Here is a 105,608-nt window from a genome sequence, read left to right on the forward strand (position 1 = left end):
ATATGTAAACTTAATAAATAAATAAGAAGTGTTGCTTCGGCAGCTAACTGAAAACTGAAAAAAAAAAAAAAATCTGAAATAGAATCCAATATGTAAACTTAAAAATTTTAACTGGAATAAGTAAACTTAAGTACAAAAGTGACTAAAAGTAAAAACTGAAATAAATTATCTAAACACACACACTTTAAAAAATTTCATTATTTAGGATACAGCATAACATTGTACTCAATGCACAGTAGCATATGCTTGCATAAAATATAGAAATGCATCTCATCTTCTCATGAGTAACGTGAGCTAAGACAATATATCCATGTTTTTTTACTTTCTCTTTTACTAACCCATGACTCTGGAAGCCTCTTATTGCATATAATTGTAAAGGACCAAATGTTCGCCTTCATAATCTTTTATAAAATATAATAACTTGCTCCACCTCTGTATTGACTTTCTTTTTTTTGACACCATGAATCCACCTTTACAACCACCTGACTCCATTCAGGTATATAATGGCCACTTCTCATGCTTTTTTACTCTCAAATGCGTCAGATTATAGAAGTAAACTCAGTTAGAAACACTGTCATAATGCAACTGATGTAAACATGTCATATAATCAAAATAATCGGCCACCAAAACAAAGGCCTGGCGTGTGACAGCTGATCATTATTAATGCACGCACTTCTCTTTTAAAAAGCTTCCTTTGTTGGCTCGTCCATCATTATGTTTTTGTTTTGGTATCAGTTTAGTTAATGCTTAACTCCATCAAAGAGGCTCAGAAAGGTCTGCAAGTTATTATATTTGATAAAAGTTATGAAGACAAACGTTTGGTCCTGTACAATAGCATGCCATAATGAGTTGTAGAGTTGATGTCATGTTGACACCTTTGGTACACTCTATGGTTTTTGAAGTGCTTCATAAATAAATCTGAATTGAACTGAATCCCATGGATAATATCTATGGGTGCACATATGTTAAACATAAATATGTAAATAAAATGTGAATAAATAAAAATAAACAAATAAAAATTAAATTAAATAAAAACTATACAGAACATGAAAATAAAAATAAATAAATAAAAACCAATAAATAAAACAAACAAAAATAAAATAAAAACATAACAATAAAAATAAACAAATAAATAAATAAAGAATGAAACTAATCAATTAGAAAAACTAATTAATACTACATAAAACAGAAATAAACAAAACAATATAAATAAACAATAAAACAAACAAATAATTAAAACAAAAAACAAACAAATAAATGGTAAAACAAATAAACAATAAATAAACAATACAATTAATAGTAATTACTACTACTAATAAACAATAACAACAATTTAATAATAAAACAAAAATAAATAAGCAAACAATGAATAAAATAAATAAAACCAATACATACATAAATGCACACAAACATAAAGCATAAAACAAACAAACAAATGCACATAAAACAATAAAAATAAAACAAAATAAAACAAATTAATTAAGATTAAATAAAACACAAAACCAATAAATACGTAAATGCACACATAAAGCATAAAACAAACAAACAAATACACATAAAACAAATGAATAAAAACTAAATAAAACAAAACAATAAAAAAAAAAAAAAAAAACAATCAATCAAATCAATGAAATAAATAAAACCAATAAATGCATAAATGCACACATAAAACAAACAAACAAATACATATAAAACAAATGAAAAAAATAATTTAAAATAAATAAATACACACATGCAAACATAAAAGAATAATGCTGTAAATAATGTTGGACAGACAGAAATACATGTTAAACCCCTAAAAGTCTGCCTTCACAAGATCATCATGCAGGCCTCTGAACAGCCATGAATAATCGACCCACCAAAACAAAGGCTTAGCGTGTAACGGGCGATCATTATTAATGCAAGCACTTCTCTGTTAAAAAAGCTTATTTTGTTGCATTGTCCATCAATGTGTTTTTGTTTTGGTACCATTTAGTTAATGCTTAACACCATCAAAGAGGCTCGAGGAGGCCTGCAGGATTTCAACACTTTGGTGCAAATGCAGAGGAACAAAAGACCTCAATGACCTCTGAGCTGAAAGAAGTGACGGGATCGAGCGCATCAATCACGCCCATAGGCCGCTGCATTAGCGCTTTATGGGAATTACGTCGCAGGATTTGATTGAAACCCAATCGCTCGCTTGCGCAACGTGGGAGAGTCGCAGCGAAGGCAACGGAGCCGTGAGCTTTTCCATGTTTCAGAAGTGTAAGTCATGCACAGTCGAGAACAATGTGACAATGATTAGACGCAGTGACGGACCACCCAGAGCCCATCATCTCCAGCTGCGTGACTCGTCCTGAAGCACATCTGCATGAGAAACATGGAGTCTGGTGCTCGTAACGCTAAATAAGGACTGAAACATGAGATTATTCCTTCATCCCAGTCTACATTTAGAGGTCTTTCTATAGAGTCAATATGAAACTGTGTTCCCAACTCAGTTTACTACAATCTGATGTGTTTCAGAGTAAAAAAGCATGAGGAGTGGCTGTTATATACCTGAACAGAGGTGGTTGTGAAGATGAACTCATGACGTCAAGCAAAAAGGAAAGTCATTGATAAAACAACAAAATAATAAACAAAAGATAAAAATAAATCATATAAATAAATAAATAAATACATACATAAAACAAAAATAAACAGGAGGATGATGTGATCCTTCGGCAGCAATGCACGCATAGTCCTTCGCTCTGCTCTCTTTGTCAGAAATTGTATATATCCTGTCAGTAAATCTTGAACCACTCTTTATTTATGAGTACCCCAGCAGGACAGCCGGAACAATCGCCAATAAAGAAAACATTCTAAGATTCCACCATCTCCAGAGAGGATCTTGACGCTGCTATAGCTAACGTTATCAAGCTAGCGCTTAAAGAGCAACAAAGTACTCTCAGTTCGGTAGAGGCTTCGACTGTAAGAGACGCGATAGACTCTGTACTGACCCCAGCACTCCGTGATCTACATTTGGATATACAGACAACAAACGATTCTGTAAAAGAGCTAAAAGCAGAAGTTGAAAAGCTAGCCATCGTGGCGAAACAGACACGTGACCGGGTCGATTCCATTCAAGCAGCTGCACGTGAGGATAGGAGGACAGTCACGAACTTAAGAAATCAGCTGGAGCAACTCTCCGAAAAAATTACGGACATTGAAGATAGGAGCAGAAGAAATAACGTGCGACTGGTGGGGTTTCTGGAGGGTTTCCTCAGAGCTAATCTTTCCAAGTGAATCCCTTCCCTGAAAGGCCGTGACATCGAGATTGACCGGGCCCATCGTGTGTATGATGGAAGGAAAAACTCAGATCGGCCGCGTACTCATCTTCCGTGTACTCAGATGGCATGACAGATCGGCGATCCTGAAGGGTGCTTGGCAGGCATATCCAGTGAAATATACGCAGGACAATGTCACGCTACTATTTTTTCCCGACTTTAGTCCAGCCTCAACTACCAAGAGAAAGAGCTTTAATCCAGTCTTGAAGAAGATGACAGCACTTGGTCTCCAGCCCTTCCTCACCTATCCGGCGGTAATTAAACTACGGCACAAAGGTGAGCAGATGATGTTCGACTCTCCATTCGACTCTCACAAATCTGTACAAAACCGAAACCGATTTTGATGAGTCAGTTTGTAAAGAGTATTTGGATAAATTAGAACTGCCTCGGATCACACAGATGGATAAAGAAGCTTTTGAGGTCCCGTTAAGTTTGGAGGAGCTCCATGAAGCACTAAAAAGCCTTCAGAAGGGCAAGTCACCAGGCCTGGATGGCCTCCCTCCTGAATTATATTTAGAGATATGGGATGTGGTAGGGACACTCATGCTTGATTCATTTAATTTTGCGATTGAGTATGGTATATTTCATAGAGACCAAAAAACATCTTTGATATCACTGCTTCTTAAAAAGGGTAAAGATTTGTTAGATTGCCCCAATTCCAGACCGGTATCACTCATCCCATGCGATTTAAAAGCTTATGCTAAAACTCTAGCCTCTCGCATGGAGAAAGTAATTCATAGCTTAATCAAAGAGGACCAAACCGGTTTTATTAAGGGGCGTCACACGCCCGATAATACTGTATGTGGCGACTGTTTCATGTACTTGATTTTGCACTCTCTTCCGAGTCCTTGTGCGGTTTTTTCACTTGATGCAGAAAAAACCTTTGACAGGCAAGAGTGGAACTATATGTGGGCAATTCTGCAAAGTTTTGCTTTACAGCTGCTAAGAAGGCAATAATACACAACTGGTTTACTCCGCACATGTGTGCAAAAACATTTTGGATTCATAGCCTCCTTAAAATAGTGACTTGTGAATGTACAACAGTACTGATTAACAAGGCTAAACCCAGTACCACTGATGCATGGCAATGTTTTTCTTCCAACATTTTGTACTATATAAAGGAATGACCATATAAAGTTTGATGGTTTGATTATACATAAATAAAAATAAATTAATAAATAAAACAATAAATTCATAGAGCAAACAAATTAAAGATAAAAAATAAATAAATACATAGAACAAAAATAAACAACACAAAAACAATAAAACTGAAATAAATGAAATAAATAAAACAAACGAAACAAACTAAAATAACAACAAATAAATAAATAAAACACAGACAACAATTAATAAATCATAATAAAACAGAATAACTAAATAAAACAAATAAAACAAAATTATACATAGAAAATAATAAAACATAAATAAAAATAATAAACAAACAAACAAATAAATAAAAATAAATTCGTAAAACAAAACATAAAACAAAAAAATCAATCATACAAATAAATTAATAAATTCATAAAATAAACTAAATAAACAACATAAAACAATAAAATATAAATAAATAAAACAAATAACCAAACAAATAAAACTATATAAATAATGAATTGATTAAAAACAAATAAGTAAAACAAACAAATAAGAATAAATAAAACATTAAAAACAAAACATAATAAATAAAGCATAAAACAAGAAATAGGTAAATAAAATAAATTAGAATAAATAAATAAAACAAAAATATAAATAAACAATTATAAAATATTAGGGATGCAATGAAATTAAAATTCTGGGCCGAAACCAAAAATTCTGGATGCACTTTTGCCGAAAACCGAAACTGAAACTGAAAATGCATTGTAATAATTATTTGTTATTTTATTAAATATAAAGTAGAGTGAAACCTGCATGCTGAACACTGCCAAATGCCATTTCGGCCGAAAATTCGGTGCATCCCTTTAAAATATTTAAATAAAACAAACTAAAAAACAAATAGTAGGATAGGATGGATGGGACAGACAGACACGTTAAACCCCTTAACTGTAAACATAAGCAGTAGTAATAGTGATGCCTTAGCAACTAAACAGAAAACTCATTACCAAATGTCTCCATCTGTCTGTGGAGCTGCACTATATTTATTCAGATTTATAAATCTTGTTTTAAGGAAATTAAGATGCTTGACTAAAAAACTGATGAAGATAATGATTTTTTATTTTTATTTTTTGCATTGAAATGAGAACATAAACACTGAGGTCGTCATGAGTCCTTCATGAATCATCGATTATTCCTCTAAACCACAATTCTTTATCAATTCAACATTCTGTTGATTTTCTCCAGAATGGCTGATTAAGTAAAACCAGCTGTCGTCTGAATTACAAGTCAAGCTTGTACTTGTTTTTTCCTGTCGATGAGTCTTTCAGGACTACACAGAGGTTTCTGGTGTTTGTCGGATTCCTGGACGATGATCGGTCCTGCGGCCGGACTGAACCTCTGTCTGAAACGAGAGAAACGATCAGAGGCTTTCTTTCCATAATCAGTTTAGGTGCAGATTGTATTGTTTCAGAGACGAGGCGAGTTTCTGTCACCATGACAGACGGTTCATGTTATGGCTACCAAAGATGGGGGGTTATAGGCCAAAAACAATTTTTTTTTCAATAATTGACTTGAAAGGATTTCATACAAATAAAATTATAATTACTTGTATATTATACTAATTTAATAATAATAATAATAATAATAATAATAATAATATGTTTAATATATATAGCGCCTTTCCCAAGCTCAAGGACGCTGTACAAAAGCAGAAACACAATAGACAGTCGATTCACATAATCGTAACAGTCCTTTCACAATCAATCAGTTAAGTGGACAGTAGACAGTTGCCCAGTCACATGTAGACATGATTGCAGTTGCATATCATGGTACAATTATGTACAGACAATAGAGATACAGACATAGTATAAGTAACAATAGAATTTTTTTTTTTTTTAATTAAAAAATTAATATTTATGTTTTATTTGTGTTATATTTTTATTATTGATATATTTAATAATATATTAATTAGGGATGTAACGATATTATCAACATTGTGAAATCGCGATAGCAAAACTAGTCTCGATATTATCGTGGTCACATGATGATATGAAACGATCTTCTGGTCTTCTGGGCAAAAAGTGTAGTTTTTAAAATATATTTAAACTTCTTATTCTAACATAATATATACACTGAAAAAAACTATACAAAATTTTTCAAACCTCTTAACTGTCACCGTCCCCTCTGTGGGAAGCCTACGTTTACTTCACTATTTTACAATTAAATCCTAATCTAATCATGACAAACTATATATCGTTGGAAAGGTCTAAGACTCCTAAATAGGTATTTTACCACTTTTTTTGTTAAAAGATTATGTAGGAAAAGTAAAAGAACAAAAGAAAAAAAAAAAGGAAATCAATAACTTTTGTAGCTTTAAGGATTCATCTATATTCAACTTAGAATATAGCGTTGATAACTTTATTCAATTTATGTATATTTCCTACTTGCTGAAGGGCACAGGTATCTAAATATGATATTTATTATAATGGGTTTATGTGAATATTGTTTTGAGTAAGCAATAAGGTATGAGAGGCTGTGAGGTATTGTGAACAAGTCACGGCTGAAGGGCGATGTTATGTTGTTTGTACATAAATTTGAATATTGCATGTGAAATTATTGCAATATAAAAGTATATTTAAAAACTTTAATGTAACGTGAGATTAATCACGATTAATTTCAGAAGAAAGTGTGATTAATTAGTTAAACATTTTTAATCTACTGACAGCACTTATATATATTTGCACCAATTTATTAATACGTAGTAAATTGCAGCAAATAAAATAACAAAATTAAATTGCTTTCTCATAAAATGCTTTTTTAAACATTGCCTCATTTTGAATTATGAATCAGTGAATCATTGAAGCGGATCATTTGAATTGATTTGAACTGAATTAAACTGATTATAATGAATTGAACAAATTCTGTTGGCAATTTTGCTACTGAAATTTAAATGAGAAATGCTATTAAAACATCATTTCACATTGTCACAATACTCACAAAAACAAGTCTAATGACATAGTCTTTACGAAATTTAATGGACAATTTAAAAGTGCATTAAAATCAACACAATGTTCATAAAGTTGCTTAAGTTTTAAATAATTTACATGAAAGTTTTTTTCTGACGTAATTTGTAGAAAAGCAAACTACGTATGTAATATTCTATCAATTATATTAATATATCTATATTATAATAATATAATATACTACACTGTGATTTAATTCTCAGTGAACGGGCAGTATTTGAGAAGGAGGCGCAGTGTTTCTCAGGGCAGGGAAGGTGGAGGTGTAAACACTGGCTGAGATAATTGCAGGCTAACATCTCATCTTTTCATAAACTCAGCACAAAAATGTTGATGTATTTAACATGGCTGCCCCAAAATTACAATTCCTGAAGCTGAGAAAATGTCATTGCTTTTGGAGCACCACAGAGGCTTTGGCCGAGGGCCTCCACTGACCTTGGACCGGTCGGGACCACACACACGTCACCTTCAGCGGGACGGCCTGGCGCAGCTCCTCCGGCCTCAGACCGGTGAGAGGTGAAAGCGCACTGGTCACTTCCACGCGGCTTTTCCAATGCTGCCATGACTAATTTAAGCAAACAGACACAAACAATGTATAATTTCAGCATGACTGGAGCGACTCGTGCATCTGTTCATGAAATAAGAATAGACAATTTGCCTTATTGTTAAATTTTAGGTTAAACTGACCATTTTTGACACACACACACACACACACATGTATACATATACATATTATATATATTATATAAGATAATAATAATAATAATGAATATGTGAGTGTGTGAATAAATCAAGAGTTAAAGGGATAGTTCACCCAAAAATGAAAATTCTGTCATTAATTACTCACCCTCATGTCGTTCCAAACCCGTAAGACCTCCGTTCATCTTTGGAACTCCAAATTAAGATATTTTTGATGCATCCCGTGAGCTCTCTGACCCTCCCATAGACAGCAAGTGTCCTTACATGATCAAGGTCCAGAAACGTAAAATGGATAAAATGGGACATGGGTAAAATATTCCATGTGACATCAGGGGTTCAACCATAATTTTACTTAAAAGCTACGAGAATACATTTTGTGCGCAAGAGAGAAAAAAAAATTATTCAACAATTCGTCTCCTCCGGGTCACCCTTGCGCCATTTTGGAGAGTATCCACTGAATGTAAACAGCGTATGCTGTTCTGTGTCAGCTGTGCCATGTGGATATGTTTTCTATGTTGTTTGCGCTTTGATCGGAACGAAAACAATATATCCGTGTGACGCATCTGACACAGAACAGAAATGCGCAATGTTGTCCAGAAGGCCAATAGCAGCCGAAGCAAGAGAAGTTGGTCGTTCCAGATCTGTGATTTCTTGAATATTGCATCTTTACAATTTCACTAATTAAAGTCCCCCAAAAAGGCTGGTCGTCCACGAAAGACAAATGCACGAGAGGACAAGATAATGCAGAGACTCTCAATGGGCAATCGGTTCAGCACTGCAGCTGGAATTGCTCGCCAGTTCAGTGCTGAGCCGGGTAAGGATCTGTCTCGACGTTTAAGATCATTTGGACTGAAAGTGCAGTGACCAAACCTCTTATCAGTAGAAAGAATCAAAAGGCTAAGCTCACCTTTGCTGAGGAGCATGTAGTGTGAAGAGAGGAGAATCAAAGTTGGCAACAAGGTTATGGTTAAACCCACTACAGTCACCGAACTGTGGAAGAGACTGGAGGAAGAGTGGACCTAGATCACACCAGCTCAGTGTGAGAAACTAGTGATGTCTTCCGGCCGCAGATGTGCTGAAGTCATTCAAAGCAAGGGCCTCTACACTTCCGACTAATTTCTGACAGCTGTAACCCTCCAAAATTTTAGTTGTTATCTTTCTTTGTACTACAATCATTCCTGTTCTCTAATTTTGACCACTATGTTTTCCACACAATAAAGGGGTTTTGTTGAAGTGTCTTAGTTATTTTGTAAGACACTGTTCTACTAACATGGTATAGCCACATCTAAAATTCCTGAAATTTTCAACAATTAAGATTATTATTTCTGAAAAAATCAAGTGTTCATAAATTGTTCTCTAATTTTGATCTCCACTGTATTTAAAATATTCAAATATAATTGTAAATAGTAGTAAACATGTTAATTTAGCATTTCAAGGCTTTGAAAAAGCAACCGACTAATGCAACGTTACAAAAACTTCATAAAAAAATATTTTATATTTGTACAGTGGTTGTTTCCATGCAAAATATGCACGATTAAGGGACTTAACTGAGTTGAGGAATCTGCAGGTTGGTTATTGTCTAATCAGAAAAAGATTTACACACCTTTGTCTAAAGGGCTGGACCTCTACTACAATGTGAAGCTTTGACTTTGAACCAAATCCCATCTTAAGAGTGAGTGGATTCATTCAATTCGATTCGGTCAGTTGTCAAGACGACACATTTGAGGCTGTTTTGACCAACCTGACTGTGTGTGGCATCATTTATTGGAGGGGCTGGATGAAGCCCATTGTGGATTCATGAGAAAGCGATGCTTCTGGTTGGCGGCCGGTGTGGTTCAAGTAAATCAAGGATGGTGAATGGAGGCTGAGATTACTCACGGCCACGGCGGCCTCCATCGCCACAGGAAGAGCTGCAATAAATCCCGCACACAGCAGGCTTTGGGTTACAGATAGGACTAAAAATAGGTCTGAAAGTTGGTTTCAAAGACTTTAAAGTTGGGGTATGTAATTTTTCAAAAACGCTTTAGAAAACTGAGTCGGGGCCGAGTACCAAAACAAACTTGTAGCCAATCAGCAGTAAGGGTCATGTCTACTCGTGATGTGGAGGAGAGAGCGTTCAGTGCACAGGACGGACATTCTCGATAGGTGAGTAACACCGTGTCTACTCAGGACGCGCCGCGCCGCCTATACTGGACGCGATAAAGCGACCGTTGAAAATCAATTGAAATTTGTGCCAGCAAGTCATAAATAGAACTTGGCATCAGTTTTCTGTCGAGATTTGTTGCGCCGCACAGCATCCAGTGTAGACAGCATCACTGATTATAATGACTTATATAGTATTTTGTCGCACCGCTCGAGTCCGGTGTAGACACGGTGTAACATTGGTTTTGCTTTGTTTCACAGAACTAATCGTTGCCTGGGTTGCGTACGTATGTGTGGGGTGGAGCTAGCAAAATAGGGGTGAGACCCTTTTGGGGTAGGGGCGTGTTTGTTTTGGTGATTTCAAATATTAACATTGGCTACCAGAAATCGCTTACCCCACCTTTAAACTGGATCAAGTGGAATAAATAGATATTTTTTCCTAAAATTGCCATTGCGATGGCCTGCAAAACAGATAAAACATTAGTTTGTGCACCTTTGGGTTACAGATATGGTTAAAAAAAAATCTGAAAGTTGGGTTAAAATTACTAAATGAATTTTCTCTCGCTTATTATAATAATTTCAAGTGTAATTTCATATACTGTAAAACATTTTTTTGTGCACCTTTGGGTTACAGATATGTTTAGATTATGTACAGATATATGAAAGTTTGTTTAAAAAGACTGAAAAAGACTTTTTGTGAATCTGGTGAAATAGATACATTTGTTTCTCTCACCTATTCAGTATAGAGTCCAAGATCACCATCGTGTTGACCTGAAAAACAGATAAAACATTACTTTACGCATGTTATAGGCTACAGCTAGGACTAAAAAATGACTAAAAATGACTTTTTGTGGATCTAATGGAATATATATATTTTTTTCTCACATCTGTTCAGTATAAAGTCCGAGATCACCATCATTTGGCCTCCAAAACAGATAAAACATTATTTTATGTACATGTGGCTTACAGATATTTTTTAAAAAAGGTCTGAAGGTTGGTTTAAAAAGACAAATTTTTATTTTTTCTCTAACCCATTCAGTATAAAGTCCAAGACGTCATGGTATTGACCTGCAAAATGGATAAAACATTACTTTATGCACCTTTTGGTTGCAGAGGTAGAGGTCTGAAAGTTGACTTTTTGTGGATCTAGCGGAATAAATAGATACATTTCTCTCACCTATTCAGTATGAAATCCCAGATTGCCATTGTATTTAATAGTTCAGCCATGAAACTCTACTTGCATTCTAATTGGTTCATTTAATTCAATGTTCTCAGCCAATCGGACTCATGTACTCATTACCGTTTATCTATACAACCAGGATGTAATGTTAAGATGTAAAGATTTTTACGTAAAAAAAAAAAAAACTATTTAGAAGTAATACGCTATTTTCTGTCCAATTTTTGACCCCCCTCATCAGGTCGCTCTGTTTGAATAGGCGTAGCGGATTGTAGACTCAGAAGTAAACGCCCACTGATATGATTGGCTAACACATGTATGTTTGACAGCGTACATTCCTCATAGATGGACGCTACAGCGATTTAGGTTTACTTATCAAACGATCAGTAAGAAGAGACAAAGCAATAGTGACCACGTAATGAAAACAGTTACTCACACTTGTGTTGTGACATTACTGTCAGATCCAATATAATCTTTTAATTTCAATCTTTCTGTGAATCCCCCATCGAATTGTGCCTTGTTTATAAACGAATCCGTGGTAAAATGAAGTAAACAAAGGACCAAGTTCTTATTGAGGCGGTCTGGAACTTTTAATTAAAAATAAATTTCATTCACTCTTTCCTAACATTGGGATCAGAAGGAAGGCAATGCAAAGACTGTTTTTCCACAGCTTGGCACTGCACAGCGTCTTGTTGTCTTCGGAGCATCTTTATCGTTTGATTTCTGCGTACACCTGCGTTTGCCACTCTCATTATTTACATTACCTGTGTGAATCGGTGGGCGGGGCTAAACAGGCAGTGAAGTAGAAGCAGGTGTTGATCTTCTTCTGCGGAGGCGGTGTTTAGCCCCAATATATTACATCAGAGTGGCACATTCCACAAGCTGTCGTTTTGGCAGATTGGCTTCAATATAAGCTGTTTTTAGACTAACAAGAAAGTTTTGAGTTCTGAAACTTACAGGATGTTTTTATAGTACAATGACTTCTTATATGTCAAAAGATCAAGGGAGTTGAAATGACTTTGAGCAACTTTGGGTTTAGATATAATTTTTAAAAAAGGCTTTGAAAAGGGTATTAAAAGACTGAAAAAAATACCTCTTGTGGATCTAGTGGAATAAATAGATTTGTTTCTCTCAGCTATTAAGTGTAAAGTCCAAGATCACCATTATATTGGTGTTATTTGTGCATCTTTGGAATACAGATGACTAAAATAAGGTCTGAAAGTTGGTTTAAAAAGACTAAAAATGACTTTTTATGGATTTAGTGGATTAAATAGATTATTTTTCTCACCTATTCAGTGCAAAGACCAACATCGCCATCGTATCGGCCTTTTAATTATGTCATGTTTGTCTATGAGACTAAAAAGAGCCATGAGACCCCACAACACAGCTTGACCCCGGGACTGGAAGTGCGTATGTGTGTTTAAGCAATTGACCCTGGCGGCCGGGGTTTCTGTTTACTGAAACATGAGGTTCTCCGGTAGCTCCTGTCAGAATAATTTCGTTCTGGTTCAAAAACCTGTCACCGTGAGAGCTAATGCTAATATGCTAATAGCAGTTGTGCTCAAGTTTCTTTGGACCTTGCGAAAAAACATTCATGTTTACACTGACATTCGGAGATAACAAAAATATACATGTCCATTAACGTGTGTTGTCTTACTGTGGTTTCCCTTGAACGGCGGTGCAGAACGGCTATGGGAAATGTCATTAGGAAGCTGTTACTCGGCACTCTTGCAGGGAAAATTTATGAGGTGTTAAGTACAGCGCATTACACGAGGGGCAGGAGGGCTCCACTTCACGACTCCCTGAATCTCTCAACAAAAGAGGGAAAACAAGGGATGTCTTCAGGAATATGTGGCTTTTTTTTCCAGCATCGCTGCCAGCACCAGTTTAGATCTTCCCGTCCTGTTAATGACACATTTAAATTAGCTGTGGTCGGGTTTTCTTCACATTCATCGAGATTCTTCTTTTCTCCTCGGCCGGCCTCACCTCGGCCTGGTCGGGCTCCGGAGAACCACATGCCAGGGTCACTCCTCTCCTCTCCTCTCCCACCCAGCCAAACCAGACCCATAATTTTGCTTTTGTTTCAGACGCGGCCCCAGTTATAAAGAAGGAAGCAGTGTGGAAAGGTCAACAGAGAAGGATGCTGAAAAGAACGGGATTTGGAGAAAAAGGTGAACGCTAGTATGTTGCTGTAAGGCATACTACTTCAGTCAGAAAATACATAGCACATGCACACCTTGGGTGTATTTTAATGATCTTATAACTTTCAACACTAGTCAATATTTAGCTTTGCCCGGTGTCTTGAACAGACTTTTCCCTGCGCTTGTCACTATGCATTCTGGGATTGCCAGTGAAAGATAAATGCGGTTCTGCCTTATACTTTTGCCAAAACAAGGTATCACAGAAGCAGAGTTAATTTAACTAAAAATAGGATGACAGAATGATAGAACTAAAGATAAACAGAGAAATAGATAGGTATAATGAACAAACTATAGATAGATAAAGAGACAGATAGTAGATAAAATGATAGACAGATATAACAACATATAGAACAATAGATAAAACGAACAGTACATAGCTATACCAATAGACAAATAGATATACAGATAGATATAAGGATATATATGACAATATAATGATAGATAGATAGATAACAAACAATAGATATACCTATACATAGATATGATATAACTTTAAACAAAAGAAATAATGATAGACAAATATAACAGATAGACCAATAGATATAGATAGATAGATAGATAGATAGAGACAGACAGACGGATGGACGGATAGATGGATGGATGGATAGATAGGTAGATGGAACGATAGATAGATAGACATACAGACAAACAGGCAGATAGATATATACAGTCATGACCAAAAATATCGGCACCCTTGGTAAATATGATCAAAGAAGGCCGTGAAAATTAATCTGCATTATTAATCCTTTTGATCTTTTGTTTAAAAAATTCACAAAAATCTAACCTTTCATTGGATAATAAGAATTTAAAATGGGGGGAAATATCATTATGAAATGAATGTTTTTCTCTAATACACATTGGCCACAATTAACGGTACCCTTTTATTCAATACTTTTTGAAACCTCCATTTGCCAGTTTAACAGCTCTAGCTTTTCTCCTATAATGCCTGATGAGGTCAGAGAACACCTGACAAGAGATCAGAGACCATTCCTTCATCCAGAATCACTTCAGACCCTTTAGATTCACAGCTCCATGTTGCTGCTTCTTCTCTTCAGTTCACTCATGTTCTACAGGGTTCAGGTCAGAGGACTGGAATGGCCAGCAGAAGCTTGGTTTTGTGCTCAGTGACCCATTGTTGTGTTGTTTTTGAGGTTTTTGAGGTTTGTGTTTGGATTATTGTATGGTTGGAAGATCCAAACATGGCCCATTATAAGATTTCTAACAGAGTCAGTCGCTTATTGATTTTTTTATCTGTTGGTATTTGATAGAATCCATGATGCCGTGTGTCTAAACAAGATGTCCAGGACCTCCAGCAGAAATATAGGCCCACAACATCAAAAATACAGCAGTATATTTCATTGTACACATGGGGTACTTTTTATCCCTGTGTTCACCAAACCCATCTTGAGTGTTTGCTGCTAAAAAGCTCATTTTTTAGTTTCATCTGACCATAGAAGCCAGTCCCATTTGATGTTCCAGTCGTGTCTGATAACTGAATATGCTGGAGTTTGTTTTTGGATGAGCGAGGAGAATTTTTCTTGAAACCCTCCCAAACAACATGTGGTGATGTAGGTGCTGTTTGACAATTTTTTAAAAGGTTTTCTGACCCCGAGACTCAACTATTTTCTGCAGTTCTCCAGCTGTGGTCCTTGGAGAGTCTTTAGCCGCTCAAACTCTCCTTCTCACCGTGCATTAGGATGATATAGACACGCGTCCTCTTCCAGGCAGTTTCCTAACATTTTATGTTGATTGGAAATTCTTAATAATTGCCCTGATGCTGGAAATGGGAATTTTCACTGCTCTAGCTCTTTTCTTAAAGCCACTTCACTAATTTGTGAAGCTCAAATATCTTTTGCTGCACATCAGAAATATATTCTTTGGTTTTTCTCATTGTGATGGATGATTAAGGGAATTTGTGCTTTGTTTTCCCTCCTATTTATATTTCTGTGAAACAGGAAGCCATGGCTGGATAATTTCATGTTCATAATCATCCTGGAGTGCTCAAAATTGTAAATATGAATGGGAATATACTTCAGAGATATTTTACTCGTAAGAATTTCTAGGGGTGCCAATAATTGTGTCCAACGTGTATTTGAGAAAAACATTTATTTCATAATGATATTTCCCCCCATTTTAAATTCTTATTATCCAATGAAAGGTTAGATTTTTGTAAATTTTTTAAATAAAAGATCAAAAGTATTAACAATGCAGATTAATTTTCACAGCCTTCTTTGATCATATTTACCAAGGGTGCCGATATTTTTGGCCATGACTGTAGATAGATAGATATTAGGGGTGGCACGGTACATGTATTCATACCGAACCGTCACGGTACGGGCATCTCGGTTCGGTGCATGAGGCCTTACGACGAATACAGGCTATTCACCCCCAATCCGGAGGCGCCCGCAGCAATGCAACGCTGTTTGATAACCACCAGCAGAAGAACAGCAAATACCATGAATTGCGCACTTAAAAACAAAGCCCACTAAACAGTGACCATGTCCTGATTCTGAACGCGTCTCTCACATAGACTGACAAAGGAGTATACTTTAAAGGCTTGCACACTCAACTGTTTGCGAAATGGAGCTTTGTGCTCGTGTGTATTCTACCTCTCTCATTCGGCACAAATCTAAATATTCCATATTTCCATATGTGCGATGTAACATATCTGAATGCTAAACTATTATTTATTATGTAAATGATACGCTTTGTACTCCAGTCGCGTTCCAACGGTGACACAGAGGCCCACGCGCTGATGTTTGGCTCACTGTATTTTATTTTGATAAAGTACCAACTGCGCTGTCAAGTTAGCAATGCTGGAACTGATGTGTTTTTGTGTGTGTGTGTGTGTGTGTGTGTGTGCGTGCGTGTGTGTGTGTGCGTATGTGCGCGCGATCACTTCAACTGTTTCCTCATACCAGCAGAATCAGCTTTAAACACTTATTGTCTTATTAATAATCACTGTATAAAGGTCTGCTTTTATTTGTGTACACTCACAATGAAAACAAAACAGATTTTATATATATAACATGTAATAATATTTAGTATTTTCACATCTAGATGGAAAAAAATTGTAATTTGCACTACTCTCTGTTCAAAATAAATTAAAAGAAACTGAGCATAGTAGATTTCTTGTTTTTCCCGTTTCCCCGAAATCGCATTGAACCGTGACCCCCGAACCGAGGTACGTACCGAACCGTGACATCTGTGTACCGTGCCACCCCTAATAGATATAGATAGATAGATGGATAGATGGATAGATAGAATGATGGAACAATAGATAGGTAGACAAAATGACAGAACAATAGATATATAAATGGATAGAATGATACAACGATAGAACCTATGATGCCTTGAAATGCTTACTAATCAGGCGGGTCACTGGGTTTTGGACCAGAGCTCCAGAATACAGATCAACTGGAGGAGGGTTTCCCTGACAGGGGCCTCCTGCTCAAACCGCGGACCGTAGCAGCCGCTGGAAAAGTCAACCATGAGGATCTCCTCTGAAGGGACGCTGGGAGCGGCGGTGGGCGATTAGGGCATACAAAGGGTTCTTCATTTTTCCCTGCATGAAATGGTTTATGAAGGATGAAAGTGGTCCCTCATCCTTCTCAACGACCGATGATTGCCATTAAGTATTCATTCAAAAGAAATTCCCTAAACTTAAAGGCTTTACAAATTTAATACATCTGAGTACAAGGGAAAAGACTTTCCCAAGCCTTCAAACTCTTCCAGAATGAAGCGGGAAGAAAATGAATAAATTCAGCTAAACAATTCAAAACAATAACCTAAACAAAAAGTCTAAATGGCTGTGCCTTGGCATATTAGACAAACTCATGTCATTGTTGCTGCATTGGTAAAACTGCTCTTTTAACTGCTGTCTGGCTATGATTTTATGCCCACTATGTAATATGTTATGTTCTGCTTTGTGCACACAGGAATTGTGGGTAATCTTTAGCAGCACTATTCAATCGTGCCTCCACTCCCAGAGGAAAATGTAACCCATACGTCAAAAATATTACAATAGACTAAATAAAAAGTATTGTAAAAATAAAAATAAATAAAAGAAATAATAAAAGAAATAATAAAAAATAAAATAACAAAAATAAATCCAAATAAATGTTTTATAGATTTGTTACAGATTTGCAACATGTGAAATATATAATTTACAAATAGCAATGTATTTTGAAAAAAAATGTGCATATTATACTCACTCAACATTGATTAAGGTCTCCATTTCATCTCATTGCTGTAACAACTGAGACATTAAAAATACCTCATTTGTAATTTTACTTTCCATCAGGTAAGTGCACCAAACAAAACATTGTTTTTTTCCCCCATCATCATTCCTGAATGGAGGTGCAAGAGTTGGAAGAGTACACATGAGGGCCTCATTAATCTAGGAAGAGGCTTTACATGCCTCGCAGTCAAACAATATGCTGATTTTATCTCAGCTTCGACAGAAACGCCAATGACTGTAACCCGTCCTCACTGTCTGCTTTTGTTCCCTTTAATTTGCTTTTACAAGTCTGAGCTTAAGGCAAATGGTATGATGGTAGAAATGTGTCAACTGTGAGATTGGGCTGTACATTGAAAAAAAAAAAAAAGTGTAGAAACAATTTTCACTTAGAGACTGCTAGTAAATTTCACAGTTAATTACAAAGAAATAGTAAAATTTTTAATTAAATGTGATATTTTGAAAGACTGAAATAATATATTGTAAAATGTACTTTAATAATCTTTATTTACAACTTTTTTTTTACAGTGGGATAAAGTAAATATACTGTGTACAATGATAAATTGCTAAGTGAAAATTTTGCATTTGTATTTTTGTATCATTAATTTCATATAACAGATTTTTTGCATCCATTAAGTTATAAATAAAAGGCAAAAATAAACATAAATAAAATTCATTTGTGAAGTATTCAATTCAGTGGATTATTAAAAAACAGACAATATTATATGATATAATTGCAGTGATATTACTCACTGTTGCTTTGCACACATTAACTCACATTAATATAAATGTTTATATAAAATGTTGCATTTGCATTTTTGTATGATTAATTTTACAGAGTATATTTTGGTTTTCATCCATTAAGTTGCAAACGGAAGGCAAAAATAATCATAAATATTATTAAAAAAAACAGATAATACTAGATTTTTATAATTGCAGTGATATAAAATGACCAGATTTGATAAACATTTTGAAACGTTGTTCGCTGCTTTGGACATGTTAACTCACATTAACATAAATGTTGCATATGAATTTTTGTCTCATTCATTTTACAGTGTTTATTTTTTATTTTGCAACCATTAACTTCCAAAGAGAAAGTGAAAATCAAATAAGATTAATTTACAAAGTATTCAATTCACTGGATGATTAAAAATGCACATAATACTACATGATTATTAAAAACCATAAGATTTTATTATTTTTTTTTACCCTTACAAGTGATATATATCTTACAATGTCGATCACTGTTGCTTTGGACACATTAACCCATGTCAATATAAAGTGAAAATGTTGCATTTGCAATTATGTATTATTATTTTATGTGAATAACAATATTTTTTTTTGTTTGTATCAATGAAATTCCAAAGAAAAGGCGAAAATGATTATTAATAATAATATTCATTTGTGAAGTAAAAACCACATGAGATTTGTGCAAATTTCTTAATCCTTGTTTTTTATTATCCATGTTGTTACTTGCGACCACTGGAAGCTGATAATGCTTCTGCAAAGAATCCCAACACTCAGTGGCATGAGAGGAATATCCAGCCCAAACCACTGATCGTAGATTTGTCTGTTTATGTTTTCCCAGTCTCTTGTACGATTCCCGAAACTCTCTGGCTCTTTGCAGGCCTCACCACTCCAAAAAAACCCTGTAACTGTGACTTCTGAAAGTCTGTGGCTATTTTTGTTTTAATGGACAACCTGATAGACAATGAGCTGTCCAGTTTTATGAAAGTTTTAAATCTTAAGTTTGTTGAGCGTATTTCTACCGGCTAGTCTCTGCATCTGTTACGAACGGGTTACTTTGTGTGTCCAAAACACAGATACGCGATCCAGCACGGTGAGTGCATGGTTTTTGCGTTTGTGAAACCATATTTATTTACTCTGGGCAGGTTAATAGTGCATTATTTTATCTGTCACTGAGCCTATGGTAACCCCAGGCCCGATTCTTCAGCTCTATGAAAGCATTTTGAGCATTGAGAGTGTCCAAGTGAGTCTCATAGACTTGATTTATAGGATTTCTTTAAGCCACTTTTCTTGTACGCCTTGCTCGTGTAAACAGATGTTTGCGCTGCGGAAGGAAAATCGAAGTTTTACAGGTTAAAAGCAAATTAATTTTAATCTGACGGCTGACAAGAATAAATGTGATGCTGTTGGCAAACATATGCCAACAAAGTACTATTAAACCTTACATAAGTGAATCCTACACTACAAAAAATAATTCTAACTCAGTATTTTTGTCTTTTTTTTTTTTAATTAAACATCTCAACATTCCTACATAAAGAAACTTACATGAGAAGTAAAATGAAGTAAGATATAAAGTCTTGTTTTCTGGAAAAAAAATTTATCAAAATTAAGTGACTTGTGCTTAAAGACTTAAGAACTTCTCTCTCTCTCTCTCTCTATATACAGTATATATAAAAATTCTATTTTTTTAAGTGTAAACTCTTAACTTTGATAATTGTTATAGAAAACAAGGCATAAATTCTTGTTAAGTAACATTCTTAATTAAATGTATGTTGATTTAAGAATGTTTAGGTATTTGTATGGAAAACCAGTCAAAAATACTGAAATAAGTGACTTTATGCTTAGAACAAGAATTAAATATCTGCCAATGGGGTCAGAAAAATAATCTTCTCTTTGAATTAAGTTAATTTTTCTGACAATATTAGCATATTTTTTTTTTAATATCAAGTCACCTAATATTGATACACTTTTCAGAAAACAAAACATAATACTTATGTCATTTTGCATCTTAAGCAAATGTATGATGATATAAGAACATTAAGATAATAATATGGGAAAACAAGTCAAAATACTTCAATTCTGATAAAAACAAGAATAAATATCTGCCAAACAGGTCAGAATAATACCCCCCCTCCCCTCTTAAAAAGTATAAACTCACTTAATTTTGAAATTTTTCTGAAAACAAGACGTACCTAGTGTCATTTTGAATCTCAAGTAAATGCATGATGATATAAGAACATGTATTGCCGATATTTGTACGGCAAATCAAGTCAAAAATATTAAGCAAAGACATCTTTTTTGCACTGTTTAAATGAATATTTTGCATTTATTCTGCTTTCAAAGTACGATGAGTTTAGTAGTGGTGGAGATTTGCATTGCAGTTTCCCACACAACTCTTCTTTGACATCATGCAAATGCTATTACAGACTTTGCTAGATAATCAAACGCAGCAAATGTTTTTTAGAAAGCCACCATAGGAATGTTTCATCATGAGGTAGGCCTTGCAATCGTACTTGTGGCTTCTGACGATCTAAAAACCCAGGAGCTAGAGAATTTACCTCAGACAAACAACCAGGCACAACTACAGACAAAACAAATTAGTGTCTTGGAATGAGACGCAAAACCCAAACAAACACCAGAGATTGTTTGGCCAACCGTGCTCACCAGTTTTAACTCTGTGTGCATGTTTATTTTTCTGTTTTCTGGTTCTCATTTGCTTCAGTTTGCTGTCCGTGAGGTCTCCATTCTGAACATGACGATGCACGCAAGACTGAAACCAGAATGGGTAATCCCACAAAAAAAGAGTGCTTCCCATTTTTTCCGCAAATCGTAGGTTGCCCTTAAGTTCACCATGGAGGAAAACAATTAAAAGTCTCTCGATGCAGCGATGTGTTTTCCATGACTGCAATAGTTAATGATTAGTTGGTAAACACAGTAAAGACGGCCTCGAGCGACAATTCATTGCATTTAAGAATCTGAATAGACAAAGAGGAACATTTTAAAACGGCAGTAAACTCATTGCGTCTTATGCTAATAGCTGTGTTTTGGAAAATGGTAGCTGGTTTTAGCTGGTCATTTGCAGGTCAACCAGGATCCAAAAACCTGGTAAAATTTTGTGTTAAGAATATTTCAATAATCTAAAGAAACTTTTTCTACTATAAAACACTTTTGTGCAATGGATAGTTTCTATTGAGGTTAAAGTTTCTTCATGGAACATCAATAGAACCATGTCCCAAAACGCAGCAACCAACAGGCATTGCTTTTAAATATTGGTGCATAAAAATACAGAAACCTCAAACTACATGCCACCATGTGATCTGATGCACTCTGCAAATGCCTTTAAGAAATATAGAGCCGTTAATGTTGGTGCAGTGAAAGCAACCAATCCACAATGGTCAAAAAGCTACAGTGTGGTCCATCAAAACTGTCGTCCAAATGTGCAAATGTGTGGCCCCAAAACTGGTTCACTGCAAGTCTGAAAGCCTGTTTTGTTGACATTTTTGGGAAGGGTCTCTATTTCACACAATTCATACGTGGCACGTCGTTAAAGATATATGCGTCCTTACCAATGTTCCCTCCAAGTCAAACGCCACTCACCCCATTTGTGGTTCCTGTATGTCATTTCCAGAACAGAACAATATTTTCCTGATTAATTAATTTCGACCAGCAGAAGTTCTGCACAACATATAAATATTAAAAAAAAAAACTGTCTACTTTATTGAAACCACGAGGGATGCTGGTATTGTCCAAAACACACAACCTTTCTGGAGAGGTCACTCGCCCTGTTTTCTGCTCTGGTGGGCAGGGGAAGCAGTAGTGACCATTGGAATGTTCTGGTTTCGCTTGTATGTTTGAGCTTAAGCCTTCCTGATACCCTCTTCCCAAGCACAGCACCACTGCCGACCAACTGGCCCCTGCCATCTCAGCCCACGGCCCCCAGAACTGATGGCTCGAAGCCCTTGCTCTGGCTCCAAATCCACTCCCTTTCTCTTTGGGATGGTGGGTGCAACTTCCTGAAAACAACAGTAGAGTGTAATCTGTGGAATTACCGGAGCATCTGATAAAGGCTTGTGTTTACAGCCAGATTTGCTGTGGAAAAATATTTTGTTCCTCAAAGGATTGGGAATGGATTACTGGAGGTGCTTGGCATCCAATTAAAACGCTTTAACATCCATGGAACTTTTCCATAACACAAAAGGTTCTTTATAGTGGAAAAAGATTCTTTAGATTTTAAAATGTTTTTAAAAAGTGAATTTTAAAGAGTGAAAAAAGAACCTTTTGAGCAATGGAAATGGATTTTATAGGTTCATCATGGAGCCAGTGGCGGACTGGGACAAAATTTCAGGCCAGGAAATCTCACACTCATCCAGTCCATCCCATACACCCACAACAAATTCTGAAACACGGACAACCCTATTTGACTATTTGTATAGAGGATGGAAATGGAAAATAATGAAAGGTTCTCTCTTGATAGCCTAATGTCAGGATTGTGGACTGTCTTGTGTGTGTTTTTTCTCCCCATGTGCTCCGTAACCCAGTTTCTGTCTCCCGTTGATTGTGTTAATTTGATTCCAGGTGTGTCTCGTTCCTCCCTGATTATCCTGTGTTTAAAAGCCACAGTCCATTCAGTTAGTATTTGTCAGTTCTTGAATGTCATCCTTGTGTGTCTACAGATGTTCCTTGCCTTTTGAGTCATTAAAGACTGTTATTTGACTGTTATTTCCATGTCTCCTCGTTCCGTGTTCCCTGAGTAAGTGTGACAGAAGAACCAACCTAAAACAGTTACCTCTGTGTGTCTACCCTCCGTTTTTGTTTCCCGTTTTTCTCAGTATTTTTTGTTTCCATTGTGTTGCCCCATGGATCCCCTCGTCCGGCCCGAATTCCTCCTCCTGCAGCAGCAGCAGCAGGGGGACCGATCTCTCAAGGACCATACCAGACTATTCCTGTTGTTAGCTAATGCCACCAGCTACCGGGACGCCACGCTCTGCTTATTCTATGATGCAAGCCTGAACACTGCGAGCAGAGCGCAGTCGTCCGAAGATGGTCCTCGAGAGGATTTCGCCGCCTTCGTGGAGTGGACTCTGGCGAGAAACAGATCGCCACTCACCATCTGCCTGTGGATGATCTCGCCAGATCCACTCCTGACCCAGAGCCCAGCCTCCCCGCGGTGCGGAGCATCAGCCCGAGCCCACCGATGACTGAGCAGAGGATCGCCCCCGGAAGTTGAGCCCAACCCGTCAGACCAGGTGCAAGAGCCGGCAACAGTGCCCACCACGAGGGAGCAAGCCGTGGACGGTATGAGTGTGGAGTGGAGCTCCGCCCCCTGCACCACGGCTGAGGGTGAGCTGATTATAAAGCTGGGACTGCTGGACCTCGAGGGGGATCTGATAGACTTAGAGACTGATCTGGAGATCGAACTGCCCCCTCGCCTCTCTCCGTCGTCCCCGCTGGTCTCGTCCAGCCCTCCTTCGTTTCCTGTCCCCGAGTCCAGTCAGGAGTCAAGTCAAGTTACCTTTATTTATATAGCGCTTTTAACAATACAGATTGTGTCAAAGCAACTTTCCAATATCAGAATAGGAAAATAGTGTCAATAATGTAAAATGACAAGATTAAACACTCGATTTTCAGTTAAAGGCATTTCATTATTGAATTCAGTGATGTCATCGTCCAGCTCAGTTCAGTTTAAATAGTATCTGTGCAATCATGTAGACCATATCGCTGAAAAATAAGTGTCCCCAACTAAGCAAGCCAGAGGGGACAGCGGCAAGGAACCAAAACTCCATCGGTGACAGAACTCCGGCTCCACCTTGGTTGGGCGTCGAACCGGTTAGTAATTTTGCTTCCTTTAACTGCTTCTTCTGGCCGCTTCCTCTCCTTCCTCGAGTCCCACGCATCGACTCTGTTCAAAACCGTTTGACTGAAGCACGGAACAGACGTGAAGCGCGGCACTGCCAGTCAAGACTAACCCATTTATGATTTGATATGGATTTATTAGTGAATGACAAAATCGGAAATGATCACTTTGGTACATTGGGAATGCAAAAAAACAACAACAAAACAACACAGGGCAACGGCCAAATCAGCCACCAGGCCACCGGGAATCGTCCCTGTGCTCCCGATGGTCAGTCCTCGCCTGCATGAAGTCATAGAGTGTACCATGTTCCAAAATGCAGCTATCAACAGGCATTGCATTTAAATATTGGTCAATAAAAATATAAAAACCTAAAACTAAATGCCACTACCGATCAACCGGACCCCTGCCATTTCAGCCCATAGCCCCCAAAACCAGTGGCCCTACAAATCCACTCCCATTCTCTTTGGGCTGGTGGGTTCAACTTCCAGAGACAACAGTAAAGTGTAATCTGCTCAATTGCCAGAAAATAAAAGGCTTGTGTTCTTGCCCAGATTTGCTGTGGAAAATATTTCTTATGCTCTTCCTGTTCATCAAAGTATCGGGAACAGATTACTGGAGGTGCTTGGCATCCAATTAAAACTCTTTAACATCCATAGAACTTTTCCATCACACAAGAGGTTATTTATAGTGGACAAATATTCTTTAGATTTTTAAAATGTTCTTCACATTAATCAAAAATGCTTAGAATTTAAGAACTGTTCAATTAAATGTTCTTTGGGGAAACAAAAATGATTCTTGTAGCATCACTATGAAAACTCTCTCTTGGAACTTTTATTTTAAGAGTGTATAAAGAACCTTTTGTGCAATGGAAACTGATTTTACGGATTTGAAAGATTTATCATGGAGCCATAGAGTGTACCATGTTCCAAATGCATTACTTTAAAATGCTGGTCAAAATAAATACAGAAACATCAAACTAAATCCTACCACTTCCGATCAACCTGGGCCCCAGCCATTTCAGCCCAAGGCCCCCAAAATCATTGGCTCTAAAAAACCACTCACTTTCTCTTTGGACTTTCTGAGACAACAGTATGGTGTAATCTGTGGAATTACCAGAGCATCAGATAAAGGCTTGTGTTCTTGGCCAGATTTGCTCTCTTACGCTCTCCTTGTTCATCAAAGAACTGGGAATGGATTACTGGAGGTGCTTGGCATCCAATTAAAACTCTTCATTTTCCCACCATTTCCTCGCCAATGATTAAGTTCCAGGAAGGCATCTAGTAAGATTACACAAACCCGAAGATTATCAGGTCAAAAGTGAAAGGTCAGTACCATGAGGGCAAAGACCCGCCCTAGCAGGTGTTGACCCGAAAGATACAAGCCTAGGAATCTCTTCATCCCCATTTCGCAACCCATGGGGAAGTGTCTCTTTTTTCTAAGCCTAGCTTTGTTTCCTAAAGCCGCACTTTAGGGGGATTAATCCGTGAGCCAAATTTACTGCCGGTGGACTGTTGATTTCTAGGCAACAATTAAAATTCCAGCTTTTGGCTGGCATTCGACTGACTGACAGGAATGAATACGGCAGCCTGGCACTGGAGCTTCGCATGGGGGTATTATTTTAATGGAAAAGAGATGGTTATTCACTGCTTCCGCCTGGTCATCACAGCAACACAATGACGAGATAATGAAGTAGACCAAACGCTGGCAGGAGGCCATCCTCGCTAACAGCTCATGGTCTAAAGCGTGACCCCTGAACAGCAGCACTAGATAATGTCACAGCAAATCTCCTGTACTGCTGTTTGCACATGACTCCACAATAGTTTTGTAGTTTAGTGGGGTTTGCTAATGTCTTCAAATGATTTCTCTGTTAATAATGTGTAGAGATTTTGCTATCCTTTTTATCCGGCAGGAGATAACGTGGTGTTTAAATGTCTGAAAACCCAATATTCAAAATCTGATGTGGACTTAGAAGATTAAACAAAAAAAACTAAAAAAAATAAGATGATAATGAATTTCAGATACACAATTTCCTAGTTTAAGTAAATGAGTGAAATTAATCATGTGACTCTTTGTATAGATGGTCAGATGTTCTTCTTGAAGCTCAAGATTTACTTTGGATCACCTCAAATCATGCTGGTGAACATGATCATCAGGTTTTGTTTATGTCATTAAAGCAAAGGACAAATTTATGTTCATTTTTTCGGTTTTCAATTTTTCACACAGGTTATACAAATACATTAAAATTAATATTTAAAAATAATATTTATTAATATTATTTTTTTGTGTATTTTATTTTGATTTATTCACACACACGCACACACACACACACACACACACACACACACACACACACACAATTAGGTACAGTATATTAAATAAAAATACTATTATAAAATATATTAATTAAAATAATTGGTGACACTTTATTTTAAGGTGTCCTTGTTACACGTTACATGTACTTACTATTATAATAACAATAAATTATGCATAATTACATGCAAGTAACCCTAAGCCAAACCCGTTAACACTTTATTTTAAGGTGTCATAATACAGAGTAATTACCTAATTAAGTACGTAGTAGTAGCCGTTGTATTTACATGAAACAAAATGTACTTACCATGTAACTAAGTTATGAAACAGCCTGTAATTACAGTTTGTAATTATGTAGATGTAATAGGAAGCTACTGTTACACATATGTAACAGACCGAGTACACTTAAGTACAATCTTGATACACTTTATTTTAAGTAGCTTATGCCTGTGTAATATTATGTAATTGTAATGTAATTAGAAAGGTATTACATGTATTTAAGCTGTGTACTGGTGGGTTAAATCAAACTAAGGTGCAGCTGGAGAAGGTGTACAGTATAGATACACATGAAGTACAATCTTGATACACTTTATTTTAAGTAGCTTATGTCTGTGCACTTACATTTATAATTACATTGTATAAAGTCTGCAACACATATGTAACAATCTTTTGGTTACATAAGTAGCTGTGTAACAGACTTGGTCTGTTACATATGTGTAACAGTAGCTGCCTATTACATGTACATAATTACAAACTGTAAGTACAGTCTGTTCCATAACTTAGTTACATGGTAAGTACATTTTGTTTCATGTAAGTACAACGGCTACTACTAAGTACTTAACTAGGTAATTACTCGGTATTATGGACACAAAATAAAGTGTTACCCCAAAGCCTGATCCTAACCCTAACCATATAGTAAGTACATGTAGTTAATTAATATTACTCAGTACTTAAATGTATAATTACACTGTAACAAGGACACCTTAATATAAAGTGTAACCAAATAAAATTACTTTAAATAATCTTAGTATAATATTGATATACATAAACTACACTGCCAACCAGACTAAATTATAAAATACAATTACTATTTAAATATTAATACAATAGTGCATTTGCTAATATAAATGCACTATCAATTAAAATAATACTTATATTATTTTTTCATATTTTTAATATATAAATAAAACTAATGATAATAATTTTATAATTAAATCATATTTATATACTAAATATTTTAACTCTAGAAAAAGTGCAAGACTCACTCAAACATAAATTTTAACTTTTTATCTTTTAAAAACAATGCTGCTTCAGGCAACTTCAATGCCTTCATTTGACATCCTTCTTCTAGAGTTGATTTATTTTTTGTGCACCTGCTTTTAAATATTTGTTTACATTAAAAAGTTTAATATAAATTATACTATTTTGTGATGTAATCTGCTATTATAACATAAAATTACTTTTACAGTGATATAAGAGTTTTGCTAATCCAGTTTCTGTCTGGTTTTCTGTCACATCCAGGAATAGCCAGCTGGCCATCGACCAACCCAGCAGGATGTATGTGGCCACCTAAAGTTCCAGCGTTTCCTGTTTACAACAGCATGTGTGACACTTTCTCGGTTTGCGTTTTTGAGTCTGCCTCCGGAATGCTTTAGGAGCACCTCTATTTTATGCACGGTGTCGGTCAATGGGTCAGCAAACACGGCACAATCTCAGCATCACAACACAGAGTTCCCAACGTCTGTTTGGTGTTTTTAAAGGAAGTGTGCTGGACTGATGAAACCACTGAATGATGCTCTTGTGAAAAGTCCATCTGAAACGTGAAATATGAAACGTATATTCTCATGGCAAAGAAGAAAACCACAAAGACAGATCAAGCCGATGTGGTGAACATGAGGCTGTGAAGACAGGAGCGACAGCCCACATGAACGTTAGATTCTTGTCATAAGGCAAGCGCAGTGTTATTGTTTCCTGTTCATCGGATCGCTGTACTCTGTGGAAAGTCCATGTTTTTTCCTTGTTTTTTTGGAAACCAAGAGACATTCCATTTCTCACCATATGACCCTCAGGTAAAGACAACAGAGAACATGTTAGCAAACATGTCCAGCACCTCCGAAATCCGATCCGGCACCTCATTTTGTCGGATCCCCCTCCTCACACACCACTGAAAGACGTTTGTGCTGACCTATAGTGTTCATATATGAAAAATCCTCTATAATGACTGCGCTTGCAGCACATCTACATTTGAAATAAAGAACCTGAGCGTGCAAAAGACGTGACATGTGTTGCTCTACTCTCACAAGACATAATGCACGGATCCAATAGCCTTTACACATGCGTTTTCTTTCTCAACTGTTCACATTTACTTAAAAAAAACCTGGATACTCGCCAGGACAGCCAATTTTGCATAATTTTGTGTGTACTTGGCCACTTAATTGAGTGTTTAATCTTATCATTATACATTACTGACACTCTATCCTCTAATTTGATACTGTTAAGTGCTTTGACACAATCTGTATTGTTAAAAGCGCTATATAAATAAAGGTGACTTGACTTGACTTGACTTAAGATCAACAACAAACTACGAAAAATAACTCAATATGATACTCGCTAGGCGGCTTTGGATGTGACTGTGAGCGCTCAGCCTTGAAACCGCCCTCTGGAGTGCGCGAGTACCAATTGGCTTAAAAAGACATGCAAATTATAAATTTTTCTGACGATGCAACAATGACCCGATTAAGAAGGTGACAATTCTGTCAACTGTCCCGAAATGCGAGCGAAAGTCTTGGATCAGCAACAGCGTGCAGCAGCTCGTTGTATTGCAGACGAGATGCGCTGATGTGAAGCCACGGTTCAGCTGAATCACTCACGCTGTTTTCAAATGACTGATTTAATCTGCTAGTTTGTGTGGATTTATTTACTCATATAACCTACTTGCTATATTGAATAAATGTTTGCAGGAATTTCCCACTTTATAAACTTGAAAGCTGTGGGGATGAGTAAAACTATGTGATATACACACAATCCCCCACAAAATTCTGGACAGGATTAATTATAACTCTATTACAGAGATTTGTGAAATAAAATGCCATTATTATTTAAATTTTTTCCCCCAAGCCTGGAAATTGCTGTTTCAAAATTTCATGGCTTTTTCAGGTACAAACCCTAATAAAAGCAACTGATGCACGCTGTTAATCACTTAAGCTGGCCCACCAATGTGATCGGCTGAATGCTCCATTACCTCCCCCTCCTCTAATCACTTGCCGGATCCATCACCCCGCTTTGTTCCGGGACCTCGAAATGTACAAATTAAGCACTGAGTATAGGCCAGAAACACTCTACAAAATTAAGTCAATTTAGTCGAACTATGTCAACTCGCGATTGCATCCATTAAAGGAGGCCGATTATGCCCCTTTTTACAAGATGTAATATAAGTCTCAGGTGTTCCCAGAATGTGTTTGTGAAGTTTCAGCTCAAAATACCCCACAGATCATTTATTATATCATTTTGAAAATGACTATTTTGAGTGGAAGCAAAAACATGCTGTTTTTGTGCATGTATCTTTAAATGCAAATGGCATGCTGCTCCCTGTCCCCTTTTCCAGAATAGGACTGTGCTTTTACACCTTGCTTTTAATTTTCATGTCTATTGCACTGAAATCATGTGTTTTAAACCATGTTAGTTTAAACTTCTGATACAGGGTTTTCTGAGCGCACACATCCGAAGCACTACAGCCCGACCGATATGGGCATTTGGGAGCCGATCCTGGATTTGAAGACTCGTCTATTTTTGTAATTACGCTACGAATGCGTGGGGCAGCCAAAAAGCTGAGAAAGACGCTTTTTGGAAGCTTCATGTATCAGGACACCTTAATTCCACAAACATGCAGCAAAATCCAGGCAGCGGCTGGCTTGACAGGGTGTTCACAGATAGTGGCTCACTTGACCGCGGTGGGTTAACGTTATGTTGGACTTATATTGAAAAAAGAAACTTATGAAGAAGGATCTTTAATACTCCTTCACTTACAGGCTTGCAAACTTTGGGGAAAATATGTGAAAAGTGCTTTTTCTCCATTTTTTTAACATTCACCATTGGCATACAATGCAACAAAGACTGCTAAAGTCAACGGATTTTACTAATAGACCAACCAATCTCTGTGTAAAAATAAAATAATGATGCTGCCATCTTTCTAAAGTCATTTTGCTCCACCCCCCCTTCAAAATAATGGATTATTCAGTAAATATTCATCCAATTTACAACAGTTTATTTCTGTGAAGCTGCTTTGAAATAATCTGTACTGTATAAAGTGCTATATAAATAAATCTGACTTGACTTCTAGGTAGTAAAATGTCCATTTATAAGTGAATGTTTATAGGTAATAAACTTAATTACACACTTGAGTAAAGTATGTACACTAAGCATTAGCATCATTGGATAGAGCATGTAGAAACTAGATGAATGAAAATATCCAATTTTAACTGTCTAATACATTGGTTTAGCTCCGAATCTTTCTTTTATAGAATCAGTTCTATAAGTTCTATACTCATTTAACAGTGCAACAGTGACAAGCTAATTGCATATTTTTAGGAAATCTTTTCTTTCTGGATTTTCTAGGTTGATATTTTATTTTAGGTTGACATTTTTTTCCAGGCATTTTCCTTACAGTTTGCCGGAAGTCAACTGGGAAAACATTTCTGCTGGATGCTCTTTCAAAAAAGAAAAAAACAAAACATTTTTAGATATTTTCGCTTTACTCAAGTTACAAAGTTCTGTTTGCTAAAGCTGGAATTGTCAGCATGACCCTGTGAGTTCAGTTCTTTCAGGTTTTATAATAAAAAAATAAACAAACAATGATTCACAGTGTACCGTTTCCAACATTACATAAAGCTTAAATGTGGATTGTGCAGCTCCTCATGCGGACGATCTTGATGCCAAGTGGGTTATCTGTGGACAAACCAAAAATGCGCTTGAGTGAAAAGGAGGTACCAGTGAGCCACATGGAGACTGAAAGGATTTGTTTTTGTCCTGTTCCTACAGGAATCCTACCACAGATATTCCAAACACTCATTACGGAAAGACAATAAATGTAGAAACACTCTGTCATCATGCAATGCAAATGAGATATTTTTATGCTGTACTATTTGGTAAACGCTTTTATTCAAAGCAAATATGTACTTATTTTATCATCATAGGAGCTCAACCCATGAGGTTAGCATTGTTAATTTTGTGTAGACAGATTTAGACTCAGATAGATTTACAATCTAAAGGAATAATTCTGAAAATTGAGCATATGCTGAACATGTACCCACCCATAGGCCATCCAAGATGTGAATGAGTTTGTTTCTTCATCAGATTTGTAGAAAAGTATCACTTGCACTGATCAAGTGCTGTTTACAAGCAAAAAAAGTCCAAAACAACTCTAAACAAATATGTGGGTGGATTTTGATGTGAGAGACAACAGGAGATAGACATTTTCACTGGAGGAAGCGTTATTATTGACTCGTATTTTAGCGGAAGTAATGGTTTGAAGTTAAAAACATCCTAATGATGAATGTGTTCATTACAAACACACAGCTTTTGGCTTCACAAGATGTTAATTGATGGACTGGAGTGGTTTTATCAGCTGTTTGGACTCTCATATTGACGGCACCCATCAAGTAACAAAAGTGTTTCGATTGGGAGCATTTTATTTTTACTTGTAACATGCATCAAATAGAGTCTAGTGTTGTTGTGCCATTCTCAACCAATTGAGAAAGTTTCTTTCATGCTGTGTGTTAGTAATGAAAATTATGTATAATAGCTAAAATCCAGAAGCAGGAACTATGCGGTTTTAAGGCTCTACTGACCTGATATTATTCTGTGGTTGATCATATCAATACCTCAAATCTAAACGGAGTGAGCGATCCAACCAATCATATTTAGGAACGAAGAAGCCATGCTTATAATCAGTGGAATTTAGTTCTCCTCAAACCCTACACTGAAGTTTAGAAAATCCAAAGGATGCTGTGAGCCACGGAAAGATAGAGCTTTAAGAGCCAAACGCATTTTGTAACGTGGTGAGTGTATGGAGAAGTGAAAATGGAGGGGAAAAGCCACAAATTATGGTTTCTCGTGTGAGGTAACACAGCGATCCACTGAGAAGGAAGCTTCTGTTCCTGTCAACAGAGGTGTTGCAAGGTTTTTCCACCAGAGCATCTTTATAAGCTTCATGTACTACCACAATGCTATGTGGCATTCATTTCTGCCCCTTCGTTCTTGGCATGAAAACCATTCATAATGTAATATTTCCTCTGCTTAATGCCAGCTATGCTACCTTGTTGAAATTGAAAAGCAGCCCGGTCATAGATCCATTGTGTAATTGGCCTTGCATACGTGCAATCCATATGCTTCTCAAGTCCCTACAGAGCTGTCAGGACGGTATTGTGCAGCGTAAAGTTTGCTTGTGTGGTCAGTATGTACTGTGGATTCCCAGACATCTTCGCCTCCTGCGGTCGGCCATCACCCAAAGGTGTTCGATATTCTTGGCGGTCACGGTCAGGCTGCGAGCCTTGTGGTCAGTGCGGCTGCATTTAGATTTGTGGCTATCTGCGAGCTTTTCTTGGACCCTCGCTGCTGTGCACACTGGCATGATGGAGCTCTTTCTTATGAGAACGGATCCCACCGCTGCCAGGATATAACAGGATAGTCCTGGCAAACCGCTGCAAATAGATTTACGCGGCCGAGAGAGTCGATCTGGAACTCTCTGTCGATGTTATCAGCGTCATATCAAGTATGCGAGGTTATTGGCATGACAGCGTCTGAAATATGACTTGCTGTGGGTTTGATTGTCTCTGCAAAACAAAACAAAGTTGACGACAGCCACCCAAGTTTCATTGTGAAAGCAATAACAGCTCACATATAAACGACCACATATGCAAATCAATCAACTTTGAAGTCAACATGGAAACGACACGAAATTTTGCAATGAGAAAATAAATAGGGTCATATAAAGCACATTGTATATATATATATATATATATATATATATATATATATATATATATACTGTTCTCCTTACTATAATGCTTATTTTTAGGCCTTGTGTTCACACTTATATATTGTTTTTATTCATACAAAACTTTATTTTGTAATACGCCTATTTTTAGGACGATTATTTTTTCCCATTGAGATTTGCAAATTAAGAAACATTCTATATTATTTATATTACTCTGTTATATATATATATATATATACATATATATATATATATATATATATATATATATATACATACACACAGTATATGCTATATTATATTGTTTATGTATTGCACTCATTACCATAATGCATATACAATTGCATATATATATATATATATATATATATATATATATTATTTTCTACTATTTACTACACATGTTAGAAGCGCCCTAAAGATAAATATGAGGAATGAGAATATGAAATATGAAGTCTGTGTGCATAACTATGTACATGTGTGAGATTGTGGGAACTTCAATCATTGTAATGTCTCTTTGCTCCAGGGGTGTCAAGGATTTAGAGATTGAAGCTTCATCATCTAAACCAAATGAAGCTATAATGATGTGACAGTCAGACATGAGTCATTATGAGTCTCCTAGAGATTCTTCTACATGTGTGCTGTATGTCATATTACTGCGCTCTTTAACGAGCTGATGAGTGAACATCAAGCAACCTGTCAAGAACATGTCCAGGTCACATTTAACTCCAAAATAAAAATAAAAAACATTATATTTTGCATAAAGACAATTAAGTCTTTTTGTTTTGGCATCATGACATTTTTATATCATGACAATAAAGTAACCCCTTCTAATTCAATTACCCCTTTAATTCAATGATTTTTTAAATTAATCTGTTAATCAATTTAAAATAATTGAAATAATACATTTTTGGTATATTTAATCTGCAAATAACAATGCAAAAATCTATATAAATTTAACTTAATTTGCAATAAACAAACAAACAAACAAACAAAAACATTGTATTGTGCTTTACCTACCTATCATTACAGTGAGAATGAGATTATTTTTTTTTTTAGCATTTTCATTTTGGGGTCAAATATTAACCGAACAGAACAGGTTTCGTGAGATTCTCTGTGCTACAAGCAGAGGTGGACAGTAATGAACAGAGTTGGGTATAACGCATTACTGTATTATAATTACTTTTCCTGGTAAAGAAGTAATGTAATGTGTTACATTTTAAATTAATGTAATTTGATTACAGTTGCCAATGTCAATAAAATTACGTTACTTAAGTTACAAATGCAGTGTTAAAAAATATGAAGCAAAAATCATGTTTTGCGCGTCAGTATGCCCTTTAATAAATCACCAGAGTCCTACAACATTTAGATGCAATGAAAGGTTGCCTATCATATTTCAAAATGTTGCACTCGATTTCACATATTTTAGTTTGGCATTATAGTTTGGGAAAAGTTCAACAAGTGAATGTGTACACGTTTATGTCACAGTAACACTAATATAAGTAAAAATAAATGACTCATCAGAATGAGATTCTCCGCTGGATTAAGCCGCATCGCATTCTTCTTCTGAGGTAAATTCAAGGCTTATTCCTCACAGCGTGTCTTCTTCCAAAAACGAAAAGTAGCCGAGATGAACTTGAATCCTTATTTGTTTACAGAGGTGACGTGGGCGTTCACATGTTCGTGCGTCTCAAGCCTGGTTTCACGTAGATGATTAACGTATAGCGCGTGATGTGTGTGGGCATGATCACATTATAAGTGACCTCAGACAGTAAAGACTGTACCTCGCGTCGGTTTCATACTGATTATTTTATCAGAGAATATTTGTTTTCGACATGATTTACTTAATTTAAAAATGGACAAGCTTTCAAGCTTTCATTAGATATATTTCTCATGTAATTTTCATTCATTTTAGTGACTCATTTCAGGAAGATCTTCGTGGAGACTGAGAATGCAGAAAGCGCACCCTATTTGTTTTCTTTATTTTACAAAACCCCCCAAAACAGTTTTGTTGATATTGCGAGTGTATACAAATAATACTTATGTAATTTTTCAGTCAATATTAAATTAATAAAAGAACTATGAGTTTCTCTTTGTAATGTATTTTTTAGGTTTGATAACTTGAAAGTAAATTGAAAGTAAAGTAATTCAGGGTTCCCACTCTTTCATGAACACCAGATTCAAGGACTTTTTAAAGCACCATTTATTTTATATCAAGCACCTATCAAATTCACACCCCAGCATATGTGGTGTCATGAAAGACCTTACAGTACTTAACATCTCACTTACACTTAATATTTACATTAAAAATTTCAGAGTAATACTGTTTTTATTATGCAGGTGCTCAAACATGCAGCTGCTCAAAACTTCAATATTTTTTTAAAATATTTCATGAACATTTTAAACCTTGTACATGTGCAAATCTGCAAAAATAATATAAAATAATAATAATAAAAACTAATATATATATATATATATATATATATATATATATATATATATATATATATATGTGGTGCTGGTCCTTCAAGAGTCACTCAAGGCAAGACAAGTTTATTTATATTGCACATTTCATACACAGTGGTAATTTAAAGTGCTTTACATAAAAGGACGTGAAACAGTCATTAAACATAATAATAATCACAACAATAAAAACAAGGAATTAAAATTTTTTATAATACTCACAACAATAAGAACTAAATAATATAAAAATAGATTTTAAAAGAATTTAAAACAGTTAAGAATAGAAAATTATTATACATAGTGCAATTAGTTGGGACGTAGCACAGTCCTCATTCAACAAATGCACAGCTAAACAGATGAGTTTTGAGTCTGGATTTAAATGTGGCTAATGTTTCAGCGCATCTGATCTCTTCTGGAAGCTGGTTATTTATTATCTTAATAAGCGCCGTCTCTGTGCTGTGATGCGCTCAGAAACCAGATTGAAAATTTTCCAGGTATCCATTTGAGTTTAAGTAGTTGTTCAGCTGATTAAAAACTACCTTAAAAATTAATAGTAGATATTAAGATTGATATCAACGTGCCTAATAATTATGTGCACACAGTAAGAGTGAGCATGATTGCGAAATCGAAAGTGAAAGTGAACAGCGAGCACTCATTCAAATGTGATTTCAATACCTCGCACATTGATAGCGCAAAAATTATATACAATATTAGAATGTTTACGGGAGCAGGCAGTAATGGTCAGAAACTCAGCAGGAGCGGGCTTAAGAAAACTGTCCCACGATTACTTTTTAAATGCCGTAGTCAGTAATGTAATCAAATTACAAATTTAAATAAGTAATTAGTAATTTGTAGTGGAATACTTTTTTTGAGTAACTTACCCAACACTGGTAATGCAGTACGTTTACTTGAGTATTGTACTTAAGTACACTCTTTGAGTTTCTGTCCTTTACTTGAGTATTGTTTTTTCTGGAAACTTATGACTTTAATTTAATCGTACTTTTTACTCCACTACATTTCTATCAAGGTCCTCGAAGTAGAAAGTCGTTACTGTAGCACCTTTAAAAGTCAGTGGGAGATTTTTTTTTGTCTCTAAAATGTGTTTTTTTTTTTTTTGACAGCCTTATCACTCTTGTAGGGCTAGGTGAAGTGATTTCCCAGCATTTTCTGAACACTGACCAGTTGCAAATGTGATTTATTTACAACAATTAAATAATACGTTAATATTGTGATATATATTAGACACAATTTTGTATTGATTTAGCAAAATTGTGTAAAAGAAAATATTACCTATAAAGCCACAGAAGAACGGTTGTGCGTCTCCTAACAAAACACAGTAGGTGTTTGACATAAAGCAGCACTGCACAGAGCGTTCTGTGTGACATCAAAGTACCGCCAAAGCGATGAAGTCTTGCTGTTTTGCTTTTTTGTTAAAGTGTAGCTGTTGTAAAGTTATACAGTTACAGTTGAGTTGCTAGGTTTTAAAGCAGGTTTGATATTTTTCTTATCAGTCTGTATTTACAGTAATTTCACTGTGCGTTCAGTTCAAATGTGGATGAATGGCTTCACGTAGATGTGTGCACATACTGCCAGGGCTGTGTGAGATCACTACCATGCTGCTTTGTGGGGGTGTGTAGGGGTGTTAAGAATTTTTTTTGTCAACTTATTTGTTTCATTTCTATAAGTTTTAACATTCTAAAAGCTCTTTACTCCAAAGATACTACAAGCTAGTAAATTTATTCAGTAGGCGTAATGTATTGTAAGTTGCTTCAGAGGCATAAGGTATTGCAAGCATTACATACAACAATAAAACAATAAAAAAGTGCGTTGGCTTTTACTGAAGTAAAAATCTGTCTTTACAACTTTCACTTGTAATGAAGTAATATTTGACCAGCAGTATTTGTACTTTCATTCAAGTAACAGAGTTGTGTACTTTGTCCGCCTCTGGCCACAAGCATAAATAATGAGATGCTAACACAGCGTGCACCTGTTCCTGTCCAATCAGCTGCTGATGTGGAGCATGTCGTCATAATTTAAGGGGACGACGTCCAGAGGGAAACCACTCGGGAAGGTGTCTTTCCTTAGCCACCATTACAGAATTCCTCAAGTGGAGTGCGGTGGCCCGCATGGGGGAAAAGACGTTTGCCTTGGTGTCCGGACGGTTTCCATGGACCGATGACTGCGAGGCAGCCTGCAGATAAACGGAAAGAGTGACTCACGGCTAGACGAACACATCGCCGTTCCTATACGGGTCTCTCCTCCATGGGCACACGACTCGCCCCTCCTTTCCCAACAGCAGCTGATCGTACCCACACCAAACCAAACCAAACCAAACCACGGCCGCTGCTCCATGCACATGCTAAAAAAAGGAAGTTCTAAGTTCTTTCTCATCTGCCCAGACAGACATTAGACATTAGTTGAGCGGAATAAATCGCCCGCCGCAGCCTCGGTTCCTCATTCGGGATAGCGGCAGGTTTTCATTCTGACCAGTTGTCTTTGGCCTGCCCTTGGATGTCTAGGAACCGACTATGGAAACGCAGCCTGGAAATGTGAAAAGTCATCTTATGCTGTAAAAATAAACGACAGTGATTATCAACAGGAAATCTCCACAAATGGAGATGATGCAACAGGCCAAGATGACGTTTCTGAGCCCTGCGTGCATAAAAATAACCTGAGGAAGGAAAAATCATGAACCAGAACTCTAGAATATCTCAATTGTTTCTCCCAGATCATCTTTCCTCAAACATAGGGCCTGAATAAGATTTAAAATAAGCTAAAACAACTAAGAATTTACATATTTCTCATTATTATCCAGCCACTCAACAACTGTTTTTTTTTTTTCTTGAATAAAAGTCATGCAAAATAATAAAATGGGCATTTTTATAATTTTTCTAGTTATGCCAAGCTCTGATATATTTTGAGTAGAAACTGTCAGTAAAAATATATTTATTATTAATTAAATTAAATTTTAAATGTAATTTTTAATTTAATTTAATAGTATTAAATGATTAAATTTACGGTAAAACAATGTTTTTTAGCATAAAATTGCAATACAATATATATATATATATATATATATATATATATATATATATATATACAGTGCTGCTTGAAAGTTTGTGAACCCTTTAGAATTTTCTATATTTCTGCATAAATATGATCCAAAACATCATCAGATTTTCATATAAGTCCTGAAAGTAGACAAAGAGAACCGAATCAAACAAGTAAGAGAAAAATATTTTCTTAAAAATTTATTACATTTATTAAAAATGATCTACTTTCAAGACTTATATGAAAATCTGATGATATTTTGGGTCATATTTATGCAGAATGTAGCATTTGGACCAATCAGACACACAATTTTTCATTTGATTTAACAAATCAGTTAGTTATTAGATTAACAAATAATCACAGACCACTCACCCAATACACATACTGTGTGCCCATATGTCTGTGAATGACTCCAGGCCCCCGGTTCCAAGGCAACCGATCTCATAACACTAGTTTTATTGCTCAAAGGAATGCGGGCAGAGTAACACATTATGCCTTAAAAATGGACTCTTCTCTAATTAATTCATAGAAAAACCTTTCTTTGAATGAACACACATATCTTCAGGTCATTGTGTATATTATTACTGTTCTTGTATATGTTCTTGTGTATTGTATACTGTTTTATGCATGCTTATAATTGATCACTAGTTAATATCACCTCACTTATACCATGTTTGGTCTCTTATCAATTCATTTTCGGATAATCTTATTGAGAGTGAATATTACATGTTGATACCTATGCAACATATTAGTGTCCTAAGAATCTTTAGTAGTTTGTGCATTAACCCCAGGCGAATTACCTATGCAAATTACCATGTTCAGAGACAAAGAGTTGTAAACTTTCCCTCCAAAAGTTCAAGACACCATTGGCTCTTTGACACCCCAGAGGTGTGACCTCTATAGCAGATAAAGCTATTACATCAGTGGCGCCCAGCCAGTCTGCAAATCTTTTAGATTCTGAGAAGATGAAAATGTGAACTAGAACTCTTCTGGACCCTTACGTTTTGTGCCAGGCCTTGCTGCCTTGACTTTCCATTCAACCAAGGATCCTCGGATCTCAGCAGATCTCTTTCTTAACTCTTTTCCCTTTCTACCTGGGAAGAAACTCCCAATTACCACTGAGCCAGAATAACATCTTTTGGAGTTCATCACCCTTCAAACCTGGAAGAACTTGAAGAACTCCAACCCCACCAAACCTTCAAACCATCAGAACTATCATCCGAGACTGCATCTGGACACTCGTCAACGACAAGGCAATGCAAGTATCGTACATTTAACTAAACAAAACAGAGGTTTAGTATAAGCTATGGTTTTACTCAGGTGGTTAACTGACTCTTTTCATAGCTTCATTTTCTGGTTTCCTGATGGTTTAATCCATCAACTCTCATTTGCCCTTTCCCATGTATGAGTGATTGTATGTTTGTTTGTTAGACTAGTTTGTGTTAGCGTCTAGTTAATAAAACTCCTGTGCACAAATTGCAAATTAATGTCCCTTTACGATTTTTGATCCTTATTACATGCTCTAATGCATTAATACTTAGGAAAGTATTTTCTGTGGCCACGAAAATATCCTTTCTTAGAGTTGATATGACCTTACACTGAATGTTCGCTGGACGAACAGATTAGTTGATGGCAATTTAATTCTGCTACAGTTATTACTGTCAGCCGATATAAATAATTGTAATTAATCATAATTAATTGTAATTATTTATATACAATTCCCTTTTGAACTAATTTGCTACAAGAAATATAGAAAATTCTAAAGGGTTCACAAACTTTCAAGCAGCACTGTATACAGTCATGGCCAAAAATATTGGCACCCTTGCAATTCTGTCAGAAAATGTAACACTTCTCTCAGAAAATTTTTCCAATTGCAAATGTTTTGGTATTCACGTGCTTATTGTTTTTGTTTGCACTTCAACAACACAAAAAAACAGAGAAGAAAAGTCAAACTTGATAAAATTTCACACAGAACTCAAAAAATGGACTGGACAAAATTATTGATACCTTGTCAAAATTGTAAGAAATAATTGCTTTTCAAGCATGTGATGTATTGTATTTAGACACAGGTGTGGGCAATATAGTAATCACACTTGCAACCAGTTAAAATGGAGAAAAGTTGACTCAACCTTTGTGTTGTGTGTCACACTGAGCATGGAGAAAAGAAAGAAGTTGTAAAGAGTTGTCTGCGGATTTGAGAGAAAAAATTGTGGAAAAACATGGACAATCTCAAGGCTACAAGTCCATCTCCAGAGATCTTAATGTTCCTGTGTCCACTGTGCGCAATATCATCAAGAGGTTTACAGCCCATGGCACTGTAGCTAACCTCCCTGGACGTGGACGGAAGAGCAAAATTAATGAAAAATTACAATGAAGGATTGTTCGAATGGTGGATAAAAAACCCTGATTAACTTCCAAACAAATTCAAGCTGATCTGCAGACACAGGGTACAACAGTAGGTGCGTTTACATGGAGCACTGTAATCGGTTTAAAAGTCCAATCCAAATGAAAATGCTCCATATAAACACCTCAATCGGAATAAAAATGCCCAAAACGAATGAAATTGTAATCGGTTTGAGAGGGCTGGGATAAACCTTTCTATAAACCGAACAAAATTAAAATCCTGCCATGTAAACACTTTAAACCGATTACTTTGCGTCTACATCATCACATCCAGAGGTCGGGTCGTCGGAACGTGAACGTGAAGTCGGCAACGGTACATTCTGTGATTTGGGGACACCGACACAACAGTAGAGACTGGGTAATAGTGGAGGTATAAAGTTAAAATTTCCATTATACAGTTAAAAACACATTAGAAAGGAGAACGCTTGCTGTGTGACAGACTATCTGCTCTCATGTCCGGAGTGAAAAACAGATCTGAAATGAAGCGCAATTTTCTGCTTTTCAGCTTAGAAACAACACAGTGATGATAGTGAAAGTAGCTCAATGAAAATAAACAACTTGACCAAAAGTTGCCTTTGTCATTTGTATTTGTATAGATGACAGATTCATAATTTCCGATCTGCTTGAATTTATACTTGCTCACGCCATGAATGTTGTACGAAACACGATTGTGATAAAGCAATGCTCCTTTGATTCATTGTTCAGCAACTCTTCGTAAGAAATCGTGTATTTGTTCCATTTAAGTACAGTACAACTTTGTAGTATCAGAGTACAATTAATCTCAGCTGCATTACAGAGGGGCGTATGATATGATCGCGTTCTGGCCATATGACTGAGCGCTCGAATGAACGCAAGGATTCAAATATTAACCGTTTATTCTAAGCAAGTGCAAACAGATATTAAAAATATTAACATAAATATGGGCGTTTTTTCCTCTGGTGACTTGTTTTTGTTGTCACTGTAGGCTATTAGCATATCCTAAAATCGAAAGCACAGGCACATGTAAACACCATATCGGATTAGATAACGTCTCATGTAAACAGTTCATCGAATCTTTCAATCGGAATGATTTTAATCGGAATGACAAAAAAGTGTACATGTAAACGCGCCTAGTGTTAGCTCGCACTATCCGTCGCCATCATCGTAGTGGCCAGTGTCAGAAAGCTGCATCTCCACCAGAGGTCATAGGTCTTCCAGCAGGACAATGACCCGAAACACACTTCAAAAAGCACTCAGAAATGGTTACAAACAAAGTGCTGGACAGTTTCTGAAATGGCCAGCAATGAGTCCAGATCTGAATCCCATAGAACACCTGTGGAGAGATCTCAAAACAGCAGTTGGGAGAAGGCATCCTTCAAATCTGAATGACCTGGAGCAGTTTGCAAAAGAAGAGTGGCCAAAATTCCAGTAGAGAGAAACTCATTCATGGTTACAGGAAGCGATTGATTTCAGTTATTTTTTCCAAAGGGGGTGCTACCAAATATTAAGCTAAGGGTGCCAATAATTTTGTCCAGTGCATTTTTTTGGGTTCTGTGTGAAATTGTATCAGATTTGACTTTTCTTCTCTGTTTTTTTGTGTTGTTCCAATGCAAACAAAAAAAATAAACATGTGAGTACCAAAACATTTGCAACTGCAACAATTTTCTGACAGAAGCGTTGCATTTTCTGACAGAATTGTAAGGGTGCTGATATTTTTGGCCATGACTGTGTGTATATATATATATATATATATATATTTATTAGTGGTGTCAAAATTAGCGCGTTAACGCAGGCAATTAATTTTTTCAGTTCAACGCGTTAAAAATATTTAATGCAATTAATGCAGGGGTGGGGCTAGGGTTGGCCACCCCTCTCACAACTGCTGTTTCTGTCACTTTTTCTCTTGACAAGAAGTACATTTATTCAGTCGCAGACCGTCTTTATGACCACATCAAACTGGAAACGTTTCAGACGCGCGCTCCAACTTCCCTTCAGCGCCAGGCGCGAGTCAAATGAGCGCGGAAACGGTACTGTGCTCACAGCGCGTCTGGCGTCTGGCGCCTGCGCACGCTGTAGCCTGTATCATTTCATATCAAAGCGCGAAATAAACTACGTGCCAAAAAGGTAATTAAAGCTGCCTTAAAACTGTGCGTGCATGTAATATTTTATATGAGTCACATTTAAGAACATGTCTCTGAAATGGTTTTCAAAACTGTCCTGGAGCAGCCCATTACTGTCTTACTCATCTAACACACCCGATTCAACTCGTCAGCTCATTAATCGAGACTTTAAGACCTGAAACGGGTCAGAAAAGTTAAAAAGAATTGAGAGAAAATATTATGCGTGTCAGATCCGCGTCATGTTCAGCAGCAAGGGCTCTTAAAGAAATAACAGCCAAAATAACCTAATAACCAGCTGCTGTGATGTCTATTAATCAAAGGACAAAGAAAAAAAAATAGGAAAAAAAGAACTTGTATAGCTTTAAGAATTCATCTATATTTAATTTAGAATTTAGTGTTTGATAACTTCAACTTCAGTTTCTGTATATTTCTAGGGCACAGATAAATATGACATTTATTATAATGGGTTTATGTGAAGACTGTTTTAAGTTCACTTAAATTAGAATTCATTTTTTAAAGTCTAATGTTAAAATTTATAGCTCTCAATTATATGTTATATAGAGTATCAATTATACTCTAATGTTGAATGGCTACAGTCAATGGTTAAATATTGGGGGGGGGGGGGCAATTTTATAGAGAAATCAGTATTGGTATCAGTGATACTGGCCTTCAGTCATAAAAAAAGATGCCATTAAACAAATATTAAAAAAATATATTGTCTATATGTTGTTTGTACATTAATTTGGAGATTGAATGTGGAATTACTGCAATATAAAAGTATATATAAAAACTTTAATGTTAGGTGGGATTAATCGTGATTAATTTCAGAAAAATGTGCGATTAATTAGTTAATTTTTTTAAATCGATTGACAGCACTAATATATATATATGTGTGTGTGTGTGTGTGTGTGTGTATATATATATATATATATATATATATATATATTGCATTTAAAGTTATGAGAATGAGATTCTTTAGCATCCTAAAAAAAACCTTTCCATTTCTGAGTTCAGTGGGCACAACATGCATAAATACAAGCATAGGAAAGAAAAATCACAAAGGAGAACTCTTTTAAATCTTAATTGTTTCTCGTAGGCAGTGATGAGCTCAACATGCTCAAAACAGTGGAGATGACCGTGGACTTCAGGAGAAACCCCCCTGCACTCCCCCCACTCACCATCATGAACAGCACTGTGACTGCAGTGAAGCCATTCAGGTTCCTGGGCACCACAATTTTTCAGGACCTGAAGTGGGACATTCACATAGACTCTATTGTTAAAAAGGCCCAGCAGAGGTTGTACTTCCTTCGCCAGCTGAGGAAGTTCAACCTGCCACAGGAGCTGCTGAAACAATTCTACTCCGCCATCATTGAATCCGTCCTCTGCACATCAATAACTGTCTGGTTCAGCTCAGCTACCAAATCTGACCTCAGAAGACTACAGAGGGTAGTCTGGACTGCTGAGCGAATCATTGGTACAACCCTCCCCAGTCTCCAAGAACTGTACTCATCCAGAGTGAGCAAAAGGGCTGGCAAAATCACTCTGGACCGCTCACATCCAGCACGCTCCCTCTTTGAACTGTTTGTGTGGTCAACGCTACAGAGCTCTGAGAACCAAAACGGCCAGGCACAGGAACAATTTCTTCCCTCAGGCAATCCATCTCATGAACACCTGACAATAATTGTGGAACACACACTATTTATACACTTATACACTTAGTCTACATTTCAATTTCCACATAATATACCTGTACATACAATTGTCAATTTGTATATTTTTATTCCTTATTTACTTGTTCTATTTTTTCATTCTTATTTTTATTATCTGTGGTTTTTGTTCTGTCACTGTCATTCTGTTGCACTGTGGAAGCTTCTGTCACGAAAACAAATTCCTCGTATGTGTAAACATACCTGGCAATAAAAGCTCATTCTGATTATGATTCTGAGACTTCCGCTAAGTCTTCTGAAAGTCTGCTAGTTCACTTGCTTTGGTCCGGACCAAATACAATGTTGATTTTTTTGGTTTGGTGCAGTTCGCTTTCACACTGCTCTTTTTGCAAGTGAACCAGAAACTGTAAACAAAACCACACGTGTGCTTAAGGTCATCCATTCATTGGTTCATCCATTCAACCGTACCAGTGTTCATTTGGAAGTGGACTGAGACCACCTCTTCAGCTGGGTCTCGTTACCGTTGTTTGGTCCTCAAGAGTTTCAAAACAGATCTCAAACTGTGCCTAGCTCCCCAAAGTCAGCGATCTCAAAGTGAACTCAAACATGTCTCCTTCAACTCCTAATTAAATGCATAACGGATCTAATTCTGAGCTACGAAGGAGAAACCTCTGAGCATTTTCCCGTCTGGTCTGAATAACGATACATGCGATATCAATCACAGCATGAGCTGTGACCGCACCACAATAACATTTCATATTTTTAAATGTGTTAAACGCATCAAACAATGTAAATCTAGCATTGTGGCTTTTTTTAGACGAATCTGCAAAAGTGTCAAGAATTCAGTTTTCCTGGAGCCCCGTCTGGACCTTCATCGCACGTGTCTGTCTGAGCCTCCGTTTTATGTTAATGAAGCCGTATACTCTCGCAATAACTCACGCACGTCAGATCTGTCCTCTCCGCACCCTCTCTAACCATCATCCTGCTGAAGACCCTTCACATACCTGCGATCTGCCCCGGCTTGACAGCCCTACATGAGGCGTGCGAAAGCGTGTTTTCCTCGCAAGTTTCTGGCTGTTTATGTGGCGTGTCGCTCCTTTCTGCACCTCTGAGCGGAGCTGGAATTTACAGAGATGATTATCAGTCTCGTTTCCACTGGGACGCGGCGTGCGTGTGCGTGTGTGTTTGTGTGTGGGAAAGCAGGAGCGAAGAGTGTGGAGAACAAGAACGAACGAGACATTTAGACTGCAAATAAATTTACTTGCCTGGGCAAAACCGGTTGCCATGTTGTGAGTGGTTGCCAGGACGTTACTATGTGGTTTCTTATTGGTCCAAGTGAAAAGTGTCCCACCCCCTTCTTCACTGAGCATCTGTGGGATTTGATGTGGAGATTTATTAGCGGTGCTGATGAGACCAGAGACACTAGATGTCAGTGTTGGGTTTGACTCTCACCTCATTACCTCTACACCTTCTTCTGTTCAACACAAGCTCAAATTGATTGTTAATGAAACCTTCAGAATCCACAGTGATGATATTTAGTTGTGGTTGATGAGTCAAACATACAGTACCTATCCTGATACAGAGGCCACAAAACAATACATATCATGATACAGGACTGCACTGAATTTCACCTCAGCAGAATATACTATAGGGCCATTTATAACTATTGGCAGAGCAGGCAGTTGACCTCTGCATTACGAAGGGCCTCCATAACTCAGGGTTCCATGGGTCCTTGAAATCCTTGAAAGTTTGTGAATCTGATTAAAAATTTTATTTTTTTTTTAATCAAAAAAAAAGCAATTGTATTATAAAATAGCTTAATAGCTACATTATCTTTCTCAAGAAGGAGCTGGTAATATCATTGTTTCTAAAGCAATTAAAGCCATAGCTTCACTGTTAATACATGGCAAAAACAGTGGTAATTCATACATACACAGCCCCTCTCTCTCTCTTTCTTGTAAATGAACACTTGATGAATTCCGCTTTTCTGAGAACAGAATATCAAAGTGGAGATCGCTAAACTGCAAGCTTCCAGCTGGTTTTCAGAAAGCCAGCGCTTTTATGCAGAGTGGAGAGAGTGCATGTACACATGGTTGCCAGGTTGACAAAAATAAGTAACACACTTAGCAGATATTTCCGTATTGCGCAAGTTCCTCTGTGGCCAGATTAAACCTTATTGTAGCCTATATATTATACTCTATTCATTATTTTTTAGAAACCTTTCACTTTTCTACTCCTTTTTAAATGCTGTTCTTATATTCAAAGTAGGCGCAGTCCAGTGCTGCAAACATGCTGTGATATCGATACATAAACAGATAACGTAATGCTGTATCGAACACAACCCTACTGACAACTAGAGGCCGACCGATAGCTAGGTTGGACCATACTGGCCGATGTGATTATTCAACAGATAGTTTTTACAATAGATACTGAATGAAAACTAAAATAGTGCTTTACTCTTCAAAAAAAAAAAAAAAACTATTGAACCATAATTTGTAAATGAATAAAAATAGTAATTATAATATTGATCATTAAAGTTAGCTCATAGTTCATTAACTAATGTTTACAAACTTAATTTAAATCTTAAAACTAGAAACTTAATTTAAATCTTAAAACTAAATTTAAAAATGTATTAGGAATACTTATACAGCTTTTATTAATCTTGTATTAATGCCTCTAACACTAGCTTGCTCTATTCTTTTTCTATTCTATCTGTTTTCTTTTTATTTATTATATAATTTAAAAAAAACAATCTTTGCTACATGTATTGCATTAAGCTAAATGAGACTTGTCATAGCACTTGCATACCATTGCTCTTTTGTTGATTTTGATTGCTTCCATTGTCCTCATTTGTAAATCACTTTGGATAAAAGCGTCTGCTAAATGACTAAATATAAATGTATTTCGTAATCTATTCTAATGTTAGAAATGGGCTCTTATTGTAAAGTGTTACCATTTCATTTCAACAGTCAAGCTTAAAGATGGCTATCTTTAAATATCTACACGAAAGCCATAGCATTGAAATTACATACATATGGATATTGTATGTGTAATCTCACACTTTATTTGCTTCTATTTTAGAACACTTGATGATTATCTACTCAAAATAACAAAATATGTTAGCCACACACCGGGTAAAAGAGCAGTGCTGCATTTAGGGGAACTCACAGGTATCAGGTATCACACATGCCGGACGTCACATTCAGTTCAAGCGGAGGTCTAAAACTGTTTATTTGATCACCAAACAGGCAAAAGTTTACTTCAAGAATGAACAAAGTGGTATAGATGAGTTTGTAGTTCGGTGTTTAAATAAAAAGAAAGAGAAATATTACATATATATTACATCTATATATTACAGCTCTCTATATAAAGCATACAGACTGTATTAGAGCCACAGAAAGACGTTTTGTTGAAAAATGCACAATACATAATTTTACAGCCTAGGGCGAAGTAATTATGTGTATTAACAATGATTTGGGACAAATATAATGTAATTTAATGGAAAACTATGTGAATGGCGCTCTGTGGTGTGGCAGGATTTTCTTTCAGCTGCATTTAAATGCACTTCTGAAGTTTCCCGCTCTGTGCTGCGTGCAGCCTCACGTGTCAAAACAAACAGAATGAGGTGTCAGTAATTCGCCTCAAGAGGCCACTCTCACACTGTATAAATGACAGCGGACCCTTCTCAGCTGCTCCAACGGAAACAACCCGGAAAACTATCGGCAGGGATTAATTGCAATAGCCGATAGTTCCAGCAATCAAATATCGGTGCCGATTAATCGGCAAACCTGATCAATATGTCGACCTCTACTAACAACCACACAGCAACACCCTAGCAGCCATACAACAATGTACAAAATTCTCAGGCACACCTTAGAAAGTGCATAGCAACACCCTGGAAACCGCCTAGTACATCCCAGCAACATTTTTGCAACCTAATACACTGTACTAAAAACATATAGGTGACCATGGACCACAAAACCAGTCATTTGAAATTGAGATTTATACATCATCTGAAAGCTGAGGATAGGATAGGATTGTTAGGATAGGACAATATTTGGCTGAGATACAACTATTTGAAAATTTGGAATCTGAGGGTGAAAAAAAATCAAAATATTGAGAAAATCTCCTTTAAAGTTGTCCAAATGAAGTTCTTAGCAATGCATATTACTAATCAATATATTTACTGTAGTAAATTTACAAAATATCTTCATGTAACCTGATCCTTACTTAATGTCCTAATGATTTTTGGCATAAAAGAAAAATCAATAATTTTGACCCATACAATTTATTTTTGGCTATTGCCACAAATATACCCCAGCGACTTAAGACTGGTTTTGTGGTTGAGGGTCACATAGAACACGTTTGTTCTATATATAACAACACTAGGGAAACCACCATCTAACCATCTAACAACCCAGCAACTGCACAGCAACACCCTAACATACAACCTGACCATTACCAGCCTGGATCTTCATTTATCTTCATCCATCCATCTATTCATCCATTCATCCTAGTATGAAATCTCTGATGGATGAATGCATCTTCTGTGTTTACAGTGTCTCAATGGAGATCAGTCCAGAGGGCACATTTTACTTTTTTTAAGGATGGACAGAGATGTGTGTGTGTGTCTGAGAGATTGATCACATTGTGGGAGGTTCCTACAGAATGCCTGGAATCTAATCTCAAACAGGACTGGAGAATATTATTGGCTTGACCTTCTGTCTCTCTCTCCTCTCTCTCTCTCTCTCTCACACACACACACACACACACGTTTGGGATGGTATCTAGGTACCATGGTAATACTGTGGCTTTCAAATCTTAAAATGCAAATACAAATCCTATTCGCAGCCACAAATATTCAAATATGCCGCTCATACTGCTACAGGCTTCGGTGCTGCTAAATGCATTGGGTTCTTGCATGTCACATGAACAAACTTTAAATATTACAAAATAAAATAGAATATAATAGTAAATAATAATACATTGAAAATAATAATAAAATGATTATAAATTATACAGTTTTTTTTTAAAACTGTAAATATGTAAATATTAAAAGTGAGAATAACAACAATTAAAAATTTAAATAATAGTATTTTTAAAATAATAATAATATTAGGTTAAAAATAATAAAATGGTTCTTGCCTGTCACATGAATAAACTTTAAATATTCAGAAATGAGAATAACTAAAAATAAAATAGAATAGTAAATAATAATAATAATAATAATAATAATTAATAATAATAATAATACATTGAAAATAATAATAAAATGGTTCTTGCCTGCATGACCAAACTTTAAATATTACAAAATAAAATATAATATAATAATATAATATCATACAAAATATAATAGTAAATAATAATAATATTAATAATAAATTGAAAATTATACAATGATTAAAATGATACAAAAACTTTTAAAACTGTAAATATCCAGAAGTGAGAACAGCAATTAAAAATTAAAATAATAGTATTTTTAAAATAATAATAATAATAATAATATATTAGGTTAAAAATAATAAAATGGTTCTTGCCTGTCACATGAATAAACTAAATATTCAGAAATCAGAATAATTAAAAATAAAAAATATAATAGTAAATAATAATAATAATAAATTGAAAATAATAATAAAATGGTTCTTGCCTGTCACTTGACCAAACTTTAAAAATTCAGGAATGAGAATAACAAATAAAAATATATAGTGCGTATAAGATATAAATATAGGCTAACAGTACATTAAAATATCATTCTTAAATAAATAAATAGAGTACTATGGCTGAGAAAAAGATTCAATAAAGGTTTGAATTTTGATCTATCCATCATACAAAGTTGAAATAAAAAAAATCCCAAAATCTCAACAGAAAAAGAAAGTCAGACATGCCAATGAAAACTGTTACGATTCCTCTATGGTATCATGACATCCACATCTTAGTCAGTATTTTTCCTCTTCACATCTTCCCATTTCCTCCTCGTGTCTCTAACTTGACCAAACCCTCATCCTCTAAAAATCCTCCCCTATCATCCCTCCATCTCTCCGTTCCTCCCTTCCAAATCCCTATCCACCAAATTAACACATCAGTCAAACCTGACGTGATTATCAGGATGGGTTATCACCTCCTGTCGGCCTGTATTTGGGCTTTTTGGAGCTCCAGAGGGCAAAAGCATATTCAAAGAAAGGTAAAGAGCCATTCCTTTTAGACAGACACATCTGCACTGTCAGCCAAAAGAAGTTTTGAATGTTAGAAATGTACTTTTCCTGCTTTCAAATGTGATTCTAAATTGAATACATTTAATCTGACCTACATCTAAGCACTTACTTGTGATTTCAGCACCACTAGCACAACTAAAAAGATTTATAAAACATTCTGCCCTTGCCATTGGTCAGACAAACAGATAGCCCCGCCCCAAACTCCGGTTTCATGCTGGTCAAACAAACCGATCAATGTTTTTTAATAGAGCCAAAGAGGAACATTTTACTAATAATCTGTGGGAGTCGATCTATGAATGGGTTTTTAATTTTTCCTCATTAAAAAGGTACACTTAATGAATATGTTTAAAATGATATAATTTACCATTCAAAGGTTTGAAATCATTGAGATTTTTGTTGTTTTTCAACGTAAAGTCTCTTCTGCTTCCAAGGCAGCGTTTATTTGATCAAAAACACAACAAAAATGCTGAAATATTAATTCAATTTCAAATAACTCTATTATATGTGAATATATTGTAAAATGTAATTTATTTCTGTGATGCAAAGCTGAATTTTCAGCATTATTACTCCAGTCTTCAGTGTCACATGATCCTTAAGAAATCATTCTGTTATACTGTAATCATACCCTGTCACTTTTGATCAATTCAATGCATCCTTGCTGAATAAAAGTATTCATTTCTTTAAAAATCTTACTGACACCAAAGTTTTAAACAGGAGTGCATATTAAACACATTTGCATACATTCAGGTTATGCTTGTGACCTGTAAAAATGGCTATGTGAGGACACGTCTGTCTCATGTTAATAAAATCATACTCTTCCCTTCAAAATCAAGCTTTGCAAAACCAGTTCCATGACACCTGCCGTCTCAAACTTATTGTTTTCAGCGGGGCGTCCATATGACGTCCCCCTGACTCTATAAAGACGTTTCTGGGTGCAGCGGCAGCGACTCGTCACGCAGGAAACGGTGATTACGCTCTGGTTTGTGGAATAGCAATTATGTGAACAGTGGCCTGTAATCTGTGGGATTTCCATGATACAATGTGTGTGTGTGTGTGTGTGTTTGTGGGGGCACACAAGAGATGGAAACACTCGCTTTTCCTTCTGCTTGGGCAAAGCAGTGGTCCGTGACACATTAGAGAGCTTCCAAAACGGTCAAACGGTGGCAATGACAAATCATATTTGCATACAGACCCCAGTCAGGACACAGATGCACTGCAGATTGACCACAAAATCTTTACAGTTTTCAAATGCAAATGTTCCTGATCTGTGCTTTGCAAACATGTCTAGAAGGTGGTTTCCAATGTGACAAACTCCAGATCGTGAGTTGGTTGTTACTGTTAATTAAAATTAAAACCATTAAAAACAGTTTTCAGTAACTGAAATAAAGTTTAAGTAAAATAAAATAAAATAAATTAAACACATGAAAAACTTAAATGAAAATTATAAATGTTGCCACTAAATGAAATAAATGAGCTTAAGTAGAAATACTGAAATTACTAAAACTGAAATAAAAATGTAATAAATCCATAAAGAAATATTACAAAAAGATTATGATAATATTAATACAAATGCCAAAATCAAAAAATGACAACAAAATTACTCAAATTGAAACTAAAAATATAAAAATAAAAACTAATTCAAAATATTAATTCAGTACTAAAATTGCATATAAATAATACTAAAATGACAATGGCATGAAACCTTAATCTACAGATTAAAAACATTTTTTTTTTTTTTTTTTTTTTAACAAAAAACTAAATTGAAGTACTGGACTTACTAAAGCTGAAAGATAATTAGAAATGTAAAAAAATCTAATAAAAATGACAAAATTACTAAAACTAAAATTAAAAAACTAAAAATGCAAAATTTAAGCTAATTCAAAATATTATAATTATAGCTAACTAAAAATACTATAATATTATATAAATTATACTGAAATAAGTTGTGATTACTTAGTCTACGCATTAAAAACTTTAAAATTTTAAGTTTGAAGTACTGAAATTACTAACTAAAATTGAAATAAAAAATAAAGCTATATCAAAATATTAAAAGAAAATAATAAAATGCCAAAAGTACATAAAAAAAATACTAAAACAAACTAAAATCAAAATGAAAGCTGAAAATGTAAGCATAAAAGAAAAATAATAAGTACTGTAATATTACATAATTCTTTAATTTACAGATCTATAAATCCTGTAAAAAAAATGGCAGAATATGTAAATATAAGATGCCATATTAAAATACTTCCCACATCATGCCAAATAACGCCCTTTAATCATTACTGCATTAAAAATATAGCTTGGCATCTCATCCCTCATCTCAAGTTTACCTTGGAGTCCACCACATATAATCACACTGAAAGATGGTTTTCTCTCAATCTGCACCTTTGAAAGCACATTCCCACAGTCTATCTGATAGATGTTGTTTGCAGGAGACAGCTTTGACTAGAGTAAAGTTCATCTCGACTCTATGACCCTACCCAGGCACCGTATTCATCTAAAGCGCCGTCAAACAGGCCGCATTGAGCCGGTTGCCGAGGTGAGCCGGACTCTCGGGTGACTCACTATCTGGCAGGGCTTCAAACTTGGCATAACAAACTGCCATTGTAACTTCCTGTCTTTAATCTGGGAGATCAATGCATGTATGGTACTTAATCAAAACTGCCATAGAAGCGCACACACGCGGCCGTCGTTTTGATCTCAGTCTCTTTTCAATGGGCTGTTTGATATGGGCTAATATCTAACCTGAGCGAGGTGACTTGTGTAATTAAGGTGCGCACCTGTGCATGCCAGCGCCGCCCGTCCCGAAGGACAAGCTTTCAAAGCCCTCGTCCTGGATACCTAGAAGAGAAAAGACAAAAGATTACAATAAATAACAGTGGCATTATTAAGCTCAAGTCAGTTGATTCAAAATGTTTCAAAGTTCATTAATTATCAGTATTCATCAATGCCGTGTGGTTTCTAGGTGTCTGCTTATTGGCTTAAATCAAAAAAGCTCAGACCCAAATCAATACTGGTTCTCCAAGTTTGGTGTTTAATTTTCATAAGAAGCTGGATTTTGGTCCAATGAGCTTTGGGTGTGGGCGGGGCCTCCTGGTGCAACAGTGCAAAATTAACCCTTTTCACAGACTGTTATGTTGTGTTTCCACAGTTATTAAAGGTATAGTTCACCCAAAAATGTAAATTTTGTTTTTATTTACTCACCCTTATGTCGTTCCAAACCTGTATACGTTTCTTTCTTATGTTGAACACGAAAGTAGATATTTTGAAGAACGCTGGTAATCAAACAGTTGATGGTCCCCATTGACTTCTATATTATTTCTTTCTCTACTTTGGAAGTCAGTGGGGACCAACAATTGTTTGGTTGTCCACACCAATGGACGATAACATTCTGTTTATTACAAGCGAACGCCATTTGTTTCAGAATGTTCAGAGAACATTCAAAACTAACGTTCCCATAATGTCTGCAAAATTCTAAAATGAAAAAGTTCTTTTAACGTTCGTATAACCAAGAAAAAACATTTTTAAACCTTTTTTTTTTTTAAATTGGTCAGCATTCAGAAGTAACGTTTTCATAACTTGATAGGAACATTAGAAAAAAAAAGTTTTTAGAACATATTTTTGTTATCTAGGGAGTTATCTGGTCAGTAATAATATTCTCAAAACATTAGCACAAAATTGTTATTTGTACGTTGTATATGGAACACTTTATTTCTGAAACATTTTAGTTGGACGTTCATCTAACGCAGGGCTCCAGATTAGCATTTGAGAGCAGTGGCACCAGCGCCACTAAGTTCTATAGATGGTGGCGCCAGAAGCAGATTTTTGTAGCGCTGGGGAGTGGTGTGTGGAGTATTAAAAATAAAGATAATTTAAATTTAATCATAAAATTACTATTGTTTTGCGGTAATAAGCGCAGTTACTTATAACATCACGTTTATTTGAGAGACTAACAAACCCCCCAAGTCAGATTCCCAGTGAAATGCTTTCCGACAGCAAATGTAATTAATTTGCTTCCTTCTTTTCTGAGAAGATCAATAATATCAGAAAGGAGATTGGCACATCCTCAAGTTATGCAGAGGTCACACAGATTCAACCGCAATTTCAAAAAGTAGTGACTATGTCTGTTTTTGAAGCAATTGATAGCAAAATTTTGGAAGAAATAGTACAGCACCTTAAATCGTCAACCTGCTATCTTGATACGCTTCCCACATCTTTTTTCAAAAGTGTGCTTAACTGTTTAGAAGCAGATCTCTTAGAAGTGGTGAACGCTTCACTTCTTTCTGGGACTTTTCCAAACTCCCTGAAAAATGCAGTTGTTAATCCCATTCTGAAAAAGCGCAATCTTGATAACACCATGTTGAGCAACTATAGGCCAATATCAAATCTTCCTTTCATAGGTAAGATTATTGAAAAGGTAGATTTACCATCTCCAAATGACTACAGCCTCATTGATTCCCTCTGCCAATGCATTGATGAAATTAACAGTTGGATGTGCCAAAACTTTCTTCAGTTAAACAAGGAGAAAACTGAAGTCATTTCATTTAGAAACAAGGATGAAGTTATCAAGGTGAATGCATACCTTGACTCTAGGGGTCAAACAACCAAAAGTCAAGTCAAAAATCTTGGGGTGATTCTGGAGACAGATCTTAGTTTTAGTAGTCATGTCAAAGCAGTAACTAAATCAGCATACTATCATCTCAAAAAACATTGCAATAATTAGATGTTTTGTTTCCAGTCAAGACTTGGAGAAACTGGTTCATGCCTTTATCACCAGCAGGGTGGATTATTGTAATGGTCTTCTTCCAAAGAAGACCATTAGACAGCTGCAGCTCATCCAGAACGCTGCTGCCAGGATTCTGACTAGAACCAGAAAATCTGAGCATATCACACCAGTCCTCAGGTCCTTACACTGGCTTCCAGTTACATTTAGGATTGATTTTAAAGTACTTTTACTCGTTTATAAATCTCTCAATGGCCTAGGACCTAAATACATTGGAGATATGCTCACTGAATATAAACCTAACAGACCACTCAGATCATTAGGATCGAGTCAGTTAGAAATACCAAGGGTTCACACAAAACAAGGGGAGTCCGCTTTTAGCTATTATGTAGCCCGCAATTGGAAATCAGCTTCCAGAAGAGATCAGATGTGCTGAAACATTAGCTACATTTAAATCCAGACTCAAAACTCATCTGTTTAGCTGTGCATTTGTGGAATGAGCACTGTGCTACGTCCCAACTAATTGCACTTTATTTTATGTATAATAATTTTCTACTCTTAACTGTTTTAAATTCATTTTAAATTAAATTTTATGTAATTTTTATTATTATTTTTAATTCCTTGTTTTTATTAGTGTGATTTATTATTATTATTTTTATGACTATTTCACTTCCTTTGAATTAGCACTGTGTATGAAATGTGCTATATAAATAAACTTGCCTTGCCTTGCCTATTTCTCAGAAATGCACATTTGACAGTAAAGCGCTGAGCTTGAGTTGGGAAGCATACAAATTGTACTTTTATTAACAAAGCAATTTGTGCAAAATCTAATTTTATATGGAAAATGTATATATTCTACTCTTATTTAATGTGCCATTATTCTTCTATAGTATTACAGAACTGACCAACAATTTCTCTTTACTTGTGTGATTCAGTCGCAAATTCAAGAAAAGTTTTGAAGAAAGGAAAGGAATTTTGTGATTTTTCTTACCTCATACACACAAAAAAGTGCCAACCTTTGATAAACTTTGATTTCTTGATGATTTTATAATAGTGATTTTATCATTTCAAAATATAAAGCAAAAAAGTGGAAACGAACTAGTAAGCCAGCAAGTCCTCCTCTGCTGCCATCTACTGGCTGTTGCTGTAATTTTATGTCTTTTTATTTTAAGTGTTTGTTTACCACAAAGTAAATTTTGGTCATTCCATTAAAATTAAACATGAATGTCATTGAGAAGTGCTTGAATTTCTTTCTCAAAAGGTTGCACAAAGCCTGAAATTAATGGCCTAATGCAATAACATTCGATTATTTCTGCCACAACACCATGGTTACAGTTAACGTCACTGCTTCTGGTTTTCTATATCGGCACTGTTTCATCTGTTTATGACAGAGAATTGTGTGCAGAATTTGAATGCTTCTCACTAGATCTTGCAGCAACCTTATTCATTTTGCAGCAAATTAAAATGCTTCTCACTGGATCTGTGCAGTAACAGTGTCGCGAGATCAACCTTGGTTCCCGAGTAAAGGTCAATTGCACACTCAGTCCGAAATTTTCGCGTGCGTTTTTCCGTATTTCTCATCCTTTCCTATCCAAATGCATGCTATGGATGCGAAAATGCAGAAAATCGAACCTGATCCTAATTTTTTTATGACGGACGAAGGTTTCGGAGGCAGTGTGTAAACGTGATTGACACAACATGAGGTCGTATTTATTTTTTAACATGCAAACATTTCGGACTCAGTGTGCAATGACCTTAAGAGCTCGGGCAAGTTTGCTTGCGTTGCGTTGCGCTGTGCTCAATTATTGATCCGAGCTGATAAATGGTCTGTACTGCTCAAACGAGTAGTGAGGTTGCGTTACGCTTTTGTTTCGTTTGCCATTTAATGTTTCTCAAATGCAACAGAAATGGCAGTGCTTATGAGTTGAACAATGCGTGGTCGCACCAGTCAAGTCAAGTCACCTTTATTTATATAGCGCTTTTAACAATACAGATTGTGTCAAAGCACTTAACAGTATCAAATTAGAGGATAGAGTGTCAGTAATGTATAATGATAAGATTAAACACTCAATTTTCAATTAAAGGCATTTCATTATTGAATTCAGAGATGTCATTGTCTAGCTCAGTTTAGTTTAATTATTATCTGTGCAATCAAATCGGCGATAATCGCTAGAAATTAAGTGACCATTAAAACAGGGGCGTAAATTTCATCTGACAGTAGGGGGGGACAATAAACGTAAAATTTCTGAAGAGCAATTTTTGATATGTCACTTGTCTGTTGCCTGGCTGCTAGTTTTTCCGTAGCTTGCTAAGTGCGCTATTTTGAGCAATGTAAACACAAATTAGTAATAAAATCTGAAGAAATTTCTGATCATCCTCCATAACGCGGTGGTTATTTACACCTCATATCATATGTAAACACTTGTGTTACCACGGCAACGACTGATGCATTCCACAGAGATCCGTTATCAGCCCCGCAGTGGAAAACGAAACCGTATCCGTGCTGACTGGCCCGGATCGGAACGGAACGGTTAAGCAAAGAGAACCGTTCGGCCCGATAGTGGAAAAGCGGCTTATAAATATTATTTTCGTCTGAAACCTAGTATGTCTCTTTCGCGTTAATTCAACCGCATTAAACCCACTTGACATCATATTGAACGAAACCCAACACATAGGTCTACAATATTAGCCTAATATCAGTTCACACACAGGCTTATCGCCGTGTTAGTTGTAGTGGGTGACAAGCTACGGTATTAAGCTTGTTAACCTTATAATCGGTCATAGAAAATACATCAGATGTCATAATTTTTTTGTCATGACTAATTTATTAATGATCCAGTATCATCTGTATTAAAGAGAAAGAATCATTTCACCCGATGTTTAAAGAGAATAAAATAGCCTTGACAGCCTACTTACACATAACTAACTTGCTCTCTCTCACTGGACTCGTGTGTATTGGTAAAGAAGGAAAGCAGGCAGTGGACCAAACCACTGTGAGGAAAGGGAGGGGGGGAATCTAAACATTTCTGAACTTAAAACGTTTTTTTGCGTTTATTTTGTTTTACTAATCACACAATTATTTTAAGTATATGTCCATTATATTATTTTCAATACACAGAGTCGCTTGTAATGATATTTTTAGGGGGGACAAGCCTCAGATAGGGGGGGTCCCGTCCCCCCCGTCCCCCCGGGATTTACGCCTATGCATTAAAACCAGTGTGACCGCTCACAAAATTTAGTCGCACCGGCAGAATAAATGGTTGCAGTCTGAAACCCTGTAACATTTTTTTAATGTTACTATTTGTTTCAGAATGTTCAGAGAACATTCAAAACTAACATTCCCATAATGTCTGCAAAATTCTAAAATGGGGGTGGGGGGGACACATTTTAAAACATTTTTAAAAATGTGACCACATTCAGAAGTCAGCTGGGTTCAGACTGACCTCTGTCAACTTGGTTCAGAGCGCAGAAAACAGAGATCTCTGTCTTTACATCACGCAGGACACTTTTCTCTGGCGGAGCGGCTGTTTGCTGTGCTCAAGAGATGCTGGGCTCTTGTGTTTGGTTTGCGGAGTGGAAAGCTCGCTGTGTTTGAGGACGCTCCACACCACCGGCCCGGCAGCTGGAGTTGAGCCTGTGCGTTTACTGACTGGTTGTTGCTGTGATACAGCTGGACTTAAACGGGCCAGTGACTGGGGGAAATAAACACTAACCGGACCGGACTCATGTTTGAGAGACACATGCCGTGGAACTAAATCTGAGAGAGATTTAACAAACAAAATCTGTTACATTTACAAGTGTTTTCGACAGATGATAAATATTTACAAACCAACTAAAGTTTCCCAGGTTTTGCCTCATAACAAATTTATTTCAAACATTTAGTTTAATTCAATTAAATGGGTGCCTTTTCTAAAATTTTCTTTATCTTTATCTGATACGTTGTTAAAAAAGTATACTTTTCCATTTTAAGGTAAATAATTCTAAAATAATATTTTGGGATATTCTGGATGTGTTATATTTAACTGAAGTTTAACACAGTAAGTGTTCAAATCAGTATTTCTATCGTTTGCACATGGCGTCTTTGATGATGTCACTTCCTCCTCATTGTCATTTAAAGTTATAGTTCACTGTTGTTTTGAGGTAAAATAAGTGGGGAAATTAAAACTCATGGGTACAAATTAGTGATGTCAAAAGACCCGGTACTTCGGTACCAAGTCGGTACTAAAAAAATGAAAACGTCACGGTACCAGGTTTTTTTTAAGTACCGGTGTTGTGTGTGTATGTTGTGATCACAATACTGAAAACCACTCTATAACAAGGGTTTTTATCAAGTTCAAGCAACTTTTGAGGGGCAAAATAGCATTTATTCAACGTTTTATTCCAGTTTACTGATTTTTTTTATACATTTTTTTTTTTTTGCCCATTTTTCAAAATGTTTGGCTTATTTTCATTTCCAAAGTAAAAGTCCCTTTTGACTAACTAAAAATCATTCATTGCATGGTTACCCAGCATGCTTTGCAGCTGCAGTCAAATCAGACTCAATCTGATCTAATTCAATAAGACTATAAAATGTTTGTAAACTTTACTAGCAATTTTTAAGTGAAAATTGTTTCTACACCATTTTTTGGTGTACTACTATTGTGCAACTACTAACACAAATCATCTCTTCATTGAAAACAATCACAGCTGTGAAACTGAAGTACAGCACAGAGCGAACGTGCCTCCATGAGCACATTTATACCCTTCTTTTGACCTGATGTTTCCGCTTGGCTGCCTGCTACTGCTACTCACTTATCCATTTAGCAGCACAGCTAATCAAGGCGTAATGACTAAACGAGCACTGTGACTCAGCAGGAAACAGCCGATGTGTTTAACATCCCAGTGCTCTGCTCTGGCTTCATGACTCATGGCTTTACTTGGCAACGCATTCGCACAGCCCAACCGTGCGCTAACTGAACGTACCGCAGGAGGTTTCCCACAGACAGCAGGTGAAATGCCTATTGGGGGGAAGGATTTCTTCACGTTTCCCAGTCTATCAGGAAAATGTTTCTTTTGGACGTTTCTTTCCCATGCATTTTTATGCATGTCAGACTTTTCACAACGTTGAATGTTTGATTTTAGCGGCTTTGTTGACGATCCAATTCTTTGCTGACTTAAGATTTGTTTTCTGCCTTAATTTCAGTGGTGTTTTAACAGACGTAAACATACTTCACTGCACGTCAAGTGAGGGGAGGTCGAGATGCAATGCATGCTGGGAACTGGATAGACTAGCACTCCTGGAGAAAGAAATGACACCATTTCTATGAATAAGTTTACTTACAAACAAACTCACAGATGTTTATGCTAATTTGGTTCTTGTTATAAATGAAAGACTTTTAAACATGAACACCACACAAGAGTTAGCTTTCAATGTAAGAGCCCAATTCTGATCTGGAAATGCTAGCTGCTAAGCTAATAGTGACAGCTTTTTGAGGCCTTGTAAATAGGAATTAAAAAAAAAAAAAAAAAAAAAAAACTGAAAATATGACCCAAAACAAATTAATATGAGTTACAGTTCTAGTGTTATTAACTAAAATGTAATAATACAATTATTTTTTAATATATATATATATATATGAATATGTTTTTTAAATATTTAATTTTTTAAAAATGTATTTTAAAAATAATATTTTTTTGGTCATTGAAATATAGATGCAATAAAATACAAACATTAGATAAAAAACTTACACTTAAAAAAATGAAATGTAAACGTAGAATGAACTAAAGTACTAAAATTAAACAAATCAAAGCTAAATAGAAATGTTTAAAAATGACAAAAGCACATAAAATTAATTACACATGCTAAAATTACACAGTATTGTGTTGGACTGCCGATAAAATCTGCATCTTAAAGCAAAACCTATTGAAAAACACTTTTCTAAATTATTGTAATGTAAACATTAAACTACATACATATTACGTTTATCATTTTTGCTCTTACATATGCATTCACTAAAGCGATGATTACATTAAAATATAAAATACTTATAATACTTAAAAGTGGCCTTCTGATCTCATGCATTTTTGCCATTTACATGCATGCAAAACTACGCAGCACATGAAAGAAAATCTGAAATGGTTAAGAGTGCAAATGTGGCTCATGCAACACATTAATTCAAATAAAGTGGCAACTTCCTGTGAACAATAGCTCCATTTTAGACTATTTGGAGAAGTTCATCACCTGTGTTCATGTCTTTACAACAAAGAAGGAACTGTGACGGATGGCAGCATTTAAAAGGTTTTGGACAGATTGTGTACGCTTCATTGAGGGGTTAAATGTGTGCTAGTGAACATGCTGTCCAGACAAATGGCTTCCTTTAGCTAAAGTGGACGAGATGAACTCCGATACACCTGCATCTATAGGTGTGCGGCAGTTAGAGACGTTCATCAGGATGTCCTCCTTTAATATCTGGAAACTGATGATTCAATATGGACTACACTGTTGTTAAAACAAGGTTAAGATCTAATAATAATAAAATGAAATGAACCATTTAATCATGTAAACCACTGTTCAAAAGTTTGCAGTTATTACAAAATAACATTATGGAAGCTTGTTTCCACCACGGGATTTTTAATAATTAAAAAACTTAAATGAGACTTTTTATTTTGCATTTCAGACCTTTTCTATATCTATACATCTAACAATTCAATCTTTTTTCCCAATTCTGAGAAAAAAAAGTAAGAATTGCGAAATATAAACTCAAAATTGTGATATATAAACTCAGAATTGTGAGATATAAACTCAGAATTGCAAGTTATAAACTCTAATATATAATATATACTCTAATATAACTAAAATATAATAAGCTTTTGTATTTTATTTCATTTTTTTTAAGGAAACCATAATAAAAACTTTGGATGAATTCGGGATTCTTTGATGAATAGAAATTTCAAAAGAACAGCATTTATTTGAAAAAGAAATCATTTTGATCAATTTAATGTGTTCTTGCTAAACACAAATATTAATTTCTTCCAAAATAAAAAATATTAGTTAGTACAATAAATTTGTATTCAATTTTGGCTCATTTGGTTTTATAAGAGAAGAGAAAACACTTCCCATTTCTTTTGTCAGTGACATAAAAGTCTCAACTTCCAGTTCAGTCCATGTCAAATTGGGAATAATTACATAGCTCATATAATAATGCACAATAAACTATTTTAATCTATAGCATCTCTAATCTTGTCTCTCATCACTTGCAAAAGCCCCAAATGAAGTCGTTTGCATTAATATTTATGATTTGCATGCTCCTGACTATTCTTTGTTTGGGAAAAGTATTGTTTTCACATTCAATTCAATGCAATATGAAATGTGGTTTGCTGAATTTTTTGATGCATGTTTGGTCTGACACAAATAATATGAGATTGCGACCTTGGGCTTGCCGCTGATGTTTGTACTGGCAGGACCGGAGGATGTTTTTCCTCTTTCCACTCCCTGCCAGACTCACACGACACATTTCAGATCTGTTTGTTGCTCTGAGGCCTCGTGCCATGTACGTTTTACGATGTTTAGGAAATTATTATTTTTTTCTGACGTTTGTGGCCCTGCTTTGCATGATAAAATATTTTTCTTTCGCTCTGTCTGTCTGAAACGTATAATTAGCAATTAAGTCGATGCTGTTTTCTTGGCAGGACATGCGAGTCACAATATTTCCCCCTCCCAGAAACCATCTTGGTGCGCTTTTGATGACCTGAAGTTTTGTTCTCGGAAGAAAAGCAAATATAGGATATTGATCTACTACGCAGAACGACAGCGCTCTTATTGCCTTTTTCAAATAAATTACAAACATAAACGCAAAGACCTCAGGGAGCGCCTGTAAATCAGCTTGGCGAAAGATTCATTTCTCGCTCTGTAAATCTGCTTTAAAGCACTCTATTCGTTCACGTTGAACCGAATCACCCCAAACTCTGCGACGGTGACCCCTGACCCCCGCGTGGCGTGCCGTGAGAAAAGCGTCCTGCGGTTGGAGTGGGCTTTCTACAGTCTGTCATGCGTATGCATGGGAATCCTTTGTCGTGGTTCGGTCTGCATGGCGGCCCACAGCTGTTTTGTTTTTATTTTGGACGATGAGGAGTTCAGGAACTTCACCTTTTGCCAACATTTAATTAGAAAAACAAGCGTGCTTTGAAAAAACGCTCGACTGCCATTAGGATAAACGCTGAAATGTTTTAGTAAAGATGCCATATTTACTCATCATGCCTAAAAGTGTGTTTTTGTATTTATATGACAGTTCTTAGCTCGTCGCCAGATTGAAAAAAAGAAAATGTTGTCAATATTTACTCACCTTGATGTCGTTTCAAACCTGTTAAAACTTTCTTCAGACTTCACTACGGTCACAAATTCACCTTTTGTGATCTGCATGGAAAAAAACAGCATGAAATTAAGTTAGAATATTCCCAGCTAACAGAAATATTGTCTAAGAACTTTTTGCCAATGTTCCCGTTACGTTATGAAAATGCTAATCCTGAATGCTTTCTGAATGTGAAATGTTTTTAAATGTTTTCTGCTTGGTTATGCAAACATTAAAAGGGAACATTACATTTTCTAATTTATGCAAATGCTATTTTTGAAAGTAGTAACATTTAAAAAAAAAAAATGCTTTAGAAAAAAACTTATTATTGAAAGAATATACTGAATGTAATGTAGTAGACACTTAGATGTCAATTACAAATAAATCAAAGTATATTACAGTTTAAATATTTTATTATTTAGTCACTTGAAGTTTAGCTAGCTTTTTTTTTTTTGGACTCAGGTACATCTTTATATGTAATTTTGTAATTATATCCAAGTTGTCTTTGAAATATGGTTAAAGAGTACAGCTTAATGTACTGACAAGCATTTACTGTACAAACTAAAATGTACTTTTAATGAAACTTGTTTGTTATTCATTAATTCCCATCTGTAATGATTACGTTGCAATTTGGTAAACTTAAAAATGTATTAAGTTTTAAATGTAATTTTAAATAACACACTACAGCTAAAATGAAAGTACATTTCTTGCTCTTTAGTTAGTCAACACTTCTTTAAAGCGCAACAAAAGAGTATTAAAAAGAATGATGTAAAGCAACTGTATGTACGTTTTTGTTTTTGTTTTTTACCTTGAAATATCAGTTTCAGAGTCATTCTGATGGTACACTGACTTCAAAAAAGGCGAATGTCTTCTGTTTGTTTCCCAAACGTCTCTTCAGGATGAGCGGGAACGAAATACCGTCAAAATAACGGATTGCTTTACGGCAGCAACAAATGCACGTATAAACTGTAATTACGACATTGAATTCCACTCATTTAACTGTAGAGGGCTCCAAAGTCGCAAAAATGACACGAAACTACATTCAGTTGCTTTAAAACGTATTTTAAAATGCACTTAAAGAGACTGGAATTTAAGTAGGCTACACAAGTTGCTTTTTATTTTATTAATGTTATTATCTGCAAGTATTTTTATTTATTTATTTATTTTTAATATAATTTTAAGATTTGAAGTAAACAAAAAGTGCACACACAGTAGCCTACAGTTAAGCACATTTCTTTTCCCAAGAGATTCCTCTAACAGCAGTAGACAATGCATTTTATAATTTTTTTTTATTAACTCATTAAATTGTTTTTTTATCCCGCCATGTGGCTCATTTGCAGCTTTACATTGTGTTTATATAGAGTGTGATTTCCTCTTGTTTTCTTCTCTGAGGTTTGTCCGGCTGGCCTGGTTCTGTGTCTCTGGAGTTTGAGAAGTTCATTTTGTTCTGCTTATGTATGTAGGGTGAAGCCCCGGGTCAGGAGTGGGTAATATTTAACCAGTGGAAGAATTCATTAGGGTGGTGGAAGGCTTTGGTGAACGTTTTGTACTCACACTTGAACAAAAGCACACAAGTGCACACGCACACACACATTTTTCTTCAAGGGCTATTTTCAGAAATTGTGTCCTCACAAAGAATAGAGCTTCTCATATACACCCATACACATATTAATCAGGCACCACCTGTTACTTTGATTAAAAAAAGTGCCTGCTAAATGACTAAATGTAAAAGTACATTTATAAAATATTTTTATAGTATTTGCTTTATTATGTTTAATATTATTAATATTATTATTAAACATGAATATTAAACATAATAAAACAAATAACATAAAATTTATAATATTTTATTATTATTATTATTTTATTTTTTACATCCAGATTGTCAGTGTGGTCGCAAACTATTAAAGTACCAAAAAAAAAAAAAAAAAGAATATTTATATTTAACATTTGAAATATAATAATCATAACAATAACAACAATAATAATAACAATAATGATATCATTATTATTATTATCATTAATACTAAACATAATAAAACAAGTAATATAAAATATTTTATAAATATAATTTATATTATTTATTATATTATTTTTTATTACTTTTTTTTTTTTTTTTTAATCTGTCAGTGTAGTCTCATACTATTAAGCAACCAAACATGTGAAATACAACAACAACAACAACAGCAATAATAATAATAATAATAATAATAATTTGTATTAGTAGTAGTAATAGTAGTAGTAGCAGTATTAAAAAATAAAAACAAATAATATTAAAAATAATATTAAAAACTGTTGTTTCAAAATCCTAAATACTTTAATTCTATGTTTAAAAAAAAAAAATCTAGATCATCAATGTGGTCTCAGGCTTTTAAAGAACTGAAAAAAGAATTTTAATCATGCTATATTTTTAACATTTGTAATACAATAATAATACAAATAATAATAATAATAACAATACTTATAATAATAGCTATAATTTACAGCTAGTTAATAACAAAAATAAAATATATATATGTTTTTTAAATAACTGTTGTTTCAAAAATTTTTCCTCCTTATTTTTAAATGAAAAAAAAAAAAAAAAAGATAATTTATGTGGTCCACTCTCTTTAAGTGTAGATGTTACTGTGTCAGAAATAGTGGCGTGTCTCTTTAAATACTGAGCGCAGAGTTAATTTCCAAATGCAGAGGGAGGCGGTCAGGAATGCAAGGGAGTTGAACATTGATAGAAGATGAATTGATATTCATAAAGCATAATGTCTGAGGTAATACTCAAAGGTGTGAACACAGTTATGGAGAGAGCTGTGCGTCTGTCATACGGGACGCTTTGAGCCGCCAGCACAGATTATTAAACTCCTCTTAATGTATGGATCTTCTGGAGGTCAAAGGTCAATTCGCCCACTTCCAGATTTCTGAGTGTAGTAAGACATGGGCTGAATTTGGAACAGCATACTAGCGTACTACGCTAGTAGTATGTGTGATGTCCATAGTATGCTAATTTTCTGTATGCACAGACGATCTACTACTACTTTACACATTGTATTTACAATTACAAGCTGTCCTACTGAGAAAACATGTTTTACAGATCCAGTAGCACAGATTCATGACTCATCTTCACAGTGAGCAGCTAAACATGTATGTGGTCAAATTTCTCCATCCTAGTCAGTTAATGGTTTGTTTCTGGTTAAACACACAACCGAGAGTATAAAGACAGACTTAATGTATAACACTTTCATTTAAACATCAGAAAAGAGAGAAAACTAAGATTATATATATATATATATATATTTCTCTCTCTGTATATAAATAAATATATAGTTATTATTATTTCTATTATTATTTTATATACAGTATATATATATATATATATATAGAGAGAGAGAGAGAGAGAGAGAGAGAGAAATATAGAAATATAAATTAATAATAGAAATATTTGTTTATTTCTAAATAATTTTCCAGTTTCAGTTCTTATTTCAGTTTTAATTTTTAGTCATTTTGTTATGTGCTTGTATCATTTTCATTCATTTATATATATATTTATATTTAGCTTAGCATTTTTATTTATTTTTTTTTTTTCAGTTTTAGTTTGAGCAATTTTATTATTTCATCTTAAACTTATTACATTTAAATTAGCTGCCAAGGAACCATTTCTATTTTTTAATGCTTAAGCTTTTCCTCTAACATATTTTATTTTATTCCAGCTTTAATTAAATTAACCAAAACGATTTTAATAGCTTTAGTTTTAATTATTTATTATACAGTACACTCTCAGAAATAAAAGGTACAAAAGGTACACTTTTGTACCTATTAAGTTCAAATATGTATCTTTAAGGTACCAAAATGGACCCTTTAGGTACAAACATGTACCTTTTGAAAAGGTACCGCCCCAGTGACAGCTTTTGTACCTTTATTTCTGAGAGTGTATATACAGCACTGTTTAAAATGTGCATCAAACTACATACTGTTTAACAAAATACTTTTAAAAATGAGTATTCCAAAAAACATCCCAAGATGAATCAGATCAAATGACAGATCAGAGTTGCTGTCTAATAAGCTTCATCATTCAGAGACAAAATATTAAGAGGAACAAAACGTTCCAGACTTTGTGTAAACGTGCCTTATCTGTGCATTCATTATTTTAAATTGCTTTATTAAAGCTTGTTGGCAATGGGCCTCAAAAGATTATCTCATAAGCATTAATGAATTTATTATTATTTTATATAATTTTTGCATTGTTGAGTTGTTCCACCCCGATGTTTTATTTCTATAAAACAGCAATGAAACAGGATTGTTTTGAGCTGCAGGTCAGAGGTTATGCGTGTAATGTTTGCTCACGGCTTTAGACGAGTAACTCCTCTGATAAACTAAAAACCTGAAAACAAACGTTTGATTAGTGCTTTTGTCTGGACGTCAGCCTGTTTTTAAACCGTCCCGACCTCCGATTCATGAAATGCTTTTGGTTTAATTGTTTGTTCCAGAAAGCGGATCCATCTTGATTATGTTGGTTTACATTTGAAAGGCTGGTTTTAATGTTTGAAGACGAATCTTCTCATGAATGATGTTTCAGCGGTGAACGTGGCAGCCTGTCATCTGTTTTATTGGAAACAGCCGGGAAAACCTTGTGTCAAATTACCTAATTGAAAGCATCCACTACATTTGTCTGTGTGAAGGTGACGCGCTTCGAGACTCGTTAACGCTGGTCAAATTCAGCCTGGCAGTTGTTTATTTGCACATGTGAATCTGATAAATGAAGCCGTTGGGATTTAGGAAGTGAGAAACATCACAAAACGTCGTCATTTTCAGGGAGAATTTTGCAGGGAAAGTATTTTACAGACATACAATTCTGGGAAAATGTCCCCGAGCATAAATAAAGAGGAATTCACATCCCACAACAATAAACAATCATTTATTTCTATTGACAAATCAGTTTTTTTTTTTTTTTGTGATCCTTTGGTTTCTGTGAGTAAAAAAAGAGAGAAATAATCATAAAATAAAGCATTTAATTCATTGGATTATCCCAAAAATAGTCTATATGATCATTTCATACATAAAACCTCCTTACAATCAATTTTCAGCAGAAATGACTGTATTATGATATAGGAAATAATTTTTCTCTGTATTTCTGTTTCGTTTTCTAGTACAAATACAGTATCAAAACATTCTTAAATCAAGATACATTTACTTAAGAAGGAAAATGAAGTCTTGATTTCTGAAAAGAAAAAACGTTTTTAATGAAAGCAAGGAAAAAACATCTGTTTGGTCAAAAAGAAAAAAAGTAAAAGTAATAATGACAATTAATTCAAAGGAAAAATAAGTTAAATTCAATCTTATCCCAGAAAAAAAAAAAAAAAAGTTATTTGTCTTGTTTTCCAGTACTAATATCTAAACATTTTCTTATATGAAATAATTCTAAAGTAAATGTTTCCCAAGTAAATGTTTCCCAAGTAAATGTTTCTTGATTTTAGAATGTTTAGAAATAAAAATAAAATTACAATTTAATTTAATTTAATTTAATTTAATTTAATTTAATTTAATTTAATTTAATTTAATTTAATTTAATTTAATTTAATTTAATTTAATTTAATTTAATTTAATTTAATTTAATTTAATTTAATTTAATTTAATTTAATTTCACTTTTTATTTTTGGGATAAAATATAAACTTTTTCCCCTTTTAATTACATTTTGATTTTTCCTTACAGTATTGGCATAAACTCACTTAATATTATTTATTTATTTTTATTTTATTGTTTTTTTTTTTAAAAAAATTAGCTTCTCAAGTAAATTCATCTTGATTTAAGTTTTTTTTTTTTCTTACTGGAAAACAAGACAAAAATACCAAGTTTTTAAAAAACTGCAGTTTATTTTTCTGGGATTTTCATGTTTTCTCTTTGAATTAAGTTATTATTTTTTCTTACCCCATTGGCAGATATTTTTTCTTATTTGAAGCATAAACTCTTAATATCTTAAGTAATTTTGCTTCTCAAGTAAATCAAGAAACATTTACTTAAGAAGCAAATTTTTAGATATAAAATCTTTCTTTCTTAAAAATTTAAGCACATATTTTGTAGCTTTTTGTTTTTTTGTAAATGCAGGAAGTCCAAAACAAGCATTCGGCCAAACACTTCTTTGCAAAAACGTGAAAACCCATCGGCTTTCCAATGCAAATGAAAGTCAGCCATATTTAATTCATCCGTAATGCCACTTCCTTCCTGTTGGGAAACTCGACATCGTCAGTCACAACTATTTCTGTCCTTTATCGAATTTTCATGAGCGTTTCGTATGGAAACGTGGCTGGCGATGACACATTTTCTGGGACACGTCTTCTGGGATGCAAACGATGGTACGGTCGCGTATGCATGACGAGTTCAAGCAGTGGGTGTCCTCATCTCTTCACATTCAGACCTCCACTTCATCCTTCAAGCAGCAGGGGACACAAAACACGGCGAATTAATCCGACTCGTAAAAATGGCTCGTCTGAAAGGGTTTTGTGGGGACTCGGAGAGGGGGGTGTTGTCTAAAAAGCTTTTTCACAGTGAAAACACGCTGATTACGTTATTGTTGAGTGGCTTTTGATTCCCACACGAGGACCTAATGCAGGAACACCAATGAGGAGACCTCCATTAACCAGCACAGCGGGGATTAAACCTCCACCTCATCAGCGTCCCGGGACCCTCTGTGAATCACGAGAAACGCTGGTCCGGCTCTCCAGCGCTTTTGACCATTGCGCCTCTTTCTCGCGGCTGAATGCGGGGTTCACAGTTTGTTGTTCCAAAACAATGCGCAGGGGTCGGATGAATGAAGAGTCCTGGAGAACTATAGGTTTTTCGGCGTTGTTTTCCCCCTCCTTCTCTTCTTCTGCTCCAAGGGAACGCAATTAGAGTGGGGAATTGGACGGGAGGAGGCTGCGGATGGGGGATGAGAATGAGAAGGCTATTATCCCACTGTTAGATGTGAATGGAGAGCCCCACTCAGACGACACAAAAGGGCCGGAGCTGAGAGGAGGCCCTGCTGAAAGAGAGCCGTCCACCGGAGCTTCGCCTCGGGAACACATGCGCCGACGGGTTTCTCTTCAAACCCTCGTTCGGTTGAGAAATGCAATTCACACAAAAATGAACATTTGCTTAATATGTATTCAACCTCAGGCCAGCCAAGACATAAATGAGTTTGTTTCTTCATCAGATTTGGAGAAATTTAGCATTACACTCAGCAATGGATGCTCTGCAGTGAATGGGTGCCGTCAGAATGAGAGTCCAAACAGCTGATAAAAACATCACAGTAATCCACACCACTCCAGTCCATCAGTAAATGTCTTGTGAAGACAAAAGCTGCATGTTGGTAAAAAACAAATCCACCATTAGGATGTTAAACCGTTGAATTCATAATCCATAATTTTGCTTCCTTCAGTAAAGAAGTCGTCTCGTCTGAATCAGGAGAGAAATCTGCACAGGTCAAACAGCTGTTTACAAGCTTCAAAACAGTTCAAAACAGCTCTAAACAAATATGTTTGTGGATTTTGATGTGAGGGGACAACATGAGATGGACTCTTTCACTGGAGGAAGCGTTATGCGTTAAGCGTTAAGTTTTGTCCATAAGTGACCGTTTAAATTTAAAACCTCTTAATGCTGGATTTGTTTCTTACAAACACGCAGATTTTGGCTTCACAAGATATTAACTGATGGACTGGAGTGGTGTGGATTATTGTGATGGTTTTATCAGCTGTTTGGACTCTCATTCTGATGGCACCCATTCACTGAAGAATGCACCTTTTTTCACTGCACCATTTTATTTTAAGCAAAACTTATTATTGTTAGTATAATGTGGAAATAAATCTCATTCTCGTTACTATAAAACAAACTCTCTTTAAAAGCATTAAATTTTTGTAAAGCAAAAAAAAAAAAGACACTTGTTAGTGTAATTTCAAAAATATATAAGGGTTATATACAGATGAAAACGCTTTATATTATACTATATTCTTGTTACTGTAATGCAGGAAAACAAGAAAATAAAAAAGCAGCACTTATAAATATATAAATATTAAGTTTACTTTAATAAAAAAAATTTCACATTAATGATGTTTTTTTTTTTTGAGAATTTAAATTTCTTATGATTTTGTTTTTCATTTTGTATTATATATATTATTTTTTTTTTTTTGCTAGCATTTTGTTTTACTGTCCTGTTCTGTGTGTACACAATATGTACTCATTATAACAATTACAATAACTGGGAAATAACTAGGTACTAACCCTAAACCTAACCCATGTAGTTACCTTATACGTAATTTCTAGCGATTATCGCCGATTTGATTGCACAGATACTATTTGGTTTGAAACTGAGGTAGACAATGACATCTCTGAATTCAATAATGAAATGCCTTTATCTGAAAATTGAGTGTTTAATCTTATCATTATACATTACTGACACTCTATCTTTCAATTTGATACTGTTAAGTGCTTTGACACAATCTGTATTGTTAAAAGCGCTATATAAATAAAGGTGACTTGACTTGACTTGACTTGACTTATAGTAACCAGATCTTGGGTAAGTACACTGTACACATACTGTAAAATAAAGTGTTACCCTTTTTTTCTGGACACGTTCTTGGTCAGTTTTCAGGAGATTCACTCCTGTGTTCCCACAGCAGGCGTATTTTGGGCGAGAAGTCATTTGTAAGTTGGCGGCATCATCCAGCGTGGCCCTAAAAATACCACGTTGTGTAAGTCAGCACTGCTGTTCACTTTTTCCTCCATGCTGCTGGTGACACACTACAGAGCGTTTCCAGAGGAAAAAAAGGTCAGGTCTTACGCACGCTCACCGCACACATATCAGGAAAAAGCGTTACTGTGTGGCCAAGGGGTTAAAAAAAGATTTCAGAGAGGGAGAGAGAGGAACTTCCCCGAGTATCGCAGGCACTGCGGTGAACTTTACGATACAGAGAAAAAAAAACGGGGTGTCAGGCAAGAGTTGTGGAAACCAAACGCCAGCTGTTAATATTAGCAGTAAAGGTGAAAGGTCAGCAAAATAAACACAATTAATCAATAAAAGTCCTTAAGTCATAGTAACCTCTTTGAAAAAGTGAAGGATTTACTTTGAAACTATTTGCATTCAGAAATTCTTTGTAAATTTTACATATAATTATAAAAAGGCATGCATCACACTGAAGACCAAAATAGAATTTTCTTGACATAAGGATACTAACAACTATAGGGATGTAAAAGGTACTGCACTGTGAAAATTCTATACAGTATATATATATATATATATAAAGTTGTAAATAAAACAGATTTTTGAAGAAATGTTATGTTTTAACTTTGCAACTGTTTGTGAAATTTACATGCAATTTCTGAGTGAAAATTGTTTGTGTGAAAATGTCCATCTATGTGAGGTATTAATGTAAAAAGTTGTAATTTCATTTGTTTATATATATATATTGTAAAAAATGACAGTGAATTTAAAGTTAAAAGACTGTAAAAATGAAATATTTGTAAAAATTATTTTATTGTTATTTATTTATCTATTAATATAAATTATTTTATTTATTTATTTAATTAATTAATTTTACTTTTTTAAGTCTACCAGGGGGTGGGTTCTAAATTTGCACCGCTGCTTTATGTTTTATATTACTGTTCCCTGAAAAAAAGAATTCAATAAACTTGTGAAATGGTTAACGGTAAGTTACTGTATATACACTGTAAAAAATTATCGTCATTTTAACGGTTAAAAACTGAAAACTCTACAGTAAAAACCTGTTAAATGGTTAAGTTCCCCTACTATATACAGTGAAAAATTGTAATAGACATAATAGATGTATGTACGTTTGGGGTGGAGATTTCAAAATAGGGGCGTGTTTGTTTTGGTACTTTCAAATATCAACATCATTGCATAACCAACATTTTATTTAATTATTTTTTTTTGTTATTTAAAGAGCGCACTAGTAATATGCGCCTATTGGCAGGTCCACAACACGTACTTTGCTTATTACACACACAGGGACACGCAGCAGCACTCAAACATGCCAAATAGTAAAAATTAAAGGATTACAATGTAAAATATTATTATTGCATAGACTACATAAATATAAAAACGACTAAATGTCATAATGGCTAGTCATTGCATGTATCAGAATTAGGCTACCCTGATCAGCTCTGTTTCCTCTCTGGAGACGCATTCAGTCTTTGCACTTGCCGTATAAATAGCGTATCCGCCATGGCGCGAGCACAACTGGTTCTTAAAAGGGAATGGGAGATGAGACTCTGATTGGTTTATTGCACGTTATGCCCAAAACACACCCATTACTCATTAAGAGAATAGGGACAACCCTTTTATACCATGCGCCGGGGCACGCCGACCATTTTTCCTGTCGTTAAACTAGCAAAAGTGGATTCAGACACACCCTGAGTGCACCTGCGCCTTGCGCTTTAGACCATGCGCTTAGATCATTAAAATAGGGCCCTGTGTAAAGCTGCTTTGAAATATTGTGAAAAGTGCTATATAAATAAAACAGAAATCTGACAGGTACAGATCTACACAGAAATCGAACTCTCTCTAAGTTCTGCAGATTTCACCCTAAAATCAGCGCATGCAGGTCCAGTTTGGGCCTTTGTAGTGTTAGTGGAATGGGTCTAACAGTGGCGTGGCATACAGACCAGCCCTGTTAATAGTTTCCAGGCTGGTCATGAACCACTTCCTAAATGAGGCCTGTGTTTCTGACCCCAAGGCCCCTGCCCTGTCTGGTGCAACAGAGCCGCAAACACACACGCGCTCACCTGCTTAATGCATCTACAGTCTGCAGGCCGCACACGAGTCAAGCGCCTCTCGGCTGCTGCTGTTTCCAAATCAAAATGAACTTCATGACTGAACGCCGTGATCTATGGGGGAATCGTAAATAAGATCTCAAGAAAATGACAAGATTAAATGGAAAACAAATGGAGACTTGTGTGACAACTTCTCAGATGACTCTTGGTTTCTCAAGAGTTTCAGAAAAGATCTCAATATCAACTCAGACAATTCTCATCACATTGTAAAACATGATTTTATAAATCAATATTTTGTCAGTTTTTAGTACCAATATTTAAACATTCTTAAATCAAGATGCATTGATTCATAAATTGTTAATATCTCCCAATGTGGCAAGAAAAAAATGGGAAAACTTGTGAATTAAGTTTATTTTTCTTAGCCCATTGGCAGATATTTTTCTCGGTTTAAACTCACTTAATTCTGATAATTTTGTCAAAAATCAAGACTTAAATCTCACGTTTCATCAAGAGTTTCAGAAAAGACCTCAACAATGTCAAGATACTGAAGTTAGTAATCGAAACTCAATATCAACTCAAACATTTCTGATCACACTACAAAACATGAATTTTGTCTTGTATATCAGGCAAAAAATATATAATTTTTTTAAATCAGAAACATTTATACATCAATAATAAATGGGGTGAGGAAAAAAAATTGTTTCCGCTTTGATTTAAGTTGATTTTTCTAAGTCCATTGGCAGAAATTGATGATTTAAAATGATGTGAAATGTTTGAGTTGATATTAAGATATTTTACTTGTTTATATACTCAATAAAAATAAATAAATAAACCATTAATATCCTAGTCATGTAAGTCATAAATGCATCTTGGTTTAAAAATGTTAAAGACATCTGAAGAAAAAATGTAATGTGATTTTTCAATGTAATGTGAGTTGATATTGAGATTTGAGATTTAGTATAAACTCACTTTATGTTGATAATCTGTTCAAAAAACAAGATCTGATATCTGAGATCTGATGGAGTCATAAATATATAAGTTTAGGTATTTGCATTGGAAAACAAGGCAAAAATACTGGGTTTTTGCAGTGTGATAGGAAATGTTTAAGTTGATATTGAGATTCGAGAGTTGAGATTGAGATTTTTATTTGTTTCAAGTATAAACTTAATTTTGATAGTATATTGTGATGTATCTTCACTGAAAAAAATAAGAAGTTAAATTTACTTAATTTTTATTTTGCAAGTTTTTGCACAAATATTTTTTAAGTAAAATTTAAACACGGAATTAAGTAAAATCTACTTAACTAAGTTATCTAAAATTAGTAAAGGAAATAAGTAACTTTAATGTGGCCAAGTAGAATTTGATAAGTAATTTCTACTTAATTATTTTAAGTTTACCCTACAATACTCAAGTACATTTCACTCAGTCACAGTTTGTAAACTTTACTCAAACAACATAGCACTGAAAAAAAAATGCCTATAAAGCATGTGGTTAAGTTACAAGCACATATGTAAGCAAGTAGACTGCTCGTTATTCATTTTAAGGTAATGTGTTGACTCAATACAGTTATTAACTGAATGAACACAGAGACCTGAATACTTGGCACGTCATACACAATGACGGTGGCAATCAGTGAATAGTGTTTGAGTATGAATGGGTCATTTTGAGTAAAAATTAACTCCAGATGTCACAAAACAGCAAGTTACTTAACCTAACAACAAAAGCAACCACAAAACAGCCTAAATACATCTCGAAAACAGCAAAAAAAAAAAAATTACCTTATTAATTATTCATGCCCAAGTGCATGATGGGAACGACGATCATTACCTTGATATTTACTTAAACAATATTTGCAAAAATAACAAACAATTCCAAGTAAAATATACTTATAAGTTCAAACTGTAAATATTACAAGCTTAAATTGAGTACTAATATTGAATTTACTCTTTTATTTAAAGTCTTGCCTGAACTAAATTATTTAATGTAGAAACTACATTTGTTTTTCTGTAGTATTTACTTCACTACAAAATCATTTTTATCAGTGTTGGAAAAATGTTTTATACTGGAAAACAGGACAAAAATACTAATTAATTGATAATACTAATTAAATACTAATCAAATTCTGTTCATTTGTATCTATACATTACCGTATGACAACTATGGAGTCAACTATGGAGTCATTTGTGTCTCACTTGTATTTATACTACGTTATTTTAAGAGAAACATCTGAGACAAAGCTGATATTTAATTGAAACAAACCTGTGAAATGCATTAAGCTATTTAACAGAAACAAGTTGCCAATCGTCATTAGAAACTGATCTTATCTGGAGTCCAGGTGCTCTATTTGGAGGCCTGTTGGAGGAAAAAGCACATCTGAAACTCTCTGAATGGCTCTACACCACCCAAACCACAGTTCTGGGAGACGTAGAGTCAGCGGTCGTGCGCTTGCGTGGCGTAAAGGCCGGATTACCCGTGTTGGGGTGGCCACTGGTCCCTCAATGCTTCAGACCCAACGGAAGGCCCCTGAAGGGATTTCCTGACCTTAGTTCAAAAATAAGGCGCTTTAACGACCGTTTCTCCAGCGGTGGATTTCAGGTTCTGTCAAGAGGCGAGGCCGTGTGAGTCAACATCTCCTAAAGAGAATCACCACGCTTGGCTGGCAAAACCACAGGGGTCCGTACCCAGTTAACAGGGAACGCTTTCAGAACTTTGGCAAGGTTCTCTCAAAGTTCTTTCAGTAACGTTAATAGAACGTTCATTAATAGTTATCTGGTCTTAATATGTTCTCAAAACGTTAGCGCAAAAACATTAAAATATTCCCCTTATGTTCCCTTATTGGTCGCATAACCAATGTCTTTAAATAATGTAAAAAACTGGATGATTTGAATGTTCAGAGAACATTCAGATATAACATTTTCATAAGTTAACGGAACATTCTTAGAACATATTTTTGTTAGCTAGGTCATGACTTTATTGAGAGATGTTCAGCTAAAAGGTTTTAGAAAAGAAAGTTCCATGAATGATGCTTAGAAAATATTCAAAAACGTAACATTCTCATAATGTTTGATAAATGATAAGGTTCCCTTAACATTTGCGTAATCAAGAAAAAAATATTTAAAACATTTTGAAAACTGGACTTTCAGAGAACACTCAAAAATAACATTTTCATTACTTTATGTGAACGTTAGCAAAACATTCTTAGAACATATTTTTGTTAGTTTGGTAATGACGCGATTGAAGAAAACGTTCAAAACGTTCAAGAAAAAACGTTCCATGAATAACGTTCGGAGAACATTCAAAAGTAACATTCCCAAAATATTTGCAAAACGATAAAATGGAATGTTTTCTTAATGCTTGCATAACCAAGTAAAACATTTTAAAAACTGGACGTTCAGAGAACATGTAAGGGATAATCAACGGCTAGCTGTGCATTAAACGATTTGAATGCACGACGTGGAGACGAAGAACCGCCCGACGCGTAACGGAGGGTGGTTGCCTCCGCGAAGTGCATTCAAATTGTTTAATGCACAGCTAGCCATTGATTATCCTGTTTATGCCATGGTCATTTACCAGCGTTCACATATTAAAGATGTTAACAATATTTGCGCTGCGATATTTGACCGGAACGATAAAAATGACGGTTATTTTCGTCTGTATTACTATTCAACTGTAACTGTATGTTACTATGGTTACCAATGTTTATAGGAAGTGCATTAATATAGAACGTGATTAAACTGACCTGGAACTACCTGTGCAGTTCAACGAATTTAATCAACACCTGCCAGCCAATCAGAATCGAGTATTTAGACAGACCATGGCATAATCAAAAATAACGTTTTCAGAATGTTCGTGAAACATTCTTAGAACATTTGTTAGATTCCTTGATAGACGTCCCACTAAATCGTTTCTGGGGGGGGTGCCATGAACAAAGTTAAGAGATCAAATGATCAAATGGAATGTTCCCTTACACTCACATAACTAGTGTTTTTAAAACATTTTAAAGAACATTCAGAAATAAAGTTTTCATAACTTAATGGAACCGTTAGCAGAACGTTCTTAGAACATATTTTTGTTGACTTGGTAATGACTTGATTGAGAGACATCCAGCTAAAATGTTTCAAGAAAAAAACTTTGCACGAACAAAGTTCAGAGAACATTCAAAAGTAATGATCCAATATTGTTTGCCAAGTGATAAAATAGATTGTTCGCTTAGTGTTTGCATAACCAAAAAATAACTTTTTTTGAACGTTCACAGAACATACAGAAATAATATTTACTTACTCTAATGGGAACGTTACTGAAATGTTCTTAGAACATACTTTTGTTATTTGGATAATGACGTCCAGCTAAAACATCTCATTGTAGTAACATTCCCATAATGTTCGCAAAATTATAATATGAAATGTTCCCTTAACGTTCTCAAAACCAATGTTTTTAAAACATTTAAATGTTTTGACAATTCAAAGAATACTCAGAAATAACATTTTTATAATTTAATGGTAACATTAGCAAAATGTTCTTAGAACATATTTTTGTTAGGTAATGACGAATCTGCAGTGCTACGATAAATCTTGTACGAGAGGAGCCGTTTGCACGTGTTCGAGCATGTCAAGAGAAAGCGCGCCCGAACTGACAGATTCTGCTTTGCTTTGTGTATTTTCTCTTTCACGTCTGTCTTCCTCCCAGCAACCGGCGGTGTGGTAGATCTCTGTGCTTTGGCCTTCAGATCGGGCAGCACATTGCGTGAGACTCGATCGTTGCTCGCTGGTGTATGTGACAGAGGTCGTCAACATAGCATTAATTAAGACCCAAAAACAACAAAGCCCAAACAATAAACACCCGTCCGCAAAAGCCACTACTGCCTCTCCGACCCGACCGGGGCTCAGCCAAAGAAAGTAAATACAGTAATACGTTCAAGATTTGTTTTCCCTCCGCCCAGAGAGCGGCTCTTTGTGGGGCTTTAAGTAAAAAGTGTTATTCAACAGATACAGCCATACGATTGTCATTGCACGAAGAGGCATCGAGAGGATTGAGTTCCTTACAGCACGCTGGCGGCGTTCCTCTGCAGATGTGCAGCTTGGCACCTCGAGTCATTTCTCACATAACCACTTAGTTGGGGCACCACGATCAATGGTTTCTTTTGGTACTTTTCAAGTAGCATTTTCTCGCTCTCAGTGTCTGAAACACGTGTATATCAGCATGCATTTGTGTTAACAGCTAATGATAGACATTGCAGGACAAGTCATTCAGCAGTTTCTGCACAGCCAGTACAGTTAAACCTTCAAACAACTCAAGCCCAGATTCTCGAAACACACGCTAATCCTAAACCAACCCCAACTGGAAATTTAACATCAGTAGATTATGTCAAATGGTTTTGGGTGGCATTTGAGTGCTGATGGGTTTCTGACTTTAGTTAGTTCCAGTTGTGATCCAGCTGTCAAATTGCACTTCTGTTTATCGCTCCATTGCACTGCCCTGGGAATACATGTAAAAGTGTAAAAAATGTGACTCATTATGAATATATATATACTGTAATGAAGGTTGTAAGATGAGCTATCATGTTTGCCTTTCTGTTAAAGTTCACAGCATGTCCAATAATGACATTTTAAAAGCTAAAGCTGTTTACGTTGTCTACATTGAATATTAGTTCAAACACTAAATTGTATAATATTAAGCAAAAGCCTACATTTGTGATCATTTCAAGCATGTGGAATTAACTTAAACTTAAGATTTACTTAAACTTGCAAACTTAAGAAGATATTTAAGATTGTTTTTTTTAATATTTACATTGAAGTAAATTGCAGAGATATTTAACGAATATGAATAAATTTAATAAAGAATAAAATTTGTATATTTAAATATGAATTATTGTATAGTTTCATAGTTTTTTAAATAAAAATTAAGTAAACGTATTTTTTTAAATAGTTGTATTTAATAAATAATTAAATAAAATTTGTTTTTAAAATAGTAATTTATATAATTTACAACTAATTTCAAGTGCCTTCGCATCAGATTGGCAAGTAAAAGTTACTCTATAGACTATTTTAAGAAACAATAGTCCACTAAATAAATTCCAAAGACTTTAACTTTAAAATGCTAGTGTTCCCAGCATGCAACAGAGCAAGAATAAAATTTGTATATATTTAAATCTTTAAAAATGATAGTTTTGGTAGTTTTTAGACAGTTTTATGTAGTAAGTAAGTTTTTAAAATAGTTGTATTAAATAAATAATTCAATAAAATTAAGTTTTTAATGTTTTAATAATTAAAGGGATCATCGGATGCCCATTTTCCACACGTTGATATGATTCTTTCTAGTCTATAAATATTTTGGTTAAAATTTCTTAATGGTAGTATAAAACAACACCCTTTTTACCTTGTCAAAAACAGCTCTGTTTACAGCAAGCCGTTTCAGTGCATGTCCCTTTATATGCTAATGAGCTCTGCTCACCCCGCCTCTCTCTTCGGAGCAGTTACTGTAAACTGTAGCCACATTTAGCTGCGGAACTTGTTAACTAGCACATTATTAGGAAAGGCGATTTGCAAAGATTCATATAAAAACCTTATACTCACTTCTTCTGTAGGTGAAGCTAGATCACGAATGATTCGCGTGAACATAGACGGATTTAGACAGATCAGGAGGCGCATTCCTTTCAAAGACAAAGGTAATCCACTGCGTCTTTACCGCGTCAGATGTCGGGAGTAAATGATGACTGCTATGTTCATTATTACATCCAAAAACAAAACACCTCAATTGCTGAGGAGCCATTCTTGTCTACATCTGCTCTGGTGGTGAAACAATGGCAAAACTGTTCAAAGCTCACTCTGTGTTTAAACGCCAGTGTCAATCAACAATCGTGGGAGGGGCCTGTGCAGAACTACGCACTCTGCCAAGATGTCTACGTCACTGTGTACAAACACTGCCAATACACATTTATGTTCAAACAACAAGTAAAAGTGAATTTTGCATCCGATGACCCCTTTAAATAAAAGTTTTTAAAAGTAAATTATTTTACTGTTTTATTTAATAAATTATTAAATAAAATATATTTTTTAAATAGATTTATTTAATATTTATTAAATAATTAAATATTTTATTTAATAATTTAAAATAAATGTCAAGTGCCTTTAAGTTGTATCACAGAGTTAAGTAGATTTCACTTAATTCTAAATGTACAAAAATGCTAAATCAATTTAATTAAAATCTGGTCATTTTTTCAGCACATGATGTTGGGAACACTTTTTCCCAGTGTGCATGTATCTATTCTTGTTCCGCTAAGCTTGTACAATGCAACATTTCTGAAAATATCCTCAGACGTATAAAACCTCTTAAAACCGCCTCTGCTCCAGACATGAATGAGACATCTCCTCGACTGAGGAGAGGCGATCGGACAGTTTTCACCTGGTGGACGATAAGATGGATGTTAAGAGTTAGCGTTGGGTTATATGTCAATTTGAGAAGTCAATAGGTTATAGGTGTGTGTGTGTGTGTGTGTGTGTGCTCTCTTTGGCTTGACTGTGATTGAATCACCTCATAAGTGAAATACCAAACCGGGTGCAATCGTCAACCGCAAACCAACACTGCGGTCCAAATGTTTTTCCAACATGGCATGTATTTATCCGAAACATATTGGGATTAGAAAAAAAGGATTTTTCATTTCCATGACACTGGAAAGAGGGCAAAGGAGGTGACTGTTGGCCCTGAGAAGGAACATGACTGCTTTGAGACCACTTTACAATCCGTCATAGTACATCCCGTCGCTCGCTCGCCGCCACCGAATTCCCGCTGGAAGAACAGCGTGTGACGAATCGTTCCTAAAAAGTTACTCGCAGGTGCCAGAGCATAAACTAAATGCTGGCACGAACGCAAGCCCACCACTTTATTATGTCTGTTTTTCCATTGGGACGAGGAGCATCTTCTTTGTGATTCCCGTTATTCATTCAAGGGTGCAGCGGGAGTCTGTCTTTCTCTCGCTCCTGAAAGAAAGCCTTCACGCCAATGGAGTGAATTCAAAGTCGTTGATAGACTTGTCGAGGTCTTTGCGTCCTTGTTGACAAAGGTAAGTAATGAGAGTTGGCCGCGAGTCTGGAGGTTTCGGGGCAGCGGGGGGGGGTTCGTTTTCAATCGGAAGGCGACGGCTGACATGGAGGCTTTTGTTGACCGAGTCAGAGATGCTTCTCACGGGCATCAGCGTGTCAAGATCGGTTACCTCTAACCGCCGCCGATTGTTGCCGAGATGGATGGACCCTCTCGATTCAAATCCTTAGAGCCAAAATGGGCGAGCGTGACCGCGCAACGACGGCTTAGCATTCTGGGAGCTGAATTCAGCTCTGTGGGATCCATTGACCTGCGCGCCATTGTTCAACAGGTCACTTCCCCGAAACCGTAACCTCGGGGGTGATTACCATTGGAATGCTCAGGACGGCATTACTCCTCGACGAGCTCCATTGACTGGGATTGGCACTCGGCGTTGGGCTGCCGGAAAATTCTCCCCGATTAGCTGCCGGCCCATGGAGACAGGGTTGGCTGTCGTGACCCGTGTCAGAGAAGCCATTCCGGGGCTTATGGGAAAAGACAAGCTACTATAATGCGCTGAAGCCTCGAAAGACACGTCACGAGGGCCTATGAATGTAAACGGATGGGATTGATGACAGGATATTCTCTTTTACATTTACACTGCATTATAGTAATACAAAATCTGCATGCACAGCAGGGGTACTGAAACCATTACAAACATTTTTTAAAAATTACTTTTTTAAATTCTTAATGCTACTTATTTATTTTTTTATTGTTTAAGTTTTTATTTAATTATGCTTATTTAACTCTTTGTCTCTATTCTCTTGTGTATATATACATGTACATAAGTACATTCTGAAATACAAAATACCAAAAATGTATTTTATTTCAGCTAATTGCCAAGGCAACTTTTCTCATTTATTGTACTAAAAGAACTAAAACTGAAATAAAATAAAATAAATAAATAGACAAATAAATGACAAAACCACAACAAAATTACACTACAAATGTAAAAATAAAATAAAATAAAATAAATATTCAAAATAATAATAAAAATATTATATCTCAATGATACTAAAATAACACTGATGCACAGAAAGCTGGTCAGATTTGTAATGAAATGTCCTATTATTTGGAACGTTCCACTTGCATGTTTGTTTACTAAATATTTCTGCTAATTTGATCATGCTTTCAGGTTGCCAAAAAGCCTGTAGTACTCTCAGCTCCATTTAGCAGAAACTTCAACCCCAAATAAAAGACTGCAAATTCAATCAAGGCCTGCAAATGTGTATAAAATTTAACATCAGTCCACAAACTGGTGAAAAAAGTCAGATACCATGCTATCAAATTGATTATAAATAAAATATAAGCAATTTGGCTTCTCTGATGCATGCACTACTTAAAAAAAAATCTGAATTGCACCAGCAAATACTGGATCAAACGGTCCAATTTTATTCATTTATGCAATTAAACAATTAATATTCATACAATTCAAAAAAAGTATATTAATATAAGTAATAATAAAATAATTTACAATATTAAAGCAATTAAAACCATTTAAAAATATATATTATTAATATTATTTCTCCTGCTTCATCCACCATTTTGGATTTTTTTCCCCAACTGAGATTGCCGCAGTGCATTCTGGGACATCTGTAATGTATGTAACAAATTTATGTTATGCTGTCTATGAATCGCATCTATTATGATTTAAAATACAATCAATTGCATAAGCGGCGACTAAGTAACAGAACATAGTCAATAAAACAATAGAAAACAGCCAAATTTGTATGCACTGACTTTTGTTATCTGGTATAGCTTATTGCTAATCAAAAACATAACTTTCAAACTTTGGTTTATGTAATATCTTAGATCTTCTAGCTAATTTTGTGCATCATTGAATCTCATCAAAGTTATTGACACAGCTGATAAGGGTCGATAACACATCAAAAAGCAAAGTTCCTTGATTTAGCTAAACAAAATCCAATGCCGTCAACACAAACCACACAAGCAGATGTCACCGAAAAAATTCTTACTCGTTTGATCAAATGGCTGAAGTATTAGATGTTTACTTGAATGAAAAGTTGCAGGAACCGCTTTAGAACGAACCAGGAGTTTTTGATTTGCCAGCGCATTTTAAGTCTTGAATTTATTCAGATATTAAATTAAACCCTGAAACAAACAGAGAATCCGTCACAGTCAATCATGCGATAATGCAGAAAGATATCTTAAAAAAAAAAAGTGAAAGTGTCCATGTAAATGAAAAGCGACAGTTTAGAGGAGATTAGAGACCTGGCAGCAGGATTTCTGTCTCTCATCACAGGCCGTCCAGAAGGAAGCAGTTGGAAGGTCGTTTCCCAATTCTATGGTGTTCCTACTGATTTTTGAGCTCATCTGTCAGCTCTCCGAGGCCCGGTCTGACCCAAACACACACGGGACGAGTACATCTGGAGTCGTTGCTTGGAGTTTACTTGTGTTCTGTGCCTGTTTTCACTAAAATTGATTGTAGATGACAAGAAACTTCAGTTATAGGTCAAGAACATTAGGAACTTTCCACTTACTGTGCACCTGTTTAAGAACAAACGTTACTCTGGTTTTTAATTGCAAGATGAACCATGCTAATCTACTGATTTACTAAAAAAAAAGCATCTTGAACTAGCCTAAGGTGGTTAGTCGGTCTGTTTTGCTGGTTTAAAAAGGGTTTGTCAGACTGGGAGACTAGCTAAAACCAGTTTAAACCAGACCTGCAAACCACTTCAGCCCAGCTAACAAAAATATGTTCTAAGAATGTTTCGTTAACGTTTCCATAACATTCTAAAAATGTTATTTCTGAATGTTTTCTGAACATTCTGTTTTTAAAATGTTTTAGAACTTTTTTTTTTCTTGGTTATGTGAGAGTCAAGGGAACATTCAATTTTATAATTTTGCAAAAAATACATTACTTTAATGTTCTCTGAAAGTTCTGAAACAAGTAGTAAAACTTTAGAAGGTTCAAACGTTAGTCAAACGTCCAACTAAAATGTTTCAGGAAAAAAAGGTTTTCAGAATGATTATTAAAACCTGATAACTTCAAATTAGTGCTGTCAAATGATTAATAGCGATTAATCGCATCCAAAATAAAAGTTTTTGTTTATATAATATAAATGTGTGTACTGTGTATATTTTTTATGTATATATAAATGCACATACATACAGTATTTATTTTGAAATTATTTACATGTATATATTTCTATTCATGTAAATATATTTAATATATAAACGTACAATTTTTCTTTGTTGTGTTGTGAGTATTTGCAGTGCATCTTTTTATTTGTTTGTGTTATGAGCATTTGCAGCGTGTGTGTTGTCAAATTGATGAAGTTGTTTTCTTAATTTGCAGGTGTTTTTTTTCTATTTGCAGTGCGTTTCTTTATTTGGTTGTGTTGTGAGCATTTGCAGCGCGTGTGTTGTAAAATTGGCGTTTTCCCCCACTCTACCCCTAAGCTAAAGTTCTGAGAACATTGTGGGAAGTTTTTTGTTTGAGTTAATTCTGCAGGTTTAAGCAAAACTTCAATCAATTACAGACTGTATTTGCACAACAAAAAATAAACAACGATTGAAATTTATGACTTTCTTACAAGGGCTTTAACAGCCTCTTGAATCACTTGTGCAATATAAACCGAACATTTCAATACATTTAATCAGTGTCTCAAATATCATTCCGTTCCTATAATGTTTAGATATCTGTGTGGGTAAAGTTCTGCCGCTTTGCCGTGTGGAGGGTTTGCAAACGATCAGAATCATGTTGGCACGGTTCATGTTGGTGCTTTTTCTCTGGCATGAAGCCTGTAATCTAAAAGATTTATGTCACTCACCTCCCCTGTGCTTAACAACCTTTCTAATATTCCAGAACATAAAAATGTAATTGCCCCACATATCAGAGCTACAGAAGATATTGGTGTACTTGTTTCTGACCAGAAACACAAATTGGTTTCTATGGAGACGCTCACCACTTATACAATTTACAAACCAACTCACAGCTCTGGTTTGGCTTTTGCACACGGGTGGAATCGTCTGACTGCTATTTTGGCATCTGGTCTGAATTGTGGAATCTGCATGTCGTGTTTGGGTTCACATGTTCATCTCGCAGGATTTCGACGCACCTCGTACAAAGAACAAAATACAGTCAAGGCTTTCTCCTGCTCTCAGGCCAGTAATGCACACTTCCACTTTCTCTGCCATCATCACTAAATCACCACAGCAATTATGTATTTACATAAAAATAAATAAATTATATTTGTAGAATTATTTCAATATTTATATATAATTTATCTGTATAAATTAATATACTATCAGTATAATATATTTATATTTTTCATTTTACATCTATATGTAACTTTTTTTTAAATCCAATGTCAACGCAAAACTGTATGTGCGCGCGTTAAACATAACAAATGTTTAAACTGTATGTGTGCGTTGTTAAACATAACAAATGTTACCGAAATTCTTTTAGTTTTCATTTTAATTCAAATTTAAAAACGCCCCAACATTTCCGGAATTCGGGGTGGTATGTATATATATATATATTGTATATAATCACTTATGTTTATTCTGTAAAAACAGTATAGGGAGAGAGTGCATAAATATTAATTGTGCAATACTGTTAAATGTTAAAGTGAATTTAAAAAAAATTACATTTATTTAAATTTACATATTTGACCATACAGTCATTTTTGGTATAATTTAAAATCAAAATATAACTATATCATCTAAAATAAATATTTACAAATATATTTCAGCAAGAATAAAAACAACTTTCTTAATGCCAATATTTTCATTGCTTTTGTAATATTTTCCATCATGTTATAAAATTTATACACTGTAAAATTGTGATTTTAACGGTAAAAAACTGTGAAAGTGCTACAGTAAAAACCTGTTAAATGGTTAACAGTAAGTTCCCCTAATATATACGGTGAAAAACTGTAATAGACATTTCAGATAATTTTACGGTGAAATACTGTTTTTGGAAGTGGAAAAAGAATGTAAAATTTACAGGGAAATACCATAAATTGACGTTCCAGAATTCCATGCATTGCATTTCAAATTGGATATTTTTTCTTTGAAATAACTGTTTCTTCTTAGTTTTTTCTTATCAGTTATGTTTATTAGGGTTGTATGTTACATCTAATGTTGTTAAATTAATGTTTATTGCATATTTCAGTTTAATGAGTCTCACCATGATGGTGTTTAGTGTTTGTGTGAATGACACTGTGCACCTTCTATATGTTATTATTTAAAAGCTGCTTGTGATGGGCTTTGGTTCATCATGTGACTTTCTCATCACCTTCTGCATTTGGTGGTTATCAATATATTTCAAAGGTACAAAACAGATTTCAGTACTTCTATAGGTTGGTATATTAACATTATATCAGTTAATGAAATTACAGTATTTAACTGTAAATTTAAGTTGAATTTTAATTTTAAGTTTAAATTTAATTTCATTTTTTTTTACGGTAGAATTCCGGCAACCACAGCTGCCGGTTTTTACTGTAAATTTTACGGAATTTTTTTTTTACAGTGTATATATATATTCTACTGTTTTGTGCTATATGGGGCCAAAATGAAACTTGTGACAGCTCTAAATTCATAAACATAAAAGCATAAAATGCAAAACCAGCTATATACCATTAGCAGAGCATATACCATTCACAAAACCGCACTGAGAATCAAATGTTTACATTTGCAAGGCATAAAAACCATATGATCATCAAATCATTATGAACATGAGCAGCGGGCAAGTGACAGTTCTGTCAACAGACTCAAGCTCTTTCACAGGCCATCAGGCCAAACCTACACTTGAGCCCCAATGTATTTCATGTGTTTTTCTGGTCTTTTCATGCCCCTGTCATCAGAACAGATGCTTGCTGGGTTTTAGTCATGTCTCATTGTGGGTTCGGAGAGCTCTCTCTGTGTGTGTGTGTGTGTGTACGTCTGGCTTGATGTATCTGTCAGATGCTAACACAGCCTCTCATTCACCACCGTCTGACAAATGTCGCTAATTTACTCATCCTGGATCAGATTAGGAGAAAATCATCACTCCAGGCCTGTATTCAGATGACGTCTCAGAAAACTGACCTGAAATTAGTTCCAAATCAGATACTTTACGATATTCAACCCAAGGCATGGCCAATCTGGGCCTCAAATATTTCTTAAGCTAAAGGCCTTCTGGCCTTAGAAAATAAACTTCATTAAAACACACTTTAAACATTCTCACTAGTTTATTTTTTTTTAACCTTTTTTCTGAATTATAACAATTCTGAGACAATTATTTTTTATATTTTCAATCACATTTGTTGACATTTCTGGCCTACAACTCCTTTATAAGGTTTTTTCTGTAATTTCAGCAGTTTGATTAAACTAAATGCTCTTTTTTCATAATTTATAAAACTGATTTTTACCTAACTTCTTTGTTTCCAAGTCACACATCGCTCTTGTGTCCTTGATGAACAGGCAGGCACTTTTGAAGATTTGAAAAAACTTTATGTAGGGACAAATGAGGGACAGTTCTTTGGATACAGAAATTTATAAAAATGGATATGAATCATTGCCAGAATTAAACAATGAAATGGTTTATGTTTTTATGTTAGTTTTTTTTTTTTTTTTGCTTAGGCTATATTTTCCTTTAAACACTATTATATTATATTTTATAAAATATAATGGCATGTATTTTATTTTATAATATCAGTGCTTTAGATTTTAATTTTAGTTTTCTTTTTAAATAATGTTTTTAATAGTTTTTATATTTTATATTAGTCATATTTATATGATTTATTTTATATTTCACATCTTCTAACATTTTATGTTTTATATTATATTTTAGTATAGTTTATAACGTATTTTACATGACATTTTATGAGTATTTTATATTTTAATTTCAGTTTTTTTAAATACTATTTTCATGATGATTTTCATATTTGAAAGTATTCACATGTTTGTGTTTTATATTAGATCGTTTTGTATTTTATAAAATAAATAAACATTTATTTACAAAAAGCGAAACAATAATTTTAGCGCTCATCGATGTCAAAATGTTTGAGATGACCAATCAAATCAAAGAGGGCGGGGTTTTATTGTTCACACAGAAGACGAACGTGAATTTCCTCCAGCAGGCGCGACGGTTCAGTTTTAACGGCAAAAGGTAAGATGTAAGTAGCTAAACAATATCATTTTTACGATAGAAGTGTTAAACAACCAACAGTAATTTGCAAACTTTACAAATGTCGCTGTTCTAAATCGAAAATAGATCATTTACGTGATTCATGTAATTCATAACTGAATGGGACGAGACAGGAAACATAAACGGAGCCGTTTTCGCCATATTAGCCATATCATTTTCTTTTTTTAATATTACAGAGAGAGAAAGAGAGAGGGTAGTATGTCTGAATTCATAATATTCATAAAACAACATGCAAAAAGTACCCGGATGACCTAGGCTACTACTTCTAGCGCGATTCTGAATTGTGCATGTGATGGACACTTACTATTTTTACTATTTTAATGGTTGCAAAGTGCTTACTTACTTAAAAGAAGTACTTACTCAGAGAGTGTGCAATTTTGGACACAGCCGTACCATAAAAGCGTCTGTACTCGAAGAAACAAGCATGTACAGTTGGGCCACATGCTTTTATAACATCGGCTGATGAAATGTGAAGATGTGGCGAGCATCTGTTTCTGGCTAAAAATATATTTTACAGCTGCTGCGGGGACCCAGTATGTGTCTTCCCCTAATGTATTCATCTATTCATGGATTTTATGACAATGAAACTCCATAAAGCACCGAAATATCAGGTTCTGAGTTTACTTTGGATCAGCGAAACAGAAGAGATAATTATAATTAGACATTTACTCAGTTTTTTTAATCAGCATGCAGGCCAAATGACAGGGCACGTCAGATTCATCGTGAAAGGTCACAATCTATCAAAGACGATTATTATAGTTTTGAGGGTGCTGCTTTACCTGCATTAACCAATGATCTTTAGGGTCGTTTTGGTTTCTTACAGAGGTTCTTCTTTGATCAAACCCCAAACACTAAGGCTTAAAAATGAATTGAAAATGTGCTGGAAATGTACTCAGCTTCAGGCCATCCAAGATGTAGATGAGTTTGTTTCTTCATCAAGTTTAAATAGGTATAGGCAAGGCTACAAAACTGAAAATCAGCAAACACTGTGGAACCAAATAAATAAGAAACGAATAAGAAACGCAAAATGAATAAGGAAGCTTGGAGGCACAGCATAAACCTTGATGTAAAATAAAATAAATAACTTACACAAAGTTTAAATTAAGTAAAAATCAGTAAACACTGTGGAACCAAATAAATGAGAAACGGCCCTACTGAAAAAAACAGTAGACACCATCACAAAATTTGTAATGGTTTTACTGGTTATAATGGGACTTGTATTGGTTTTACTGGAAACTGTAAGGGACCCTGTTGGTAATTGGTCACCTTCCACTGGTGGCTTGTTAAAACCACTAAATCCTAATGAAATATGTCCCAAAACACACTACAAAAACATTTTTTAATGGTTAAAAGTTGATGGTTTGTAATGTTTGTAATGGTATTTGTATTTTCTGTGATGGGTCTATTGTTTTGTTTTTTTATGTTTACAATAACTTCCAAAATCACCTTAGATAAACGGCAAAAGTCAACTGGCTTTCCAAAATCCGAAATATTGCCAAACAGGCACTTTTGAAGATTGTTTCGAAACAATCTTTCGCCATCGTCTTTTCTTTCTCACCTCACTCTTCTTGTCAGTCAGCTTGACTCTCCACACGTGATAAATGAAATCTGATCTGTCGTTCAGCACGCTGCATTGAGCAGCCGCGTTCAATTTTAATTGTATTGTCTGTTCTCTAACTGAACTATATGATTTTTATTTCTATTAAAAAATCAAACGACGGTGGGGTGGTGCCGCGGTGGGCAAGTGACGTAACCGGTGTTGCGGCTTCACACCGGTAATACCGTAAACACAGAATATTGCAGCAAGCCTAAACAAATCCATTTAGACCTTTTTAACTTCATACTTTAGTTTCCAGCTAAAATAACGTAAAATTGCTTTCTCCAGTGAAAAAGTCGTCTCGTCTGAATCAGTAGAGAAATCTGCACAGATCAAGCACTGTTTACAAGCAAGAACAGTCCAAAACAGCTCTAAACAAATATGCCAGTGGATTTTGATGTGAGAGAACACATTTCACTGGAGGAAGCGTTATTATAGATTATGGACTCGTATTTTAGCCAGAAGTGGCGATTTGAAGTTAAAACTGCCTTATTATTGATTGTTGCTTACAAACATGCAGCTTTTTGCTGCACAAGATGTTAACTGATGGACTGGAGTGGTGTGGGTTATTGTGATGTTTTTATCAGCTGTTTGGACTCTAATTCTGACGGCACCCATTCACATCTGAGCAAGTGATGTAATGCTACATTTATCCAAATCTGATGAAGAAACAAACTCGTCTACATCTTGGATGAGCTGCGATTTTAACCTGATGGATGATAAAACAGGTGAAAAAAATCCCACACTGAAGGAGAAAAAACATCCAGCCAACCCACATGTCTCCATCTGTAACAAATCCACATTTAAATCCCTTACAAAATGACACTCCTTCCCATTTGCCAAACTATTTTTCTCTTTTTTTTTCTTTTTTTGTCTCGCGTGCTGTGCGAGCTAACCAAGATGTTGAAAATGCAAATATTTTCCAAATGTCTGGGGATTTTGTCTATGAAGTATCGAGTTTTGTGGTCTCAGCTGCGCCGCACATTGATGTTTTATCAATGACATTGGGATCGTGGCATTCGGGGCCTGAATGAGTCGGGACGCACAGCCTCCGTGTGTTTCCAGCCTTAATGAGAAGATGTTTGGACACGACTATCCGTGTTTGAAGTCGGCTTATAATGGCGCCCTGTTGTTTGAGCAAACAAAGCGCCTGTAAGTCAAACAACAGTCGAGAATTGTGCTGTAAATTATTGCTTTGTAAACCCATGGTAACTATTTGTGTGCAAACAGCTTCACAAACATTACAAATCAGAAGCCGGTGGTCAGACTTAAAACAGATTTCTCTTCAAAGACTTGTTTGCGTGTGCAGTTAAAGCTGAGAAAATGTAATTTTTTATGCTGAATATGAGTTACATGAGCAGATGCTGGACTCTTACAGCAAATTACCGTGATTTGTGAATGTGTCTGTGTCAATTGGTCAGTATACTGCCTACATAGACAACTGCCTTTTAGGTAAGGATGGGATTTGTAACGATTCTTTTAGTACTTGAACAAAATGAGAAACGCTTCAAATGATTCAATCACAGAATGAGTCATTAGACCCATTAGAAGTTGATTCACGAATGAATTCAATACAGTTTGGTGTTACCATGTTGCAACAGTAACACTGTAATACTCTAATAAGAATAACAATACACAACAAATATTGGGTAAAATAATTCTTAATTCATTTTTAATACTGATTTTTTTTTTTTTTTTTTTTTACAGGATTGAATGAAATATACTTATATTTATAAATGACAGTTCACTTGACCTGTTCACCATCCTTCATCAACAAATCTAAACAAAAACACTTGTTTTAGACATTTATTATTACTATTTTTAAAAATAAAATGAATATTTTTATGACAAAAATAATATGGAAAAATCATAATAAAAAATATATTTTTTTATTTGCTGTATAATGTATATTTTTCTATGTGACAAACAAAAATAAAAAGTAGCCTAACTAAAATTTACAAATGAAAATATAAATGATAAATTAAATATATTTAAATAAGTATATAAATTCAGAGGAGATTTTGCTATTATACATACAGAGCGGGAAAAACAACAACAAATAAAAAATTTAAAAATACATTTATTTATATATATATATATATATATATATATATATATATATATATTCAGATAAATAATAAATTAATTCAGACAATTTAATTTGATATAATTTATTTAGGTTTTTAATGATACAAACAGGTGGGGAAAACAACAACAAAGAAAAAATAAAAACACATATATAAATAAAAATATAAATCATAAATACAAATATATTTAAAGCTGCAGTCCGTAAAAACGATCCGAAATCAATGTTTGAGGAAGTACATAACCAGCCAGTGTTCAAAACTATCGCCTTACTTTAGCCCGAACGGCTAGTTTATAACAATGATTTCTAATTTGAGTGGTACGGGTAGGTTTTCGCGGGAAATTCAAGCATGGCACTGCGTCATTACGTCACTTCTGTAAATATAAAGAAGTTGTCCCGGCTGCTAGGCTATCACATGTGAGGATCCTGCAGGTGGCGGATCGTTTATAGCCTTTTCTCACAGCAGCTGGAATAATTAAATGTATCATTTTGATGGCGGATTGTAATCCAGAAAGGATTATGTGTTTATGAAACACATGTGAATGAAATTAAATGATATTCCAGTTTTAAATGTGCTTCTGATTACAGATAGCCTGGGATTACACAAGATTTGTATTTTAAAGAAAACCAGTTCGAAGGGAGCATAGTTTGCTTTTTGGGTTAAAAGAATATCTAATATTTCAAATGGCATGACAATTAGATATTAGACTGTACAGCGATTGAAATCTACACGCTAATACACACTATACTCATAGTCACGCAATGCTGATGTTGTTAACATTAATAATTTGAGAATACAGTATAACAATAATAATAATTTGCACAGTTTGATGTGATATGAGTTAACCGATCGTTAGATTAAATCACCATTGGTAGCGCGATTTATTGTAATGCTTTTTTCCTCAGTTGGTCAGAACAAACGTGGCAGACTTGTTACTTACTTGTTCAGATGGCAATATACGGTGACAATTCTTATTTGGGTCATATATTCCAAGACGTAGGCTAGAATCTGTGATTGCGAAGTACAGTAAATATCCCCACCGGGGGGGTAACTGACTGCCACACATTCACCTCAAACCGTGCGCTGGAGCCGTGTCAGAGTACAGCCAGAAGATAATTCCGCACAGAGCTGCAATTGCAGATTTTCAAACAGAGATGACGACAGAGGCAAAACTTATGGACTGCAGCTTTAAATAAATTCAGACAAAACAGAGATGATGATGAAAATAAAAACAGAAAATATATTTAGATTTTGCAATGATCAATATGGGGTGTGGAAAACAACAACAAACAAAAATTGTTTCATTAAAAAACATTAAAATAAATAAATAATAAATTAAATAAAAATAAATCTATTCCAATAAATTAATAAATTCACACAAAAGGGAGATGAAAATGATATAAATAAAAAATGATGAAAAAAAAAACAGAAAACAAAAATCAGTTATTATATAAAGGTAAAAGTGTGCATACTGGTGAAAAGAAACTCAGGATATTTTGAGATGGATCAGATGTCACCTGATGAAAGAGATCATGGAGAATCACGTTCATCAGAAGCACGTCCAGCGCTCTCAGACTGCTGATGCTGTTGCTCGCGGTGTGAGGTTGGAGGGCGGTGCTGTTCACCCATTAACCCTACTCCAGTTTTACGAGCGCCGCGGCCTCGTCCACGCCAACATAAATACATGCACCGGCCAAGCGCAGGATAATTATTTAGTGCTCGGCGGCCTCATCTCTCCCCCTCCCAGCGCGCACATCCACGGCCCTATCTGTTGATCTGACGTTATTTACGGTTTACTGTTATTGTCCAGAACAGAAACTTATTAAAGTGCAGTTATTAAACGTTCTCGAAGGAGCAAGATCTGCCGTAAATCTAACGTTTCCCAGAGTCCGTCGGACCCTAATGGATGGTTATGGTTATCTAGTTGAGTTGTTTGCGCAAAAATGCTGTTCCCCACCAGAAAGAAACGATGTAATCGGATTTTATAAGAATTATTAAGCGTCTTCGACATGCGCTGCAGTAAAGATGATTTGGATTAAGGGGTTTTTATGTGATGAACTGTGTTTTTGCGGCCTCCCTTTCAACCACCTAGTCATCTCGTGTGTCTTCTCAAGTCATCAAGTTTAAGAGCACGGCAATGTTAGGAACAGCATACTTAATAGTACAACCGTAATGCTTGTACTATTTTAGCAGTTTGCAGTATATACACCATGCAGGGTTATTTTAGTTTAATAAAACTAAAACGATAAAAAAAAATAAAAAAACATTTCTGTTACCTCAAATAAATATCAACTGAAAAAAAAAAAAGATCTAGTTGCCACAGCAAAATATCTCATTTTCATTTAATTTAACCTTCAGTAGTAAAATAACTAAAAATATATATATATTAATTAAAAAAAAAAATTATAGACATTTTTAAAAAGTAACAAAAATGACACAACACGCTAAATGTAGTAAAAATATAAAAATAAATGTTAAAAAAATTTAAAACAAAACAAAGCTCATTTTATAATTTTCGTTTATTTTCATTTTAAACTTTAAAATTAGAAAAACTATATAGACATATTTTAAATAACCCATAGATTTATACAAATGACAAAACACACAAAATTTTGTAAAAATATAAAAATTAATTAACAAAATAATAGAAAAAATTACAACAAAAGATTAAATTGTTTATTTTTTAGCTAGTTGCCAAGGCAAAATATTTCATTTTCATTTAGTTTAATTTGATGTACTAAAATAACTAAAACTGCAATAAAATTAATTAAAACTATAGACATATTTAAAAAAATAAAAAATAAATTTTGTTTGACAAGAACAAAATTTACTGAAATATAAAAAATAATAAAAAATTAAACTCTATATACTGTAGACATTTAAATAAAAGAAAACCCCTACAAAATTTACCTAAAATGTAAAAAGTAATTAATTAAAAATAATTTTTAAAAATATTTTTAAAATAAAGCAAAATGTCTAAAACATTAACGAAAACTAAAATGAAAACGGAAAATATAAAAATAAAAGCAAATTCAAAATATTGATAAAAAAACTATAATCTCAGTCATACTAAAATAAATTCTGTGCGATTTATGCTAACAAACGCTCTGCCAAGGGGGGTAATAAAAATAAACATGACAACAATTAATATCACATGCAGTTTTGTGTCCAAAGTAAATCGATCTGGTTTTAAAAGATGTTTAGACGTGTACTGGAAAACAAGACAAAAATGCTGAGTCAGAAAATATTTTTTGCATTGCATCCAGCGTTGCTGAATGCAAGAACGCCCTGAATCTTCTTCTAGGGGGTTGGCATTCATCACTATGCTGTTGTGTCGCTGCAGGACTCATGGCCGGATCCTCCTCCTCGGGCCGTCCCGTACCCAGCAGCAGATGAGCTCAGCGGGGTCTGTTCCTTTGAATCCACCATGTGTTCCTCACCACTAATGTCAACCAGATGACGGAGAACCTTGCAGTGATTGTCTCTCAATGAGACAAGTAGTCAAAATAACATAAAGGAGATGATGAGCTGCGGTTCTCAACAGACAAAGCAGCACATTTGTCTCCGGAGGCCTCGGACAGCGAATCCGGCCCCTGACATCTGGAATACGGAGGGTGAGCCGCTGCGTTATGTCATGAATTTCATATGAGAGCCTTTTGATCATTCAGATGGACAATATTGTGTTCATAAACAGAAACAGACTTTGCCCATGAACACAAAAATACCTCCTTAAATTTTTTTTATATATTTTTAAGCAATTTCAAGTGTAGTAAATATCAGGTGAAAAAATATCAATATATTTTGAATTACTTTAATTTTGATATTATCCTTTTTTTATTTAAATTTGAGTAATTTTGTTGTTTTTGTCATTAGGTTTTAATGTTTGTTTGTTTGTTTTAATTAATTTTGATTTCAGCTGTAGTTATTTTAGTACATTAAGTTAAACTAAATGAAAATGGGAAATATTTTGGCATTAGCTGAAATAAAATTAGTTTAGTTAATAGAATTAGTTTATAAAATATGTTTTATTTCAGTTAATGTTAATTTTGTCTATAATAGCCCTGTTATCAACTGTAAAATACAGAAGCAAACATTTTTGAATGAAACAATAAATATATAGGCATAATCTAATACAACTCTGTTTTTAAAAAAACAACTGGTCATGAATTTATATTTTAGCTTGGCTCTAATTTAGTCAACAATTATCATTTATAATTGATTTAGTTTTAGTCATTTAGTCAGTAATATTATTCATTATTAAATTTAATAATAATAATAGTAGTAGTAGTATTGAGGCTTGTGGAGTGATTTAATCCATTTCTGAAAAAAGGGGATCATGTAAGGTACGAAGAGAAAGAGTTTTACTTCCTAATATAAATTAATTGTACAATTCACAACTCCCATGTAAATTATTTGTTTGTTTTATTTGTTGTTGGTACATCATAAATGAAAAAACAACAACAAAACATACAGGTCAAAGGTCAGTGCCAACATGGCAGATGTTGTCAATAGTTTCCACATGTTGAACAGTTTTCAAACTGTACTACAATTAATATACATGTAAATTACATGGAATATTTGTATTTTAAATGTAATTTGTCACACCGAAGCATTGCTGCTGAACAAAATGTCTTTTTTAAACCATGAAGCAGTTCGGTTGAGGCACTTACAACAAAAAAATAAATAAATAAAAATATCAGTAGAAAACTTCTGCGGCTCAGTGACTTGGATCCAGATGCAGGAATATTGAATATCCATTAGTATGTGATGAAAAGTTTTAAACAGCTCAACAGCTCAACTTCTCATTGTTACGTAACAACTTCGACATAATATTTCCAATCCGGCCGTAATGTTGTGTGACATGAACAGTGAGACAAATATGAATGGCGCTTTTCCCGGCGTCTCATGCCAATATTTCAGTGAACAATAACTGCCATGAACATTAATCATCATGACGCGATAAATCACTCTGCAGTTTGGAAATCTGCGGGCACGATCCCATCGCCACATATAGATGCTCGGACGATGATCTGAGTGAGATTCAGATTAAGCAAAGGCACAGAGAAAACATGTACAACAAAAATCAAGAATCTGTAAATTTACCCATCAAACATTTTGCAACTAGTTTTTTTGAATGTCTATTTTTTTTTTTTTTTTTTACTCAGCATAATTCACTAGATAAAAAATTAAAATAGTCATTTATCACAAATATAGGTCTTGAGTATTGAAATTTGGTTTGTATTTATTATTTATCTAAATATGTATTTTTATGCAAATATACATGGAGGTGATGTGTGTGTGTGTGTGTATATATATTTACATTTAGTCATTTAGTAGACGCTTTTATCCAAAGTGACTTACGAATGAGGACAATGGAAGCAATCAAAATCAACAAAAGAGCAATAATAAGCAAATGCTATATAGTCTCAGTTAGCCTAACGCACTACATGTAGCAAGGTTTTTTTTTTTATTATATAATAGATAAAAAGTAAACAGAAAGATAGAATAGAAAAAGAATAGAGTAGAGGTCTGTTTTGTTTGTTTGTTTTTCGTTTTTTATAGAAAGCGAGCAGTTAGAAAACAAATGGAGTGCAAGTCTTAAAGGATAAACAAATAGATAAAATGGAATTAGAATAGAGAGTGCTAGAGTTAGAGGGTCAAATTTTATATATATATATATATATATATATATATATATATATATATTAGGGATCCACGATATTATCGGACTGATATCGGATTCGGCCGATAATGGCTTTAAATGTAAATATGGGCATCAGCCCGATATGAAAAATTATGCCGATATGAGGAATACATTAACTCACATGTGCTCAGGGTGTGCTGGTGATTAGATCATGTCAGCAGTGTGGCTCATTCTTGAAGCCATGGGCGTCGCTAGGCCATTTTTAGGCGGGCTTTAGCACCCCTAAATTTCTGCTCAGCCCCCCTAAAAATCTTGCGATTCTTTCCCTTTAAATTTCAAATGAAAACGGCAGCAGACTTCGGCTCCGCATCTTTCTGCGCGTTCTTCAATCCACAGACTGCGGTGGCGCAGAGGAGAGGACAAGGTGTGTGTTTATCGATAGATCGTTATAATATCTACATCTATGCAGCTCTTTGTCATAAATACAGTTTACAAAAAGTCATGGGAGAGCAAAGTTTTCGCTGCATTCACCACTCATCACACCACAGCTGTTTCCTTCAGCGAAAGCCCTTAACACATATGAACGCATACTTTATAAAACGATCACGTTATTGATATTTTCATTTGAAAATTTAGCTTTCAATATAGAACATAATATTACAGTGCATGTGGCATTAACTACCATACAGTTATGCATAGAAATGATTAAAGACAGTGACCGACAGCACTCAGTCAGTGCACTCATTTTAATTGCTTATCAGAGTGATTGACAGAGATTGAAACATTGTGTGTGTGTGTGTTTTGTATTAATTAAAAAAAAAAAAAAAATTGCTTGAATTGAATTTATGTAGAACGGTTCTACAATTTTGTTGTACAAATTTTCAATCAATTTTTTTGTAAATATTTATTTTTTATTATCATACCCTCATTGGGGGCTGAGCCCCCCTAAAATGAAAATCCTAGAATCGTCCCTGCTTGAAGCAAAGTTTTGTCTGAATTCTGATTAGATTAACTCTTTTGGATCGCTGCATTTAATCTGTGAAAGCACCTACAGAATGAAGCCTTCGGTGTGTGATAGAGTAAACAGTAATAGCACGTGCAGCGGCAGCAGTGACAGCCTCCCGGGTCCTAAAGCCCGTTCGGTAAGGAGTTTTAATCTGAAGGGGGCGCTGTTGGCCTACTTCTAATTAAATTAAAAGTAAAATAGCCTACAACACAAATAACATTTAGACTGTGTTTCTGATTAAATAAAGCAGTAACTGATGTCATAAAATAATGAGTATGTTTTGATTTAATGGTCAGAAGCTATAGCTTACATGAAAAAAAAAAAAGTCAATTGTAAATTAAATAATTTTATATATACTGATTTATTCATTAATGTGTAATATGTTTTATTTTTTAATTTTTACAACTCTTTTGCTTTAGACCATCTATGTTAAATCTTAAAATAAAATGTTAGGGTTGGTGGGGGTGGGGGGGGGTGGGGGGCAATTGATATATAGTTTATTTATAGTTATTTTCAAAGCTTCAATTATTCGTCAACGTCAAAAACCTTCATTATTGTTTATTTAATTTTAACAAATAAGTTCTTGTTAAAAACTAACCAAAATTTAAAATATTTTACTTATCATTTCTGCACAGGAGAGACTTGGTGTTGTTTGCAAACAAAAGGAAATATATCGGTATCAGTCAAAATAAGTTGAAAAATATCGGCATATCGACAAAATATATATATAATATGTAAACATGCATTCATATTTATTTAGAAAATGTAGCAAATAAATAAAATAAATATATAAAATGTACAATTTTATATACACACACACACACACACACACACACACACACATATAAATTAGTATAGAATTATATTATGTTTAATTTAAGCAAAAATCATATTTCTCTTTGTAATATACACACACACATGCATGTATATTTACAGTACATAAAAATGTGTAATTAAACTGTATGTATATATATATATATATATATATATATATATATATATATATATATAATGTTTTTATTATAATTTTTCAAACATGCATGCATACAGAAAATGTATAAATAAAATAAATTGTAATAAAATAAAAATGATAGAACGTATTGATAAAACGTATGCCATATAGTTGTATTTACAGAGAAAATATGTTTAAAAAATGGATGTGTGTGTGTGTATACTGTGAAAATACTAGTGTTCTAATCATTTTGGTCATCACTGTATTATATATATATATATATATATATATATATATATATGAAGAAACAGAACAAATTGAGACCAGCTAAATCCAGAAGAACTGTGGCAACGTCTCCAAGATGCGTCAAGAAACCTACCTGCAAAGCTACAGTACTGTTAAAAGTTTTAGGCACTAATGTAAAAATGCTGTAAAATGAGGATGCTGTCAAAAATAATGTCATAAATAGATTTGCTTTATATATTTGCAAAGAAAATGTGTAACTAAACAAAATATTTTATATTTATACATTTATATTTTATATTTACATTTCATGAAACTTGTCAGTGTGATATTACTCATCTCTGCTGGGAGTGGGCTCTTCTCAGGGTGGGGTGGTCCGCTATCTTTCACTCCCCTAGTACAAAAAACAAGACTAACAGACATAAAACATTTCCGTGTTTTCACACTGAAGTCACGTTACGAGCTGCCAAAACGTTGATCAGATTCAGGAGCATCACTAACAGTAGTACGCCAGTGTTTCACTTCATCCCCCGTCCACTGCACAATAACAAACACGTTATCATTGCAGATGCATCCCGCTGCATTGCTGGGACGGTCAATGTGTGCAGGACAGCCGTTCCCTTCTATCTCCAACCATTCCTTCTGGAAGATCTCAAACGTCAGCTGAAAGCATCCCGTTACTCTTTTGTCTTCACCCTCCACCCTCCTTCCATTCCTTCCCCTCGTTTTCTGAAAGATAATTTATTCTTTACGACTGTCACGTCTCTCCCACTCACAGCTGCACACTATCCATAAGCTCATCCCGCGCTAACAGATCGCTAGTTGGAGATTTGTGTCTCTACCCGGTTGGTCCCGTGAAATCACCCACAGTGCTCAAAAACAGAAAACACAGTCGATATTAAACCAAGGTGTACATTTATATGCCTGTTCCCTGTCTGATGCATTATGGGTAATGCCAGGAAATAGTTGCTCAGTCTTTCTAGAGAGAAGTCACAACCTGCTAAAATCATTTCACAAAAGTCTCTTTAAATGTTAATCTATTTGAGCGAATTAACATAACAGTGCCTCGACCAATGGCGTGATTTAGGGGCGTGGTTATTCAATGAGGCGAAAGTCTGAAAAACAGTCATTGGGTTTCACTAACCATGCATACACTGAGAAAAAAAATGGTGTAGGATTTACTTCGAAAACTTTTCACTCTGAAATTGCTATAGTAAATTTCACAAAGCGCTACAAAGGAATGGCAAAGTAACACTGAAGAATAAAGACTGAAATTGTATTTCTTGTAAAACGTACTCGGTTTTATTTACACATTACAAAATTTTCACGAAAAAAATCCACTTTTGCACTAAAATCTATTCTAAATCACATGTATACTAAATTTGATACATCTATATGCCATCTTAAATATATTTCGGTAACGATTTACAATAAGGTCCCGTTACTACTAACAATGAGCAATACATTTGTTACAGTATTTCTCTTTATCTTAGTTAATGGTAGCCAAAGAAAATACAACTGTTCATTGTTAGTTCAGGTTAGTTCAGGTCATCTATATAATATTAACAGACACAACGTTTGATTTCGATAATTTATTTGTAAATATTGAAAAGAACTAAGATGAATAAATTCTCATTGTTAATACATTTTATTGTTAGTTCAATGTTATGCAGATTGAATATTATTGTAAAGTGTTACTATATTTCGTTATATAAAAGTACACTGTAAAAAAACGATTTTTCAAAGTTGAATAAAACATTATTGGAGTACATTTTCCAAAAACAAAAAAGTACTGTTTCAGTCTTTCTATTTCAAAATGTCATGTTTAATTCAAAGTTTTGTTTGCGGTTGCTCATTTACATTGCTTCAAATTCATTAACATTACAACGAGGTTAAGAACAAATTCTTGTGTAGATATATGTGTATTTACAAATTATTATTATTTTTTTTTTTTGCAAGAAAATACTATTTCAGTCTTTCTGCTTCAAAATTTCACATTTAATTCAATGTTTTACTTGCTGTTTCTTTGCAATTATTTGTGAAATTTACTAGCAATTTCTGAATGAAAAATCTGAAGAAAAAAAATACTAGCAATTTTTTTTTTCACTGTGCATATACATATGAACACGCCATTATTAATGAATGACATTATGATTTAGTGCTTTACTACGAATTATCTGACCAAATTCTGATGCTTAAAGCTAAACTATGTAATTTCTTTCTATGTTTCATGTGCAGAAGAGGAGGTTTGGGAAACCTGTTTGGAAACAGTCATTATTTAATTCCAAATGGAGACATAAAAATCACATACTTAACCTTGAATACAACTTTACAAAATGCATGATTTCTGAGATTGATCTACACTGTTATCTGCCATCAAAAGTCAGAGATCTCAATATGAACTCAAATCATCTCTCATGAAATGATCTGAACTGCTCTTTAGTCTCATTATTCATTTGTCCATTTTTAATTCTCCTTCAGGAGAAACATTTCACACAAAGTTGAGTGGGAACTCTATATAAAAGAACAACATTTGCGCAATAAAATTAGAGTGTTTTATTAGTCACCAAGCATTGCTAAGCAGTTATAAACGAACAGTGATCTATTAAACGCGGTCGCTCTCTCTCAGCCGTGTGAGTTACTGGTGCATTGCTGTGCGATCGGGCCGTTTCTGTGTGAATAAAGCCGCTGGCATTATCTGCCAGAGTGGAACTCGCATTGAACAAACCATCTTGACACCAGAACAAAAGGTGCTTTAGAGGAGAGCACACACACCGTGGACTCTGTTTTTCTCTCTCATATTTTTTAATGACAAAATGTTTGCCAGAAACAGGTGGATTTATTTTGGGCAATCCGGGGTATAGTGATGGAGCTTAGATGGTTCCGGGCCCCAGGGCTTCAGACAACTAACAAAACACATCTTACTTCTGCTTTGCTGCCTGTCTGTAATGCCTTTCAGCCGAGAGCATGATGGTCCCGAGAGCTTTCCCTCGACTGACACCCTTAAAATCCATGAATGAGCTCCAAAATACTGCCGTACCCACAGCAGAAAGAGTTTCAGCTTGTGTACGTTCTAGTTATATTTCAGTTTAAGGCTAAACATACCTTTGGATTTAAATGTAACATTATTTTGACACATTCAATACAACATTCATCGGAAACTAGTGTGTAGATTTACCTAAAAAGTGAAATGTGTTCAGATTTTCCAAAAAAATCTTGTATGAGTGAATTATGAGATATAATAATATATATTATTCATATTACACAAATATTATTACTATTTTGAAAATGTAATGTAAAATGCATTATATGTAACATTGATTTTTTTTTTTTTCAAAATTTTTATTGACTATTTAATTTAATATTGATTTTATTGA

General features: G+C 34.9%; 1 long non-coding RNA gene across 2 annotated transcripts; it reads right to left on the reverse strand.

Moving 5' to 3' along the window:
- Positions 1-5,531: 5,531 nt before the first annotated feature.
- LOC131533834 (uncharacterized) lies at positions 5,532-65,647 on the reverse strand. 2 transcript variants are annotated; one of them, XR_009269220.1, is made up of 8 exons: positions 65,526-65,647; positions 64,712-64,782; positions 54,448-54,508; positions 10,986-11,023; positions 9,852-10,020; positions 8,259-8,369; positions 7,847-7,976; positions 5,532-5,793 (listed from the first exon to the last, which is right to left on the reverse strand). It is a non-coding gene; the product is annotated as an uncharacterized LOC131533834 (long non-coding RNA). The 2 variants fall into 2 exon arrangements; XR_009269219.1 differs by having other exon boundaries at positions 8,259-10,020.
- Between the last annotated feature and the right edge of the window lie 39,961 nt (positions 65,648-105,608).

This window comes from Onychostoma macrolepis, chromosome 25 (assembly GCF_012432095.1).
Source record: "Onychostoma macrolepis isolate SWU-2019 chromosome 25, ASM1243209v1, whole genome shotgun sequence".
NCBI classification, from domain to species: Eukaryota; Metazoa; Chordata; class Actinopteri; order Cypriniformes; family Cyprinidae; genus Onychostoma; species Onychostoma macrolepis.